Source organism: Amia ocellicauda, chromosome 22 (assembly GCF_036373705.1).
Source record: "Amia ocellicauda isolate fAmiCal2 chromosome 22, fAmiCal2.hap1, whole genome shotgun sequence".
NCBI classification, from domain to species: Eukaryota; Metazoa; Chordata; class Actinopteri; order Amiiformes; family Amiidae; genus Amia; species Amia ocellicauda.
In genome coordinates this window covers 12,094,903-12,233,423 of record NC_089871.1, presented here as the reverse complement: position 1 = coordinate 12,233,423, position 138,521 = coordinate 12,094,903, and the positions used below count along the sequence as shown (strand labels likewise).

At 42.1% G+C, this 138,521-nt stretch overlaps 11 protein-coding genes across 14 annotated transcripts; 5 read left to right on the top strand and 6 right to left on the bottom strand.

Annotated features, from left to right (window-relative positions):
- Window positions 1–5,595: 5,595 nt before the first annotated feature.
- LOC136718196 (basigin) lies at window positions 5,596–20,940 on the bottom strand. The gene is made up of 8 exons (XM_066695843.1): window positions 20,741–20,940; window positions 12,821–12,989; window positions 12,063–12,151; window positions 11,590–11,720; window positions 11,036–11,309; window positions 8,092–8,116; window positions 7,673–7,743; window positions 5,596–6,818 (listed from the first exon to the last, which is right to left on the bottom strand). The coding sequence occupies exons 1-7, from the start codon at window positions 20,802–20,804 to the stop codon at window positions 7,683–7,685; spliced, it is 813 nt and encodes a 270-aa protein (XP_066551940.1). The 5' UTR covers window positions 20,805–20,940; the 3' UTR covers window positions 5,596–6,818; window positions 7,673–7,682.
- LOC136718198 (basigin-like) lies at window positions 14,500–20,730 on the bottom strand. The gene has a single exon (XM_066695844.1). It carries the CDS (start codon window positions 14,889–14,891, stop codon window positions 14,559–14,561), a length of 333 nt encoding a protein of 110 aa, XP_066551941.1. The 5' UTR covers window positions 14,892–20,730; the 3' UTR covers window positions 14,500–14,558.
- A 3,350-nt stretch (window positions 20,941–24,290) lies between the features above and the next one.
- rnf126 (ring finger protein 126) lies at window positions 24,291–31,570 on the bottom strand. Its single transcript, XM_066695842.1, has 9 exons — window positions 31,439–31,570; window positions 28,765–28,823; window positions 27,821–27,881; window positions 27,225–27,460; window positions 26,843–26,911; window positions 26,187–26,256; window positions 25,932–26,025; window positions 25,605–25,720; window positions 24,291–25,163 (listed from the first exon to the last, which is right to left on the bottom strand). The coding sequence occupies exons 1-9, from the start codon at window positions 31,511–31,513 to the stop codon at window positions 25,014–25,016; spliced, it is 930 nt and encodes a 309-aa protein (XP_066551939.1). The 5' UTR covers window positions 31,514–31,570; the 3' UTR covers window positions 24,291–25,013.
- A 2,844-nt stretch (window positions 31,571–34,414) lies between these two features.
- fstl3 (follistatin-like 3 (secreted glycoprotein)) lies at window positions 34,415–43,803 on the top strand. 2 transcript variants are annotated; one of them, XM_066695823.1, is made up of 5 exons: window positions 34,415–34,998; window positions 37,228–37,413; window positions 41,081–41,296; window positions 41,535–41,762; window positions 42,060–43,803. In XM_066695823.1, the coding sequence occupies exons 1-5, from the start codon at window positions 34,923–34,925 to the stop codon at window positions 42,110–42,112; spliced, it is 759 nt and encodes a 252-aa protein (XP_066551920.1). In that variant the 5' UTR covers window positions 34,415–34,922; the 3' UTR covers window positions 42,113–43,803. The 2 variants fall into 2 exon arrangements, with proteins under 2 accessions (XP_066551920.1, XP_066551919.1); XM_066695822.1 differs by having other exon boundaries at window positions 41,535–41,771.
- A 14,840-nt stretch (window positions 43,804–58,643) lies between these two features.
- Window positions 58,644–73,688, bottom strand: LOC136718543 (complement factor D-like). The gene is given in 8 exon segments (XM_066696293.1): window positions 58,644–58,793; window positions 59,406–59,684; window positions 60,204–60,330; window positions 60,613–60,658; window positions 60,661–60,783; window positions 61,192–61,195; window positions 65,770–65,899; window positions 73,468–73,688. Coding segments are annotated over 8 exon segments (1,080 nt in total).
- A 24,366-nt stretch (window positions 73,689–98,054) lies between these two features.
- LOC136718158 (granzyme B(G,H)) lies at window positions 98,055–101,114 on the bottom strand. The gene is made up of 5 exons (XM_066695799.1): window positions 100,970–101,114; window positions 100,281–100,446; window positions 99,975–100,104; window positions 99,407–99,661; window positions 98,055–98,410 (listed from the first exon to the last, which is right to left on the bottom strand). Exons 1-5 carry the CDS (start codon window positions 101,019–101,021, stop codon window positions 98,264–98,266), a joined length of 750 nt encoding a protein of 249 aa, XP_066551896.1. The 5' UTR covers window positions 101,022–101,114; the 3' UTR covers window positions 98,055–98,263.
- A 1,279-nt stretch (window positions 101,115–102,393) lies between these two features.
- Window positions 102,394–109,667, top strand: LOC136718542 (transmembrane protease serine 9). Its single transcript, XM_066696292.1, has 10 exons — window positions 102,394–102,520; window positions 102,853–103,003; window positions 103,105–103,243; window positions 103,596–103,853; window positions 104,494–104,649; window positions 105,761–105,842; window positions 108,220–108,370; window positions 108,717–108,861; window positions 109,007–109,270; window positions 109,509–109,667. The coding sequence occupies exons 1-10, from the start codon at window positions 102,463–102,465 to the stop codon at window positions 109,665–109,667; spliced, it is 1,563 nt and encodes a 520-aa protein (XP_066552389.1). The 5' UTR covers window positions 102,394–102,462.
- Window positions 109,668–111,790: 2,123 nt separating this feature from the next.
- LOC136718240 (mast cell protease 1A) lies at window positions 111,791–114,406 on the top strand. Its single transcript, XM_066695911.1, has 5 exons — window positions 111,791–111,907; window positions 112,643–112,790; window positions 112,937–113,072; window positions 113,301–113,561; window positions 114,053–114,406. The coding sequence occupies exons 1-5, from the start codon at window positions 111,853–111,855 to the stop codon at window positions 114,203–114,205; spliced, it is 753 nt and encodes a 250-aa protein (XP_066552008.1). The 5' UTR covers window positions 111,791–111,852; the 3' UTR covers window positions 114,206–114,406.
- A 749-nt stretch (window positions 114,407–115,155) lies between these two features.
- Window positions 115,156–125,977, top strand: LOC136718576 (spindlin-W). Of its 3 annotated transcripts, XM_066696336.1 has the most exons (6): window positions 116,439–116,703; window positions 117,001–117,130; window positions 118,036–118,077; window positions 118,713–118,960; window positions 120,397–120,630; window positions 120,843–125,977. In XM_066696336.1, exons 3-6 carry the CDS (start codon window positions 118,058–118,060, stop codon window positions 121,046–121,048), a joined length of 708 nt encoding a protein of 235 aa, XP_066552433.1. In that variant the 5' UTR covers window positions 116,439–116,703; window positions 117,001–117,130; window positions 118,036–118,057; the 3' UTR covers window positions 121,049–125,977. The 3 variants fall into 3 exon arrangements, with proteins under 3 accessions (XP_066552431.1, XP_066552433.1, XP_066552432.1); XM_066696334.1 differs by lacking the exons at window positions 116,439–116,703; window positions 117,001–117,130 and adding an exon at window positions 115,156–115,566; XM_066696335.1 differs by lacking the exon at window positions 117,001–117,130.
- Window positions 125,978–126,379: 402 nt separating this feature from the next.
- micos13 (mitochondrial contact site and cristae organizing system subunit 13) lies at window positions 126,380–128,875 on the bottom strand. The gene is made up of 4 exons (XM_066696337.1): window positions 128,661–128,875; window positions 127,951–128,107; window positions 127,806–127,857; window positions 126,380–127,526 (listed from the first exon to the last, which is right to left on the bottom strand). Exons 1-4 carry the CDS (start codon window positions 128,687–128,689, stop codon window positions 127,429–127,431), a joined length of 336 nt encoding a protein of 111 aa, XP_066552434.1. The 5' UTR covers window positions 128,690–128,875; the 3' UTR covers window positions 126,380–127,428.
- Window positions 128,876–129,831: 956 nt separating this feature from the next.
- hsd11b1la (hydroxysteroid (11-beta) dehydrogenase 1-like a) lies at window positions 129,832–135,232 on the top strand. The gene is made up of 7 exons (XM_066695802.1): window positions 129,832–130,201; window positions 132,627–132,757; window positions 132,886–132,997; window positions 133,340–133,431; window positions 133,590–133,683; window positions 133,908–134,073; window positions 134,331–135,232. The coding sequence occupies exons 1-7, from the start codon at window positions 130,114–130,116 to the stop codon at window positions 134,512–134,514; spliced, it is 867 nt and encodes a 288-aa protein (XP_066551899.1). The 5' UTR covers window positions 129,832–130,113; the 3' UTR covers window positions 134,515–135,232.
- The last annotated feature ends 3,289 nt before the right edge of the window (window positions 135,233–138,521 follow it).

The following is a 138,521-nucleotide window of genomic DNA, read 5'->3' as shown; positions in this document are numbered from 1 at the left end:
TGGCTTTTAAGATTATAGACTTTCTTTATTTTCAGAGCTCTTTCTCTCTATATTATTATTAACTTCGATCCTTTATAAAGAACTTATCTGTCAGCAAATGAGACAGAAAATATTTGCTACCAAGTATTTTTTTACATCTCTTTAGATAATCAATAGAGCCAAGGCGACTACACTCTTTGGTCAGATGTTATTGCAGACTTTCCGGAGTTCCTTTATGACAATGTCGATAGAAGGCAGACATGATTTAATAGAAAGCCCAAATCAGTGGTAAACCTTTTATTATTTTTTATCTGTGAATAGATAACACCACTTCCTCTGGGAAATAGGGAGTTTCCCTCACAAGGAGACACTCCCTTCCCCCTAATGGAACCGTCTGTGTTCTTGGTCTATGTGACCCTTTTTGTATCATTTATGTATTTATTTTCAAACAGGTCACCTCCATTGTGTCTTGGGAAAGGGGTGCCTGGAGACGGGAGATGCTTTTGGGATTAGTTCTGGAGACCGTGGACATCGGTGGATCTAGGTCAAATTAAATTAATAGCTGCTTCAAGGCTACACACATCACCTGCTGAATTAATTAATGTAGCAACATAACTCTGCCCTAACCTAAGGACATTGTGTGTTTTTGTGTGTGAAAAAAAGACAAAGAGAGCGAGGGGGGGGAGGGGCGTAGAATATTTAATATTTCCCAAGTCTTTTCACAGGTCTGTCATATCATATGTTAGTCTTTGGATCAAATCTAGAACTAGACCAAATAAAAACTTTAACCAATCCCCAAATTACAAAGCTGTAACCTATCACGTCTTGATTTAGAAATAGTATATATCTGCTTCTAACAAATTAAACTGGGACAAGGTACAGATTTGTACGTTGCAATTTGCAGATAGGTCAATGTTTTGATCTAGTCTACAGCCCTTAGTCTCCATCTGTGTTTCAATGTGAATTGAAATAGAATATGAAACTATTTTGTCCATGACTTGCAAGTTTTGCACATACATGTGACAAACACACTTACACTCCCCAAACACACACACAGCAACAGACACTAGGACAAGGGTTTATTTGTGTGCAGCTCGCAAGCTTATTCATTACTCACAATGTTTAAAAATATCCCTAGGGGCAGGAAAAAACTGTCAACTGCAAAATAAATAAACTTGAACTGTGATCTCCAGCTACACCATAGTGGTTACGAATCTTCAGACTTTATTATTCTGTGTCCAGCATTACAAAGAAAAAGGGAGGGAGGGGGACAAAATACTTAAAAAATAAATCTATGATGATCAATTAATAATGGATGGATGAGGGAGGCAGGTGAAATGCATCAGACAAGCACTCTAGAGCTGTGTGACTTACCTTGAGAGAGGATGTCTGTTTCAATGACATTGAAAGGTTATTTTCCTTCACAAATGCGCTGGAGATGATGAGATAGGGACAAGCATCCTCCATTTCTTCCAGCCCCTCCACCACACACACGCACACACATAAACACACGCTCCCTCCCTGTCACTGGCTTAATGCAATAACCCGAGGTCACGAGAGGCCATCGCACAGGAGAGCCATGCCTGGTGGATGTCATCAGACGCTGGAGAGGAAAATGCTGCTGCTGAAATCACTCTGGTGTGAGCAGTGGATGGTTAACTTCCTGCTATGACATATTGGGTATGATGCTGCAGGTTCATTTGCATAAAAGGCAGAGTTCCAAAAAAAAATGAAAGGGAAAGAAAGAAAATGAACTTGGGGATGTGATGGAGTCACTAACAGAGAGAGAGAGATGGAAAAACAAGTACTTATAAGATTCTGACATTCTATGGTGTTTTTATGGTGTCTCTATGGAATTATGGTTAAAATTGTCCTGAATCTGAGCTACTCATACAGGAATAATTTTGAAAAGTTTAAAACAGGCTTAAAAACAAAGTCATATGGTCTCTCTCTCTCGGTTTTCTGTTTTAGAGCGCTCTGTTCTACAGGGGAGGGGAGGAATTGTACGACCTTCTTGTGAGGGCTGAAGAATGAGGGAAATGTAAAATGTTAAGCCTCTTTTTTGATTATGATTCTGAAGATCAGTGTGATAGCGTGGGACACAGAGAGGGAGGCAAGAGGGAGAACGCTGGGTCTTTGTCAGAGGGTACATGTGCTTTGTCAGATTAGGAAACTCTTAATGACACGTAATTAGCTGTGGATAATGGGCTGGAATTGACTGATAGAGCAGGAATCATGGCTGTACATAAGCTATCCTCGCAGCACAGATAAAACTGACTTGAAAGCCGAAATGCACAGAGAGGCCTAACTCATACTACCTCATCATACCCACCCACGGATACGCCTCTTAGCGTTTCAAAGGAAATACTTTTGGATCTGAGACTTGTCTTACCCACACACACACACATACACACAATTTAAAAACAAATATATATATGAATCACTCTCTTGCTGCTGGTTGGGATCAGATTGGCCTGGTGACATTGACACAAACCAGCAAGGTTCAACAAAAGCATCACAATAACACTTGCAGGGGAACAGAGATGTACGGACCTGACAAAGTCTGTATTTGTTCGGTTTTTCTTCTGCCGTGCTCGCTCACACTTGCTCAGAGTCTGCGAATAATGTCTTCAATCCCTAACCACCTCCCTGAGACATCATCTCCAAGGTGTAGCTCTATTTTTTTGCTGCACATGGACTGTAAAATACTACTTGCATCAGGGCCCTGGAAGAAAAACTTCTCTTGTGTAAGTAATGACTTGACTTTAAGCAGTATTTTGAAGATCCCTTGCATTGATATTGGGCTCCTGCTGTCTTGGAAAGCATGACATGAGCAAGAGATTTTATAAACCAAACCAGAACTACACATCTGTAACTGGTATCTTGGTCTTGTGGATCAAGTTTTCCATGAGAATTAACACATGATGGCTTGCAAGGAAACAAAACAACAAAATAAATCATCCAGTGACAGGTTTGCCTTCGACACAAACAAAATTAAAGGAAATGGATTTAATACGAGGAATTCAGACGCAATGACCTTTCTTGGTATATGATAATGAGGTCTGAGTTTTGCGTTTTGTGAAAGTCGATTGCACACAGCAATGTGAACTGAAATCAGAGCTAGTTTACTACCGACACTCAGACTTGCAACTTGATATCCAGGGAAGACATCAATGCAGAAGCCAGGCGCACAGTTAGAACAGAGCTAGAGGAGAGGAGATTTCAGCAGCAAATGCTTTATTTCCCAAAACACAGGGACATTTTAATTAAAATCATGAATGGGGGGGTGGCACTGTTGAACTTCTTAAATAATATCTGACTCAATCGGTTTATGTTTCTCATCAGTGCACTTTTTGGTTTCAGGGCTGCCTTGGAAAGCAGAGCGCTTGTCGTTAGTGCATTATTTAATGAGTGTAAAACTGTAGCCTCCAGTAAGCTGTGCCCATGCACTGAGATTTAATTAAAGTGCCCGTTTAAGCAGGAATAGATTCCGATGCGCAGTAGAATGACAGGCAAGGGAGCTACAGCCTAACCAAGTCTATTTCATGTTACAATAAACATTCATTTGCATGACGTTTCTCAAGCATACAGCTTTTGAAAGCTTCATACTGCCTAGGGCTTGGTAAAACACATATATACACACCTCCTGTAAGGTTTAGCTATTAACCGAGTTTTCAATCCATTTAAATTTGTACAAATTTGCACATACATTAGAACTATTCCTGAAAAACCTGAATAACAATAATATGAATAATAGTAGGTTCTTGCATGAATTTTTCCAAACAGGTGCTGGTCAATACAGTGAGGAAGCAAGTGAATATACCTCCTGTCTTCACCCCCCGCCACCGCACTGACAAGATGTGGTTTGCTAATGTTTCTGACACTTACCAGATGTTCATTATCCATGAGCACATGGGGCTGCCTGCAAAAATCAACAAAAACACGTCTTTCAGTCCCGACATGACCTCACCACATCCTCCATGATTGATTCAACTCATAAACATCCCTGGTGCTCCGTCTTCCAGTCTTTGCAGGGATCCTTACAGGTCTCCACCACAGTCACTTCTCAGGCCTGAGCAAGAGAGACGAACAAAATAAAATCGGGAGCAAGGAGGAGATGCCCAATGCAGTCCCAGAGCAGTAATCAAAGCAGCAGACATTCACGGAACCTCGTAGTTCTCTCCGAGTCAATTGTGCTCACTTTCAAGCGCACAGCAAGTGTGGCCTGCCTTCTTAAATATTCATTTATCTGGGCCTTTGACTCTCCAAACTAAATAACAAGCACCTCCCTATCCCTGCTTGACACTTTTTATTGCAACAAAGAAAAAACATGCAGGGATGGCATTTAGTGCAGGGGTCTAGGCCCAGAGGACCCCCTAACCTGATGTTTTTTTGTCCCAAATGAGGTCTCAATTAATTACTTAAACGCCCCAGCAACATTCAAAAACAGACCGGATAGGATCCTTGAATCACTTCGTCATTAATGGATAGCAAACGAGCACGATGGGTCGAATGGCCTCCTCTTGCTTGTAAAAACTTTATATTCTTAATTGAACTAATCATTTTCATTATTTTAAAGAAAGGGGCATGTCTAAGGGGGGGCCCAGGAAGGCCACAGCACCCCGTGAAATGAGGCTGCCCCCCCAGTGGCCTCACCTACAAATTACAACCAAAGATCAAGGGCGCCACGGATGAATGACCCCCCCCCCCGGCTAGCATGCATTCATACAGATTTACAAGTTTGATTATGCACTGCAAGTCAAGATGAACCTGTGCAATATTTTAGCATGAAGATGTGCAATTTTTAGAACCAATGGTTCCCATAAATGTATTAAATAAATGAGAATTGCAAGATAAACCCTATGCTGAAAACACAAGAACTGGTGCTTTGATTTTATCTACTTGGGTCTCCTTATTTTGATCAAAGTAAATATTCATTGGCAACCTCTTAATTCACTTTCTTTTAATGAAAAACAAAAGAACTTGCCATAAAAGCATTGAATGGTTTTATCAATACCTTGATATTTGAAAATGCAGTTTAAATTTTATATTGCATGTATACAGATTTAATGGTATTATTTTTTTATCTAGAAGAGAGACATTTTAATTGAAGTGCTACAAAGTGTTCTTGAACATTACATTGTAAGCACTATACCTTGGTTAAATTAAGGGATTCCTCAAGAAGCAAGGATTCTCATCTCTTAAAGCTTACCTTAAACCACGAGGAGCATCAGTTTGTAAAATCTCCCAGCAGGGTGGACTGGAGCGGGATGGACATGCCAACCCAGCAAGACTGGAAAAGGACTGTTCATGCTAATGTCGGAGGTCAATTAACTTCTCTCCATTTTGAAAGGGTCATTACTGATGCCCAGAGAAGAGGGATGAGTGGCTCCAGCACGTGGCATTGATCACACTGATGAACAGGATGTGGTCAAGACACGTGGGGCTCCAATATTTTGGGGGGCATTAAAAGTTACTACTTCAAAGCTTCCGAGTTGCATATCCTTCAATCAGTTCTCGTTCAAGCTCTGGTCACTTTCAATTCAATTACTACATGCATCTTAATCCTGGAGAGAGAAGTGCTGGACACTGAGCAAAGAAAACCACACATCGAAATCCAAGCAAGGAACTTTATTTTGTGAAAGTTGTTACAGAGACGACCATTTACAATATTTGTTAGTGTTGTGTCAGGCAGAATAAGTTTGGGGGAAAACACCCCATTTCTTCTGGTGATGAAATGTAAATCAAAATATTGACAATACTAGTTCAGTAAATACAATATGACTTACACAACTTCTATAAAAGGGGCAAAATGTGACATTCCATAGCTGTACCAAATTTAAATGCCCTTTAAAAACAGTAACCTTTCACAGGCACAATGCCAACATGCTTTAATTCTCAGTTTCACCAATGTACTTTGCACAGGTAAATCAGCACAGAATAAGCCAGGGGGAAAGCTTTTAAGGTGGTCCACTTTTTTCACAGGGACTGGTAAAATAGATTTAAATGTGTAACTATGGCACTAGAAAGAGGCAATTTATACAGAGAAGATCTGTGGGGAAAATAAACGCTTTCCAAAAAAAAACAAAAACCTGCATGTTCATGAAAATTGTATCCACCCCCATTTATTATTTAGCACTGGGAATTTATAAGCAACAGGAACAAAAAAAGCAATAGATACAGGTTTCTTAAAATCTATAGGAAAGACTAATCAAATATGAAAACCTGTTCTGTCTATACCTTCACTTATGCAATGCATAGTCCCAAGGATCTCAAAACAGTCCTTTAGGTCTTAAATAGTAGTTGTGTATTTTGAAATGCATCCACAATTCTCCTTGAGGGCTACATAGCAATCAAGCGCCCATCTTGGATTCTGCAGCAAATCTAGTGAATATGCTTAACATTGATTTTACCCAGCAGTTTCCAGGTCTTAAGACTTAAACCTATTGGACTGTGTTATCTTTGGAAGAGAAGAAAAAAACACCTAATTTTCACATACATCTTACAAAAGATTCACCATTACTTCCCCCTCCCCCCAAAAAAGAGCTGTAAAATAATTTTAAAAACATGCAGTTCTCTCAGTCATTTAGTTGACACTTTCCCTGCTAGCAAAACAAAGCAACATCAAGAAAATTAAAAAAGAAAAAAGCACTGTCTGGTAGCCAGTTGATCTCTGGACATGTACGGAAACACACAAGAACTACCCCTTGACGTTAAGGGGGGGAGGGGGATGGGGAGAGGGGGGGAAAAAATAAAATAAAAAATTCAGGCCGCACTTGATTTTGTGCTACTCAGCAACTTACAGCTCAGTTTAAAAATCTCAGTAGTCATGAGGGCATCTGTTGGGAAAAACAAGAGACTACATTAAATACAAATACTAGTTTCTCTAGATGCCTTTGAGGATTTGTGCTTAAATGTAGATTAGAAAATACAGATTTTGACTTTGCCCTCACAGAGCAAAACAAATGGGAAAGAACAGCTCCTCCTGAAGACTTGCCATCAAAAAGCACTGCAAATCTATTAAATTAGTTTGACCAGGTCTGTAGTAGCACTCTCTCATGAGTCAGAACTTCAAGCATTTAAATATGCACAGCACACCATTTTCTAAAGCTCAGTCTCATTGAAAGTCTTTTTGCAAGATGCACTACAACATGAAGGGATGCTGCTGTTGAGTTTTCCTGGATGGATGTGCATAAAGACATTAAGCTTTCCATTTGACTTAGGAAAGGGGTCTTGATTAAGCTTCCATGCTTTGTTTCAAAATGTTGATGAACACATGCAGTTGAGATAGATACAGTGTCGTGTGCACAGCAAGCATATTGGATTTGCATTATCATTCCCAAGCAGATCAAAGCAAATGGGATCTGTTCAGGCCGAAGTGAAGTGTTTCCGCGGTTTATTTTGCACTTTTTAGATAAAATTGTACTCATTCACGGAACCTACAGTTGGTTATTGAAATTCCTCCAATAAACTTCAGGCGATTGAACGTGTGTAAAAGTCGATCATATTTTTTCACGAGGCTTTAAGGTGTGGATATGGTTGCAAGGTTGCATTTTATAATTTAATTTGTATTGCTTTTTTGCAATTTCACTTTTTTCATGTTTGAAAAAGTCAGCTAATTTGAAGCAGCATACAGGTCGGTGGCCACAAATTAAATCTTTCACAGGCCAGATTGGGGGGGATAGAAACTCACCTCCTGTTTTTCAATTGGAGTTTCTCTGCCTGACGTTCTTGTCCTTGTGATTAGTAGCAGCATTGCTCTTGCTGTAACAAAAGTACCATCATTTAAAATCTGATGCACAACATTACATTCAAATATCATTCAATGTATTTAATCCTAAACTTATGATTTGCACTCCACCGCCACCCCCAACACAAAAAATACCAACTGAAGGTAGTAACAGATAGCCCTATTGATCAAGGTTATTCTATGGGAAATACCAATCAAAATCAATAAAACCAGTTTATTTTTTGAAAACCATTTATAGTGCATATAGTAAGTTTCTATGCTACTTCAAGTTTCACTTGTTTGGGTTTAAAGTTCATATTCCCAGAGAACCAGCAGAAACCTTTTCCCATTTCTCAGACATGAAAAATCTAGCATTTACTTACAGAGGCGCAGATCCTGAATCGTCATCTGATAGCAGCAACAGCATGTGGAAAATCAGAGGTCAAAGTTAGAAGATGGGGCGTAAAAAGGATGAGCAGTGCATCATAGTCGAAGACTGGTAAAATCCTACACACAAGTTACAGGAAAGGTTAACTGAACAAAAATGATAACCCCCCTCCCCAGATGAGGAAATTTGAAGCTTGCATTACCATTAGCTTATTTCAAAAGCTCCTGTTAAAAGGGAATAGTCCCCCCTCCCCCCTCTTTGCTTCTCTAAATAGAGAGCTTGTCTGGCCAATCTCTGCGCATCACAAACCAAGCCAAATGTTCATATGTCAGAACCCTGGTTAGATAATGATTATGAAACATCTGGATTCAGTACTATAAATCAAGCAGAAATGTCTCTCGAACTGGTTTGCATGTTTAATATCGAAGTTAAACTCCCCAGTGAGCAAGCCCTCACCCATCTCCATCTTGAGTTAAACAGACCAGTAAATCCCTGTGCTCCCCTTACCCCAAAATGTTTGCCCAGAAGGAAAAGGGGGGGGGGGGGGGGGAAAAAAAAAAAAAAAAAAAAAAAAAAAAGGGGTCTTGCTAATTTTACCAGGGTTCAACTAAAACCATGCACAAAAGCCATGACTCCCGTAAAACCACTGCTGCAACAGTTATTACAAGAAACACACAGGATTGCAGTCAACCATAAGAGCTGTAAGGAAATGCATACAAGCATAGGTCCTCGTGTGACCATACACAGAAGGACAAGACAACAGCATCCTGAACAAGACTGGTAAAATGTATCCCCTTCAGATCCAGTTTCAATTAATGCAGAATCATGCATGAGTGTTATTTCTTATGCAGCTGTACATGCAGAATAGCTTATTCCAGAATCATCTAAAGATTATGTAGCATCAGATTGTTTTTTTACCCTAAAGTGAACAGAACAAGAAACGGGCTAGGGCTACAAGTACCATGTCAGACTTCAAACTGACCCTTTCACTGGTAATACCATGTCTTATCAAGGTCAATTGGGAATAATGTTATCAAAAAAAAAAGCAGGGTGTAACCATGGAAGAAAAATATTTCAAGTTATACAATAAATTTGAAGTGTAACCAGTGAAAGAGATCCCCATTAGCAGTCTCCTGATCTTATATTAATGGCTACTGAATGGAAGCAATGAGTTAGTTACAGAAGCACTCCGATTGCTTTCTTCTCTATCATCTCAGGGAGAAACCACTTCAGTCTGACATGCAGTTTTGTAAACTTACCAACATGTAATAAAAGCAGCAGCAAACAAAGAAATAAAAAACAAAATAAAAATAGTTCTAGCAGAACAAACTAAAGATACAAAATTAAACTAATTTCAAATTAGAGAAAGCAAACTATGATACAGAAAACTGTGGAATAGCAAATGTTATAAAAGCCAAAATCTAGTAACATGAAAAGCATTTATTTATAAACTACTACTGAACTGCCTCTAAAATGTCTTAAAACCAGTTAAAATTTTGGATTAACTACATTTAAAAAAGATAAACCTAAGGTTTCACTGACCCAGATTTGCTCTAGTCTTCGATGACTCGAAGGTGGTGTTGTACAGACCAATGCTTTCCAACCAGTGTGCCAAAAAAAACTGTAAATGCCTAATTTAGCTTAAATTCAACAGAATTCAAAGATTGGTGTGCAATAGTATTTGATGCAGTACATCAGTAGGTTACGTACCCTACATTAAACTTCCAGTAAATAAATTGGTTTATTCTGAACAGATATGGTGATGCTGTGCCAAACACACTTTATACAATACACAACTGAATTACATCTGCAGGTCCCATTTTAGGCCCAAACAGCAGGAACTTAACCCTACTACACACCAATTCAAACTAGACCCAAGCAAATCAAGTTTGTTATCCATTTAAATTGTTGATGAATTGGCCAATAACCTAAATCAATTTTTACAATTTAAAATTAGAAGTTTAACCTACTAAAAATAATGCACTAAAACTATCCCCAAATTCATCTCTATCTTCACCTGTATCCCCAATTATAATTATATTATGGCGGTGACAAATTTTGAAAGCACAGATACTACAAATAGAAGTTACAATTACTAGCAGAGTTACAAAGCTCTGTACCAAAGCACAAGCTTAGACGTCTCACTGAAAGCAAGTTTTAAGGTTTAAATGGGGTGGGCGGGCAGTATGGGTTAGTGCTCAGCACAACATTTTATATTAAGTTGGTGTGCAAAGGCAGAAAAGGCAGTGAAACAGGTCCAGACTAGGGCCGATTGAGGTCTGTGAAACCAGGTTGTTTAAAAACTCCTAATCTACTTCCTTTTGTGTGTGTTCCAGGGAAAACACTGAGGAGTTTTGCCGTTATTTAAAATTTTCTACAATGCTATGCATGTGGATTAATAACAAATAGAATTTAAATTTTCTGTACATATAAGCATATCTGATCAACATCTCGGGAGAGTATCTGAGAAAGATGGAAAATGCACATTCGTTAAAAGGGGATAGTAATGAAATTGAAATCAAGTGAAAAGATTGGCAGGTTAACTACATTGACAATCTTAAAAAGGTATGTAATTTTCTACCACTACAGGGTGCACTGTTACAGAAAATAGAGGAGGGGGGGTGAGTTGACTGTTCCTTTTACAAGGGGGGGGGGGGGGGGGGGGTGGTGGACACTAGGACCTTGAAATGCCAGGCTACACTTTGTTCAGTTCTTAATATTTCCTGCAGCATAATCTTGCAGCTACGGTATTAGGTTTCTTTGCATTTAACACCTATAAAATCACTGATGGTAAGAAAACTAAGTAATACAAGGATTAACACTGCCATTGTCCGTTTAAAAAAAAAAAAATTAGCACTTGACTATGATGGGTGGAAGGATCTTATTTCTCTCGGTTTAAAAATGTCCAGACTAGTCTTAGAGGGAAGCAATGCTCATACCGTCCACAATCTCATCGGGCTTTCGCCTCTTCTCGTAGATGAAGATAACGGTGACCAGGATGATGACCTCTGCCACAATGCCAAGGAAGGGCCACAGGGCGGCGAGGCGGCTGCGCACACGCAAGTGGATCTTGTCGCGGTTCAAGCCGATGTCGTTCTCGCCGACGCACTCGTAGTCACCCATATCGTCTTCCATGTCCAAGTTATCGATGTACAGGATGGTCTTCTCCGGGGTGCTCTTGATCTCGTACTTTCCCGCTGTTCCATTAATGGGCTTGGGGGTTAAAAATGAAAGATTAAATGAAAAATCTCACATACACCCCCCCCCAGGACATTCAAATTTTGCCTCCTTGCAGAAATTAGATGGCTTAAACAGCTAGTAACATTTAGTGCAAACACAATTGTGTTTAAGTGCGTAAGGTTTTAAAGTTCAAGCACAATTTCAAGTCCGTGCGAGTTAACATTAAATACACATTGCACACCCTTTATTGTACAGTAAGGAACACTTACATGGACAACATGTCAAACCAAGATGGGGAGAGAAAGATACATACTGTTTCTGCACCATTTTTGAACCACATCCAGGATGTTGGCAGGGGATAGCCATGGCTTACACAGGTGAGCACACCTTTGTCCTGCTCATTTCCATGCTCAGAGTGCTTGTATGCTTTAACATGAGGGGGCACTGGCAAGAGAGAAGGGAAAGGAAATCAAGTATATAGATCATACATCTTGTCTATAGGCTGTATGCAGCAAGTCAGACATTCAGTTCATACACTGATGGTAGCAAGTATATGCAGCAGGTGCAAACCAACTCTTCATTGAGAACTCCCTCACAATGTTACTACCCAAAAACAATCATGTATAGTACCTTTGAATTCAAAATGTACCAAAACACTGGGATCGATGGGATATCAATTAATACACAAAACTGCACATTTACACAACCCTGCGATTTTGGACCAAGACGTCTCTTCCAACATGCCAAGGGCTTTCATGAAGAATACCAAGAACACTGAAGACTTACTTTTGACTTCAATGCTTTTGTTGGCTTCAGGGGTGATGAGATACACACAGGTATAGATCCCTCCATTTTCAGGATTAAGATTCTTTAGCCTAGGAATAAAAAAAAAAAAAAAAACGTATGATCTTCAAAGCAGACCTGACTTTAAACCATAGCTTTCCTTCTAGCTCTGATCAGACTTCCTACACATCCACAATCACCACTAAGTCACAGCACAATGGCCTTTGGACAACCGAAAAGCAGCCAGAACTAGAAAGGCATCCTGCAGACTGAAAGAACCAACACTTGCACGTACAATCACCACATTTCCGCCTGATAACAATAGTGCGCCTGTTTTCCTACACAGGGGTCCAACTGTGCCTTCCAGTCTAACAAGGCATTAGGGTCACAGGAGCGATGCTGTCAGAGCATTAATCCTCGCTCCTGCGACCAATGAGCCTTGCTGAATGCGGCTATGGGTAGAACGGCACGTATACCCTGTCCAGCACAGTGTCAATGGCTTTAACTGGGCTTCAGCCAGAGCGAGAGGGAGGCTCATAACCACAACTCTGCAGTGTGACAGAGCAATGGCTTTAATTCTCACAGGAGAAGCAGAAAGAGGGCGAGATGGTGCCAAAACTCATTAAGCTCATTTAGACTGCTCTGCCCCCTTCAAATGGGTCTCGTTTCTTACAATCCCAGGGGGGACACTGCGGAAAGTCACAGCTTCATTCCAAATACCACCTCAAATTCATGAAATAAAACTTCATAAGATAGCATACTCAAGCTTCATGAAGGGATCACTCTTTTGGTCCTTGGTGTCCTTAATCTCTTTGCCGTTCTTTACCCAGTAACGACCTTTAATTTCATTTGGGGGGTTTGTCATGTTGCAGGACAGAACGGTGGAAGAGATATTGCTTGCCTCCAGAGGAAAGGTCACGATCTCAGGAGCTGTATTGACACAAAAAGGCAAGTCAAAAAACCAAAACACAGGAGAATCAAAATGACAAATCAGTGGGGAGTAGTTTCAGTTGCTGAAATAATTTTGGACTTACCTTTATATAACAATGATAGTTTAAGTAAGTTTCTCAAAAATAGAAACTGGTTCCCAAAATTGCCACACCCATTACATCAGATGAGTAGGGTACAAATTGCTCAAACAATATACACAAATGTGGTTTAAAAAATTAAACCACTGAATATTTGAAATCCCAATGAAAATGAGCTTGATTGTAAGGTGTTTATGTCAGGAAGTGAGAACTAAAGCTTTATTTACATTGTAAATATTTTACAATTTACAAGCAAATTGAGGTTTTAGAAGCCTAAGGCTTGGTGATCTGCAGATATAATTAAAGCAAAAGCATAAGACTTATACATTCACGCAATAAACAAGTCACAAAACTGATGTTCCTAAAATGGGGAGAAGAAATGCTCGAAGTTAAGGATGGTTGAAGGGAAGAACATGTATTGTGCAATGCTCGAAATTCTACCTCAAACACTTAGTGAACCGGATAGCTAGCAAATTGAGCAGGGTTTAATATTTCAAAAGACAATATATCAAAGCTCAGCCTGCAATCACAATACACAACCTCTCTTCCTCCGATTGTTCTTGGTCAGGCGAGAGATGGAAGATGTGTAACGCAATGCATCATTGAATAAACACTAGAATCCTGTAAAATTTCGAGCTTAGACATCACCAAAGCAGCAAGGTGGAAAGAGTTCACGGAATCTGAAGCACTAAAGTATATATACACACACAAGTTTAGATGAAAGGTAAAGCGGTCTTTACAGGACAGATTTGGAAATGGGAGCAGCGCAGGATAGAAGTAGCAGGGGGGAAGTTCAGCAATGGCAAAATGGAGAAAGCTGGGCCTAGAAAGCAGCTTGCAGTGGTCAAGTCAAACAGAAGCCACCCGATGATGCCGGTCTGAAAGGTCTCAATAGGATTGATGTCCAGGGGGCAGGAGGAAGATTGGAAAACCGGGGGTTTGAAAATCAGTACCAGTTCTGGGGAATGATCGGTGTATTTAAGGTACAAATTAAGATGCTATGTAATACTGGACCACAAGATAGAAAGGGCCCTCCTTGATGTTTTGCATCAACTAACACTTTTAGGGGTTGCCATCTTTGCAGAAAAAATAAAATGGGGGGGGGAAAAAAAAAAAAAAAAAAAAATCTAACAGGTATTTAAGTAGCAGATTATTGCCAGCAGTCATTAAGTGACTTCATGGAATTTGACTTCCAGTCAAATATTTTACAGTACATTTCTCAGTTTAAGATTACATCCAAAAAGACAGTTCCTGGTATTAAGCTTGTGGCTTTTGCATTATTCTGCTCTGTCTCGTACTCCTGACGGGGGTGGGGAGGGTGGTGGAACGGAGGGCTGAGGGGATGGAGGGAGGGAAAAGGAAGGGGAGTCTAACTGGAAGGAGCCACTGCAGTGTCGGGGGGATGGGGGGGGGGGGGGGTGTAGAACGGAAACCTGGCGGTGGTGGCTGCTGCTCCCCTTCCCACCAGACCTCACCACTCACGTTCAAACACAATTATGTTCGCCTGCGAGCGGATCCACTTGATTTTGGGGGTCTTCTTCAGGTCGTTGCGGTCGGGGTCGTTGGAGGCGCGGCACTCATAGGTGCCGGAGTCGTTCAGCGTGAGATTAGTGAAGTAAATGGCGCTGGTGGCGTGGAGGATGTAGGTGGCGTTGATCTGGACACGCTCCTGCCGAGCGCCGTCAAACAGCTGAGTGAACGTCTCCTCCGTATCCTCCCCCTCAATAAACCACCACTGGACCTCGGGGATGGGGTTCCCAATGACCTCGCAGTGCAGCTCAGCACTGTCCTCGGTCAGTTTCATTTGGGACAAGGGGGATTTGATGAACCCGGCTGCAATGTTTGATGTGAATATTTAGGAATGTTGCATATGTTTTTAGGGGGGTTGAAATTTTAGTTGTCAATGCAAAGCAGGCAATGAGAAAAAAGAAAAATAGACAAATAGAAAAGGTTAGGAAATAAGAAATCAAAATGCATTCAAAAACAAAATGGCCATGGATTTTCAGATCGTGGCATTGTGCCAAGAGCAATCTGCACTCTTTACTTCTCATATGCATTTATTCTGGCACACAGGCAAATTAAGAGCTCACAATTCAAAACTACATTTACAAATTGAGTATTTTAAAACAAAATTACTTGTTTTTAGAAAAAAGGTATTTGTAGTGTGACGTGATTGAATAAACATTCTAAAAACGGTCTTTTTTTCTACACAAATTAGTCATTTTGATTTAGTTTAGTAAATTCCACATTTTCATAAGCCCCTTTCATACAGGAATAGATGTATGAAGAAAAAGTCAGGGCATTAATGGAAATGACATTTAAATCCATGACCCGATAGGAAAAAGCATAAAAGTCAAATAGTGTGGAAGGAAGACAAAATTAAAAAAAAATTAAATGTTACTTCCAAAACATGAAACTTAAGTTTCAAATTAAATATGGTATAAATAAAACATGATAATGAGGCTGCTCTTTATTCTTGCACTTTCAGGGCATTGGAAAGCTTGAATGTGGGGGAAGTTTTAGATTTCACAGAGGTTGAAAATCCTTTAAAAATTAACATTAGTCTCCCACTCCTAAATTAATTTCATTTACATCCGTTTGAAATTCTATTCTAATAAGCATTTTAAAAGAAATTAAGTAGCAGATTAATTCCTTCACAACTTGCAAATACTGCAAGAACAGGAACATCCCACCATGTCATTTCCTGGCTTCGTTGCGTGTGGTGACATTTTCTTCATTGGTGCCACCCAAGGGGACTTCAGAGATCATAGCCAAATGAGAACTTTGAGGCAAGCACACAGCAGCCAACAAGAACACCTTCTCTAACCAGCACGATTTCCTCTATTTAAACCAAGTTATACATTTACCAGGGGCCATGAGAGTTTGAAATTGCCCAAAACCACATACAATGCACATGTAAACCTTTAACCCCAATACAGCAGTTTCTCTGCACGAGAGGCCTGGGCAGATTTTTTTTATATAACTAGGCTACCTTTTCGCAACACAGGATTGTACTCTAACTGCACGTTACAGATTAACATTTTATAAAGCATTAGTTTCACAGGCTGTAAAAATTACAAATCCCAGAACCACTGTACTACTTGGGATAAAACCCACACAGGATGGAAGATTGACAGCATACTTCAGGGCAGGGACTTTTAATATAAATCCGTCAGCCACAGCATAAAACCATTGTACACGTTTTTGGGTAGGATTCTAAAAAACACTGACTTAAAGCTAAATAAAAAGAAAACCTAACCACCAATATGGAATAGGGAATGCACACCAATTAGAGCATCTAAAAAGAAAAGACCCTTTGTTCTGAATGAAAATAAATTGACACGAAAACTGACAGTCATGGCACTCTAGTCAACTCGGAAAGAAAACCCTTGAATTCAGTTAGAGGCTGCAATGCCCCAAGCTGAAAATACCATGCGACCTTTAATTAGAAGTGGCTGCATTTGCTTAGCTGATCTGAAAGGTCACCTTCATGCCAGTACAGGCTCAGGCAAAATGAATAGTCATATAGCAAAGCTTGTTTCCCACCCCCCACCCCACTTGATTAGAGGGGTTTCTACCCTCATAATTATATATACAGACATCCAATAGCTGTGGCAAACAAACCATCTCATAAGAAGCCAGGTTATATTAACAGCTTGTACCCCAAGTAAGTCAAAACATCCTCCTTGGGAAAAACTCAACACCACCCCCCAACTATTACTAAAGCACAGCATTTTTGCCAATGCATTTTTACAAGATAACCAATCTTTTAATGATCATATGCTTGAGTAAGTCCGTTTGACTTTTATTCCCATTTCTCCAACAACACAGGTCTTACATAAAGGTTTTACATTAAATCATTCCAGCTCTCCATTTTTGCCAATAAGTAAACCTACACAAACAAGCTGGCCTTGCTCAAAAGGATTGCAAAGTATTAACTACAAAACATTTCTGGTGACTTGACAGCTGGGAGGTCAAACTCCATAGGAGGAGGCAATTGTTCATTAATAACAAGCTTAAAATAGCATATGCTTACTTTTAACCTTTCAGTTAGGTCTCCAAAAAATTTACCAGAGGCCCAACATATAGCCACAATCATATACAAACATTACAATTTATATGTAGCATTTAACCAATATCTACAGTAGTAGCAGAAAAAGCGGCTATAATCCCAAAACTACATACGAGATCTTGTCACAAATGGTTTACAAGATGCTATGCTATTTTACATTTAATGGACTTGTACTATGCTCCTTCAAAGTTTTTCATCAAACACTAAACAGCAGTAAAACCAGAGATGTGATTGCTAGCAGTAAACACTATCCCCCTATTTAGAACATCAGGTGCTTAAGCATTTTGGAGCCAAGCTGGTGTAAAAACTTGTAAAGGAAAAAAGTGTTTTTAACAATATACTGGCACCATAACTTAGGCAATTTAGCAGATTTATTAAACTGAAAAACAGCAAGTAAATGTCTTTATTACATTTAACCTAAGTTACTGGCATTACACAATTCCTTTCTGTAACCATGCCAAGATTGGTTTTAAATTTTATTTTTCTTAAAACGGTTTAAAGCATACATTTCTTTAGTACAGAATTAACCGCTATGTGACATTTTATGTTCTACACTAGAGTCCACAACTGAGACTTTGAGAACACTAACCCAATGAAACAAGATTGACTATTCAAATTTAAGGAATTTGCCCATCTTGTGTTGAAATGTTAGTGTTCCTCAGGTAAATAAAAATGCCACGACTTAGTATAATGAGGATCCCCATGGTTTACAATCTGACAGACTAAATTGTATGAACCCCTTAGTCAATTACATCTATAATGCATGATAATTGAATTACCAAATTACAACTATGAAACAGTACATTACAGAATACAACCACCACCATGCATGACATAGTAGTGCAAAGTCAACTGCCTTACAGTAATTTTACCCCATGATACGCTGAACAAACAGCACCCACTGGATAACTACAGAATAAAATCAGTTTTAAAACTTTTTTTTTTTTTTTTTTTTTACATTCATACAAATGTTATGCTGTACTTTTTTTTTTTGCAAATCTTGCAACACATAGAATACATCATGGACAAGCTTACACTTACATTTTCATGTTAAGCTTGACTGTACACTTCATCATTGGTATCTATTACTACATGCGCATAAATACCCAGACAAATTTTCCCTCAGTTGGCAGCGAACACCTGCAACGTTTTTTTGACTAATTTCATTCTTTGCAAGTCATAGTCGACTCAAACCCACTCACGGGAGTGTTTGTGACACTGATTTTACGGTAGAGTGTGCACATTTTCTTGTTAGTGAAGTTGTCAGGGTTTGGGCCGCTTTATTAGGAACATGTCCCGTTCAGTGTGGCTTTAACACTCCACTACCACCATTGCAAAATGTTGATGTTGGTTTAAAATGGACACTGCTACAGACAGGATTGCTTGAAAAGGAGTCTTGGAGACAAAATCCAAACCGTTACCAAAACCCTGTTGGAGACTAATTTTCTGTTCTAACTAGAGCATTTCCAGAAGGATACACTTAGGCACTTTGTAGGAATATGGTTATTTTAACACCACAGCTTACTGGTTAACTAACACCCCTCATAAACCTAGTTAAACACCCGTCTACCTTCGATAACCCAATTTTTAGGACAAAGTTAGGTTATAGCAGAGAATCAGGCTGCAGGGAAGTCTAAAATTTACTCGTTGACGGATACTGACATTACAGGCACAGTACCTCTGGGACAGCCTTTGAGCCTTTTGGCAAGGCTACAACCAACAGCACTTGAGCCATTGCACAATAGGGCACAGCACAGCACAAATCTTTACTTAGTAAAAGCACAGTCACTGACAGTTCAATTCTGTGACTGAATACCAAACATGGGCCCCTTGTATCTGGGCTGAGTCAAGATCTTCAACTCAGCTCATTAATTATTGTGGACAGCCCTCTTGGCCAAAATGGAGATACCACCCTTTTTTCATTTCATTGTACAAAGCAGCTTATTATACAGAGCTGATTAACAGCCGGCAGGAATGATGGAAGCAAGGTTTAAAGTCTTGCTTATTGAAGTACTGAATAAAATAAAACAATTGCATTATTCAGGCAAGTGTATAAAGTGAGGAACAACTCTGAATGTTCTCTGCTGTGCACATCCCCAACCTAATAAATCAGATTGGTCCAGCTTATTTTGGGTCTGTAACATTCATAAATGTGAAATCTAAGGAGCTACAAAACCTTGATTAAGAAAGTCCCGCTTAAGAAAGTCACTTAAGTTGCTTCGGTCAGACTTCCGGCATCATAAGTGCTGGAAATGGATAATGAGCTTTAAGGGATCATGCGTCTTTTCGCCTTATGTTTAGTAACAGTGAGAGTGCTATAGGCAATGTAAGAGCAAGGATCATCATGTAAAAAAACACCAGCAGCTTTACACACAAAAAGTATCCTTAAAACAATTATATTAAAACTGCCTCAGACATGGAAGACAGCCCAGGCCATCTTGGCTAATAAGCATTAGTGTCCATATCTAATGGGATATTGATCTTGGTCTTCCCCCCCTCCCAATGTGGCTTCCTTAAAAGCAAGGCAGATGTAAAATAAGGCAACCACACCATTCCCGATTCACAGTTTCCTCCTGGTTTCAAAATCGGAGCAAAACGTGGGAAGAGTGAGATCAGCCCGTCTCCTATATTACATAACTCTTGAAATGCCAATTAGCAAAGCAGGTCAGTTGAATGTCCCTGTAGAATGAACGTCTACACAGCAAATGGTTTTTCAAATGACAGATCTCATTAATGACACTACATAGATGCAAACAAGCACACATTCTGCAAATGCTATTGAAATGGAAACAAGGGCAACAGCATTTACACAACAATCACTGGCGTCAGGGCAGAGGGAGTGTTTTGGGTGGGACAGATCAGAGAAAAATAAAATGCAAAATTAACCCGAGTGGTATGCCTCTTGCGGAGAACCCTGTGCGGAAACTGTGTGGGATCACTAAGCTAAAAAATAAAAATCCCACCGCTGTGTTATTGGTGCAGTAAAGAAGGCGATGATCATTCAATTTCCAAGTCACAATGCACCTCCGCACCCGTTAAAATCAGCCTTATTACCCCGGGAACATTATCAAAAGATGCCTTCACGATTACAAAACGCAGGCCAACCAGACCCACGAAAAACTAATTTAGCCAAGACGTTAAGATCAAGTCTATTCCGGCAACAGTGTCGGGAAAGATGACGGTCCGGTGAAAGACGACAACTGCGGTGAAATGTTTGCGATCGTGTATTAATAGAGAAACATGGGCAGATCCCGGGTTTTAATACAATGCGCGGTTTCCGAGGAGACTGCGCTAATCCACGACATGCTCTGGCTCTCCTGGGCCGGAATAATCGGGTCGCTGGATGCTCGGCCATGTTTCTCACCGGCTCCTCCGGCTCCCGGTTACCCAGCGGCCTAGTGCTGTGAAGCCGCCGACAGGAGACAAATCCACGTCGGCTGCTATCAATATGTCAAGTACCTTACAGCTAATACGATACACAACATAATACATATTAAACAAACAAACAAAACATGCGCTTATTGTACCGTTTTTCAATGGCATAACTGCCGTACGTACATTACAATATATATAAGTCTTACCTGTCGAGGCGCTGGCCCCGTACAGACACAGAAGAAGCGCACCACACGTCCATAACACCGCCATTTCACAGGCTCTGTCCTGAAAGCTAGCCGTAGTGTTTTACGAAGCGCTGTTTAATCTGTATTTATTTCGCAGCCGAAGCCAGCGGCCTGTATCTCTCCGCTCCGCCTGTAGGTCTGACTCCAGCGCCGACTGTTGTCCTCTATTTGTTCCCACGCACCGCACGTCCTACGTACAACGTCCGGTCACGTCACTTACGTCTTCAGGACGCGCTACATGACCATTAGCAGGGGAGCAGCTTTCGTGTTTCTAACCTCAAATCATGCATTTAAGATGAATTGGATTAAACCGTTTTTTTTAAAGAATCCAGACTTATGTTTTGTCTTACTGGGGTAATATCGTGAGCAATGTGTGCTGGAAAAAGGTTTGGACATTGCCTCATAAGTATATAACTATAAATAAAATCAAATAATTGTACTTGTATCCAAATTGTATCCAAAAATATTATACTGCCATTTGGACGAAACTGCATTCTCCCCACTTGCCTGAAGAGAAAATTATTTGATCTATGCATATTACCAGTGCTCACTTATGGCTGTAAAACATAGTCACAAAATGCAAAAATGTTACAGACTGTGAACAACACAGAGAAGCATGGAAAGATGTCTGCTTGGAATATCAAGAAGAGAAAAATGAATGAAAGGACCCAATAATAATATGTGACAAAGATGGACAGAGCAAGGTATCAAACCTTATATACCTTATTTACAGCAATATATATATTATATATAGATATAGGGGGACACATACAACAAAGCATGATATCCCTAAATGTGCAGTTCATGTGAAGTCTGTCAAGTCTACATTAACAAAGCTTTCCATAAACCAGTACAGTCTGAGTTCCCCCCTGTCCACATTCTGCACTAGCTGTTCATTAAAACCCAAATCACAGGTCTTTTTGTCCTCTTCATTGCAAAAAAACCCTGCCAGAATCCACTGGGGCCTGCAGAACAGCCTGCAATGACACTATGTGCAAGAACTTGTTAGGAACCACTAAAATTACAGATCAAGTGTGACTGAAACCCAGTTATTGCACGGTGTTATTTCTTTGGACACCCCCCTTCTCTCTAACTTTTGTGCTACAAAGCTCCAGGGATAACAAACCAATTAAATATGATGTCAAATAGAAAATGAAAATGTAAAAAGATTGGGTGGTGCTAGGTGCCATTTACTCTGTCAAGTCAAGTACAGTGCATTGAATAACACAGCAGTGCCTGGGGGAGTGAGGTGTGTATTGAACTTGTATACCCCTGTCTGGAGTTGCAGAAAACTATGGTAGAACATTTCGTACTTAATAGCCTATTCAGCCATCATCCCCAACACAGAGGACCAGTGAGCTGCTGGCAGGTAGATTCATTACAACTGTGCAGTGACAAACTTAGCTAATCAAAGTGTCAACCTATAGATAATGGGCAGCCTGTATCCTCCTGGTAATGGTAACACACGAGCATATAAGGACCCCCCATCCACTGATATATTTATATGCCAGATTTATTCTTGTTTCCTGCCTCTACCGTAACACCCTCTGATTCTGGTTTACACATGTATATTCTGCCCGGAACTTTTGACTTAAATTGTATAGCATGTGCCATACATGTGTCGCACTTTTCATTGTGGCAAACAGGGGCAAAGGGGTGAATTTCTGGCATTTCTGACCAGAATCTGCTTCCTCCCCAGCTGATGCCTGTCCAAGACACCCGTGGCTACAATTAAATTAAAAAGACTGCTTATCACGCTGCCGGCCGCTGTTGAGATCAACACCTCAGGGGCCATGCGTTTTAGCTGCCCTGAGCTGGAAAATCTGGTAGATCGTGTTACTTAATGCTGAGTGAATGGTGCCATTGTCTCTCCTCCCCAGCATTTCACCAGCTTATTTTCCCAAGGACCTAACGGGTTTAAAGTCTCTGCACAGGGTTGATGGGGAGAGAGAAAACTTGGGAAATTAAAACTTTCCCTGAAGGGCCTTGCAAAGCAGCATGGGTGCCAGGCAATGGTAAAACAAGGACCAGATTAGTGCCGTGGCTGGCCGGCAGGTTACAGTGGGATACATTTTTCTGAACAAAACACACATGCCAATATTTGTCTCCACATAGGACACAAACAAAAGATGTCTGCCCATCTAACGGACAAGAAATTCTCAGTATCGACCAGCCTCATTTTACTGAAACAGTTTAAACACTATTGACAGAAGTGGCATACCACAAAGAATAAAGATGGGATCACATTGGATTCCTTCTAAGGACTGAAAGAGATCCTCAGAAACCCAGCATGGTTTGAAATGTAAGTTTGCCCCTCTCTCACTCTGCAACCAAAATTATAAACTTGCTTTTAAAAATGAGTATTTTTGCAATCAAGGCCAGCGATCACACAAGCTGGCTAAATGCATCTATAAAACATGGTGTAAAAACAAAAAAGAAAACATTGAAATCATACAGGTTCGATGTTCATGATTCAGTCAGGTTCTCTGAATGTGTGTGTGAGGAAAAACAACCTTAAACAACACAGTGCTGAAAGCAGTCCCATTGAGTGCAAAATGCCTCTGAGATCTTGGTTATTGAAACACTGCCACCCAGTGCTTCTGTGCCTATATTACAAAACCTAGTGATACTGTAATTAGACCATTATTTTTTAATTGACAAATGTAACCCGATTCCCGTAGATCCAGTAAGCAGAAAGGCTCAGCACAGCATTCAGTCTGAATACTGAATCCAATCAATCCCATGATCGTCCAAAATAAAACCGTAATTAGGACAGGCATCTTTTGAAAACATCGCAGAATTAAAAAGCCGGTGGGAAGCACCAAGCCAGCATAGACACATTTCTCTACCCATCATCTTTTTGGCATACCAGGGCAGATCCGTGAACCGAGCCCTCAGCCCACAAGCATGCGCGATTCATTCATACTCCATTTGTTGTTTTTATTATGGTTTTAAAAAAATAATAAGTTATAAAAAAAAAAAACAAAGTGAAGTAGATTTCTTTGAAAATGCAAGAAAAACAAAACAAAAAAGGAGTGTGTGTTACGAAACGCTGACACCCCCTCCCCTCCATTCGCTTTACAGATCTGCACGTGGGATACTCAAGGGCAATGCAGTCATGTCCGATTTATTCTTTTTTAAATCTGCAGCCATTCTGTAGCTTAACGATACGTTCCCTCGATGCCGCTTTGACCATTTAAAACCCCTAACCTGTTGGAATGCGAGTGTGGGTCTGTCAAGTAGACTGAAGAGGCTTTAAAAAGAGAATCAAACACAAATGCAACCCTGTTCATTACAGTGCAGTGCATTGTGGTCCCTACAGGGTGACACACACCGGGAGGGTTGCCGAATGCATCGGAAAGAAGTCCATAATAAGCATCACCTGTGGAGTAAATTCAAATCAGGATTGTTAGCACAAGTTAAAAACTCTTATCCGTACGTACAGTTTTGCTTTTCCTTGCTTTCTTTTCCCCCCATCAAGTTGGTCAAATAAATCGTAGAGGGTCCTTGGTTAAAGTCTTCAAAAGAAAAACTAGTTTAATCCCATTGTCATTCCAACCTTTTTTTTTTTCTCTCTCTCTCTCAAATTAACACACAAGTTTTTTTTTGTTTTTTTTCAGATTTTTTCTTTTTTCCCCCCCAAGTTCCTTTGGCTGCCCAGAATACACAACAATTTTAAAAAATATGCATATATGTACACATAATTTCCCCCCATTGTCACTACTGGCTGCACAGCCTAAGGACAATTAAAAAAAAAAAAAAAAAAGAAAACATTATATATTTTTATGTAAAATATAAGTGTCTCCTTCAACCTCTGAGAGAAGAGACGTGCACATGATGGTTGTTGGTTGCAGTTGACATCCTGGGATTTTCACTGGTAACGCCACCCCCGAGATCTGGCCGGATCCATCTTCGGCTCCTGAAAGGTTCCTCAGGTTCATTCGCTCGAGTCCAGTGCGGTGGAAAGGGGGTTCAAAAACTGAACGCAAGTGGAAGGACGGTAAGGAAGTGGAAGTTTTTTCTCGAGTTCAGGAAAAAAAGAAACAAAAAGAATCGTACGTGTGAGATTCACGTGGTCTGCACTGCGCCGCCCTTCACTCTGCAGAGCCCTTGGATGCCATGAGGTTGATGTGATGTGTGATCCTTGGAGGAGGCCAGGAGGAGGAGGAGGAGGAGGAGGAGGAGGAGGAGGAGGAGGAGGCGGCGGCGGCGGTGGTGGGGCGTGGGGACCAATTTATGAATTGTTGGCTGTGTTCTCGTTACTGGGAGAGCTGGAGGAGGACGAGGAGGAGGAAGAGGAGAAGTTCATCCCTGATAGACCCGGAGGATTGGTGGCTGTGTTCTGACCACTTAAGCTTTTCCTGCACACGGGACACGTGTCATGCTACAGGGCAGGAGACAAAACAGGACAGAACCAATAGATGAACAAACAGAGAAAAAAAGAGCAGAGCAGTAGAAATGCCTAATCCTGCTTGGTCTTGTAGACTGTTAAGACCTTAATCGATGAGCTGCTAAAGCCAATCATGAGTTGAGTCAGGCTGCCTCTCAAGGTGGAATGGAAGCCATAAGACATTACAGACCACCAATCTTTCCAACCCTCCTCTAATCCAGATTAAAGTGGTTTTACACCACTTACGATAGGCAACCTATGAGACATGAAGTATAAGGACACCCAGGACCAGGGCAGACAGACCAAAAAGCCAGTCTAACTAGAGAGAAATCCTGTGTCTTACAAGTTTTTTTAATTTTCAGTGTATATAAATCAGATATATAACTGTGAATAACCATCAACATGCATAGGGTGAAGGAGGAGAAAGATGATCACCTGTTCCAGCCAAGGTACTATACAGTCATTATGAAACAAATGATTGCATGGAAGTTGCCTAACATTTTCCCCTACGCTGTAATCTTCTTTACACACGGGACATTCTAGACCTGAACCTGCGGAGAGAGAGAGAGAGAGATTTTATACACAAATAGTAATAAGTATAACAAAAAACAGAGAGAGAGAATATGGGAGAGGAGGGTACATATATGTATACATTTCATCTTGTTTTCAAAAACTGGATACACTGCAGACACATGGGTGAGCCGACAGAATCGGGGGACGGGGGAAAGACAACAGAAACGGGTGGGCGAGGCATCCACTGACCTACGTGTTCTTCTGTGATCTGCACTGTGGGCAGGCTCTTTATCTTCTCCCGGTCCGCAGGAGGAGGGCCGGTGTTTTCAAACTGATTTAATAACTGAGGGACAACGAAAGAGAGAGAAAAATAATAAGTGTCCTGATTTGGGATGCACCTCAAGAGCCCGAGACGCACAGCACCGAACCGAGAGAGGAATCCTATTCACGGGGTCATAAATTAATCCTTCGAGAGGGGCAGCACTAGGGTCATGAGAAGAGTACCTGTGTTATAATTGCGTCCAGTCCGTTGGCCCCCCAGGCATAGTCCATTGGGTTAGAGTGGAGCATACCCCTTGGGAAGAAGAAACAAGGGGTCAGCAGGTATGAGAGAGCAGCTCCCCAGTGCACAGATCCCCGGCTCTGCTGTGGGGCGCTATGCACCTTGGGGGGATGCCTCTCAGCCAGGTCTTGAAGACAGCAGGGGATTTGGGGTCTAACTGAACCTCGCCTGTCATTTAAATAAAATCGGTAAAGAAAAAAAAAAAAACTTCAAAAAAGATTTCACTACTAAAACTGAAGAGTTAACGAGCTTCCAAGGCCTCTGCATTACAACACAGGAACTTTAAGTGCAAGGCCGTTTCTCCCGTCTACTTGAAAGGGAACAGCAAGGCCCTGCGAGTTACATCAGGCCTTTGAAGATCTTCTCTTTTAAATTCAGCTCTTCTTTCAGCCTCATTTTTAAACAGATTGCTTTCAGTTCTCTCAGTTTTAATGCAATTCCCCACAAGGCAGGGACGAATATTTTAACAGGGTAGCTCTACCACATAAAAGAAAACTAAGCAGACTTTCTAGCAGATCTATTCATTTTACAATTCAAAACCTGTATCATACATGAGCTCTGTGCACAAATCCTTCAAGGTCTCATGGTGTGTACATACCAGGGCCCCATTCCTATGTTGGGCATTGCAGTCGGTGCTATAATCCCATTTACTAACTGCTGGATGATGCTGTAGAAAGGAAGAAAGACACTGAATCACTTACTGAGGAACTCTATATTCACAGGAAGAAAAAAAGCTTAAATTAACATTGATTACCTTTTTTTTTTTTTTAACATCACTGAAGTGGGATGAATATAAAAAATGAATATAATTAACTGTAGAAATCGGTTAACCGCCCAATCTTAATTATTATAGATGTGTCACTGCTGCTGCATTGGTACCATTTCTCCTGTGAACAATTGATTGTTGTCCCCCTGTGCTATACCCAGGCAGTACGAAACGAGGCGGGCACAGCACAGGCGACCAGGATGGGGCTGCTTACCCTTCCAACGTGGGCACTCCCTCATGCCTGCCTGCTTGCCTCCGGGGCAGGTGTCGTGCCCGTGGCTGCCTGGCACCGTACCGTTGCCGCGACGCCAGCTCGCGCTCCCGCCGGCTCTCCGTGTCGCGATTGTCCTCGGAGGGCAGGCCCGAGCCGAACTCGAAGCTGTCATCGAAAATACCCAGGGCAAACTGCCCGTAGCCGGGGGGGAACGTAAACAAGTGCTGGTCCACGTTCTGGAGCAGGAAAGGAAATAAAACAACAAGCACATTGAGAACCATATTTTTGTGAACTGCTTTTCATTCTCTTTTACATTCTATATTTGTAATTTACTGTAAATGATGGTGGGCAGAAAAGAGTCACAAACTAGTTTCCTGTGTGACTGTAAACAAGTGAGGCATTTTCTGGAAAATTAACTCTCAAGCCAGAGATGGAAAAAATGCACGGACTGCAGGGCATTTTAAGGCATTTCAAGGTGCAGACTCTTGTCACTGAGCCAAGGTCATTCCTCCCTCTTCTGGTCTGCCAACACAGGCTTCTGACTCGAGACAAAAAACTCACACAGACAACAGACTGAAAGTAAGGAGCTCACAAACCTCAAACGGGTGTCGGTTCTGATCACTAGTAGAGGCAGAGGAGGTGGACCCATTTTCGGTGCTGGTCAGAAACAAAGAGAAGAAGGCGGTTTGTTTGGAGCTATACGTGAAACCTCTGACAGTTGACGAATCGCACCAGGATGTGGATCAAAGAATACAGACCGAGACCATTAGAATGGGGGGGTGGTCTCTGTCCGTTTGAAAGCCAACTCTGTCCAACATTGCTCCGCCAATTTGGGGGAAATGTGAAAGCAAGCACATTCTAGTTCTGCTGAAAACACAACGCTCGAAACCAAACTGTGAACAGACTAAAACGTAAAGGAACTGCCCAACCTTGTCGCTTTGTTGAAGCGATTATGTAAATCTTTTTAAATAATATTAAAGCAGGGATCCTGAATGATTCTACAAAGATACTCAACATTTTCAGCATGGCGAGTCATCTGGTCAGGAGTTTTTACAATCGCTGGAGCCCACATAAGCGATGTAAATGGTGCGAGAGAGCGATTTTCAATGGATCATTGCAGAGATAGCAGTGGGGGAGGAGCAGCAACCATAGGTCTAAATTTGTATCCATCTAGGAATCACAAATCTTTTCATGATTGCGCCTTCATTTCAGAGGCTTTCACGTCAGGCCTTCACTTTGTAAAGGTTTAATTCAATTAAGAAGTGCATGAGGCCCACGAAAAGTCTAATTTTAACAGTGGCCAGAGAAATGGTTGGTTAATCAGAGGTTGGAATTAAAAAAATAATAAGATGCAAATTCAGAAGAGCCGAAGTACCGCAGCTAGTAACCTGCCGCTTGAAAAGCCTATCTGTGACACGTCAAACCCCAGCCCTGCATAATTCCCACGCAGCAAGATTCTGGCAGGAAATGTATCAGGACAGTGCTCCCCTCATCAATAAGTGGCTTATCAGATGCGGCCTGCCAAGCCAAGGTACTGTACCTCCTTTCCTCTGGCAGCTCCTCAATGAATCCAGACTCACACCGAGGACAGGTGTACTCCTGGAAAGCAAAGAGTGGAAAACGATTAGCCAAAGGATACCAAGAAGACGTTTGTGATGTATAACTGTTGTCCATGTTGATCTGGATCCTAAGCATTATGTCAATAAATAATTCTGGCTGAAAGAATTTCATTTAATTAAAAAGGTGAGGTTCTGCCCTATTTGTTTAACTTGATGACATGAAAAATGTCAGCAGCTTGGCTCTGAGCTGCTCCGTGTTCCTCCTAAGACCCACGCTAAGGCCTGTCCTAGTTATCATACAGAAAGGGTTGCTTGCACTAATTCCAGAAGTGTGTGTTAAAATCGAAGGCTTTATCTGCATTCCCTTTGTTTCCTGTTGATTAACCACAATTCCCAAATTCCCAATAGCATAATCCCCCCACCCCAAAAAAGGCTTGTCAACAAAACAGCATCCTATGGAATAAGGGAGGATTCTAGAACCCAAGCCTAATGTTTAAGCATTGGTAACAGTGAATGGGACAGTCAGAAAGACAGCGGTGCGCTTTTGTTCACGTGACTGTAGACATGTTAACATTCAACAGACAGAGCACGTGTTTGGATTTGAAAGATCAGCAAAAAATATATACAAAACAAATTGTGAATGTAAACTCTCCATAGGTGGCGGCCAGTGGGATGGTGAAAGAGGAGGTTTCGTTTAAGTTTACTGCAGTCATGCAAAGACACACCAGGCAAATCCCAAAGCTGGAGTGGAAATAAGACATGCTACGAACACATCTGCTACACAGTGTGGGTGGAGTTGCAAGCAGACAGACACGTTTCAAAGCATAATAACATCAAAGTATATTTTCAGTTGCCAGCCTACACTGAAATGATTAAGTCATTTAGGAGAAGCCTTTATACAAGGTGACTTACATGGTTTTGAATACACTAACATGTACACAACACATTACAACAGTAACACAATAATAACACAATAAATAGATGATTACGTTGATTAAGGTATAAAAGAAGATTGGAAATTGCCTACACAGGTTAAATGAAACACGTGCAGATTAAGGTGGTGGAGAAAGTTGATAAGACCCCGTGTGTGTGGTCTGAATGCTCATTCCACCACTAAGGGACGACAAGGCCGAACTCAACACAGTTTATAATGGAAACAACAAATAAATGGGACAGATGCTTCTGCTAGCATTGGCATTTGTTCCACTATTAATATAGAACTGAAGGCTTGAGTTCTTTCAGCTCTCAAGAGAACCCAAACATCCCACATGCAAGGCACTTGACGTGTCATTTGGACACGCAAGTGGTCGCAAGAGGTTAGTGCTGGTGAATTAATGTGAAAAATGCATGCAGCGGACTGTATCAGTTGCAGCTGCCTTGTGTTTATGTGACGTTTATGGGACGTGATTATGGTGTCATGCATTCAGACACAGCTCACAGATGTTGACCTCTGTGAGCAAATAAACAACACACACTTACTCCACCACTGGCTTTTGTGTCATACCTAAATAAGAGGGTTTTGACAACATTCGCGAGGCACCGATATGGGTTCAGTCACCTAATCAACAAGGGCGTTTCATAAGCAGGGAATATTGAATTATAGACGTGTGGGGGATAAAGTAGAGCAGTGCCAGTCCGGGTGTAATCCTCTACCTGTCAGTAGACCCATAGGAGCTTATGAAAAAAGATTACACTGAACAATAATTCAACTTCGAGGATTTCTCTCCAGTTCACCAACCTGTCAAAGTCAGTAATAAAAACGTATAATCTCTGTCCTTATACATTATAAATCCTTGAAAAAAATTAAGAGGTGGTTATATAACATAAACGCGTGACAACCACAGTTTTCCTGGCTAAAGTTCAACCAAGAAAGGGGACAATGAGTGGAAATTGTAAAGTTCTACCCCCCATGTTGGTCTTGCTCTGAAAAAAAACACCCTCTCTGTGTGAAAACAAAAGACTGCAACACACAAAAAACCATAGGCACCAGTTAAATCTAGAAGGATACAAAAAAAATCTGAAATATAAACTGCTGAGTAGTTTCGTTTTCACTTGACGTCACCTTGGTTGTACGCTTTTTACACAATATAAAATAAAACAGAACCACCATGTTTTTTTTTTCCCAAGACCGCTGATAAATGTCATTCAATGTTATAAGCAGCAGCACACATGTATGAACACATACATAGTCAGACAGACAGGCAGGCAGGCAAGCAGGCAGGCAGACTGACTAAAAGTACCTGTCTAGGGGTACTGAGGTTAAGTGTTTATTTATAAGATTAACACAAAAACATAAAGTAATAGTAAGGGGCTCACGACGGAGCAGCCAAACGCATCGTTTAAACGTATAATCGTTAAAACGAGCAGTTCAGTCATTATCGCTGTATCAATCAGACCTGTACCCACCATGGCAGCAGCAGTGTTTAAACATGTTTCCTGCTCACAGCACTACTAAGACAGCGACTGCAGAGTATGAATCTGCCACATTAGTATGTACAGTATGAGACACTGGGAGGCCTTCTGCACTAGAAGAAAAATAACAGCAGGCAGCCATTGACACACACATCAGCCGCGGACGAGCCCGGTACCGACCCAGCCCGGCCACCAACTCCAGGCCTCTTGCTTCCCTGGCAGGTGTTTGACCGCGTTTCTTACCGGGAGACGAGGGCTGATCTCCGCCGAGCATCGGTGACAGAAAAACCGGCTGGGCCGTGGGGGAGCTTCCGCCATCTTCCGACTAACTGCGAGACAGACACACAAACCGAGACAGAGCGCGTACGGAGAGCCGGAAGGGACAAAACTCAATCCAGGGAGGGATAATACAGAACGCCAAAACGAGCAACTGCTGATGTAAGTCTACAGGACACTGTATGGATATGACTTACTGGGATGTATTATATGTATTTGACTCTAATACCACACAGGCTGCGGAAGGTACTTTCAAAACGCACTTAACTAAAGTCAGTATGCCTACTAAATGGCTGGATACAATTACGTGGTATAACAGTAAATGTCAAATATATTAATCAAGAAAATATACTGTGTTATTTTCATTATAAATATATTGTTTTACATAAAGATCACCTTGCTTGCATATTGTACACGATTTATACACTATTAAGAATTCGTGATTCAATAGACCAGAGAGGTGTAAAAGGGTGTAAATGTGCTATACACTTTTATAACACTAGGTGGAGACGTCGTAACATAAGAAAATACATACAACACGCTGTGATACTGTCATAGACCGCTTTTCTCCTTTTTTGTGATTTTAAATAGGCAAATCCTACCCAGATTTAATGTGAAATCTAACAGTTATCTTATTCCAAAGGTAACAATAATCTGAGCCTGCAAGGGTCCCAGACCAACTAACTCGACCCATTTTCAAAAATCTGAAGCAAGGTCAAATCCCAGAGTGTCTCCTCTGTGTATTTCGCTCTGAGACCGGTGTGTGTGCTGTGCTACTCCGGAGAGTGGAGTGGAGGAGCATTGTGACTCCTAAAATGAGACCCAGAGCTTCACAGTAGAGAGAACGGCACACCTGGGGCAAACAGACGGGATGGGGTGGTAATTACAGGGGCCTCTGTTGTAAACAGGGCCAAAACTAGGCCCCAGCTGCCCCTGCCTCACAGTCGGCCACCCCCAGCCCTGCTACTCAACCAGGAACACTCCTTCATCATGTCAAAGTGAAGAAACACAAGCACCTTGCTTGTCAAATGAGCCCCAGCAGTGTCTGTAGGATATGTAAGTATGTAGCCATCTCTGCACGCATTGGTCTCTCTATCTACCTATATAAATACACACACACACATATATATAGTTAGTAGATAGATAGACAGAAACACAATCAGCTCAGCTAACCTAAATGAAAAGCACTCCAGTCACTATACATCACGTGGCACAGAGCAGAAGTGCGCCTCCGGTGCCCAGGGCAGTTTGCGACACACATCTGTGGCCTAAAATGAAGCATTACATGTAATCTGTATCAGGGTGCCGAAGGCCTCGCTCGTTTCCTGTGCCACCCAGTCACTCAGCACCATTATCCTCAAGATAATGGTGCTTAATTACATACAAATCAGTGATTTCTTAATTAAATTACTGAAAGGCACGCAAACAATACTACAGAGTCTAAAAAGTTTGTTTGCAGACAACGTAATCCACACAAGCTGTGCTTTATCTGATGCATGCAGCTTGTGTGACTTCCATACAGACTTGGAACAAGAGGAAATGATTTGTAAATAGTGGTCCAACCCGATCCGGGATAGACTCTGGCACATATCTCACAGGTGAAGGAAGGAGTTGGAGGTATTTGACAGCCTTTGAGAGGCATGAAGTGGAGCAGAGCGAGAGTCGGCATTGCTTGCCTTTTAAGATCTTTGCAAAGTTTAATACATTTTTGTGACATTGCCAGTCCCACTAATTACCACAACATACCACAAAATTAGCGCAAAGTAGCATACAAATTCAGAAAATAAGATTGTCCAAAAAGCAAACAAACAAAGCAATATTATATTTTTATGGGCAGAATGCTGTCAAAATGTAATATTACAGTGATGATCAAGTGCTTCAAAATACTGTTTATTCCCACTGATCCCAACTACGTAAGGCAAAGGGACTTCATTGTCCACCAACACCCTGGGCTCACGCCCTGCATTGTGCGCCCTGCCGCTTCACTGGCGACCTGAGTTTTAATAAGTGGAAGCAGCCAGTCTTCAGACCTGCAGGCTGGAATGTGGCTTGCATAAACATTGAGCCCACTTCTTTTGTGGGGGCTGATTAGTCAAATTAGTCGTGTGTAAACTTGACAGGAGCTGCCGAAATACACTCGCCAGCCTATTTCTGTGCACAACAACTCCGGGGTTTGCTGGGAGCTCATTCCTCCCTTGCGTAATGTTCACCTCAGATAAAACAATCTATTCTTTCTCTCTTTATTTATTTATTTTTTGTTATTTTTGTCTTTCCGATGGGAAAATGCCCAGACTTGAACTATAATAATTACTGTAATAAGTCCGCGTGTCTGCTCCCACTCTTGCAAAAGCAACCAGAGTAGATTTAGTGAGGAATACATCACAGATAAACCAAAGCAGTCTGTCACTGTCCGAGGGCTATCTGCAGTGACGTACTGGAGTGACAACAGGGATGCATTGCCAGAAAAATGAACCTGTGACAGTGTGACATGTGTAGAACCACAAGTTGCTACTAAAATCACTCTGCACACACAGCTCCTGTCCTAAAACCATATTTTTGATAGTAACCACTTTTCATGCACTTACTGTTTTCTGATCAGTGTTGTACTGTACCAGTAGTCAAAAGTTAAAACCAGTTTACAAGCAACTTAATTGTATTAATAAGCACGAAGTGCAAGAATATAGGTGCCCAGTTTCTAACACATGCTCTTAAATAACAGAGCAATCGTGTATGTGTATCTCCACAAATAAGGATTCACAAATAGAGGTCTGTCTTTGTGTAGCAGGTGGGACAAAGGGAACCCTGTAGTAAGATTACTCCATATTGTGTGTGGTGGATTGTATTTGTTATGATTACACCAGTGCGGGCAACGTCTGCAGAACAAACAAAATCATTTTTACTACACCAACACAGAGCCGGAGGAGGCGTGTGAACGGGGAGGCTTCCATGTTCCATGTTTTGGCGGGACAGAGGTAAGAAAAAATAAAAAAGTACAAGGGGGGGAAAAAAAAAAAGAAATTGGACACAGACCAGGCCCATTCTCTGCTCATGTGTGGCGGTGTAGTAGACTGCTTCCAATGCACGGGGTCGTTTGGTTGGTGCTTTGAGTCAGACAGCAGACATTGCCCTCCCCACTATTGCAACTGGCTGGATGCATCGCCCATCCCAGCAGCACCATTCAGTCTAGCCAAAATATTTATATAGAGGCGGCGCAGGATCACTTACACACATTCATTCAGCAAAGCGAGCTCAGCCATCAGCAAAACCAACAAGTCAGGCCGGACTTGAACCGTTATACGGGCTGCCGTTTGGGTCCTGTTCATCCAACAGAGAAAGAAAGGGCTATCAGGACATCGCTGGCAGTTTACTACAAACTACTTAAGAATACTTCATATATTTCACTTCTTACAAATAATCAGTTGATAAATATTAGTGTCCAGTGCTTTACAACATGAGTATTTTAATTGCCGTTAATATTGTGATTTTCGTCGCCTGGTGGGAGATTATTGGACGTTGCCCTGCGAATGGTGAGTATTTGTTTTTTAACTATTAAAAACAACAACACAAAAGAAAGTTAGTACGAAGGGTTCTTTCGTTTTATTTTAAGAAACGAATACAGTAAGTCATTTCTAATTAGTCTGCACATTACAGGAATCCCTTCAGTGCAATTCTAGTCTAATTTATTATTATTATTATTATTATTATTATTATTATTATTATTATTATTATTAACCGGTGAATCCATCTCAGTCCTTCATTTAAATGCCGAAAAGTGAAAAGCATTACATAAACATAATCGTTTAATTGACTTATATTTCAATAATGATGCAATAATACTAAGATGTGTATATAATATAAGTTAGTGTTCAATATTATATTATGTATTATTACTAGTATTATATTAATAATGAAATTGAAGCGCGCGCCTGGGAGCGCAACTCTGACCTCAGTGCGCAGGTGCGCGCATGTAAAAAACGAGTGTAATAATAATGATAGGGATTTTCACTATAACTCAGTGTGTTATCTGTTTTTTGGACGGGGGTTTGTTAAGAAATGATCTATGACTGTGTCGGATTTATCGCAAATGTTTCACCAAGAGGAAGGGAAAAGTGCGTGGAGCCGGTGGAATGGCCTAAAACATGGCACATTACGCCTTGACGCAATTATAAATGTCACAGTTACAATCCAAATGTAATAAATAAAAACGAATTGCATTTGTTGAAGACCTATGTCATCAACTTCTTTAAATAAATGTTTACTTCAATTCAATATGCATTAACACAGTTAATTAATATATTTCAAAATGTCAAGAGATAACTCATAAGTGTGTCTCTCCATGGTTTGGTGTCTTTGGTTGGTGATCACATGCCCTTGATGCTGCTGTTGGCAAGTTGTGGGCAAAATCCCCTCATTATTTCTCATAAACAGTGAGTGGAGACGGATTTCATGTAGGTGTCGGAATTTATAAATACCAGATGTGCAAATAAATCATGATCCCTTCGCCGCTCCACCCGCAGACATAAACAAGTACGCTAAGCTGCTTGAAAACTAGCTTTGCCTCCATCGAGAAATTAGCAGTCTTCCCCCAGCCTTCTGAATGACCAAGTGGGCCTAGGTTCACATGATTGCAGCCTGTTTGCCTCCTTTTGTTTGTTTGTCCGTCCAACATTAAACGTCCAATCCAATGTTTAAACCAGCAAACACAATTATGCCCCATTCAAGCAAAAAAAGTTCATCTGATATTTGATTGCTGCTGTTTGTTAATGCATGCATGCATGTATGTGTGTGTATTTATTTTTAACGGATTGGATTGTTTTTTTCATAGTTTGCTTGAATACACTTAAAATACAGCTGTGCTGATGTGGTTAACTAGAGTCTGCATATAGTAATTCATGGTCCTCTTTGACTCTTAGGTTGCAGATTGCATTGCATAATCTGTCTGATTTAAGTCAACCACAAATGGAGCTGGCCACTAACCAATTAGTAGCTTCATTGGACCATTATATCAGTGATTGCTGCAGAGTGTTTTTGAGCCTGAAAATACTGTTTTAAAAAAGTTGAATGGGCTTTGTAACTCATCATAAACCCTTTCCCCCATCATGCTAAATTAACATTCTAACGGGGGCATAAAAGAAGTGTGGAAGTGTCAGTTTAAATATTCAGTGTGCTCCTTTAAGTGTACAGAAGTCAATAAAATGCTTATTTATTTATTCATAAAATGTGGTACATTTAACACAACATTCGAGTTATAATAAGTACAGATGCAGGAGACTCTGCAGCAATTTCAGTAATAATCCAGTTTCAATGCACATTGTATAAAAAGGTATTTGTTTTCTGCATTTTTTGCCACTGAACTACATTACATTACATTATTTGTTATTTAGTAGACGCTCTTATCCAGGGTGACTTACATTTGTACCCATTTATACAGCTGGGCATTTTACTGGAGTAATCGAAGTGAAGTACCTTGCTCAAGGGTACAACAGCACTGCCCCACCCAGGATTTCAACCCACAACCTTCCAGTAATGAGTCCAGAGCCCTAACCTAGACATTATTATTCCCCTGTAGCATTCCCCAACCAGTCCAGACTGCAACCTGTATTACTTAGGAGGCAGAACAATAAATGGGAGGGGAATAAAAAATTTAGTTATTGGAAAGATGTACTTACTGCAGTCCTGTGCTCCGGGCAGAGGTGTGACTCTGATCTCTCTCTCTCTCTCTCTCTCTATCTCTCTCTCTTTCTCTCTCTCTGCAGCGGGGATGTGCTGGCTGCAACAGGCCAAGGAGCCACGCTGTGCCATGGTGCTGATGAGGGGGGTGACCCGCGAGGAGTGCTGTGGCAATGGGAGTCTGGATACAGCCTGGTCCAACAGCACACTGCCCATCAACGAGGTTAGCCTGCTGGGCTTCCTGGGGATCGTATCGTGCAAGCCATGCAAAGGTAACGCCAACGCAGAGGGTCTCTCTCTTCACAGCAACAAGAAAAAAAAAAGAAACATCTCTCTTTGTTTTTCTATCCAGGCATGTCTTTTATCCAGGGCCAGTTCATGCCAGCAAAGTGTTAAGTCTTGGTTTATATATGTAGAAAGTAGCACTCTTCCACTCTTCCTCTCTGTGAAACACTTGTCTCTTCCACCTTGCAGGGGGGCATAGGGTGGCACTGTGTTTATGGATCAGCTGCTGTGAGAGCTAGGGATATGGCACTGTTTGAATGTTGATCATAATATTGAGACCTTGTAATGTATCCCACAGTGGGCTTAGAAATATTTGTATGAAAGCACCTTTTTCATCCTGTGTCTTGCCACCACAGCCGATGAACAGAGAATCAGATTTAATTGTTGGGGAAAGCTACAGTAGTGCAACAGATGGGTACATTTCACTGTTGCTTCAAGCCACTGCCAACATAAAAGGGTGGTCCATATAGCAGTTTTTCTCCAAAGTCCTATATTGTTCATATAGTGTCCAGAATTATATGTGGATTTTTTAGTTTTTATTGTGCTGTGGATCAGATCCAGATGTTTCTTCCAAATGCATCCAGCTGTTTTAAGTAGATTCCACCAGAGCAAAACCCAGCCAGGTATTTGGGGTCACTTGAGGATATTTTAGGTTTTCATTAGTTGAGGCTGCAAAAGCACTTGCATATCTGAAATCCAATCACTGGCCCAAGTTGTGAATTCTTCTGGGGGCAGTAGAGAGGGGCCTTTGAAAGTTTCTCTCAAAACAAAATGTCTGAGTGTAGTAAATCACTGCCTGAGCTTCCAGCAAAGTTTCTGCCAGTAACAGATTTGTATTTGGCGTCATTGTAATAAGGAGACGTCAACGGGTCTGATGTCGATTTTCACTGTGCTAGTCTTCTCGTTGGTATTTTTGATCGGTTATGATTTGCCACAGATTCTAAAAACATATAAATTAACATGACTGTAAAAGTTTACAGGTGTCAATGTATGGATAGTACAAGTCAATGTATGGATAGTAAAAAACAAACACACAAACAAAAAACAACACAATTTGAAAATTTAGAATGACAAAAGCAGAATAAATTGTGTATGGCAGCAGAAAATGGCGGAATTTGTCTTCAATGGCTGATTTTTTAACTTGATTTTAGAGGGGTGACACAATGTGGCAGCTTTCCAATCGCCCCCCAACACTTGCCCTGTGTGAACACGTGAATGTGTCTGACTACACAACCAAAGCCCTTCCTTCTGTGTTTTTTGCAAACTGAGCAACACAAGCTATAGCTGACATCAAAAACAAACTGTTGTGAGAAATGTATCCTTGCAGCACATGTGGGGACAATGTGCAACCTGGTACATTCATCCCTCTTTGCTCTTCGGCACTTTGCATTGTTTTTTGGCATTCTCGAAACCTTTTGTGTCTGCGTGACCTTTGTAAAGTCGCCACCTAGATGTGTAACAGTAGGGAAGTGTGGCCCCACCGATGCAGGCCGCAACTACATTGAGGCAAACCTTCAATTCATGAAGCGTGCATCCGAGAATGTTTTCTCTTCAGCCACACCAACCGAACAAGAAGAGCCAAACTTCGCCCAAGACCATATCTGAGGTTGAAAGCACGCTTGGTAATCCTAAACACATGTACACAATACCTGCTGGGCAGTGGTTCCAAGCACCAACTTTACAAGTGGGGCTGAGTGAGGTGAAACTGGCAGTACACACAGCCCTCCCCGTGCTTATTTCTAATCCATTCTGAATTACTTCTTCCCCAAAGCTTGTTGGAAAGCCAGTATGTTGGCTTGTTTCTCGAAGAAAAGAATGAATTCTGCTCTACCGCAAAATAAATGCTTGCCACATGCACAGACTCCTGTTCCTTATAATGGTCAATACTGTCATGTGGCTGATCTGGAGGAAAACAGATATCACACACAAGAATTTGGCCTTCAGGTTTTTTTTCTAGCTGGGTTGGAAGGGGTTCATGGCACTTGCTTTCCGTTATCACTTTTTTTGATAGAAGGGACCTCATGGGGGATACCCGTGTAATCTCGCACATGTGGGATGGCTCAATGCATTGTTATGACTTAACGGATGCTGGTTCCCTGCCCCAATCTTTTTTGTTAAAAATAATACAAATCATCTCAGACCGAGAGTATAGAAACCTGTGTGGCCGGGGGGTATTACAAAAGGGAGAATAACAGGATATTAAAGCACTCCCAGCAGAGGCAATATAAAGCAATGCCTCTTTTTATGGGATAGGGGATCAGAGTCGACAGCACTATCTTTCAAATCCAAAACTGATTTCACTTATTCATTTGCTTTTTCCATGGAGTTTTTCTGCAATGCAGCCAGATGTTTGTCTGCCAGTCCATCTTGTTTTACACATAACATGTCTGTTCTGGCTACCAAGATGCATGGCTGCTTGTAATGTGGAACACGCATGTGCTTTGGGATGCCATCAGCTGAGTGTCTCCTGAGCACCACAACACATCAATCTGCCTTCTGTGCATTTGCAAGTGTGCACGCACAGACACGCACACACAAACAGACAAGAGCACACACACACAGAGGGATAGTCACAATATTTTCGTAATGATCTGACTGAATCATACTGTGTTGTAAGAATTTTAATGACAGGGCCTCAAACATCCTCCACCACATGCTTCCTGTGACCGGTTGTAGAACATACACGTTCGGCGATGTCGCCTGACTCTGGGCACATTTTTGGAAGGTGATGTCACAGGGCAGCTCGTCAAAACACTGCGTTAACACCATGTAACTACCATGTGAATCAGCACCTTCATTTCGCCAGAGAAGCCCAGACTGAAGGGATCCGGGGAAGCCACTTGAAACAGAGACCAAAGTAACCAAGTAAATCTCTTCCAAATTTGAACAAAGAAACTTAAACCCGTGCCACATGTATTTAGTTAGTACTGCCAGCCGTGAATAAATATTCTAATTAAAAAGAACAAAAGTTTGGATGACAGCTAATAAATCATTTTAATTGGGCCTGCGATTAATTTAAAAACACTTTCCCAGTCAGGCTACAGTCTATGTGGCCATCATGTTTGCATCAGAGAAGAAGAAGTGTTAAAATAAGAAGTAAATCGTAGAGTTTCTCGAGTGGGGGGGCATTCTTTCTCATTCTGTACAGTAAGTTTCAGGGACACTAATTGAGTTGTTGTTGTCGTAATTATTGTTAATGATAATAATGTTATTTTTAATATTTATTTTAAAAGGCAGAGGTTCTTGTCAGAATTTACAAGGTTTTGCAAGTTAAGGGCAAGTACAATAAAATGGTTTAAAACCAAAAAATCACATTCTGAATGATGTATTCACATAACAGGATTTTAGCATTATTATAATTATTTCACTTTTAATTTTTATTTATTTTTAGCTGACAGACATTTTTATGCATGTAAGGATGTGTTTGTGTGTTTTTCCATGCATGCATAGAGGTGTATTTCAAGGGGGATCAGCAGAAGCAAACATCTGCATCTGGCATCTGGATGTCATTTTTCTCATCCTCTTAAATCTGTTAATTGATCAAAATATTTAAAAAAAGACGTGTTTGGATCCAAGCTCAGCTGTGGTTTCCAGAATCGCTGCAGGTCAGACAACCCTCAGCCTGTGTGACTCTCTGTATGTCTCGTCCCACAGAGACGTGTGACGGGGTGGACTGCGGCATTGGCAAGGTGTGCCGGATAAAGAATGGCCGTCCGCATTGCGCCTGCAACCCTGACTGCTCCAACATCACGCGCAGGCAGCCCGTATGCGGCGCTGACGGACACACCTACCGGGACGAGTGCGCGCTCCTATTGGCCAGGTGCCGGGGGCAGCCCGACCTGGAGATCATGTACCAGGGAGAGTGCAAAAGTAAGAGAGTGCCAGCAGGGGGCTATGGGGATATGAATAATTAACTTATTGTTGATCCCTCTTCAGTTTTTTGTCCATTTGGAGATGTTTAGGTGTATTGGTTTTACATAGCTGCTGTTGAACAAACTGCTGGAATCAGAGCAGCATTCTAATCTACCCCCCTCCCAAAATAGCCAGAGCATCCGCAGCGTCCCAAACACCAAAAACCTAACCTGTGCCCTGCCTCTGTCCCTCCTAGAGTCCTGCTCCAACGTGGTGTGCCCGGGCACTCATACCTGTGTGACAGACCAGACCGACAGCGCCCATTGCGTCATGTGTCGCACGGCCCCCTGCCCCCCGCCCATGGCATCTGAGCAGCCCATCTGCGGCAACGACAACATCACCTACCCCAGCGCCTGCCACCTGCGACGGGCAACCTGCTTCCTGGGCAGATCCATCGGCATCCGCCACTATGGCTACTGCACACGTAAGACCAGTTGAGTTGCAGCGAATCCCCCGATGTTCTCATGTCTTCTCCGCACATAGTTCATGGACACGTCTTTTTCCCCTTTTTCCCTTTCTTTATTTCATAGAACCACACAGCACTGTATTTGAAGATTAACCCCCAGTACAGAAACATCTATCCTGTTAGCAAAGTTATCTTCTGCATGCTGCTTAGTTTATTCCCCGTTTCCCTTGTGAAATGTTTTAATTTTTTGATTCTAGCTGACTCCAGTTCAAACCAGTGGATAATTATTTTCTCTTTTCTTTCTTGGTTCTACAGATGTACCGAAACATGCCCTGGGCCGAGATGAGAGCGAGGAAAACTCGGTGTAGGAAGCGCTACCCCAGCAGAGAGGCGAGTCCTTGACTTAGGTCAGATGACTGAGATTTTTCTGAAGACCAGGAACAAAGGGAAAGCAGATGGACGAAGTCAGACAGACAGACACACACCCACCTATCTGTTGCACAATAATGAGAGTAGAGGATCTGATTCTTCCAAGTAATAGATAAATAACCGCACTTGTTTTAAAAAAGGGAGATCCAATTACAGGTCACTTTACAACCCAGTTAAGAATAAGATACCAAGATAATTATAAGTACCAGATTGAAGAACCTACATTTTTTTCAGGGTGAGATGTTATCAGAAAAGAATTGCTGCCATCTTTCATTTCCAACATTGATAGTTTTGATTTCCCAAGAAACGGAGGCCTATATTAGGGACCAGCCGAGCAGAAGAGGGACGAAGGTGGCTTGAAATGTGAATATTGTAAATAAAACCCCACGGATATTTATTGGAGCAAAAATTATGAAAAACCATTTGTATTTGTATATTGTTGTTTTTCATGTATACGAATCACACCCTCTTTTTTTAGAGCTATATTTATTACATTTTTCTCATGTTTTTGATTTTGTTTTTTTCTGTGCTGTGTTCATAAAGCTCTCAAAAATGTATATCAAAATGTTTTACATTAATAATTAAAGTAAAACAGAAATATACCAATCAGGTCAATTATTAATTGTTTAATTTCAATTTGATGATACGGACAGTTAGTGTTCAGAAAACGGGGAACCACAATGATTTAGGATTAAAAAACAGTGTGACCCTTCTTGAGTTTATTAATATTCTAATATTTAGAAAGTAGAATTTGAGTTTTTAATGATACATACAATTTTGCCATACTGTCTCAAACCATGGACAGCTTAATAGAGAGAGATTCTCTGCATTACACTGGGGCTACCTCAACCTTCATCTCCTACAGTTCTCACTTCTTAATTAAGTATTTGGTAATGTGCCAAACTACATGTTTTTTACATTTTGTATTAATAGTTCTTAATGAAGACTGTTAAGACTTGAGCTGCAGTCCACCACTTCAATCGAACACTCAATCGAATTGATCAAACTGCAATCAAATTCCAACCCAAACCGCAAAGACGTAGGAGTTTTTATCAGCCAGGCAGTGTCCCACCGATTGCTATCTTTGTTTGTCCTCTATCCACATAAATATATTATAATCTTTAGATTGGGGAGAAATCATATTTTTCATATGTTCCTTATCAGCTCTTTACAGATTTAAGATTTTAATTTCCCTTCTTGTTAAATAAATTCCAGTGTTATTTGGAAACATCTTATTTAATGGAGGAATTCCCCTTTTTCTAAACTGATTTAAAAATACATGCTGCTCATTTTATTTGTTTTTGAATGGAAAAGGATTTTATATCTGTATGTAAAAAACACACTGAACACAATTTGGACTTCCTTTAAATTAAAATATTTATTGAGAAGAAAACGTATGTGATTTGAATTTGTGACGCTAATTTCATTAACTGTGTTCATGTGTGACATGGATAATGAATTCTAATCTACTGTTTCTTGTAATGTGTTGTGCTATAACCTATATTATACCTGCTTGTAAATAGAACTGTATTTACCATGAGACTGAATTTCCAAATGTACGTATCAACTTATTTTTGTATTTTTGTACTGCTATTTTATCCCAACATAAACCTCTTTGTCATGATCTTGATTGTGTGCTTGTTTTGTTTTTTTTCAGGGTTTTTCAGGGACATATTGAGATATATTAAGTTGTAGAAGGGTGAGAACCCTGCATGTATTTTACATAAATATAAGGTCAATTTCAACTGGAAAAAACAACTTTCACATCTAACGCATGACAGCAGGTGCAGGTATAAATACAATCTATATATTTTTCATTGTTTCAGTATAATGATGACAAACCTGACAATGGATTTTATTTGGAAATAAGAAAGTGTAGACGGTGAATTGTGCACCTGAGCATCAAAACCATTGTCATGGTTTCCACAAATGTACAAATGTCCCAGCAGTCTTGATGTCCCTGGATGGTACATATATGATTGGAAACCTTATATATGAGTGGTCTGTGAATGAACACTTTCCTTATCACATATCTTCAGAGAAACACCCTTAAGCTAACACTTACCTTAGATCTGTGTTTTACTAAATAGGACCAGTGTGGTTCCACTTACACTGAAGCAAAGCCCTGCCCAATTGCTTCAGAAACTTGTTCCACATTTTTCCTGAAAGAAGATACTCTGTAATATTCATTACCATGCATTTTGGCTCTGGCTTGCCCATCAGTTTAAAATCTAATCAAGTGTGATCCAAACAGGTCCATCTTGGAGAGGGGAATAAAATAGCGGCCTTAGGCAGCTTCCTTCTTGCTTGTGTTCCTCGTTATGTTTGCTAGACATCGCTTGTTGTTGACAGCGTTCGGTTTTGAGGTCTGACCGCGTCCAATGCAGCATTCATGCCTTGTAAACATCTAATCTTCACCCAAGTGCACTTGCGCGATTTCCATGACAGATAGGGCAGACGAACGCTGTGGACTGGATGCAACCGAGTCCTGCCCAGAGGGTTTGAGGAATTGGGCAGCTAAGGGCTACAGTGGTCCGGGGCAGGTGCCAGATGGACACACCTCCTTGTCAATTTAAAACCATACATTGTGAGAACTATTTCCAATATAAAGGCTTCAGTAGGTCCATTTCAAAATTCATTGATTTCATAGGGCCCGAAAGGCAGAGGGTGGGACACATAACAAAGAAAATCTGCCCCCAACCCCTCAGTCCTAGCAAGAAAGCCCCTGATGTAGGTGGATGAGGTGAGGGCCTGGAGGGCTGTGAGTCATTTTCCTGTATTAAATTCCTGCCTTGTTTTCCCTTTTCCAAGAGGCACTCCCGACTGTGCAAGCATCTGTTTTAACTTTGGGTGATGTTTGTATTCCTAGCCAAGTACCCTTTTGTGAAAGACCAAATTAAATGTGTTCTCAATAGCAATAATAATGCCGTACAGGACTTTCAGAAAATGTTTATTTTTATTTTTCCATTCAACAAAACCTTTATTTTCATATATTTCTATATATTTTTTTTGTTATTGATTAGAACGGAATGTCACCCTTTTCACGTTCGCTCTGTTCAAAGGCAGCTCTGGGCTGAAGTGTGCTGGCTTACCTCCTCGGCAGAAGAGAAGCCATAATTTCTCATACAGTTGGATGGGAGCGAAAGCAAAAGTCAGTCAGTGTGCTGTAGATGTCAATGCTGCCTTTGCCCCTCTGTGAAGGCAATAAGCAGGGTTGCCCACAGACTGTCCAGTCCAGTTATGTCAGTCCTGTGTTTAGTTACATAACAATTGTTATTTTGGTCTCATAACCTTACATAGAGCTTTGAGAGTCTGGATGCTGTATATATGGATGTAGTATACTCCACGCAGTATTTTATCAAGCATCACGGGATGAAACTACTGTGGTAAACTGAGCTTTTATTGTTCACTAATTAACTTGTACAACTTGGGAAGGTACTCACTATAAACGAGGGGCAGAACAGGAAAACTGCCGGGACATGACTTCCCCTGACTCATGACCCCTTCAACTATTGGAGCTGCTCAGGGATCATGTTACAATTACTGCACTTAATATAAAACTTAACTAAACCCAAGGGGCTAACTATCAATATTCTGCATCCCTCCCCTTTAGATAAAACTAGTCATTTTCTTAACCTAACATTTACTGTCATGGAATGTAACTAGAGACAAACTACACTACAGTTCCAATCTTTGTGGGCTCTGCATATTCTTTGTGCAGCGATGGACCTTCCAGCTGGCTAATTTTGTGTTCGATATTAAACATAGGCCAGGAAAGAGGAACCAAAATGCAGATATTTTGTCCCGACTTCCAGAGGAAGTTCCAGGTCGTGTGCAAGGTATAGTTGGGGAAAGCCTGGAGGGGAGAGTGGGTAGTATGAGGGAACCCGTAGGTGACCCCACACCTAGTGAAGAGTTCCCCTGGGCTCAGTGGCAGCGGGAAGACCCGGCGATCCAGGAAGTTCGGGTGTGGCTAGAGAGAAATCAATATCCCCCAAAAGAGGTTTCTCGGGCGTGGCCCATGGAGGCTCAGCGGTTGTTACACAAGTGGTCACATTTGCAGTTGTATGAGGGCAGATTGGTGCGTAACCTAGTAGGCTCGATGATGGTGGAACAAGTTCGGCATATTGTGGCACCCAGAGCTATGGGAAGGCAGATGTGGGTCTGGTACCATGAGGCTACCGGTCATGCTGGCAGTGCTGGTATGCTCTCGGTATTGCAGGAGAGGTATTTTTGGCATGGGATGGGCAAAGAGTCGAAGCGTTGGGCAGGGGAGTGCCCTCAGTGCTCCTGGGCAAAAGCACGACCATAAGCGTGGGCCCCCACAGTCTCTATCAAGACCTCCTATCCTTTGGAGATCGTGGCATTGGACCATTTGTCGTTAGGGAGCCCCGATGATTATTATCCTTACATACTGGTTATTTTGGATTTCTTCTCCTGATTTGCATGGGCTGTCCCAGTATGAGATCAGACTGCCCCCACTACAGTGAAGGCCTTATGGAAGGCTGTTAAGCCTTTTAGCTACCCTGAATGGTTGCACAGTGATACAGGGGCTAGTTTTGAATCAAAATTAATGGCAGACCTAGCTAAGATGTATGGTGTGCGATAAAGCCGGATGACCCCATACCATCCACAGGGGAATGGAGCCTGCAATTGCATGACTCAGACCCTGCTCTCCCTGTTGAGGGCATTGGGGGAAGCCAAACAAAGTTAGTGGCCCAACCGACTCCTCAAAATGATTCACACCTATAACAAGGTTGTGCATGAAACAACTGGCTACTCGCTGTTTTATTTGATGTTTGGTAGGCAAGCCCAGGAGCATTACCATCAATGGACCTGCAGACACTAGAAGTGCACCTAGAAAAGCTGGCCAAAAGCACAGGGCTGGAGGGAAAGCGGGCGATCGGAGACAGCAGAAGACAGGGAGAATGAAGAAAAGCTCCCTGAAGAAGGATTATAAATAATTATTAAAGGCAAACCCCTGGAGACGCGGACGGAGACAGAGGAGAAGGACACTTAATCAATGGAGTCGACAGCTAGACTACGGAGCTTTAAGAATCTCAGTTTTGTTTCTGGGGAAGTTCCAAGTAACGAGAAGGCATACATGGCGATAGATTAACTTGCTTTATTGAGACATTTGAATCAGTTTTTGACAGTTATTAATCCTTGTGGTGTTTTACCTGCACAGAGAGGGTCTCCTGGGTTTCCGAAGTTGCCTGCTTTCACCCCGAATAGCATGTGGAGTAGCTCTGCATCTGTGAACAAAGAAAGAAGAGACAGTGATTAAGTACTTTGGGCATTGTGCAATTTGCAAATTTAAATGAACGGTCTTTTAATTCCTGCAGCTTGTCGGGGTCCCAGTTGGCCGACAGGGTCCTGGCGTCATGTTGAAAGAAAGAGACAGCTTTAACCTCCTTTGAGAAGGGAGGGAATGTGCCCCATGCGATTGTGCTTTTTGTGAACTGTTAGAGGGATATTGTTATCCTGGTTACTGCTATTTTCTATTTAGATTAGGGGAATTGGGGGTTTATTTATTCTAATTTAGTGCATTATTCTATTATTTTCTTTGTGTTATTTAGATAGGGTTTTTACTATTTGTATTGCCTTTTTTATTAAAGGCATTTTAGAATAGGTTTTATATATTTAGTATTTCCCATATTCTCTTTTTGTATTGTTTACCCTCCTCTGGTACAGACTTCATTCCCTCTGTGCATTGTGTAAAATAAATTATTAAAATCACCTTCTGTGTGGTGATGTTCTGGGGTCTGGTTGAGCCTGCTCGGGGAGTGATAGATAGTGGGTGAACAAGGTCCTCTCTCATGTTTAAAAAGAGGTGGCATGGACGCGCAACTTTTTGCCCCTAACCACCCACTAGGGCATGACACGAGGACTCTGTTTCCACAAACCAAACAATTGTTTTCAAACCGACAGTCTTTTGCAGCATGTGGCTGACAACAACGGTAACACATGTTTTTCCACTCCCCCTGTCTACTGTCCACAACAGAAGGAACAACTGCGGTCGCTTTGTGAATTACCGATAGAGGTGACGTGCTCAGCTAAAGCTCATGAGCCTGTTGCATGCTGGCTGCCATGGCTTGAGCAATCTCCACAGCCTTTTTAAAATCCAAAGCGGTTTCCGATAATAAACGGCGCTGCATGCGGCATGCAGCAACATTCTCTCCAGCATCTCCCCAAAAGCACAATATTCAGACAAATGTCTCAAATTGGCTACATACATTGCTATAGATTCCCCGGGGTGCTGAAACCTATTGTGAAATTTTAAAGTCTGTACAATCTCTGATGGTTTGTGGTTTTTATGCTGTTGCACTATGGCACACAGTTCAGCAAAACTCCTCATCACCAATGTAGTATACTCCATGCAGTATTACATCAAGCATCACGGGATGAAACTACTGAAGTAAACTAAGCTTTTATTGTTCACTAATTAACTTGTACAACTCAGGAAGGTGCTCACTTTGAACTAGGGGCAAAACAGTAAAACTGTTGGGACGTGACTTCCCCTGACTCATGACCCCTTCAACTGTTGGAGCTTCTCAGGGTTACAATTAATAAACTTAATATACAACTTAACTAACCCAAGAAGCTAACTATCAATATTCTATAATGGGCCTAAGTGGTTCAACTGATTTGAGCATGTTTCCATCCACACCCACTCCCATCGACTCACAAACCAGCCATGCTGTGTTGCAGAGATGCCTCCATCCCACCACTAATGATGAGATCTTCACAGCATTTTCATCCATCAGTCATCATTGACAATCATTGACAATGGTTGAATATGATCATGACAGATAGATATATAGATAGACTGATTTGCGGTGTAGGAGAGGAGATCCAAACCTATTTCTGGGCTTAATGGCTCTGCTGGCCAACGAGATTCTTACTGAGCTGAACGAGTTGTTCCCAGATGAAAGCCTTGGACGATACAACCACTATCAGATCACCATCAATGGATGTAGGTGCCTGGGGGCAGAAGGGGTGTGTAGAGCTGGAGGGGCTGGGCAGGGACGACTAGGATGATTTGGCAACTGCATGCAGTGTTATGAAGACAAGGAGGAAAGTCCAATAAGGAACATGTGGCCTCAATTCTTCTTCTACCGGCACACTATCTAAAGAATTTGCTTGAGGCCGCTCATTTTGTCCAAAGTGGAAAATGAGGACCACGAAGTTGCATCACAAACTCAGGCTGCCTTTTGCTAAGAGATCTTGTCTCCATTATTTACAAGTCGTCATTATTGACTCCCCCGCACACATTCTTGTGCTTAGCTTCCTACCTCACTCTGTATTAACTCTGTGATGTAATTTTTTGGGGCATTGTGATTTCCAGTAAGAGGTGGATTAATTTGGTCTTATTGGCAAAGCCTGCCTGACAGTAATGAATGTTAGGTGTTAAAAAAATAAAATAATAAAGCCCTCCCTCCCCAAAAAACCCCAGAAAGATGGAAAGAATGGACCACCCACCCGTCAACATGATGTTTGTGGATTTTGAACAGCAGTAACCACAGCAGTAATCTAGGAAAGCTGCAACTAATCTAGCCTGGGAAAGCTAGTTTCGTATGAGCAAAGCATCACATTGATGTCCCAGTTTAATCATCTGTCAGGTGAGTTTTAAAATTGGTAGTGCCTGTGTTTTTTGGTAATTTTTTCAGCCTGTTGTGTTGATCATAGGGAGGACCAACAGATTACTCTGTGGCACAGAGAGAGCTGTGACCCTCAACACCTTGCATTCGAGGCAGTCTCACTATTACTAACACAACCTGAATGGAGCTTTTATCATGGGAAACTCTGTGGCACCATGGTGGGTTTCTGCTGCTGTGATTCCCGAATGTGGGGGTTACAGGCAGGGCCACTGCACAGTAACTGGATGTCTCTTCTGTGCAAGATCCTCCAACGCGATTACAACACAGAAATGAAAAGACAATCAGGGTCTCGCAATCCGGAGAATATATTGCTGTAAGGGGTGATCACCTCCCTGATTAGGAAACCCCTGTGTGTTGCTTTTCAAATTGGAATTAATTTCTTACCCTGCAGGTGTCTCTGTAGTCACTCCAGTTCAACTAAATATCAAAGAAAATGTAATTAATTAACCTCTGACTACATTGAAAAAGAAAACATAATAATAATGATAATTAAGTGGCCATTTAATAGATTTATGAGTTTAAAGAATGGTGGAGCCTGGTGTAGGATTGCTGCACTTGTCCTTGCAGGGTGTAGGAGGACTGGAAAAACCATAGCAGGAGGCGAAGGGTGGTGTATTAAGTTCACTTGTAGTTTGCCAGTGCTGTGTATGGTTCCAGGAAGAGCAGCTATTCTACACAATGAAATGCATGGATACCCTGTCCACAAAAAAATGGAAAAACTATTTGTTCTTTCTCTCCAAGTGAAGGTTATTAATCTGCTCATTTCCATCTGACCATTTAGCGGAGGTAGAAACATTCAACCACAACTGCAGGGAAAGACATATACATTGTCTCCAAATATAGCGCCTTCATACACTGGGAATGGCATCTGACCTTCGAATGGCAAACGGAGGAAAAATAAATAAAAAACAAATGCAGGAAAAGACATTAGTGCTTTGCAAATTGGGAGAGAAGGAAAACGAGTTTCGGAAATTGAGCAAATGCTAATTTTCTCAATTAAGCGTGTCTGGCAGAAAATTAGTCAGGATTTGACTTCCTCCAGGAGACGGCCGGTCAGGAGTCCACTAGGGGCTAGAGGCAGCTCCATCGCTCCTCCTGTGTGGTCCAGACAGGGGCAGAGAGAAGTCTGGGCTACATTTTGAATGTAATTTGATCCTAAATGCCTGATTAAAATTGGACAAAAACAACCATAAAGTAGAATCACATTATTTATACACCAGGTAAATTAATATGCCACCCCCCCCATCAATTCTTCATAGACATTAAGCAAAGCCAATGCTGAGACAAACACATATGGACGGTGTAAAAGAAGAATTTCTAGAATTCCTTAATATTTCCTCCTAAAGTGATTGACACTAATAAGAGCACTTACATCAACACACCCTCACACGCTCATGCACGCATACCACAACCCCATGGTATATACCTGAATTATAATTAATAATTTTTCTCAAATGCAAAAGCAGAATTCCTACAACTATTTGCACAGTTCTCAAAACAGTCCAAACGCTTCGTGCATTTGCATAACTGTCTCCTGTTTTGATTATATGGCTTGCAGAAACCAAATACGTACACAGAGATTTTGTTTTTAAGTTTTCAACCATTATAATAATGAACAGTGACTGTTTGCAACAGCAAATGTCAAAACATTGATGTGAGACACATGTATTAAAGGGGCAGAATTGCATCTGGGGAATCCATTTAAGGGTCAGGAATTTTAGAATTTGTAGATTCTCAAAAGACAGAGCGAACCAGAAGGAAAACACAATTAAATACAGAGCTAAATACAGTCAGAGCTGTGTGGCAATATCAGGAAAAACAGCTGTGAGATAGCCATACGTAGATAGATAGATAAATAGACAGATAGATAGTTGCTTCCTTGTGAAAGAAAGAAAGAAAGTAAGAAAGAAAGACAATAATAAATAGATACTAAAGGAAGTTCATCCAGTCCAGTAATGGGCCACCTCATAAGAAAAAAATTAAATCCTATTTTGCAAGAGGGAAATGCACCACCTAATGAATTTGTCTGGCCATATGGAATCCATTTCCTCACCCCATTAAGCATCTACGTAAAGAGCTCTACTCAAGGTTGTTGACTGGAACTTGACTTTATCCTCCGAAACTGATAACATCAGAGCAGTTTCTGGACAGCCTTGAAGACAGGGGGGACACAGATAACAGAAATCCTGTAGGTTTCTAGAACCCCAATTTGGCAGACTGAAAATGTGTTTTTTTTTTTTTTTTCGCACATATTCTGTTATGCAATGCCTTCGAGCCTTCGAGAAATCCTTAAAGGGGATTTCACTAAACTTCTTCCCACTCCACCATTCTTTCCAGTGCTTACCTGAGTCTTAACAAGATCTACAGAAATGCCATGAGAAGAAATATTGGTATACGGGATACACTATTTAAATTACTCTGATTTATTTAATTTTAGTTCTACAGAACACACTGAATTGTCACAATTGAACAACATCCAATTTTTATCTGAAACCTAGTATAAAACAGAGATGGTGTAAGAACAGCAACAGCCCCCCAATTTTAACAAATGAAAGAAGAAATTAATAATATTAATAATAATAAATCTTTATTTGTATAGCATGAATGGAGCTGGAGAAAAGTAGCTGTTGTAATTGATAGTTGTTTTAGATACAGAATATAAATATAGCAACATAGTGGAAACACTAGCTTATAGTCAGGGTGAATCATCATTAATTTAATTAATAAAAGGTGACTGTGCTGCATCAAGGACTGACTAATGTAAATAGTAGGGCTTCAAACATTAACCTGTTGAATGTAATGTAAAAATGCAGATTTCCACCTAACTAGACATACCTAAAAGTAATTATTTATCATGAGAGTTCCTGTAGTTCTCCCAAATTTACAAAAGGAGACCCCACACCCCCCATCCTCCCCCAACTCCTGTCAGGATGATGGGGATAAAAAAGGAATGGGCTAAAAACATAAAATAAAATCAAAATAATCACATTAATCTGTAAATTAAGGTCAGCTCTGAGCAAAATAATAATGATCATTATAATAACAATAAATATATCCATTTCTCATGCGAAGGGGATTGCAGTTCGTGATCACAAAGGATCCTACATTCCAGGGTGTGTTTCCGAACCATGAGTAGAAAATATGGTGCACATTAAACACATTTGTAGAAAAATATTTACCCTGTTACAGGGGAAATGACTGGGGAGAAAGTTGAGCTGTAATTGAAGTTGAGGATATGCTCGTTGTTTTGCAAGAGGGGCAATTTGTTACCTCTGTTCCCTGGAACGCATGTCTGGTCCAGAGGAAACTGACACGTGGTACGGCAGCACACAATGAACCAGTGCAGGACAGTGCCAAGAGACGCAAATTCGTCCCAAACAAATTGTCTCAATTTGTGCGCGCCGCAAGATAGCATTCCATCCGTGCCGACATTAGGAGAGCGATTAAAACAAAGTAAGTGGTAATTCAGAGCAGGAGATCTCCAGTTTATGAGCAGACACACACATGAACACACCCCTGCTTCTTCCTTGGTGAGTGAGGCTGCAAACAATGAGTTTAAGAAATTAAAACAGATTCCAAAAATATGAGCAAAATCGTCAACATCCTGGGGGTTAGGGGATCCACGCCATGTCATGGTAAAACAAACCCCAAATCAACCAATCAGCCCCTAACTTGACAGCTCCAGCAGTTTCAAAATATTAATAAGCTCAGATTAGATCGATTATTAGGACGGTGAGACCCCCTGGGCCAGGGCCAGGTACCCCAGTGGGTCGCACCCTACAGCAACACTAGGTAATTCCTGCCTTTGTTTATATGATGTTGTTTGTATCTTTCATCGCACTGCCAGTCGGATGGGGGGTATAATTGCGGGGGACAGTACAAGGGAACATAAACAGTGTCTGTCTGTTACATCACTCCCACATTGTGTAACTGCAGCTGTGTGTTCATACGTTCCATGACATGTTTCAGCCCCCACCCAGGCCAGGCGATTCCCAGTACCGTTGACCCAGCTGAGATTGCTTTATTTATTATTACATTTCATAGCAGACACCCTTATCCAGGGTGAATTACAATTGTTGCATTATATCACATTATGTTTAATTTATGTTTAAAATAAAATAATAAGAGAGCACTCTTGCAGCTCAGACAGGGCCTAGGAGTCACTAAGAATGGCTCCAGAAAAGGGGATGTTTGGGGGGATTATAATTTATTTTACAGAACTATGCAAGTTTAGTGTCGACCATGTGCGAACCATTAAAACCATTAAACGTTTCACTTGTTGAGAACGCCGGCGCTGTGCATACACTTTGCGCAACCTCTCGCCTCTCTTGTTAAAGGCCTTGTGGGTCTAATGAAGGGTTGCGCTGAACCCAGGCAGATGTAGTTGAAGTCCGTCGCAATATTACCTTGTTATAAAACAAAAAACAGAAGGGGAAAAAAAGAAAAAGAAAAGAGACAAGTGACGCAGGCGGAGCAGGAGGCACGTCCCAGACCTCCGTTCATTTGCGCCTGTTCTCGATTGGCAAGACTGAGTCATAACCCAGGGAATCGTTCTGGGGCAAAAGCGCAGGGAAGTGTGTCTGCCTGGGAGTCACTGCAGACGCCTCTCCTGTGGTCTGGGGGTGGGGGGGGGGGAGGTGTGGAGCCAAACCAAACCAGGACAGAGATGTGGGGACGGCTGGTGCGAATGCAGCAGCAACAGGGGCGACAGGAAGATGCCGAAAATCTCCATCCCTGGGCCGAGTGAGTCACCCCAAGTGACACAGAATGAGGTCACCGCCGTCCCAGTGAAGAAAGCAGGTTTTTTTTCCCCTCTGTCTTTTTTTACTTCTCTAGCTTTGCATGAATCCGAGATCTGGGAGTGCGCCAGGTCTGCACTGACAATGATGTTCCCGTTCAACAGGGATCCATTATAAAGCTGTCCACCTCAAAACCACATTGCCCAACTTTCCTCTTCACTGTGCATGGGCCAGGTAGGCCACAGCTGCAGCCAGGGAACAATAACACAAATCAAACACAAAAAGACTATTATCCTTTGTCCAAAATGAAGCCAGAAAGGAAAAATCCTTTTAATACCAGACAAACTCCAATCAATTTAATTTGAAACACGGTTGGCTAATCCACACCACTCCTGAGCGTGTGGCTGCCCTGTGACCCGGGCACAGACCTTCGTGGGTTCGAGTGAACACTGCGGCCCGGCTGTCCCGCCCGATCCTTGTGCTCCCCGCACCCCCCGCGCCCTGCCAGCGTGCGGATTAAAAAGCCACGGTCCACTTCGAGTGACGCACACAGAGACGGGAGATAAGAGATGTCCTCGGACGACTCAGCCACAGCAAAGCCCCGCTATCGCTGTGCCCATGGGCTGCGCCGATTAAGCAGCTAACGCAATGGCAGCGCCCACAGCTTTGGCAACACTTCCAGGCCTCCCCCCCCGAACACCTGCTGGACGCGGCCGTGATGGAGTCCAACCTTCCTGAGGGGCGTATTTCTTTAGCTTTCAATTGTGGAAGGTGCACAGGGCTTCGTGTAGCCAAGTCTTACTTGGATGGGCATGAACGTTTTTTCACTCTCTTTGTTTTCGAGAAAATTGGAAATTGGAGATTTCAGACATGGTATATATATATTTATATAATTATATAATGTAAATCATGTGCCGTAACCTTTTGGGGAATCTGTAGTTTGTGGGGATTTTTTTTTGTTACTGATAGTCCTCTCCCCTTTTCAAATTGCAATCATAATAAGAATGTAGCTTGTAAGTTTGTATTTACCCTCTTGAAAAAAACTAATTAATATATTCACATGAAGCCAAATAATTTCATATTTTTATTATTTTCAATTCTTCTGTTATCAGTCTCTGTGAAGGGACTCCCCCTCACATGTTGCCCGCCGTTGGCCGTGAATCTCTGGCCTTGTCTGGGCCGGGCTGGGCCTCTGCCATAGACGTCCTCTGCCTCATCTAACCCGGTGCCTCAGTGCCAGGGGATGGGAGCGAGAGGATTGGCTCCCAGCACAGACAGACAGGAACTCCCACTGCCTGCAAATATGAAGTGAGCCATCAGCAGACTGGAGACAACACACTGCGCCTGGCAGCCCTTCACCCCGCAGACACCAGGGCCATCCTCGCCCCATGCGCAAAACTAAACAGCCACCTTATTGTTTAAGTTGCGATCACGTACATCGAAGTTACAGCGCATGGAAAGAAAAGGTTGAATCGGAACCATTCATTGTTTTTTTGTGACCTAGACTCTGAATTCTGAACTGCTTGTTTTTTTTACACTTTCGTAGCTGCCTAAGATGTAGGCGGATATGAAACAGCAGAGAGTTGTGCAGCCACTCTGGTAGTAATGTTATCAAGCATATCAACCATTTACGGACCAGATGCAATAACAGCTTGCATACTTTCTGGATGTTCTTTTTCACTCATCCACCACTGTGGCCCGGTGTGGCCCTCGTGTTTGTTCTTGGCACGCAGTATTCGCGGCTTCTATACACTTAATTCGAGGCAAGACCCAGACCAAAGAGATCCTGTGGCTGCTGCTTTGAACGATGTGGTTTATTCATTACTTCTGCTTAAGGAAAAAGAACAAACAGCAAAACATGAATGCAAGGGTGAGAAACATAATTACCAACAATAAAGGGGGGAGTACAAATTACAAGTTCATAACTATGCACATACAGGAAATAGCACCACACTATTACCTGTATAATGCCCCATAGACACGCATATTTTCTTTGAAATGTTAGACACTTGTCAGTCTATCTCTGACAAAACTCCTTGTGTTCAGGTGACTCACGGATTCGCACGCAGGAAACGATGACACACCTGTAATCAGTGGAAATTACACAGCTCCTGATACGACCTGACGCACGTTTCGAGAACTGCGTTGTTAGAGGAGGACTTTTCAGGTGCCTTCATTTTCAATGCTTTCAGCCATGTTCTTCTTAACTGAACTGCTGGATGGAACAGCCTTTCTGTCATTCAATAAATATATCACATACGCATATCTTACAAGGTAGTCAGTTTGCTCTCAGAGAGGTCTGACTGAAACGTTAAGGATCTGTTATTAAAATTAGTTTTTTAAATAAATATTTGGAAAATATCGTCTGAGGGAGTTCTTCAGTATTGGTGGGCTTTAACAAGGACAGGTTATGGTTTTAAAATTGGATTTCTTCTCATTAGTAACAAAAAAATATTCCAATAGGCCTTTATATTTTATTTGTTTGTTAAGATTATTATCATTAAAATGTCAACATAATAGGCTTTCAATGTGTCTTTTCAGCTGTTTTATGAATTCGCATTTCTGCCTTTGGTTTAGCTTGTTTTGCCCCCTAAAATGACCTTGCTTTGCCCTTCATGACCTCAAAATCACTGTCACTGTAGTTTCTACTGCTCCATGTGATTCCTGAGGCTGAGATCACATTGTGGTGAAATGAACACAGTAAAAGAGTCAGGAAAATGCTGAGAATACATGTCTTGAATCACAAGCAGTTTAATGCATACAGTTGATTTCATAAAGTAAATAAACAAAAGCGATTCTGAGAAATGAAGCGGTGGAAAGGAACAGCAGCTGACAAAAATAGTGGGGCAACACTGCCATCTTGTGGTTGAAAGTACAACTTGGGACTTCAAACATATTTATCATTGAAGGCCTTGAGGTATGGGCAGGATGAACAAAACAACAAATCTGACCGATTAACTTGTGGTTTCTTGCCCTTATAGGGGAAATGAACTGATAATACACTGTCATCAGACTAAACACTATTTCCAGCCCTATAGCGCCGCCGTGTGATTTAATACACGAGGCAACTCCTGCTGCAGGAAGAGCCACTGTGTTGCTCTGACAGCTCAGTCCTGCGGGGTGGGATCCTGCATGTTTGTGAAGCCCCTTCACTCGAGATCTTGGTCACAGGATCAGTGCTGGTTGAATCGAGCCGCTGGTAACTAGCTGTGCCGTGCGGACATAAGCTCAGGTGTAACTAGAGCAGGGATGGGCAACTTTGACAGTGGTGAGGACCAATACATTTGCATCCTTACTATCAGAGGGCCAGATTACAAACCCACACTCTCATTAATAGAATATTGTAAACCACCTTCCTCTACTTGGCTAATATAACTACTAATTAATTAAATAATCTAACATGTGTGATTATTGTTGTAGTCTTTATGTTATGTCTGAATTATAACAAAAAAGCAACAAAAGCTTACAAAAGTTTTAGTTTTAGTTTAAATAAAAAAGATAATCTGTCTCCCATCTTGGCTGGAACACTCGGTTCTCATGATCAATTGTTATTTTTTTAGAAGTCATTGTATCCCGGCTCCTCTACTACTGGCTACAGTAGTTGTGCCAAGCTTAGAAGTGCTTGTAGTATTATTATTAGCCTAATGCTTCTTGAGAGTGGTTGATTGTAGTAATTAACTGAGCAAGCAATTATTGCATTGAACTGCATTTGTAGCTGCCTGTCTGCTGGGAGGATGAAGCACAACTCCACCTCAATTAGGCTGCCCAAAATATTTCCACGGGCCGCTATGACAGTTGCCCATCCCTGAACTAGAGCCTGAAAACCACTGCTGCCCCACAGGACCAGAGATGCGCCTCCACACAGACATGGCAGGTCATCATCACTGGTCACTGTAGAGAGAACTGGAAATCTGCAACTGTTTCAGATCACTTATTGGTTTCTGGTTTATTTTAAAAGCTGAAAAGTAATTAAAAAGGTTTAGCTAAGCACACGATTATTCAAAGAAGGATCCACTAATTATATTCCAGGACCCCCCCCCTCACCTTAAGAACTGGTGTGGAAACCGAAGCTACTGCTGCAGGATGCTGTCAATCCACTGGGTGTAGTGGGAGACCACCGTGTACACGCCCGGCTTCTTAGGCTTCCCACACTTCTTGCCACCAGTGGAGGTGATGCCCACCACCACCCCTTTGTGAATGAGGGGACCCCCAGAGTCGCCCTGGAACACAAACACAGACGCACAGCGCCATGTCAGCACAGAGCCAGAACCAGGCTGTCGCAAGCCGGTCCCAATTGGACCACAGGCTCCTGAGTCATAAAAAAGTATCGTACAGTTTTTCTCGACTGAGTAGTCAATGCGAATGAAACTGTGGTCCACATGACCAACACCATCATCTAAACTAACAGATTTTGTTTTCAAATTTTTGCAAAACAGCAGGTCATTTATGGTTGCTTTCACAAAAAATGCAAATGCCTAGCACATTTTTGCTCAAAAGTAAACAACTCTCTACACAAGACACAGAAATCAATTGGGTAAGTCCCAAAACTGTGAATCTCTACTGCACATGTGTAAATCCTCATTGCTCACTTGTTCAATACTGATGCTTATAATTAGTGTTTCATGAAATAACTTTTCATTAGATGACAATTGATTCTGTTTTGATAGACTGATATTAATTTGTGACATGTATTTGCAGTTTGCAAGTGATTTTTGTCATATGGCCAACAGTTTTAGCTGTTTTAGTGTTCATTGTTTTGAAAAAGTTTGGACAAATTGTAACGCCTGGATGTGATCACTGGTGTGTCGGCAGTGGGTATGAAGGCAACCTACCCTGCAGGCATCCTGGCAGAGCTTCCTCGAGTTGCTGGGGCACGTGGCAGCACACATCATGTTTCTGGTGAGCTGGTCTCCGTAGTAATCACTGCGGCCGCACAGGTGCTGGCTGATGACCGTGACGGAGACCTCCTGCAGCACCATGGGCAGTCGGTGGTAGTTGGTGATCCAGCCCCAGCCGGCTGTGCTGCACTGCTGCCCCTCAGGGAGGTTTCCCCCACCCCGCTGCACCTGCACCGGCCTCACCGCGGGCGTCAGGGTGACGGGGCTGTCCAGCTGCAAAACAGCACCTCAGTAGATCTGTCCATCTCTATTCCAGAGGTTTTACAGGAGTCTCCTATCAGGGGTCGTGGATCACATTCATCTTGACTAGAGGTTGAGTAGGTCATTAGGGGCACTCATTGGCCAGGGCTGGTGACCCTTCATTGGGTGATTGCAGCCCTTGCCCTGACACTAACTCTATACCTAACCAGCTTCCCCACACACTCTCTCTGTCTCCCCAACAAGTCACTGGATGTCTCTCTGTCCCCTCCTCAGAAGGTGCATGAAAGCAAAGGCCTGTCCTATTGCCAGGGGTTGCTGCTGATTTACAGCACACCTTATACACTTTGAAACTTCCTTGGGGGAAAAAAGAGAAAGCTAAACAGCTAAATGAGAACGTACTGATAAAGCGCTATATTTCTAATATTCCTGTCCAGATGCAGGACATATCCCACGGCTCCTACCTTGCAGGCTGTGGGAGCACTATTTTGCATGATACTGACAGGGGTGGTTAAACCAGGGACCTCCCCTTACCTTGAGCAGAGCGATGTCATTGTCATAGTTCTCCTCGGAGAAGTGGGGATGCAGGTGACACTCTGCGATTCCAGAGATCTGCTTGGTCCCCTCCGGTCTGCCGAGAGAATGGGCCCCCAGCACAACTCTGCTCCTACGCTCCAGCCTGACAGACACGAACACCACAGTCAAAATAAATACACGCACAAATAAAATAAAAAAATGTATAACATACTGTCCAAACAGCAGTCACAGTAAACTCCCACCCCTCTGGCCACATTGAATCGCTCTCTCACGCCTCTAGCAGAAACATCTCTATTGACAGGCTTTTACAGGATGTGTGTTCGGTGTCATTTTAATAGGGTGGGTTCTGTCTGCAGTGTCCAGTCCTAGGAAGAAGCTCACTCTTTCCTGCCCGCTAACACATGACCTGACCCCTGTCTGTACTCACGGCTCAGTGAAGCAGTGCACGGCGTCATCACCCACTGCTTGGCCACCAGGAAGCCCCCGCAGAAGTGAGTGCCGTTCTTCTGGATGGACGCCATGTAGGGCCGGGAATGTGGGAGCACAGCTCTACCGCCAATGATCAGGGCGCCGTTTGCTAGAAATACACAAGAACACAATCAGCCAGATCACAGAGTCAGGATGGGAAGATCCAGCCCTGAGCAGGAGATGGTGCAGAGTGCTGTGCTCAGGGAGATTGCAATTGACAGATGCCCCCAAAATACTGTTAATGCTGGAACTAAATTGTAATGTAATTTTACCAAACCCAAAACAAACAAACGTGTTGAAAACCAGTGTGTTAAAGTCAACACAATCGTTTGTGTTAGGTTATTAATACAGGTAGTTTTGTTTTCAAAAAGATTTACTCTTATCGAACACTGGAACTGCAATTTAACTTTTAATAATAAAAACAAAATACAGATTACTTCTGACATTTGACACCAAACCTGTTAATTCACACAAGATCCCACCAAAACAACCTCAGCAATAAACATAAATAATTTACCAGACTGCAACAAATACAGTAGAATGTGAATTGCCACAAAAGCAGCGGCGTCCTGAGAGTTCATGCAGCCTGTCTGTCTGTGCCTCTGTGCACTGGCTACATTCAGACAAGATTCTTGCCCTCTAACGGACCAAGAAAATTAGGAACAGGAAACGGAGGTGCTGGTAAAGCTGTGAAGTTGTGAAGGGGCAGTCCTGTTCACACACCGACTTGACAGTCAATTTTCAAGTTTTCTGTCAACTGTGGATTCACAGATCTATTTTTATATTTCTTAGCAGACACCCTCACCCAAGGAGACTTACAAGTGTAAATTCTACAATTCTACAAAATACGAATTGATACAGCTGGGAACGTAAATAGTTTGTAATCTTTTGAACATGTTTAGATTAATAGTGCACCTGGGACACAGACTAGGTGTTTTGTCGTCCGTATGCCTCCATCTGCAGGTTCAGGTGGACATAGGTCATGTGACATGTTGCATCAAACAAACCAATAGAACCTCTGCTTTGTGCTGTTCAAGACTCAGGCTTTGTTCCCATCACTACATTAACTATACAGAGTAACTGTAAATGTGACATGCATTTAGTTTCATTACTCAACCTGTGTGTGGATCTGCAAGGGGCAGACAGCCCTGTGACCTTGCCAGGGATTTATTTTTCTGTATCTGTTTCTTGTGTTGTTCATTTGCATAATTGAATACATTATAGTAATCACTTTATTGATTATGAGTGCAGGTGTATGGGTTGTGAATGTATTCATTTATTTTCTTTGCAATGCTGAAGGTCTGCAGTGGTTATTGTCTAGCCTTTTCTACGTTTGGATTTTAATTTTAAATGCATCGGACTGTTTTGGTTTGTTTTTTATTTTATCGTTTTATTTGTTTTTTGTTTGTCCGGTGCATTTTCAGTTATTTTCAATGTATTTGACTCTTTTGTTGGTTTGCAGTTTTGCTTTAATCACGAATTTGTTTTATTGTTTTATGCACTAGTTTATTTGAAGTTCATGTATTTTTACGTTAATCACTTAAGATTTTAAATTTTTTAAGTGATTATAAGATTTGATTTGATTTTTTTTTAATCATAAGTATTAAAATTTGTTTGGATTGTTTTTATTATTGAAATGTAAAATACTCTACCTAATAAAACAGTATAACCATTAAAGTTTCTACTATTTATAGTCTATCTTGTGCGCCGATCAGGAAGGAGCAGACTAGTGATGGCATGAATGGGTATTTTCAGGGATCGAAACGGCTGAAATGATTGATTCGGAAAAATATTAGACGTTTGAAACATCTCACCACAGTGACATCTGGTGGCCACATGGTGCACAATAAAACCCTGTGTGGCCGGCAGACTAGAGCTGATCGGAAAAACTGTATTGATGAAACTGCAGAAGAAATAAGGGGTTCGTTACTCACCATCACATCAGATACTAAGCTACACTGTCAGATCAGATTTGTACATCACAAATTATTGTACAAAAAGCATTTTGGCACTTTTGGTTATTCAATTCAAAGCAAATGTGAAATAGCCTATTTGTAATGAATGTCCTGTTAAACTAACTTCTTATATCTATGAGGAACATTGTGAAAATTACAGAATGACATTGGCTTTGCTCTTTTTTAAATATTCAACAAAACCAATGCCATTACATTGTGCTGGGTCTGGATGTCCCAAGTGCGCATTTCGATTTAAACATTTATATATTCATGTTGAAGTGAAGAGAGAAGATCTAAACCATGTCCATTTGTACACAGGAAAAGAGCAGCATCATTTTGAGACTCCAGAGCAATGTGTCAACTCTAAGCTTCAAATGATTCAAAGCAGATTCCAATCAGTATTTCCAGTCCGACTTCACTAGAGCAGACACATCCTGCCTGTGGTGGGGTTTGTTTGTTTTATATTGGTGTGCTGTGGCTTTTTACTTGATTTATCTTGCTTGGTTCGTGTGCATATTGGTTGTTTATATGGGCGATTGTTGTATTTGTTTTATTATGCATCTGTTGGGTGACATTTGATTTATTAAGTTTTTCTTGGTTTGGTAATGTAGCTTAGCAGTGCTGATAAAAACAAAAAAACAAGGCTGAGTTGAACGCAGTGCTAAGCGATCGAGGGCCGATTACCTTGCAGGAGTGTGAAATAAACATCTTCAGTCATGTCATATTTATCGTTATCTCACCAAAACTGCTGATAACCCATTTCTATTATTAAACCTTGCAAAAGTCTGTTTAAAGTCCCCAGATGTATTGCTGTGGTGAGAAAACCTAGCCTTCACAGGTGTAGAAGTGCTGCGTAAGAGGCTTTCTCTAACCCCGACACAGCCTCTGAACCTCTTCAGCAGTAGACAATTGACAATCGTGAAGTGCAGACATCGGTGAGCTTCTCTACTGTGAGTTTACGGTTTCAAATGCATCCCACAACCCCGTGAAACATTCTGAGATCCTGACCATGATGTGCTACAGTGAAGCAGTATGGATATGACAATGGTCAGTCCAAGCAATGCCACTGGACCCAAACATACATGAAACTGACCCAATCCCTTCCTTCACTTCCTTTCTCTTTCCCTTGCAGCAGATCATCAAAATGGTCAGAAAGTTTCCATTTCCCTTGTGCTGTCAGAAGGCACTCAATGATGACATCATGCTTCTGAAGGTAGGGGAGTGTCTTTGCTGACCAGTCGTCCACAGACCTAGGTGTCTGGATGCAAAGCAGACCTTGTATTCTCAGAGTGAAAAAGTAATTTTTCATTTCAATAGCTGTAACCATTGTAAGGCTGTCTGAGTCGCTGCTTATCTCTGGTGTATCTAGTGTAAACTGCAGACTTCTACAGTGTCAGTTTTAAGCACATCACACTTCAATTTGTAATCCCCTACCCCCATGTCTTTAGTTTCCATTAGACCAGAGCTCTCAAACTCAGTTGTGCTCCGACTCCGTGGGCTACAGGGACAACACGACACCACTGTGAGATTCATGGACAAGCTTTATTGGCAGCACAGAGCGTGTCATTGGGAAACACATCAAAAAAGTAGATCCCGCAAGCAGGATGTTTTGCAGGCAAGATACCCTAAGCCTGATTGCAATGCTCAATTCAGATTAATGCAGAAACTACACTGTTGCTGCCTGTTTCGGTACACAGAGTCACTATGCAGTAGGACTATATACACAGCAGAGCAGCACTTCTAAACAGGGGCCAAGCAAGTAAAGCTCAGTAATTGGCCAGAGTTTCATTAATCCAATTGAGGAACTTGGTAATCTTTGTGTAGATATCAGGCTTCCATCCACACGTAGAGCTGCCTTTGGAGATGATGCCGTATGCCACCCCATCACAGACCAGAGGTCCCCCGGAGTCGCCCTGAAACACAAACACACACACACACACACACACACACACACACACAATCAGAGATCAGCAGGGCTGTTTGGGTGTCCTTGTATAAACAATGTATCAAACCAAACCTCATAACACAACTGATTGGACCATTAGAAATACAACAGTAGATGACATGAACTGTCCTGACGTGACAGGTGGCCTATTGACGTTCTCCTGTGCAGTCAGTATATCCTCAGTAAAACTATGCGTTTAGACACAGTTTGTGTCTCTGTGTCTGAGGTGCATCGGGGTGTGCCAGTATGGGTCTGAACACTTACTCTACAGACACATAATTAGGACTGACAGATGGATACTTAAAAATAAGAGCCTTTATAGAGGGTTGCTACTCCAGGACTAATTTACATTTTTCTTGGCTTCAGGGCTAGTTTTGCTTAAATTTGACTCTCTTACTTTGCAAAAGTCACTAAACAGCCATTATTTCTGTCCAATTACAGGACAGACCGAAACCCCCTGTATTACTATGTTTATGTGATCATGGAAATTCAAGGGCTCAGATGTTGTTTACTAGTGAAGAAAGTCTATTGCATTATATTTGTAATGCTTGTTTAAACTGAAAATCGCTCTAGATAAGTAAGTAAGTAAATAAATAATATTTACTCTGCTGCTCCCATGATAATGATCGCCAGCACAGATATCAGTCCCTGTGTACATTTCCCCCCACTTCTCTGTACAGTAGGTGTCATTCCATACTGTCACATTCACCCCCATCAGAGTGTTAGAACTGTGTTTCCCTTCTGGGTCCGTTGCCCCCCATCCAGCCACAGAGCACTCTGTGTGCGCTGACACACTCGTCTGATTCCACGGCAACGGAATCACGGCCACGTTCTTATTCAGAGAAACATTCTCTTTAAGCTGAAAAAAATAAAAATGAACTACAATTAAATTGAACATTGACGATGTATGTGTGCTTACGGGTCTGATATGAATACTGCTCATGAATTTCTTTTCAAGCAAAGACATCTGTATAACTGTATAGCTGTGAGAAACACTCACTATTTTGAATGACTCTATTGCAAGTTTACCTTGGTAAAGCTGATTGATGACTGCAATCAGTATCTGATTATAATAATCCTCAGTTATTCGGCTAATAATTCGTTCCATTCATTGATGGGATCGCAGCTGGAACCAAACCCAGAAGACCCTGTGTCTCCCCAGGAGCCGGGGAGGAGACTCTGCTCTAGATCTTACCTTCAGCAGCATGATGTCATTGCGATATTCCTCATAATCAGGGTGGGGAATGGCCTTCTGCACCTCTATAAATTTCTGTGAGTTTTCATTGTTCATCACATTGTGAGCCCCAATAAGAACAAAGTGCCTCCTGTGATTAAGAAACCGTTAGGTACAGATCTCACACATAGTCAATATATCTCACAATGGACAAGGCATGTTCCCTGCAGCTCAGGGTGCCCATAGACCTCTGATCAGGTAAATTAACTCAACAGATTATCTGCAATAAATCAGTGTCTGTATTATTAATGTTGCTCGATGGCACAATTATTATGTGGACATTTTAAAGCAATAAAAAAGCTGATGCACTAAATCAGGGAAAGTTTCCTGTTAAGTTAAGGTTCAGGAAAAAAACATGTTCCTTCTCATTACACGTACATTGTGGGCTATGGTCCTATTAAACAGTGCTCTGTTTCATAAGGTAGTTGTGTAATGAATGCAAGTTGCCTTCGATAAACACGTAAACCAAGACAAGTAATAACAGTAATACTCACGGTGCCTCACAGTGTGCTGCCGTCAAGACAAAGTCCTCACGGATCAGGGAGCCGCCGCAACTGCTCCTGATTTCTTTTTGTAGCATAATGTAGACCATGTAGGGGCGGCTGTGGGGACGAACTTCATGTCCACCAATGATCTCAACACCAGAGACACCTGTCAGTCAAACAGAGGTGGGCTCAGGACAGCTTTTAGTGCAGCGCAGAATTTGCTTCACATTCTCTAATGCGAAATAAACGTCAGCCGATTAATAGTAAGTCATTCCATATAATACCATGTCATAGTTTTCCATACTATGCTGATGACCGTATAAAAACAATCAGCTCTGTTTACTGAAATGGTGTGAAATAGAAATACATCCCTCTACAGAAGTGAAGAAAGAAGAAAAGAAACAAACAAACAAATATACAGACAGAAAAAGATAGAACTTTATAAGTTAGGACTTTATATTTTAACAAATTAAGCCTTAATTCATGTAAATCAAAACAAGAGTCTTAATTTCAAGTTCTATAAGAACTGGATTTTGAACAGGGTGAAACAAATACATCTTTCCATTTGGTAATGTTTTAGCAAATGTACATATTACGACATTACAACTAAATACAAATATATCAAACAGTTTAGTTTGAGACCCCTGTGCTAATCCATGACTACAATATGACCGTGACCTAACCCGCCATCCTAAAACAACATTAAATATCACTAGTTCTAAAGAAGTGGCTGCTATTAATAAAAACAATGAAATGCTTATTTTTAATATAAAAAATAAATAAATGTTGACCTTCAGTATGGGGAGAGGCCACAGACTGCACACTGGAAGCCACAGTGTCTGAAAGAGAAGATGTTTAAGAGTCTGAACCTGGAGGTTGGGATGTTGCATTTGATTTTCTTTTTGGCTCATTATTAACTATTTTGAATGAGGTTCATTAGTTCCTTTTTAAGAATATAGTTGTCCTTAGTATTACAATATTCTGCTTTTCTAATATCTGTCTACCTTTGTAACATGTTTACACATGTAATATTCATAATGCTAAAGTATTCTGTGCAAGAGTACAGATTTTGTAACTAAAAGCATCAGTTTATTTTAATATATGAATTCTCTCTACTTCTCCTCATACCTCCCTTGGTTACCCACCTCTCATCCAACTCCACCTAGTTAAATACAGGCAGTGGCAGAAGAATTATATTGATCCCAAAGACGATAATGCTGCAGTCCAGTTCTGTTACTAATGGATTTTACCTGAGTGGTTACTTGATGCAATGCAAAACATCATGGGTCCAGGACTTCCTACATACATGAATACATTAATAGGATTTTAGTGCATTTACATCATTCAAAAATATATAAAAATAAAACCATCCATGTATATCTTGTTTATCTAATATTGTTAAATGGAAGAGCAGATTGAATATATGGACTGTGTTCTGTGCAGTATATATTCATTTTGGCTAGGCGTTAAAACAAGGCAGACAGTGTACGTAACTTTACAGGAGCTTTACAGGAGCTGATGGCGTAGTTCACACCCTATAGCACAAAATACTATAAATATCATGTTATTCAGTCTGGTGTTCATACACGATTGTGCACAGTAGGCTACACTTCTGCACTTAGATAACAACAAGCTAATGTCTTATCTTTCTTCTCACAATCCATATATGTTATATTCAGTCTGATCTTTTCCACTTTCCAGTAAAGTAGTATGACCTTGGCCTTATACAATGTGCAGTAAGGGCATGAAACATCGCCGGTTCTGAATGTGATCAATAAACAGAGTTCATCTCCTACCTGCAAGAGCAGAAGACACACTGAAAATCACCAGCATGCAGAGAGCTGCCATCACGGGTTAGAGCTGTCCTAAGTTCTGATCTGGCATCTGGCAAACAGGAAATTTATAGAAACCATGATATTGCGCCATAAAAAATATAAAAAGATACATCTATATCTACTTTGATCTCTGTCTTTTTCCCAGTGTAGCTATATTGGTAACACTTCACTTTAACGGCTGCAAAGTCACTTTATAAATTATATATTAACTCAATTATTAGTGCAGAATTAAATATTTATAAAGTGTGAACACAATGTACAGTGTGTCAATAACATGCAGTTTATCATTAGTGGATTTCAACGGTACCTGCTTATGAACAGTGTTAATGCTGTACCAATATATTTTAGATGATAAAGCATTTAAAGATGTAATTCAAAGCCCTTGACCTAAAGTGTTACTGATATGGTTAATACTGTGAGTGTGTGAGAGTGTGTGTGTGTGTGTGTGTGTGTGTGTGTGTGTGTGTGTATGTATGAGAGAGAGAGAGAGAGAGAGAGAGAGAGAGAGAGAGAGAGAGAGAGAGAGTGACTCTGCATGCACATGTTATTAAAGTAAATGAATGTGAAAGCTGGGCAGTGACATAATTTGGTAACATGACATAATTGGTTGGCTGCCATGGTCACTGTCCCCCTCATTGTCTCTTCTGCCTCTTCACTGATGTTCTGAAATCTGACAGCATTTAAATTAGACAAACTGAGAGAAAACTGCCAGCTGCTTCCTGCATTATAAGCTTGAATGCTCAAGTTGATTATTTAAACCCAACTGCTCAGTTTGGGGGAAGGCCTGATCTGGGCAGTGTGTGGGAGACACAATGCTCCTTTCATATCTTGATCATTGAGTAGACTGTGCTCAAGGATATTCAGAGATATTTCTGGTACCTTTCTCCTGATCAAGGCTTTTACAATGGGCTTCAATGCCCATCACTGACTCATTGGCCGCCTCTACTGGCAGCTTCAAAACATTGACGTTAATCAACAAGATATGTCGTCTATGGCATTGAGTAGATTATTCAGGTAAAATATGTAATGTAAGAAAGTATATGTCATTTACATTAAAATTATAATAAAACTATTTGTGTTTTGATGTTTCATTTTGAAGATGTATTATATATAGTATATTTGAAAATGAAAAGGATATTCAGTCCTAGATATTAGGTGGGATACAGTAGGATGTTTCATCCGAATCATGAGTGTTTAGATGTTTTAGTTCAGAGGACTATGTTAGTAGTTGATAAATCAGCACCACAGTTAAAGTCAAGAAGCAGCTTTATTCTGAGCACAGAGGGAGATATTCAGCAAAGTATGTTTTGTAAATCAGTAAATAAGCAAGTAACTCATGTCACAGGCAGCTCTGCTCAGTCTGACTGCAGTACAAGACTCAGATTAATGCAGCTAATCCAGCCCATTGAAAGACACAGAGCCGTGCACCATTACTCTGCATTGAAACTGAAGACACAGCGCTGCAGCACTTTCAATGCCAGGGCCAAGCAAGTCAAGCTCGGTTATTGGCCACATTTTCATTTAACCAGGGTGTGAATTCTGAGATCTTCGTGTAGATACTTGGCTTCTGTCCACACCTGCTGCTGGTCTTGGAGACAATGCTGTGTGCCACCCCATCACAGACTGCTGTCTCGACCAGACTGCACCGAGCTGCCTTCAGACCCGTGTAACAATTTCCCAGAAACACTATAGATCTTGTATGTGAAAGGGTAAGATTACTAAATGCTGTGACACCAGACACTTAACCCAGTCAACTGTCAGACAGATAAGGAAAACCAGAAGCATTTAAAATTGATTGCTTTGTCTTTTATTAAAGTAAAGTAAAATAAAGTAAGGATTACAGTCAGCAACCAGAGGAGAAAAGATGTGTGACACCTTGCCCGTGGTTTCCTGGCATTCCCCCTTAATTTGACAATGTCCTTCTACTACAGATAAGGGAAGTTTGTGTCGAGGATAGGAAAGATTAAACAATTATAGACTAATGAATGATTGAGCTCCTGGTCAGGATACTGTAGCTTATTAAGTCTGCAAATAGGGAATTTAAGTGCCCAGTTTTTGTGGTCTAGTCACACCCTGACCTCTCTGTACATCCCCTCCAAACCTCTCCGGTCTTCCTGCGACAGAAGACTAACCTTGCCTCCTCTCCACTCCCCTTCCTCCAGAGCTGCTCCTTTTCATCCCTGGCCCCTAAGTGGTGGAACGACCTTCCCACAGAAATCAGGACAGCAGAGTCCCTGACCTCCTCCTGGCGATTACTCCAGACACACCTGTCACCAGTGGTGCGTAACAGCATTGATCTCTTTGGGTTGTTTTCACTGATTGATTTATATTATTCTTTGCGTTATCTTTATTGCTGTTGCACTTAATTCCTTATCGTGTTCTATGTTTTCCTTTATTGGTTTTTGTTGTTGGTTTGAATCGTGTGCTTATTTAATTATATTTGGTGTTGGGTTATTGGTAAGTGCTGAGTACGGCCCATATTGAAGACACCAGAGAATTAGCCTGTGCGCCCAGTGGCTTATTCGGTGGATTACAAATTGTCGAAGAGAAATTGGACGGGACCCGAGGATCCAGTGCGGAGGAAATCGGCAGAGCGAATCGATGGCGAGAGGCTCTGAGGAGGCTGGTACTGGGAACCCGGGTTGTATGTGTGATTATATGAGTAAATGAACAGAGCGTGGATACGGCTGTGAAGACCACTTTATTGAAAAAGGACGAGTGTTGCTGATCCGCTTCTCAGTGGTTAGGATCGGGACAGAGAGACAGAGATTAATAGGTTTCATTCTTGCAAGGTTTCACAAAGACTCTCCTGATCTGCATTCTGGTCTAGGATGTGTGTACATTGCTTTATTTTACACAGACTTATCTTAATCTTTTGCTTGCAGGACTCTGACTTTGTCCTATGCAGACATCATTGGTAAAGCCGAAGGGTTCGTGGCTACAACGGCGGCGTGCGCTTACCTGCGGGACTCCTGTGTGGTCCCAGCTGCTCAACTTTTAGCATATGTATATTTTCTATTCTTTTAATATATTGATTTGGTGAGGGTTTTAGGATTTTTACTTGCCCTGTTTTATTAAAGGCATTTTAGTTAGTTTTAGGATTATTATTATTACAGTTCCTACTATTGCAACTCTGTGTGATATTGATTGTAATATTCTGTGTATGTGGTACTGAACAGACTTCGTGCCTTTTATCAGTTATAAATAGTGTGACAAATAAAACTTGTACCTACCCTGCTCATCCGTGTTGTGGTGCCTTGGGGTCTGTCGAGCTGCTCGGGGAGAGAAATCTTAGTGGGTGCGATGAGCTCTTCCCTCGGGTAAAAGGAAGTGGTGTAGTCTGGCTGGCGTGGTCACCCCTAACACCCAGTGGTTGTTGTCATCGTACAACTTCCTTTTACATTGCTAGTACTTGTGTTGTTTATATTGATTGCCCCTATGCCAACTATTAAGACTAGCTATGCAATTATTTGCTCACAATCTAGGATGTAGGACTTGTATTAACTGTATATATAATTGTATACTTGTAATTATACTATGTTTTGATCTGTAATTTTATACTGGATTGCACTTGTATAATGCTCTTATGTTGGATAAGGGCTTCTGCTAATAAATAAATAATGATAATAATCGAAGGCAGCATTAATATCCAATAGAACTAAAATAGATTCATTACCAGCATCAGCATTTCTGAGAAGGTCATTGGTCACTTTAAGTAGAGCAGTTTCAGTGCTGTGAATTGCACAAAAGATGGACTGAAATTTTTCAAAGAGGGTATTATTACACATAAAACAAAATAGTTGTTTGGACACCACATTTTGCAGTACCTTTGACAGAAAGGGCAACTTGGAGATGGGTCTAAAATTATTTAAAACTGTGGTATCCAGATTGGATCTCTTTAAGAGAGGCTGAACTATTGCTTGTTTAAAGCAAGACAAAATATCTGTAAAATAGATCCCATAACCTCTTTCAATAATCTTGTAGGTGTAAAGGGGCTCATTCGGCTCATAGGGATAACATCCAGAGGACAGGTGGAAGATTTAATATGGGCCACTATATCAATAAGACACTCCACTGCAGTGGGCTCAAAGCAGCTTATCTTTACAGAGCTTAGGTGAGTAATAGTAACAACTTGTACAGGAGGAGAAATGTGAGATCTAATATTAACAATTTTGTTAATAAAGAAGAATAAAAACTATGACTACATGCTCTTATATTCTGTAAGTCACCCTGGCTAAGGGCATCTGCTAAGAAATAAATATTATTAATAATAATAATTAACAATATAATGAATAGTCTTAAAAATAACTCTTGGGTTATGACTTTTCAGAAATCAGATAGGAAAAGTGCTTAGCTTTCATATCTCTAACTGCCTTATTAAAGTTAAACATAAAATCTTTTAAAATAGTATTTTTTTTTTTATTGTGTGTTTTGTAGTGTAATTCTCATTCAAATAAAATACAGAAGAACTAATATATGAATACATTTGTGTTAATTATTAATGTGTTTGTTTAAATACAGCATTTGGCTGTTTGACCAGCAGTGTGTATTGACTTACATTTGAGTTTTTAATATTTCTGGACAGGCTATTCAGTCCTGAAAACGTGAGAGTGAACACAATTATAATGACAATGTGTTTAAATGTTTAATTCACAATAATGCACTTATAAGGAGCTCAGTCAACCCATCAACACTGTTTAATTCACCAACCAAGCTTTACTATGAGCAGAGAGATATTGATCAATAACACCCTGTTCACCCGTGTAGATTTAGGAAACAGAACACGTTGCCAGCCAACATGAAACCAGATGCTCCGAGAACAATTCATGCCAGACCCAAGCACATATTAACAGTAAGCAGTGCTGGTTGATTCTGTTGGTGTCATTATTAGCAACAGGTTTAGAAGGAGTGGCCTTCAGAAGGAGTCATCTGAGCAGACATTTATAGAAGATTCCTGTGATTCTCCAGGACTGCGGTCAGTTCTTAAAGGGTTGTGTGACAGAAGTACCTCAAAGACAGCACCACAGGAGCAGGAATATATTCAAGATAAATACCACATACCAGTATTAATACAACATTCAGCTTGCTTGGTATTTGATCTGAATTGATATCATAGTGGCAATATCCTATAAATGGCAATGTTTCATTTATCTGCCTTTGGTTTAGATCTTGTTTTGCTCCCTAAAACTGCCTACTGCTGTTCCCTTCATGACCTCAAAATTAGATCCTGTCACTGTAGTTTCTTCTGCTGCACTGGATTCTAGCTGGTAGCTGAGAAAAATAGGGGAGAAACACTGCCACACTAATTTTCTGAGAGCAGGTGAGGAAAGCAAAGCTACTGTTGCAGGACACTGTCAATCCACTGGGTGTACAGGGAGACCACCGTGTACATGCCCAGCTTCTTGGGCTTGCCATACTTCTTGCCACGGCTGGAGGTGATGCCCACCACCACCCCCTGAGGGTACACCTCAGTAGATCTGTCCGTCTCTATTCCAGAGGTCTTACAGGGGTCTCCTATCAGGGGTGGTGGATTGCATTCATCTTGACTAGAGTAGGTCATTAGGGGCTCTCTTTGGCCAGGGCTGATGACCCTTCATTGGGTGATTACAGCCCTGGCCCTGACACAAACTCTAATCCTAACCAACTTCCCCACACACTCTCTCTGGGTAGGTTGCCTTCATCCCAACAAGTCACTGGATGTCTCTGTCCCCTCCTCAGAAGGTGCCTGAAACCAAGGGCCTGTCCTATTGTCAGGGGCTGTTGCCGATTCACAGCACACCTTATACACTCTGAAACTTCCTTGGGGGGGAAGAGAGAAAAAAAAAGAAAAAAAAGAAAGCTAAGCAGCTAAATGAGAACATATTGCTAAAGCACTATATTTCTAATATTCCTGCAGGCTGTGGGAGCACTATTTTGCATGATACTGACAGGGGTGGTTAAACCAGGGACTTCCCCTTACCTTGAGCAGAGCGATATCATTGTCATAGTTCTCCTCGGAGAAGTTGGGGTGCAAGTGACACTCTGCGATTCCAGAGGACCTGCTCGGTCCCCTCCGGTCAGAACTCTGCTCCTAGGCTCCGGCCTGACAGACACTAACACCACAGTCAAAATAAATACAAACACAAATAATAACTCATCACATCTAACATCCTGTCCAAACAGCAGTCACAGTAATCTCCCACCCCTCTGGCCACATTTAACCACTCTCTCACACCTCTTGAGCTGCTAGAAACACACGAGAACACAATCAGCCAGATCACAGTCAGGAAGGGAAGATCCAGCCCTGAACAGGAAGTGGTGCAGAGTGCTGTGCTCAGGGAGATTGCAATTGACAGATGCCCCCAAATGTTAATGCTGGAACTACATTGTAATGTAATTAAACTAAACTCAAAACAAACAAATGTGTTGAAAACCAGTGTGTTAAAGTCAACAATTGTTTGTTAGGTTAATACAAGTGGTTAAAATAAATAAATAAAATACTGGTTAGGATTTCTCTATATACTGATAATAACCAACATTGTTCCTATGTGAACACAAGTGGTTTCGTTTTCAAAAACATTTACTCTCATCAAAACACTGGAATTGCAATTTGATATTTCATAATTATAAAATATTATTTTTGGTATATATATATATATATACCAAAGACAGATCCATGATCGTGGTCAGGAGAACAGGCAGAGGTCGAGTCACAGGCAAACAGGGCAATGCAGGGAATCCAGAAACGTGGTCACAATCAGGCAGGCAAAAGGATAAGGAATCCAAGAAACAAGACAACAAGGAGATCCAAATCTGGTCAAGGGTTTAAATGCACTGGGAGCTGAGTGAGGGAAATGAAGAACAGGTGCAAGATACAATTGAATAATGACATGAGATAGGTGAAGGTTGACATCTGGTGGTGAGCTGGGGAAGGTGCAGGCAAACAGCATGACAGTTGCATCAAACAAACCAATAGCACCTCTGCTTTGTGCTGTTCAAGACTCAGGCTTTGTTCCCATCACTACATTAACTATACAGAGTAAACTCTATGACATTAATTTAGATTCATTACTCAACCTGTGTGTGGATCTGCAAGGGGCAGACAGCCCTGTGACCTTGCCAGGGATTTATGTTTCTATATTTGTTTCCTGTGTTGTTCATTTGCATAATTTAATACATTATAGTAATCACTTTATTGATTATGAGTGCAGGTGTATGGGTTGTGAATGGATTCAATTATTTTCTTTGTACAGCTGAAGGTCTGCAGTGGTTATTGTCTAGCCTTTTCTAATCCAGCACACTTGGAGGTGGTTTTAACTGAATTGAAACTCATTTACGTCCACCATGACATCTCTCGGCCCGGTGCCTCCCAAGGCTCTGCTCTGCATGGCGGGTCTTCTGTTTTTCTGTTCACCGAGCTCCATTTGCTTATTATAAGCATTACATATTCTACTATATATAGTCTATCTTGTGCGCCGATCAGGAAGGAGCAGACTAGTGATGGCATGAATGGGTATTTTCAGGGATCGAAACGACTGAAATGATTGATTCGGAAAAATATTAGACGTTTGAAACATCTCACCACAGTGACATCTGGTGGCCACATGGTGCACAATAAAACCCTGTGTGGCCGGCAGACTAGAGCTGATCGGAAAAACTGTATTGATGAAACTGCAGAAGAAATAAGGGGTTCGTTACTCACCATCACATCAGATACTAAGCTACACTGTCAGATCAGATTTGTACATCACAAATTATTGTACAAAAAGCATTTTGGCACTTTTGGTTATTCAATCAAAGCAAATGTGAAATAGCCTATTTGTAATGAATGTCCTGTTTACTTCATATCTCATATCTATGAGAAACATATGGATCATTGCGAAAATTACAGACTGACTTTGGATTTTTTTTTTTTTTAATATTCAACAAAACAAAACTAGTGTTGGGTCTGGAAGTGCGCACTGTCTATTTAAACATTTATACATTCATGTTGAAGTGAAGAGAGAAGATCTAAACCATGTCCATTTGTACACAGGAAAAGAGCAGCATCATTTTGAGACTCCAGAGCAATGTGTCAACTCTAAGCTTCAAATGATTCAAAGTAGATTCCAATCAGTATTTCCAGTCCGACTTCACTAGAGCAGACACATCCTGCCTGTGGTGGGGTTTGTTTGTTTTATATTGATGTGCTGTGGCTTTTTACTTGATTTATCTTGCTTGGTTCGTGTGCATATTGGTTGTTTATATGGGCGATTGTTGTATTTGTTTTATTATGCATCTGGTGGATGACATTTGATTTAATACGTTTTTCTTGGTTTGGAAATGTAGGCTACTTGGGTGATTGTTGGTTCCTTCCTGAAATTGAGATCTTTACATCGGTCCGAATGCTTGGCTTGATTTTAATATTCGACTTCTTGAGATAATAAATATTTAATACGTCTTGATGCTCCTGGTGTCTCTTTTGCTGTGAAACTCCCCTCCTCTCCTTCAACTATTAATTTATTCTAGACCCGCCGGGTGGTGGACACAAAACGATACATATTGTATTAATTAGTAGCCCTCTGTAACAAAGGTCTGTTACAATATTCGGTTTCTTTCACATTGACCATTAATCATACGACATACACGCCATAACATTATTAATGTTAAATACTTTACCATAAATCTTTATATATTAGTAAAGCATTTGAACATCTCCCACCTTACTTTTCTCAAGTGACTGGTTGAAGGTCAGCTCCTGTCCACTGAGGACAGACTTGGGGCTCCATTAATCAGTGTCCATTTAGAGATGAAGACATCTCCTTGTTTACTGCAATAATGTGTAATTTTTTAAATTTGGGTAGATGGTATTACCACCCCGTTTCCTGTTTCAGGAAAAAAACTAAGAAACAAACAAAACCATTGGACTAACTTGGGCTACATTTGTTTTCACATATGAAACTCTTGTGTACGTATGTATACAGTAATTGTCTTAACAAGTATTCATGCACTAGTTTCCAAAAGTAATTTACCATTGTATAAAGTGTCAGTAAAATCTTTTTTCCTAATGCAAATAGAGGGTGTGCATGCTTCCAAATACAACAAATATACTACATAGGCCTAACTTATTGTTGTCATTATCATTTTAGCCTGGTGTGTAGCCGTGGTGGGCTAAAAAGATGACAACCCCTGAATATGCCTATATCAATAACCCCTGTATGAATAAGGACTGAATATCAAGTTATTTTAATATATTTTCACCCTGGCTTTTGTCAAATAGGTCTGTTCTGAGGAATTCAACAAAAAAAAAAGCCCTCTTCAACGGTCCTACGCAAGGCGTGAACTTATCTTGCTGTGGTTATGTTTCTGGTTTTCTGTCAGGCAGGCATAGGGGAGACGAAGACAAAATGGTTTCATCCCTCTGCACGATGCTCTGGAGATGTCATCTGTCTTGGGTTCACAGTGGGGCTCATCTGTCTGTGATTGGCAGGTGTTCCTGGTGTTCAGATCAATGGGGGCCAGAAAGTCCCACCTCACAGTTGCTCCTATATGGTTTACATATTATTTAGTGTATATTTGTTTTGAACCGGCTCCATTCCGCATGTTTGTTGGCTTAGGGCAGTTACATTACATAGTAGACTGCTATTAAATGGTAAATGGAAGCTGATGTATAAAAAACATATCTTTTCACACAGGATGCAGCTTCTGAGCAAAGCATCAATCCATCCTCTACCAGCCAGCAATGCTTGCCTCCCACTGTGTATGGTTTTGCAATTGTCTTTAACTTTATAATACTGAACATGTTTAGTGTCTGCAGTCTATGAGCTCTCATGATGCCCCAAGCTGTTTTTCAATGTAAGAGAAAAAGGACACAGTGAACCAACTCCAACTTTAAGCCTTACAAGCTAACAATTTTTTTTCTCTGCTTCACCATAAGGAATGGAAAATAAGTCACTTTCAGTAGAGTACATACAAAATTGTAGATCTTTCATTAAGATTAAGATTTATGTACGATCTATTTTTAACATGAGTTGTCTTTTAATGAGGATGAAATCATGCAAACCGATTTTTTTTTTTTAAGTTTGTGTCTCTGTTTTGTCTAATTTTCCTGCTGAAGGTTAATTTGCTGCTTCATGTTAACAATTTAGAAAATAATTTATTAGCACTCGGTTGCAATCAATGATTTGTGGTCACATTTTCAGTCTAATTGACACTGCTCAACATTATGCCTGTGATGTCCTCAAGGACCAAAGGAAAGGATCCAAGTGCAGGCTTAGATATGGAGCAGATAATCCGATAAGGGCAAAATGAGAGAGAGTTAACAAGGACAGTCCAAGGTCAATCGATCAGGCAAACAGGCTAGTAGGGAGATCCAAAAAGGGGTAAACGAGAGAGGGTAGCAAAAGGTCAAATACACGGTTAAGCAAACAAGAAACAAGGCTCAGAATTGATCCGGGAGAGAATGCAAGACTTCGCGAAGAAGCTAGGAAACAGAGGGGTTTAAATACTGTGTAGCAAAGAGGGTTTGAACTAGGTGAATGAATGACTAACCAATGACAGGAGAGGAGGACAGAACAGGTGCACCTGGAAGGAAAGAATGTGGAAGAACTGGTTGAACTGGACAAAGGAAAGGAGAAGCACTAGAGTTAGTATTCAGGAGAGGGAGACCTCTGGTGGTGAACTAAGGTAGAAGCAGGGGAGACCGTGACAGTACCCCCCTCCCCAGAATCTGCCTCGGCCGGACCAGAGCGATGATGACGGCGGCGAGGACGGCCATGAGGCCGAGGAGCAGGAGCAGTGGGATGAGCCCTGTGACAGTCCGTAATGAGAGACGGATCCAGGATATCCAAGGCTAGAACCCAAGAACGTTCCTCTGGACCATACCCCTCCCAGTTGACCAAGTACTGCATGCGTCCTCTGTGGCGACGAGACCGTAACAGGGCTCTGACAGCATAGGCTGGACCGTCTTCTAGATTCAAGGGAGGAGAAGGCAGAGGAGAAGAAGAAGAAGAATCCTGAGGAAGATCAGAAGGAGAGGAGGGATCGGGGCGTACAGGTTTTAACAATGAAACATGAAATGAGGAAGCAATCTTGCAGTGAGGAGGTAACTGGAGACGATAGGTAACAGGATTGATTTGGCGGAGGACAATAAAGGGACCGATAAAGTGAGGGCTCAATTTCTTGGATGGGAGTTTAAGTTTAATATTCCTAGTAGATAGCCAAACCAACCAACTTTCCAGGGTGGTATTGTGGAGCAGGTTGCCGGTGTCAGTCAGCCAAGGTCTTTTGACGGCGAATAGCTCTTTGGAGACGGATGTGTGTAGCATTCCAGACAGCTGCACTGCGACGGAACCAATCATCGACTGCTGGGATGTCTGTAGACTCCTCATTCCAAGGAAACAGAGGCGGTTGGTATCCTAAGACACACTGAAAGGGGGTGAGGCCTGTGGAAGAACTGGTCAGGGAATTCTGGGCATACTCAGCCCATGGCAAAAAACGACTCCAATCATCTTGGGAGGTGCTACAGTAAGAACGAAGAAAGCGTATGATCTCTTGATTAAGTAGTTCAGTCTGACCATTAGATTGTGGATGGTAACCGGAGGTGAGACTGACCATAATATTCAAAGCCTTGAAGAAAGCAGACCAGACACGGGAGGTGAATTGAGGGCCTCGGTCGGAAACAATGTCTTCAGGAATCCCATAAATGCGGAACACGTGATGGAACAGAAGTTCAGCAGTTTCAAGCGCGGTGGGAAGCTTCAGTAAAGGTATAAGCCGACATGATTTAGAAAAACGATCAATTGCTACAAGAATGGTAGTATAACCTTGAGAGCTGGGAAGATCAGTAACAAAATCAATAGAAATATGAGACCAGGGACGTCGTGGAATTGGAAGAGGCTCCAGGAGACCAGAGAGGGGATGTCGTGAAGATTTAGACTGGGCACAGATGGAGCAGGCATTAACAAACTGGGTTGTATCTTGTACCAGAGTGGGCCACCAGAATGTTTGTTTGATCAAGGTAATAGTACAATGGATTCCTGGATGTCCAGTATGGATATGATAGAAGCAGTATGGATATGACAATGGTTAGTCCAAGCAATGCCACTGGACCCAAACATACATGAAACTGACCCAATCCCTTCCTTCACTTCTTTTCTCTTTCCCTTGCAGTAGATCATCAAAGTGGTCAGAAAGTTTCCATTTCCCTTGTGCTGTCAGAAGGCACTCAATGATGACATCATGCTTCTGAAGGTAGGAGAGTGTCTTTGCTGACTAGTCATCCACAGACCTAGGTGTCTGGGCTCGAAGCAGATCTTGTATTCTCAGAGTGAAAGGGTAATTTTTCATTTCAATAGCTGTAACCCTTGTAAGGCTGTCTGAGTTGCTGCTTATCTCTGGTGTATCTAGTGTAAGCTGCAGACTTCTACAGTGTCAGTTTTAAGCACATCACACTTTACTTTGAAATCCCCTACCCCCATGTCTTTAGTTTCCGGTAGACCAGAGCTCTCAAACTCAGTTGTGCTCCGACTCCGTGGGCTACAGGGACAACACGACACCACTGTGCGATTCATGGAAAAGCTTTATTGGCAGCACAGAGCGTGTCACTGGGAAACACAAATCAAAAAGTGGATCCCACAAGCAGGATGTTTTGCACACCAGATGCTCTCAGCCTGATTGCAATGCTCAATTCAGATTAATGCAGAAACAACATTTTTGCTGCCTGTTTCGGTACACAAAGTCACTCTGTAGTAGGGCTGTATACACAGCAGAACAGCACTTCTAAACAGGGGCCAAGCAAGTAAAGCTCAGTAATTGGCCAGAGTTTCATTAATCCAATTGAGGAACTTGGTAATCTTTGTGTAGATACCAGGCTTCAAGCCATACTTAGAACTGCCTTTGGAGATGATGCCGTATGCCACCCCATCACAGAGGAGAGGTGGGGACCCCTGAAACACACATAAACACACACACACAATCAGAGATCAGCAGGACTGTTTGGGTGTCCTTGTATAAACAATGTATCAAACCAAACCTCATAACAAAAGTCATTATTTCTGATCATGGAAATTCAAGGGCTCAGATGTTGTGTACTTTACTAGTGAAGAAAGTCTATTTCATTTACTGTTGTAAACTGAAAATCGCTGTAGATAAGTAAGTAAATAAATAATATTTACTCTGCAGACCCCATGATAACGATCGCCAGCACAGATATCAGTCCCTTTGTACATTTCCCCCTACTTCTCTGTGCAGTAGGTGTCATTCCATACTGTCACATTCAAACCCTATTAAAGTGTTAGAACAGTTTCCCTTCTGGGTCCGTTGCCCCCCATCCAGCCACAGAGCACTCTGTGTGCGCTGACACACTCGTCTGATTCCATGGCAACAGAATCACGGCCACGTTCATATTCAGAGAAACATTCTCTTTAAGCTGAAAAAAATTTAAATGAACTACAATTAAATTGAACATTGATGATATATATGTGCTTACTGGTCTAGTATGAATACTGCTTATGAATATTCTTTTCAAGCAAAGACATCAGCTGTATAGCTGTGAGAAACACTCACTATTTTGAATGACTCTTATGCAAGTTTACCTTGGTAAAGCTGATTGATGACTGCAGTCAGTATCTGATTATAATAATCCTCAGCTGTAACAAAACCCAGAAGACCCTGTGTCTCCCCAGGAGCCAGGCAGGAGACTCTGCTCTAGATCTTAGCAAAACAAAGCAAAACAAAAGCTGATGCACTAGAACAGGGAAAGTGTCCTGTTAAGTTAAGGAAAAAACATGTTCCTTCTCATTCTACGTATTTATTTATCTTTATTAAACCTCTCTACAACACATACATTGTGGGCTATGGTCCTATCAAACAGTGCTCTGTTTCATAAGCCAGCTGCTTGAATTTTTGCGCCAGGAGTGACATAAAGTCACCCAACATCAATGTGAAAGACTGGTGGAAAGCATGCCAAGCATGCCAAGGCTGTGATTGAAAATCAGGGTTATTCCACCAAATATTGATTTCTGAACTCTTCCTAAGTTAAAACATTAAACATTAGTATTGTGTTGTTAAAAAATGAATATGACCTATTCTTTGCATTATTTGAGATCTGATGACGACTTTTTTTTTTTTTTTTTGTAAGTTTGACCAGTTTACATTTTCTGCAAATAAGTACTCTAAATGAACATATTCTTATTTGGAATTTGGGAGAAATGTTGTCAGTAGTTTATAGAATAAAACAAAAATGTAAATTTTACCCAAACATACCTATAAATAGTAAAACCAAAGAAACTGATCATTTTGCAGTGGTCTTAATTTTTTCCAGAGCTGTGTAAACAATCAGCTCTGTTTACTGAAACACATTGTGACATAGAAATACATTCCTGAACAGGAGTGAAGAAAGAAGGAAAGAAAGAAAGAAAGAAAGAAAGAAACAAATATATAAACACAACAAAAGACAGAACATCGTTTTAACAAATGAAGCCTGTATTTGTGTAATTTCACTACAAGTGCCAAAGATATTCTCATTTGGTAACATTTTACCAAACTGACATATTAAAAGCTTTTTTCCACTCTCACTCCAATAGATTAGTTTGAGAACCCTGTGCAAAGAGTTCACAAGAATTCCACAATGTATTCAAATGTTTTCCTTTGATGTCGGGAATCATGAGGAATTGGTGCCCATTATTGTAAAGTGTTACCCTTTTCATATTTTAACAAACAAAAAAAATGTTGATGGTACCTTCTCTATGGAGTGAAGCCACAGGCTGCAGACTGGGAGCCACAGTGTCTGAAGCTGGAAGAGAAGCACCTGAGCCTGCAGTGATGTTTAGGAGTCTGAATCTGGGAGGCTGGGATGTTGCAGTTGGGATGTCACCCTTTGGATGATTATTAACTATTTTAAAAGAGGTTCATTAGTTTACACATTTTGTATTTATATTGCGAAAGTATCCTGTGCAAGAGTACAGTTTTTGTAACTAAAACCATCAGTATATTTTAATATATGAATTCTCTCTACTTCTCCTCATGCCTCCCTTGGTTACCCCCCCTCTTCTCCAACTCTCCCGAGTTAATTACAGGTGGTGGCAGAAGGATGATATTGATCCCAAAGATGATTGTTATATATTCACCCCACACTACACACCTGAGCAATTCTGAGCCTTTTTCCCTGTGTCTGATCGCTTGTGTTTTTGACCTCCACTTGTACTTTATTTGATTACTCTTGGATTCCCTGTATTGACCTGTTAGCCTGATCGTTGACCACCTGCCTGCTTGTAAACTATGATTCACAGACTCCCTCTGGTAACTTTGCCAGTTTCTATCCTTTACTATCTGCTCTATATTTTGCCCCGCACTTGGGACTTAGACCCTTTCGCTTTGAAGGGCTTCTGTCTAGGACCTTGACTGTTACAATGATAATCCTAAAGCCCTACAGTTCTGTTACTAATGGATGTTACCTGGGAGGTTAGGTGATGCAATGCAAAAATCATGGGTCTGGAACTTCTTTCATAAATTAATAATCATTCATTAATATATAAAAACAAATTATGTATCTTGTTTGAATGTGTTTGATTCAAATATTGTTACATGGATGAGCAGATTATTTATGGACTGTGCAGTATATATTCATTTTGGCAAGGCATTAAAAGGCAGTCAGAGTACGTGACTTTACAAGAGCTGATGTAGATAGCGTAGTTCACACCCTATAGCACTATATATTATATATACACCGATCAGCCATAACATTATGACCACCTGCCTAATATTATGTAGGTCCCAAAACAGACCTGACTCCAATAGACCTCTGAAGGTGTGCTGTGGTATCTGGCACCAAGACATTAGCAGCAGATCCTTTAAGTCCTGTAAGTTGCGAGGTGGGGCCTCCATGGATCGGACTTGTTTGTCCAGCACATCCCACAGATGCTCGACTGGATTGAGATCTGGGGAATTTGGAGGTCAAGTCAACACCTTGAACTTGTGATTCATCAGACCAGGCCACCTTCTTCCATTGCTCTGTGGTCCAGTTCTGATGCTCACGTGCCCATTGTAGGTGTGTTCTGACACCTTTTTATCAGAACCAGCATTCACTTTTTCAGCAATTTGAGCTACAGTAGCTCGTCTGTTGGATCAGACCACATGGGCCAGCCTTCGCTCCCCGCGTGCATCAATGAGCCTTGGACGCCCATGACCCTGTTGCCAGTTCACCACTTTTCCTTACTTGGACCACTTTTGATAGGTACTGACCACTGCAGACCGGGAACACCCCACAAGAGCTGCAGTTTTGGAGATGCTCTGACCCAGTCGTCTAGCCATCACAATTTGGCCCTTGTCAAAGTCGCTCAGATCCTTACGCTGCCCATTTTTCCTGCTTCTAACACATCAACTTTGAGGACAAAATGTTCACTTGCTGCCTAATATATCCCACCCACTGACAGGTGCCATGATAACGAGATTATCAGTGTTATTCACTTCACCTGTCAGTGGTCATAATGTTATGGCTGATCGATGTGTATATATATATATATATGTATATATATATATATATATATATATATATATATATATATATATGTATATATATATATATATATATATATATATATATACACTGATTGTATTATTGTATAATTGTATTATATATATAATACAATAAATATCATATTGTTCAGTCTGATGTTCATAAAAGATAGTGCACATTAGGCTACACTTCTGCACTTAGATAACAACAAGCTAATGTCTTATCTTGTGTGTGTGTGTTTCAGGTTAGATTAGCAAACACACATATACTGCTATGCACAATAACACAAACACACACATTTGATTTAATGTTGAGATAAGCTAAATTGTCCCCTCCCCAAAATAGTTGCACTATTAGCTGCACACACTCACACACACACACATACTAATACACACACATACTGAATACACACACTAAACAGAAGTATTTTCAAGTTGCCACCGAGAGACACAGGAAAGTACAGGTGAGAGGCAGCCATCTTGTTGTTTGACTAGTTTCAGACCAGTCTTAGCATTGCTAATTTTGTCTAAGTTTGCCTAAAATTTAAGTTAGAATTGTCTATAGTTTGCCTAAATTTAAGTCAATTCAGTTCAGCTGCTGAGTTGGTGAATGTAAACTGGTTGTAGAAGGGAGATTTAGTCTAGGACTAGCAGGAATTCTGTTGCAGGAGGAGCCTGGTGTGGGTGTGGCTAGTTAGGTGTGAATTGGGGGCAGGTAGACAAAAGCTACTTAAAGCAGCTGCGCTGTTTCTCGGTCACAAAAGTTAAGCCGTCGACTAGGCAACAGGAACCAAGGGACATAAAAAAAAAAACACTAACATTTAGAAGCATGTGGCCACTAAAGTGTCAGGTTTGCAGAATGATTGCCTTCCTGGATGAACTCATCCAAGAAGGTCTCATTTGTGAACGTTGTCAACAGGTTGAAATCCTAGAGATCAAGGTTTGTGATCTTGAGCCTCTGCTTGTTGTATTAGGGATATAGAAGAATTGGTCAATCAGCCCATGAGAGAGATGGTGTGCACGCCAAAACCTAGGAGAGTTGAGACCTCAGAGCAGGACAGTGTAGAGAGAACTGCTGGGTTACAGTAGGTCGTACCCACAGAACAGGACGTGCACAACCCCTAGAGACACCCCAAGAGCTAGAATTGCCCAACAGGTTCCAACAGCTGGACACCGAGTTGGAAAATGACAGCTCAGAGGGTGATGGGGGGGCAGTTGAGCACCAGAGCACCATGGTGCCCACTCCTCCCCAGAAGAGGGAGGTCGTTATAGTAGGAGACTCAATTCTTAGAGGTGTAGATCACACAGTGTGCTCTAGTGATAAGGAGACCCGCATGGTATCTTGCCTGCCTGGTGTTCAGGTTCCAGATCTCCCTAAACTAGTAGACGGGCTACTGGCCAAAGCCGGGGGGGATCCACTGGTCATGGTTCCCATTGGAACCAATGACATAGGAAGAGGTAGGACAGAGATTCTGCAAGACAAATTTAAAGAGTTAGGAACAAAACTAAAGAGCAGAACCTCCACGGTAGTTTTCTCCGAAATACTTCCGGTACCACGTGCCAGGTCAGGGAGACAGGCAGAGATTCGAAAGTTTAACACGTGGTTGAAATCTTGGTGTAGGGAAGAGGGGTTTAGATTTATGGAGCATTGGTTTTCTTCTGGGATAGATGGGACCTGTACAAACCGGACGGTCTACATCTAAACAGAAGGGGGGCTAATGTATTGGGAAAGCATATGGGCAGAGAAATTGAGAATCATTTAAACAAGGGACCAGGGGGGCAGGGAGCTCTGACAATGGCAGAAAATGGAAAAAATCTTACAGGGTCACATAATTTTTGTGGAATATGTGTATATGTATGTGTTTAAATCAATTGTATATTCAGGGGGTAAACTTGAATGTAACATTTGTTGGTAATATATAAGTAAATAGAAAGAAGGTTAGTGAAAATCATAATTTAGAACATTAGCATGGGTGACATAGCAGGGTACCTGTTAGAGAAATATGAAAATACTGTTTTATTGTTTGGAGTATTTTACATTTAACAAATAAAAACAATTAAAATGTTTAATACTTATGATTAAAAACTTTTTTTAAATACAATTCTTAAGATCAATTAAAATTTTTAAAATCTTTGTGATTTAACAAAAATAAAATACTTAATTTCAAATAAACTAGTGCACAAAACAACAAAACAAACGTGATTAAAGCAAAACTGCTACCAATAAAAGTCAAATACATTGAAAATAACTGAAAATGCACTGGACAAAATAAAGAAACAATTAAAAAGGTAAAAATAAAAAACAAACAAAAAAGGTCCAATGCATTTAAAATTAAATCCAAAACGGACAATGTATTTGACAAAAAAAAATAGAACAAAACTAAACCAAAAAACCCCTAAACAATTAGTGATTTAAAAACAACTAAATCTTTAAAAACAGTTAGGATTCATTTTTAAAAGTCATTTTAAAAATAATAATTCATAAAATGGTTAAAAGATCTTGGACTCGGGCTCCAGCAGGGGGAACTGACCGTCCCCGGAGGTGGGTCCCATCATGGGATCCTGAGCTCCCCCAGATCTTGTATATGCCAGTTCTTATAGGCTTCCTCCTTTTTCCTCTGATGGACCTCCAGATTGACGTAGTCCCTCACAAGCACCATGCCCCTCCGCGCGATGACAATCGGGTCCAGCTCCTGCTTATTAAATAGACAGATATTCCGTCCCTCCCACACGGCCTGCTTCACTGCGCAGACGACACGCCACCAGCACCTCAGGGTGGAAGATGTTAATCCCCTGGCAGGACCATATAAGATCTGCTGGGCGGTCGCCCGCGCAGGAACGGCAAACCTGTGGAGGAACGGAGAAAACAGGAGCCAGACCCTGTAGGCGGAGGGGCAATCTCTAAAGATGTGAGCCTCTGTCTCCTTCCCCAGGCAACCCTTATAGGGGCAGGTGTCATAAGGAGCTATGCCCCTTCTGTGCATGAACACTCGGGTGGGGAGACACCGACTCACAGCCATCCAGGAGACATCTTTCTGCGTATTCGTGAGGCAAACGTGCGTAGCGTTAGCCCAGATAAACCGGCAGGTTTCGGGAGGGAAATCTTCTATCCATCTGGCTACAGATGGTCTTATAATCCCAGGAGGCCAGCACGACTTTATGGAGGCCTACTTCGAGCGCAAGGGCTCGGAGCGCCCTGTAGAACGGCGGGGGATCCCACGAGTGCGGCCTGGTGTTATCCATGGCGCAGAGGCCGAATGGTCTCAGGCTGCTGGCAAAATAAAAGCGGTTCATGAAACTCACTTTCTTGCCAGCAGCCTGGATGTTCTTGACCACATAGGCCAGCCCCTGCGCCTTTATCAGCCGCACAACGTCCGGGACCCCCCTGCCTCCATCCAGGGTACCCTTCACCATCTGCACTCTTTTCAGCCTCTCCATTTTGCTCCCCCAGACAAACCGAAATATAATTCGGGTCACTAGTTTTGCGATGACCTTGTCTGGGGGGAAGATCATTCCTACGTAGAGGAGTATCGGGAAGAGGATGGCCTTTACGACCAGCACCTTACCAGCCATCGTCAAGGTCCTTGTGCTCCAGCCGTGGATCTTCTTTTGGACCTTAGATATGGCCTCCTCCCAGCTCCGGGTGCCCGTGTTGGTCCCGTCGATCGTGATCCCCAGAACCTTGATAAACGGCTTCACAGGGAACACGGTCTGCGGGCCCCGGCCGACAGGCCATGTCCTGGAGAGGTAGACCTCGCTCTTGGCCTTGTTGACAGCGCCCCCCATCGCCCTGCAGAAGCCGTCCAGCAGTTCCTCGACCCTGGCCACGGACGGAGCGTCCGTGCAAACCACCACGGAAATGGTTCGGTCAGGTGGCGGTTCACAAGGACCCTACTGCTTAGACCGCTGTAAATGATCTTAACCCATTTCCTCAGGCCAAGAGCGAGACCCATCCTCTCCATGACGAGCTGCAGGTATTCGTGGCCCACTCTGTCGAAGGCTTTCTCCTGGTCCAAGCTGATTAGGACCAGGGGAAGCCCTCTCTCGTTCGAGTAGGCCACGACATCCCTGAGCAGCATGGCGTTGTTGGCCGCCGATCTCCCCCGGGCACCACAGACCTGGTCGGGACCCACGACTTGAGGGAGTGGCCGCTGCAGCCGGAGCGTCAGTGCTTTGGCCAGTATCTTGTAGTCGGTGCACAGGAGGCTGACTGGCCGCCAGTTCCTCAGATCTTTTTGGTCTCCCTTCTTGTGAAGAAGGGAGAGGATACTCTTCTTCATAGAAGGGGCCAATCTGCCCTCTCTGTACATCGACCCCAAGACCTGGGCCAGATCTTCTTTAAGCACCTCCCAAAAGATCTTATAGAACTCAGCAGGGATCCCATCGGGACCCGGTGTCCTTCCAGAGTTAAGACTCTTTATCACCTGGGAGAGTTCAGTGGTGGTGATCTCTGGATCCTCCTCCTCCTCCTCATCCCCCTCATTGCGGGACTCCAACAGGGACAGAAAGTGATGGATCAGATTTTGATCCACCACCTTCTGATCATACAACTCCCTGTAGAAATCCCGCACCACTGTCTCAACAGCCTCTCTGCCCTCCACCTCTTGCCCCGAGGAGTCGATCATGGAGGACATTGCAGGCCGCCTCTCCTTCGTTTTCTTGAAGAAGAAGCGGCTGCATTTCTCATCGTCCTCCATGATGCGGACCCCGGAAAGGACCTCGATCTTCTCTTGCTCCTCCCGAGAGACTCAGTTTGACCCGAGCCACCTCCTCAGCTAGGTCGAAGCCTCTGAGCTGTAAAAGACTCAGGCGCTGGAGGCGGGCGTTTAGATGGGAATATGTCGCCCGCCTTTCACGAGCTTTCCGTTTCCCCAGCTGAATGAAGTAGCCCTTGGTCCTTTTCTTCACCATCTCCCACCACTCTATGGGAGAATCAAAAAGGTCCTTCAGGGTCCTCCACTCCTCGAGGCGTCTGCTAAAGGGTCATCGAGCAGGGAGGTGTTGAGCTTCCAGACCCCAGGCCCCGACTCCCGTGTGCTCGGGATGAGCACCTCTGTCGTCAGGAGCCTGTGGTCTGAAAAGAAGACCGCCTCCGAAGACATGGCGGTCCTCTCCAGTGGCTTACTGAGGAGGATGAGATCTATCCTGGAGAAGGAGGAGCCAGAAGAACTCACCCAGGTGAACAAGGGGACCAGGTCCCGACCTGCGTCGCAGAGTTCAAAGTCCTCCACGAACGCAGCGAGGTCCCTGCTGGATCTATCGTTGCGGGGCTTACTCCGGTCTACATCCCTCAGAGCACAGTTGAATCACCTGAAATGATAACTGGTAAGGTGCCGATCAGGAGCGGGTGTAGCTGAGGGAGAAAGAGGACTCTCTCTCTCTGGCTGGTGAGGGCATAGACATTGACCAGCCTCAATACAGCCCCCTTGTATTTAAAATCGAGGCTGGCCAGTCTGCCCGCCTCTATTACCTTAAATGTCTTTACATTTATGAAGGGGTTTTTCAGGAGTACGGCAATCCTGTCTGCTCGGGACACATTGGACCCTGACCAGAAGGATTCTCCTAGGGTCCAAGTGTCCCGGAGATCTTTATATTCCTTTTGGAACGGGATGCCGCACTCCTGCAAACAGATGATATCCGCCTTCATACCAACCAGAGAGTTTAAAACATCGGTCCTCTTTTTCACCTCAGCAATGCTCCTCACATTTATTGATATAATAATTAATGCCATAATGGCTGTGAGGGCAATTACCCGCTCTATAACAATCATGTAAAGAAACCTTTCTCTTCCCCACTCCTCTCTTCTCCCTCACCTAGCTTAGCGCTAGCACCCATCATTTCAATCATTTGCCTCACCGCTTGATCCTCTAGGAAGACTATGGGGGGGGCTCGGCTCCCGCCACCCGGTAAGGCTGGCGAAACTCCACTGGGCTCAGGGCCCGTGGAGCTGGAGGTTCTTCCTGGTTCCTTTGTGGCCGAGGCCCGACGAGCAGATGGCAGGGCAGAGGCTTTGTGTACAACTGGGGAGAGAACTGGGTAGACCCCGCTAGTTGTTCTTTTAACTAATGGTGGGGGAGGGGGTGGTCTCTCCCTTCCCGGCTGTCTGCTGCCGCAGGCCTCCTCCCCCAGCACCAGTGACCTTGCCATTACGTCCCTTAGGTCTTTATGGGAAAGGACACTGGCGCCGACTCTCCTCTCTTGAGGACCTGCGGCTCTCCCACTACTGCCGGGAGGGCATACCTGACCCCTCCCCTGGGAGAGTCTCAGTTGTGGGGCAGGAGGAATGTTATTTCTAGGGGGCCTCTCATCCACCAGGCTGCCCACTCGGGGCAGTGGAGAAGGCCCACTGCTCTCCTCTCCGGAGTCAGAGTGGGGCGTGTAGAAATTAGAGGGAGAGGTCTCTGCAGCGGGGGAGGAGCTGGCAGGGGGGGGAGAATCTGCAGAGTGGATCCTTTTATTCATCATACCCCCCCTACCCATGCTCCTCTTTTCTGCTCTCCTCCTCTTCCCCGCTACCACTGTCCACTCCCCCTCTGCCTCCACTTCTGACCCAGAGTCAGAGAGGGAGCCTATGAGACTCCTGAGGACTGTTTCCTCTCTACCCCCATCTTGGGGTATCACCTTTGGAGGAGCCTCCACTTGATTCTCTCTCTCTCCACCACCCCGAGGGCCCGTGCCCTATTTGCATAGGAGGAGGGACAATTCCTGAAGAGATGCCCTCCCCCACCGCACAGGTTGCAGGCCCTCTCCTGCTTGCAGGCCCTGGTCAGATGTTCTACGCCGCAGACCTTGCACTTAACAACAGTGCAGGCTGCGGCTAAATGACCCAGGGCCCCGCAGTTCCTGCATAATTTGGGCATGCCATGGTAGAAGACAAGCCCCCTATTTGCTCCTAGTACCAAGGTGCTCGGCAGATGGCGTACTCCGCCGATGGCGGCCACTTCCACCTGCAGGCGCACCTGCCACCGCCGAGCACCGGTCCAGACCCCGTCCTCATCATTAACTCTCCTGCTTTCAGACAGGATCTCGCAGTGTCTCCTCAGCCATACCTCTACATCATACTCTGCCACTGCTTCATTATAAAACTGTAAGTCACTCAGGGGCATACTATCTTTTTTTTCTCTGTATAGATTCCAAAAACTCTCCAGCACTTGAGGGTTCTTAAAACTCACCTCAAACACGTCCCTAGGTCCAGGCAGTTTAACCACGCAGTTCAGCTCAGAAGGGGCAAAGCCCAGGCCCCTCTGCAGCACGGACCTGCTGAACTCCAGCCGGGTGAGGGCCGCGGTCTCGGCTCCAGCCTCACGGCTGAAGCGCACCGCATTATGGCGCCTCACACCGGCGGTTCGCTGGGCCATGCTGCGCTTTCCTACCTGGGAGAAGGTCCAGAGGCTCTCAATCCGGAGGTCGGGGCAAATCCACCTGGCTGGGGAGCAGCTTCCACCTCCGGGGCTCTTGCAGGGAGTGGGCCTTGCGGGGAGAAGTCCGGGCCCTGGCTGCAGGAGGCCTCCCTCAGGGACGTTGCCGATCGGCCTGGTCGGTCCCTGGGATCCGAGGCCTTTCCTGGATCCTGGCTGGTGACGTCAGCAGGGAGCAGTCCTGGTCAGGCCGGGCTCCGGGTAGATGGTCGGCCGGGCTTCTGGATGGGACCCACTCCGTGAGGAGTCCGCCGACTCCTCTGGCTAGGTCCCCTGTCGCTCCCGGTCCGTCCCAATCTCCACTCGCCTCGGCCTCCGGACCGCTCCAAGGACCCAGGACTCTGCAGCTCTGTCAACCGGCACCTCCCCATCTCGTCTGGTCTGGCCTGATGGATCTGCTCCCTGCAAGGAAAAGAAAGAGACTGTCAAATACAGTTCGATGCCCCCTGCTGGACAAAGGTTTCTCTCACTATTGGAGGGAAACCCGAGTCCAAGATAATACTGTGTTTGACCCCCTTTCGTCTTCTGAACTGCCTTAATTCTACGTGGCATTGATTCAACAAGGTGCTGAAAGCATTCTTTAGAAATGTTGGCCCATATTGATAGGATAGCATCTTGCAGTTGATGGAGATTTGTGGGATGCACATCCAGGGCACGAAGCTCCCGTTCCACCACATCCCAAAGATGCTCTATTGGGTTGAGATCTGGTGACTGTGGGGGCCAGTTTAGCACAGTGAACTCATTGTCATGTTCAAGAAACCAATTTGAAATGATTCGACCTTTGTGACATGGTGCATTATCCTGCTGGAAGTAGCCATCAGAGGATGGGTACATGGTGGTCATAAAGGGAAGGACATGGTCAGAAACAATGCTCAGGTAGGCCGTGGCATTTAAACGATGTCCAATTGGCACTAAGGGGCCTAAAGTGTGCCAAGAAAACATCCCCCACACCATTACACCACCACCACCAGCCTGCACAGTGGTAACAAGGCATGATGGATCCATGTTCTCATTCTGTTTACGCCAAATTCTGACTCTACCATCTGAATGTCTCAACAGAAATCGAGACTCATCAGACCAGGCAACATTTTTCCAGTCTTCAACTGTCCAATTTTGGTGAGCTTGTGCAAATTGTAGCCTCTTTTTCCTATTTGTAGTGGAGATGAGTGGTACCCGGTGGGCTCTTCTGCTGTTGTAGCCCATCCGCCTCAAGGTTGTACGTGTTGTGGCTTCACAAATGCTTTGCTGCATACCTCGGTTGTAACAAGTGGTTATTTCAGTCAAAGTTGCTCTTCTATCAGCTTGAATCAGTCGGCCCATTCTCCTCTGACCTCTAGCATCAACAAGGCATTTTCGCCCACAGGACTGCCGCATACTGGATGTTTTTCCCTTTTCACACCATTCTTTGTAAACCCTAGAAATGGTTGTGCGTGAAAATCCCAGTAACTGAGCAGATCTGCCCGTCTGGCACCAACAACCATGCCACGCTCACAATTGCTTAAATCACCTTTCTTTCCCATTCAGACATTCAGTTTGGAGTTCAGGAGATTGTCTTGACCAGGACCACACCACTAAATGCATTGAAGCAACTGCCATGTGATTGGTTGGTTAGATAATTGCATTAATGAGAAATTGAACAGGTGTTCCTAATAATCCTTTAGGTGAGTGTATTCTCCATTATTTCACAGTACTGTATTTAATAAAACATTAAACTGACAATGTGGACGGTGATTAGTAATGTTTTTTTTTATTATATTTTAGCTACAGTGTCAGTTATATCCCTGAGAGGGACTCTAGAAAAAAAAAGAAAACATTCCAGTTACTGTTCATGTCCTTCTTGCTGCCAGAGAATGCAAATACAAAAATATTCATTAGTTTTCTCTATTACACCTGGATAAGCTGCTGTTCTAACTCAAACCTTAAAACTTAAAACATTAAACTGACAATGTGGACGGTGATTATGTTTTATTTGATTATCTTTTAGCTCAGGTGTCAGTTATATCCCTGTACACCAGCACTTGCCGATATTCATACATTACAAATGTGTTGTCCATGTCAAAAACAAGAATGTAAATGTATTTTTATATGTAAAAAAACAACAGATCTGTGTTTATGAGGAGTTCAGTTACAAAAGTTGTCAATACGTAGATTTTTCACATTTTGCTCCAATTAGTACAGTACTGTACATGGCAGGAGCAGGACTGAATTAGTCGTGTTCTTAGTCTCCTCTAGAGCGCAGCAGCAGTTATTTTGTGTTTCGTTACAATGGAGAAATTTTTTGTCAGCAGCTGGCGACTAACTTTAGCCACCAACTTCGTTGCAATGGAACATGAAACATGTTAATTTTATTTACAAAAGTTACCTTGAGAGGATTTTTATTTCATAATTTTTTCAGAAGGAAAGAGTAATCAATCAATAAAAAATGCAAGAAGCATAATAATACTCTGTGAAGTGCTATCTGACTTCGTTGGGAAGGTCGTTCCACCATTTAGGGGGCAGGGATGAGAAGGAGCAGCTCTGGAGGAAGGACAGTGGAGAGGAGGCAGGGTTAGTCTTCCGGCACTAGAAGAGCGCAGTGGTCTTGCAAAAAGAGGGAGGCGGGGGGAGTGATGGGGCTTAATGGTAAAAGAAAATTGAGAGATGGGGGCAGGAGGAAGGTCAAAAACTGGGGGTGGCGGGGGATGGGGGTTGAGGGTAAAAAAAAAGTGAAAGTGGGGGGGCGAAGGTCAAAAACTGAGGGGGGTGACAGACAAAAAGCTGTGAGAGTGAGTTGGGGGTTAGGGAACAGATGGGGCTTAACAGTCAAAAAAACTGAGTGGGGGGGGGGTGTCTACCCAGCGTGAAGGTAGCAAACTACAGAGGACAATCAAATTAAAATTCTTCAGGTCAGTTTCCATGTACACAAATCCATGTGCTGGTGTCATTGGGTCCTGGTAGAAAGTCAAACCTAGCCACAGCAAACTCCTGAGGACCATCACGCCGTTCTCAAACCCCAGGCTCCATGATCCTGGAAGCAGAACCGAAACCCCATCATTTTTCCTGAGAAAATCCTGATTGGGTGACTGCCACATTCGGCCACACCTTGGGGGGGACAATAAGCTGTTGGGGGAAAGATGGAGCTTAACGGTAAAAAAAAAACTGAAGGTCAAAAACTGTGAGGGTAGCATCCACAACACATCGTATTACAGAGCAAATATTGTGAGAGCAGGGGGGTGACGGTCAAAAACTGAGGGGGACGGAAAGATGTGGGTTAACGGGTTGAGGGTAAAAAAAGTGAAAGTGGGGGGGTGGGAAGGAAACCGATACAATGTTTTAATGAAAAATAATAAAACGGGAAAGAAACTGAAAAGTAAAGGCTTGTTTAAGTATAGAATGTCTTTCCATCCCAAAGAACAGGACAAGAACAAGTTGAGAGATGAGACCGCTATACAAGTTTATCTTGGTAAAGCTGATTGTAATAATCCTGTTATTTGGCTAATCATAAATTCAGTTCAATAAGTGGGATTGCAGCTGTAACAAATCCCAGAAGACCCCATGTCTTCCCAGGAGGAGGACAGGAGATCATGCCTTCAGCAGCATGATGTCATTGTCATATTCTGCACCATGAGGGTGGGGGATCACCTTCTTCACACCTATATTTTTCTGTGAGTTTTTATCTTTCCTCACAGTGTGAGCCCCAATAACAAGAGTGCCTCCTGTGATTAAGAAAACCGTTACGTACAGATGTTACACATTGTCAATATATTTCACATCTTCCCTGCAGCTCAAAAAATACATGAAACATAACATTTTAATTCAAGACCAGCAGTCAAATTATGAAATAAATAAAAAATGCTGATTTATAATAATTTTTCTGAAGAGTTTTAAGAGAGGACACAGACTTAATCTCATCTGGAAGCCTTCACTGAGAAAGCAAGCTCCCCTTAGATCTATGTTTCGACTAAAATCTTATCTGAAAGCAGCCCATGCACAAGGGTTGGCACGTAAGGGTTATGAAAAACCAAAGTAGTTCCCCACATCATTCATTGAATACGAAAGGAAAATATGGCGCACTCTCCATCACATACCTGCTTCTAGTTTGTGTCGGCAAAGGCAATTAGTGTCAACTTTAGCTAGTAAACTTAAAAATTAGTAAAAACTTGAAAAATAAAAAGTTAGCAAGTAATCTGAAAGTTATTTCCTTTTGACACTTGTCACTGAGTCATACAAGTAACAATTGCAAAATAAAGACTTATTTTAATAAATAGGTAATATGGTTCCTTTGTGAATGGTGGGTATCTACAGCAATCAGTTCATCTTTACTCGGTTATGTCTTTGTCCGTGGCCTCCTCTCCTTCCCCCTGCCTCTATATCTCCATGTGCTCATACTCATGTGAGGGGTCTCCAGTGAAAAGAATTCAACAGCATGGTTGCCAAGACATCAGTGGTGGGGTCAGGGGGCAGCAGATGCCACTCAAGGCAGTGGAAACTGACAGGAAGGGGGAAATATTGTTATCATGCAGAACCAGCTGGCAATCCATTATATAGCGTTGTGTGGCATTTGGGAAATAACTAGTAGCCGATACAAGTAGTTCGGGCAATGTGCGCGTGTGCACACAGTATGTCATGTTCCAGTGCAGTGGTTCTCAATCCTGGTCCTGGAGGAACATCTACCCTGCTGGTATTTTGTCCCACTGAGCTCTCAATGATTTAATTGAACCCTTAATTGAAGTCATTTGATTAATTTTAAATCTTTAAATTGTGAAACTGAAAAAAGTTGGTTACATAATAAGATTATAATTCCCTTATACAATTTTATACTTAAAACCCCTAGTGTTCAATAATTAAAATTAAAAGACTTGAATAAAGGCTCAATTAAGCAATCGAGAGCTCGGTTGGAACAAAAACCAGACCAGGATTGAGAACCACTGTTCCAGTGTGATAGCAGTCTGATTCTGAAAAATTGTCCTGTGAACAGCGAATTGTTGGTTAAGGTATTAAGGTATTATCCTAAGTTTTTAGATAAGCTGAAGTAATTTTCTACTAAATAAACTACTAAAATGTGAGATAATGGATTGGGGATAAGAATACGTTTTGCATTAGAAACTGTTTTAATGAATGGCTGCACGTTAATACCTGTAGAGGGTCTTCCGATGTCCCATTTCGTCGTCTGAAAAGCCCTGTGCGATTAAATAGTCCTGTTTAAGGCCATTATTTTGACATTATTTTGACCTAAAACTGAACTCGATTGAACTGATAATTAGCTTTTTGTATCAGCAGAGAGCTCTGCAAAGCTGCGCTCTGCTCCGGGCTCAGGGCTAACCCGTTGCTGCACACCAGATCCAGACCATAGTTCAAATGCTGTGTGATAACTGTCCGAGCAGCCAAAGCGGTTCTCTCCCGGCTCGGCTATTTGTGACGTCATTGCATTTGTCGTTGCTAAGGAGATGCGTGTGCATGCGTGTGCGTCGTGCTCATGTTATTAAAGTCAATTCATATTAAAGCTGGGCAGTCACATCATTTAGAAACATAATATAATTGGTTGATTGCCTTGACCACTACTGACCCCACCCCACTATAACTTTTATTTAACTAAGTATACTAGCTAAAAACTGGCAACTAACAATGCTGTACCGAGAACCACTTTCACCCTGGTTGTACCCTGAGTGCATGCGTAGCTCCGCACTGCACTCTGGGAACTGAAGTCTTTGTTATTAGCACATAAACTACACAACAGGGATATTCCGAGACTTTGTTAGTTCTGGTACCTTTCTCCTGATCAAGGCTTTTACAATGGGCTTCAATGCCCATCACTGACTCATTGGCCCCCTCTGCTGGCATCTTGACGTTAATTAACCGGACAAGTCGTGTGTTTTTTTTGTGTTTTGGTGTTTCGTTATGTAGATGTATTATACAGTTTTAAGTATATTTGTAAATGAAAAGGATATTCAGTCCTAAATATTAGGTGGGATACATTGGGATGTCTCCTCCGAATCATGAGTGGACTGTAACTCTAGAAGTGGGAAATGTTAGTAGTTGATAAATCAGCACCACAGTTAAAGTCAAGCAGCTTTATTCTGAGCACAGAAGGAGATATTCAGGAAAGCATTATTTGTAAATCAGTAAATAAGCAAGTAACTCGTGTCACAGGCAGCTCTGCTCAGTCTGACTGCAGAACAAGACTCAGATTAATGTAGCAAGTCAAGCCCATTGAAAGACACATAGCTCTGCACCAGTACTCTGTATTGAAACAAGCAAGTAAAGCTCAGTTATTGGCCAGAGTTTCATTGATCCATAGGAAAAATTTGCTGATCTTTGTGTAGATACTTGGCTTCAGTCCACACCTGCTGCTGGCTTTGGAGACGATGCCATATACCACACCATCACAGACCAGGGGACCCCCACCATCTCCCTGAAACACACACATACACACACACAATCATCATGTTTTGAACATCATAGTTGAGGTTAAAGTGCTCAGTCTGGCCATTACAGACAAACTATAAGACACACATTTATATTTTCTGCAAACTATGATTTCCTTTAACAATATTAGTGGATGACATCAGAATGTTTATTATTATTATTATTATTATTATTATTATTATTATTATTATTATTATTATTATGTTATAACCTGTGTTTGTTTGTGTCATTGTTTATATGAGCTCATTATAAGTGGCGTAAACCCCTCTGTGAAATCACTACAGTGATAAACCTCACGCCTTGGGAGACCATGTGCGTAGTGGACTCATCACTACTCTGTGGAGTTGTGTGGTGTGGCATAGTTTGTATACTGTGTGGGGAAACTCCAACCCACACACGTATGGGAAACCAGATTGATGTTAAAAGATACAATTTAAGATATCTTCAATTGAATTGTAGATATCTCAAACTAGCTCCTTTTTAAGATATCTCAAATTCAGTTCGATATCTCAAATTAAATATGGCATATCTCAAAATGACTTCCTGTCCAATTTGAGATATCTCAAACTGAATTCCAGATATCTGGAATTGAACAGGATGTCAAGGTGAAAATGCTGTAGGTTTTCTGTGGACTTCCTGTTCAATTAATAGATATTAATAGATATCTCTAATACAATTCATGATATCTTGAAATGTAGTTAGTTTGAGATATCTGCAATTCGATTTTAAGATATGTTTAATTGTATTTTGAGATATCTCTAAATGACAATTTGGCTTGCCATACACACATCTATAAACACTGCTGCATGTCCCAAGGGTTCTCAGGACCCAACAAATCCTGCCAGTGATTGGCGTATTCAGGTACTGCAGCACAGAGTTGTGAGGTCCCACCTGCCCCGCTAAACTGACTTTTACAGCACTTTTCTTTAACGAAACACTAGCAATTAACAAAAACAGTGAAGAGAACCAAGTAATGTTTTACCCTGCAGACATCATGGTCAGGATCGCCAGCGCAGATATTCCTGTCATTGTACTCATCTTCCCATTGCTCTTTGCAGAACGTGTCACTCCACACTGTCACGTTCACCTCCCGCAGTGTGTCAGAAAGATACCTCGTGTCCTGGTCGCCCCCCCCCCATCCAGCCACAGAGCACACCGTGGACGGCGACACGATCTTCTCCTCCCACGGCAACGGAATCACGGACACATTCTCATTCAGAAGAACTCTACGTTTCAGCTTTAAAAGAGTGAAATAGCTAGTTCAATGAAGCATGCAATGAGAGCAAAGAAGAAACCAAAACCAGAACCCCAAAGAATGGTCATATACACACAAAAAACACGATCTAATTCTTAAGAACAACAAGGTCAAGGTCAAGATCACAAGCATTTCCTAACGGCTCATCAAAATACAGAGTTTGCCATTCTCTTCTGATGATTAGAAAGACTGTTATTGAATGATAGCTTGATTTGAATGTATTTTGTAACTTATTTATTCCACTTATTTAGTTACTCGTTATTTTATTACAGTAATGTATCATGTAGTGTCTTACTTTTAGCAACATGATGTCATTCTCATATTCCTTGTAATCGGGGTGGGGGATAGCCTTTGCCACTCTTCTCAACTGTTGTGCTGCTTCATCTACCATGATATTGTTAGCCCCAAGCACAGCAAGGTAATGCCTGTGAATAAAAAAATTGAAATATATATTTTACACGTTGTTACTGTTCACTCTTAATATATCTCACAGATTGATGATGGATAGATAGATGATGGATAGAGAGATAAACTTTGAAATAAACAGTCCCCTGTATGTTTATAATTCAGGAGATCAATAATCTTTAATGTCCACACTCACTTTCCTTGGCAGTGTGCTGCAGTCAAGATGAAGTCCTCTCGGATCAAAAAGCCACCACAATTGGATGAGATCTTCTCTTTTCCAACTACAAGGTAGGCCATGTAGGGGCGGCCGTGGCCCTGGCCCTGGAGTTCCTGCTTCTCCATGGTCTCAACGCCAGAGACACCTGTCAATCAAACATAGCTGGGGCCCATTGTCCACACACAATTATGGAATGGGGGTGGGCAGGACAGGTTGTGGTGTCCAGTACCCTTTATCCCTCAGACACACCCATTTTCCCTTTAACAAGATGGGTGATTTCTATTTAAATGCTTTTTCTTTTTTTATTGACCAATTTATGAATGATTTTGTTTTAGATTCCATATTCTAACTGTCTAACTCTGATCTCTTCTGTGTAGCGTTGGACTTGTGCATTTTTTGGGACCAATCAGTTAAAGGCCCTCGTCTTCCCATATAGGGGTCTCAAACACATCTCCCAGTTTCTAATATCTTGAAAATATATGTTTGCAAGTGTGTTACATATTTAGATACATAAATGAGACCTTACGCGTGAATGAAGACCCCAGGATGCCTGTCCTTCTGCATTCATGCTGTACAACCTCATCATAATCTGACATGCAAATTTAGACGGGAACACTGACATTACAATTTCTGAAGAATGCTAATAATCAAAAGAGTTCAGAGTCTACCTGCAAGTGCAGAAGTCACACCGCAAAGCACCAGGATACACAGAGACGCCATGCTGGGAGTGAGAGAGCTGCGCTACTGCCAGCACACAGTGTCCCGTGCTCTGACCGGTGTCTCTCACAATAACAGGAAAGCAATGCGCGTGCCTGTTTCCAGGGAGGTGCCTGTATGAGCCAAAACATTTCACTTCATCAGGATTTTCCAACAGCATTTTTAGTTTTGACTGTTTCTTGGGAAGGGAACTAATAATAGCAGTATATTTTACTCCATCTACAGGGGCTATAGGAAGTGTTACAACCTGACATTTTAATGCATATAAATGAGATATATTTGTGAAATGTACAATACCTGTCAATTCTTCTTGGCAAAACTGTTCAAGCTCTGTCAAGTTGAATGGGGATCGTTGGTGGACAGCTTTGACTTCGAACACACTACCCAAATCTGGGACCTAACAGAGATAGGTTTATGTAATAAGAAATCATATGAATTCCTTTTATTACACACAGATGAACTCCATTCATGAAGACTTCACAGGTTTTTATTTTTAATTGATTTGTTTTTTCACCCCTTGATCCCCCCCCCATGGGAAGTGTGGAGTCGGTTGTGTAAATCAATTTAAATGCATCAAAAGTTGTGTTAAAGTCCAACGGGGTGAACACTTCCTATAGCCCCTGTACGTGGTAGAATTTATACTGCTAGTCTTAATTCCTTAGTTCCCTTCCCAAGAAACAGACAAATCTGAAAATGCTGTCCCCACACAAACAAGTCTAGGAATGCAATAGTCATGAGAATTGAGACGTCCTGGCGAAGTGAAATGCTACGGCTCAGACAGACTCCTCCCTGGAAACAGGCAGACACATTGCTTTCCTGTTATTGTGAGAGACACTGGTCACAGGGTCTTTCTTCCAATGTATGCTCTCATCTATCTATCTGTTTTCTAATTCAGTTGGAAATGTATATATCTGACATAAGAAAGGAGAAATGCAGTCCTCAAAATTGGAACACAGAAGAGTGCGGAGCAACTAACTTTTCACTCTCTTAAAACAGTAAACAGGGAGACAGGGTGCCCCCACAGTCTTTCCTGTATCAACACTCCTTACTTACTTACTCCTTACTTGTGTTGACTCAATCCACATAGCTACATACGGTATATATACATATATTGTTTCTTTTGCTAAACATTAAGATGCAGGTGGTTGACAACTATGTCACAGGGCACAGGCGCTTCACACGAACACCGTGCAGATTTCCCCCCTTCTGTGGGGGCTGCGGGTTTGCATGCAGGCAGGATTCGTGCAACACAATGCAAAAGGCAACACCTAGGCTTGGAGTGACAATCTGCTAGATGCCTGTTTTGCAGTCACAGATGTCAGTTCTCAAGATCCTCTGCCCTCGAGTTCCGTCATTGCAAAGAGCCACAGCTTACTGTGAGGGGTGGGGGTGGTACTTAAGCAGGGAGGCTGCACAGCTTTCCTCCAGTCATCCCGCTGACACCATGCCCTCTACCTGCATGCTGCTGCTGACCGTGCTCCTGCCTGCCCTGGCTCTCTCTGGTAAGGTGTCACGGCGCCCGGCCACTCTGCCACACATACAGCAAGCTATATTGGGACAGAGACTTTTTTTTCCAGAGACAGAAGACATAGTGTCATGTATAGATAGGATGGGGTTTGGTGGGTCTCTGTGTGTGTGTGCATCTTAACGGTAAAACATCTCAGAGTGTATGGAATGCATTCACTTTTCCTGGATTCCACATACCTATAAGGCCCACTCATTGTCTTCCTATTGCACTCCTGCTCTCACCCCTTTAGCAGAGATGGAGGAATGTCCATGTGCTGAAATTTACACTTGGCAGAAAGTGGATAAAGGTTTGGTCTTTGTCTTCCAGGCCACGTGGACTCTGGGATTGTGGGAGGGAGAACTGCCAAGCCACACTCCAGACCTTACATAGTCTCCTTACGGGAAAATAACAAACATGTCTGTGGGGGGTTCTTGGTGTCCCAATACTTTGTGATGACGGCTGCCCACTGCTTTCAATGGTAAGAGTACAGGAGCTTAATTCCACTCAACACAATGTTGTTTCTGCCACATTATTATCACTGTTGTTCTTCCATTCTGTTTTTTTTCTTTCCCTTCAAAGGGGGAAACAAATAGTGGTGGTGGTGGGCGCTCATTACATCAGCAAAGCAGAGGCATCAAAGATGATAGGTGTGCGATATTATCACATCTACCCAGGCTTCTCTAACACAACGCTGGCCAATGACATCATGCTACTGCAGGTGAGCGGGAGACGAACCGAGGTTCTGGGCTCCACCTGCTGCCTCGTTTCAGCTCTCTGTCTGCCTGCTAAGATTTTACTGATGCACACAATCAAGTTCACAATTTTATTTATTCTACTTCTGTTGCGTCTGTGTCTTCTCCTCCATCTGAGCCAGTGTAAGTCGAGGATTCTGACTCATCCCGCCAGTCTGAATACAAAACAGTTTTCCTATCAGTCTAGGGTACACGCTAGTACTGGGACGTCTTGTTTTCTGCTCACACTTGTATTCAACGGACAAAATGTCACCCTGCAGTCTTCAAAAGCCTGTAGGAAACCTCTCAGTCACTGGCTGCTGTGTCTTTGGGTTACAGCTGGAAAGAGCCGTTTTCCCCACCAAAGAAGTGAAGTGGATCGACCTCCCGAAAAGAGACAATGATGTCAAGGACAAAACAGTGTGCAGTGTCGCTGGATGGGGGGCTACGGAAACGCACGGTCGCGCCAGCCCTCAGCTCCAGGAGGTGAACGTAACCATCGTGGGCAGGAAATCCTGTGAAAAGGAGTGGAAGAAAACATTGACTGCAGGGATGATGTGTGCAGGGGGCAGCGCAGATAACAAAGGGTTCTGTCAGGTAAGAAAGGAGGAACAGTGAAGTGTTCTCCTTATGTAATCAGTGACCAGCGATATCAATTAAGTCATTTGCATACGAAATCTAATGTTAGCAATTGCCCTATGCTGTATTCACAGATTGATTGTAATACAATGTGTGACTGCATTTGTGATTGCAAGCATACATTAATTGAACCTGGAGTGAAGCATTGAGGTATCTGTGCATTTACATGAAAGAGTGGAAATACAGATGAACAATGTATAATCAGTGATATTGCAGAGAGATCTTGTTAATTACAATACCAGACAAACACTGCCTGTTGAGCAGTTTGCCTTGATGTGAGTATTTAAATTTCACTAATCAAAATTACATCCTGTTACAAATTCAGCACAAACGTTATACCCATCATTTTGATGTTAAAAGGGTGTCAATTCTATGAATACACAGTAGGGGTCACCAGCTTTATGTCGATCAGTGTTTGTTATATTGATGTATGGAGAGCTTGGATTACACAAAGAATGTGAATTTCCAGGCAGATAGCATGAAGTACACATAGGTTGCATCTCTCTCCATATATATATGAAATTACCAAGGCTGAGACAATCTGTTATCAGTGTTTTGTTTTTCCATGGGGTTTCAGAAAGGTGTCTTGTCTTCCCAGGGGGACTCCGGTGGACCGTTGGTGTGTAAGAAAACTGCGGTGGGAATTGTGTCTTTCAATGAGAAGGGTAACTGTAATAAGCCTCAATGCCCTAATGTCTACACCCAGGTGTCTAAATATTTGCCCTGGGTAAACTGCATCATGAAAAGCATCAAATGATCCAGAGGTGATGTACCTCTCTGAACCCACAGACAAAGACACACCACTCCAATACACATGTGTGTGCTGCATAATACTTATCAAGCATAAGAGCGACAAGTACAAAATAAATGACTTGTACACTTAGACGTGTTGTGGTTTATTTTGCACTTACGATTGACAAGTAATGTGTTTGTCTTTTTTTCTTAAAAACAAAAAGGTGTACCTTTATGAAATCTAAAAGGAAAATAAATATATACCACCCTTTCCTGTATCACTTTGTTGTGCCATCTGAAATAAAAAATACCTGATTTCATCTGAATGCTTGTGGCTTTTCTGTGGTGGGCATAAATTACAGGCACATTTGATGTTGCAAAATTAAACCCTCCTTTAGCCACTGGTTGAAGGACACTCAGCAAACTGCAAAGCATAAGAACGGTGTCTTATGTGGTGAAACTGGTTACTGACAATGATGAGATCAGACCTGAAGAGCCTGTGCTTCACAAGATGACTGCTTTTTTCAGCGTAGTCACAGGGGGGGCTTGTGTTGTGGTCTTGACCAGATAGGGCCTCTTTCTTCACAGAGACATCTATGAAAATCACCCACAGGCACATCCACAGCTTCCTGTGAAGGGAGTACTTCAGTGGATGACAATGCTCAGCTCTGCATCAGCCATCCCTTGGAGGTGTGGAGTGTCTCCCTGACATCATGCCTTCTACCTGTCTGCTGCTGCATCCCATTGTCTGTTATTGTGTATAGACTTTGTCTTGTTTCTATTTTTGCTTTGAACTCTAAATGTACCTTTATGTATTTAAGATTTTTAAGAGTACTGGTGCACAACATCAAGTTCACAATGTTATTTATTATACTTCTGATGCATCTGTGTCACCTCCATCTGAATCGGACTTAGCCTGTGATTCTGACTTATCCCGCCACTTTGAATTCAAAACAGTTTTCCTTTAACTGTTCACACCACGGAACTGGAAGGGAGGTGATGGTGGTTATTGGTACATTTAATCTTGTTATTACCTCACTATTCTTGAATCCAACTCGCAAAATGACCCTACAAGTCTCCAAAAGCTGACAAGAAACACCTCGGTCACTGACCGCTGTGCCCTTGTCTTACAGCTGAAGAAACCTATTAAAGAGAGCAAGAACGTGAACTGGATCAAACTGCCCAAAAAGGACAAGGACATCAGGGACAAGGAGTGTACTGTCGCTGGATGGGGGCTACAAAAACAAATGCATCCTCCAGCTCACGGTTTCAGGAGGTTAACATAATACTCGTGAGCCAAAGAATTTGCAAAACATTCTGGGGAATAGACTTCACTTCAAATATGATGTGTGCTTGGGGATCCAATGGAAAAAGAGGTTTTTGTTGGATAAGGTTAGCGGAGGTTAAGGTTAATCATGAACTCATATTCAAATGTGGAAGGTGGTGTACAAAAGCCAATGTTAGTAATGTCACCATTCTGCACAGAAAGCAGTGTCTGTAATTGTTTGTCTACTGTGCATCAACTGGATATTTAGTGGAATATTGAGGCATCACTGAATATTAACTTAAAAAGGTGTCTTGTCTTCCCAGGGGGACTTTGGTGGACCGTTGCGTTGGTGTGTAAAAAAACTGCGTGGGAATTGTCTTTCAATGAGAAGGGTAAGTGTAATAAGCCTCAATGCCCTAACGTCTACACCCAGGTGTCTAAATATTTGCCCTGGGTCAACTGCATCATGAAAAGCATCAAATGATCCAGAGGCAATGCACCTCTCTGAACCCACAGACACAGACACATCCCTCCAATACACATGTGTGTGTTGCATAATACTTATCAAGCATAAGAGCGACAAGTAAAAAATGATTTGTACACTTAAACTTTTGTGCTTAAGACAAGTAATGTGTTTGTCTTTTTTTTCTTAAATACAAAAAGGTGTACCTTTATGAAATCTAAAAGGAAAATAAATATATACCACCCTTTCCTGTATCACTTTGTTGTGCCTTCTGAAATAAACAATATCTGATTTAATCTGAATGCTTGTTCTTTTCTGTGAAGTGGGCGTCGATGTTTGATGTTGCAAAATAAAATCCTCCTTAGCCACTGGTTCTGCTGTTCGAAGGGTTAGTTGTTCATGAATATGTCTTGGGTTGAGGGGAAGACAAATTGTCCATTGACAGGCAGGTTCATCTGAACATACATTGGTTATGTGCTGGCCAGACCACAGAAGCATTGGAAACAGTGGAGTCTGTATGACAGTCAGCACACTGAGATGCCTGAGAACTGTGTTATGTGGTGATACTGGTTACTGACAATGAAGCGTACAGGTCTGTCAGAAAAGGCGATGACTGTGCTGCTATTGCTTTCATTTCCCATAACCTTGAAGGTGTGTGAAACTAATCAGTCCCTATTGAGACCTTGAGGAATTTCTAAAGGTGTTGTGCAAGACCCAATGAACCAGGGCCCCCAGGTCTTATCAACTAGAACAGGGGCTGCTAATTGCTCACTTCCCAATCCAATCCATTCCATTTCAATGCATTCCATAAAATAAGCAATTAAAAGTGCTGGAAGAATCACACTCTATCGATAACATCAGAGCCGAAGAGCCTGTGCTGCCAGAGATGACCGCTTCCTCAGTGTAATCACAGGGGGGCTTGTGTTGTGGTCTTGACAAGATAAGGTCACAGGTCTTGACAAGATTTCTTCACAGATACGTGTCTGAAACTCATGCACAGGAGTGTCCACAGCTTCCTGTGAGAAGGGTGCTTAAGCAATGACAATTCTCAGCTCTCCCCCAGTCATCCCTTGGAGGTGTGGAGCTGACAGCCTGCCCTGCGTCTCACTGACATCATGCCTTCTACCTGTCTGCTGCTGCTGACAGCGCTCCTGCCCGCCCTGGCTCTCTCCAGTAAGGCACCACGGCACCCGGCCACACTGCTCAGTTACACTGGGACAGAATAGAGACTTAGTGTTTGCTGGAAACCACAGCAACCAAACAGTTACCTGTTTTCCAGACTTTGCTAGTTGTGCTGTAGATTAATCATGTATTGACTGCAGGGGGGGGGGGGGGGGAGAATAGACCTTTTTATGAGGAGGAGGCAGAAGGCATCTTTCTCTTGGTGAAGTATAGAGAAGACTGTGTGGAAAGCCTTGGAGAGACATTGATATGGGGGAGATACCTCACATGAAACATGTAGACTCTGGTGGATGGTGACAGTCAGCGACTAAGATGCTTTGTGTTGTTAGACCAGATACTGACAATGGAGAGCACAGGTCTGTCCAAACAGGCAGTTTGTGTGCTGGTTATGCTTTAACCTCTCATAACCATAACCACGTTGTCTGGAACTATCAGATCCAGATTAGCCGTCACATTTTAAAAGGTATGTTCTACAGGATCCACTGAACCACTGTCCCTAGACAGTTATTTTTACTTGAGAACATATCAAATAAAGACAGTGATTTTCCATTTATTTTATTGCAATTTTTTCATCAAAGGTTGCATCTGAGAGGACAGATACTTGATTCTTGTTGTCTTCATATCTTTGAGATGGTTTTTGGAGGGTTGTTTTAGAACCCACACTCTGACCTGTCTTGCAGCCTCCTTTGATTCTGAGATAATCAATGGGAAAGTGGCTAAGAAGAACTCCCTGAAGTACATGGCATCTGTACAAGTCAATGGGAAACATCACTGTGGAGGATTTCTGGTATCAAAAAAATTTGTGATGACTGCTGCCCACTGCTACAAGGGGTAAGACTCTGGACTGCTGGACTTCTTACAAATAAATTAATGCTTTAAATTGGACTGGTTTCTAATCTTACTTTGAACCACAGTTGGACTTTTTTCTTTCACATGATGTGTCTCTTTTTACGGGGCAAAACATTTAGAATGACAATGATGATGAATGTATACATATGACACAGGAAATCATACTTCAAAACATAGGACTCCCTAGTCCAAGCCAAAGCAAGTCCTCAATTTAAGCAATGGAGGGAGGGTTACCTGCAAATGTACAGGGATAAACATCAACGAGAGCCTAGAGAGAGAAAATGATATAGAATATCTGTTGTAATGGTGCTCTGCTGTTTCTCTGCAGTGAGAAGATGAATGTGGTCCTTGGAGTCCACGACTTGGAGTCCACAAAGAAAGGTAAAAATATAAAGAAGTTCATAGTGAAGAAAGAATACAGACACCCAGAATACAAAGACTTGAAATCTGGCCATGACATCATGCTCCTTCAGGTACTGATAATTCTCTTTTCATTATTTGTATGTGTGTTCACTGTGTTGTAAAACTGATGATGTACAAACCAGATTTTGTTTTCTCATTTGAAAATCCTCAACTTAAAAAACAACAACTAAAATCTCTATATTTCTTTCTTATAAGCTGTCAGAAACAGTGAAATTAGGCAAGAACTTGGAAGTGGTAATGCTTCCTCAGAAAGACGTAGAGTTGAAGCCGAACAGCGAGTGCATCGTCGCGGGCTGGGGTGCCATTCAGAGTGGAAAAACGTCAGTGGCCAATCTCCGCGTTGTCAACGTAACAACTATTGACAACAAGGTCTGCCAGAAAGAATGGGCAAGGTTTCTAAAACTCCCACAAAACATCCTCTGTGCTGGGGGCTTTGGCACCAAAAATGGAGCCTGTCAGGTAGGTGCACAACATTTTCTTTCCGTTTTATACTACATTTCCACACATTTCTGGTCAGTATACCTCTTATATACCTTCCATCAAAGTGAAAGTGCTATAAAGCATATGGCAAATTATGTCTGATTCAGGCAAAGTCAATGCATAATAAGAGCAAGGGGACATTTTAAAGATAGCATGCACCTTCACAATTTTTATTAGTGTATGATGTCATTATCTTTCTCATTGTTTTTTCTTACAGGGTGACTCCGGGGGTCCTCTGGTGTGTAGGGGTGTGGTGTCCGGTATCGTTTCTTTCAATTATAGGAACAACTGCGATTATCCCAATCTGCCTAATGTTTACACACAAGTCTCCAAGTTCCTGCCATGGATTAAGAAGATCATCACCAATAATTCCTAATTCTTCCTGAAGAGTGCTGTTTCAGGGACGTTTATACCGCATTAAAATCCCTTTACAATTATTAGCATTAGACAGCTGATTAAGAGACCGATTCAACTTGGCAAATGTTTAGGCTGTTTCACAAGCAAATAGCTAAGTCCCAAAAATTATAACTTCAATGTTTACCCTGTTAATGCTGTAGCTTTTAAAGTGACATTAACGCCTGTTTTTTCCCAGAAAAAGTTGTGATGATGTTAACAATGAAGAGACATGTTACAATTACATTACTGGAAAATCTGTAGCAATATGTGGGGAAGTATTATTTTATCTTTTCTGGAACAATGCTGCTTGCACTTTCAGCAATTTCACAATGAATGTACTGACTGTCTTGCTATCAGAATAAATTCAGAATTCTTTGCCTAGACTGGATATTTCATTGAGTTTTGCACATTATATTAATTTCTTCAGGAACAAAATCATACTGAGGGCAAAGTCTGGGCTTCAACACTTACAACAACAGACAAAACCACAATTACAAATACATTTCTCTCATACACTCTCTCTGGCTATATATCTCTATACATATGCAGTATTCAGTTTACATAGATATAGATATGTGTGTGTAAACATATGTAAACATATGTAGAAAGATACTGAGATTGGTCTGATCCTTATCAAAAGGTTTTATCCATACCTAAAAGACATTTATCTTTTGCCTGATGTGGTAACAGTTCAAACAAAAAGATGAACATCTGCAGAGTACCTATTGATGGCACAGCTCTGATGGTGGGAAGAGCTCAGTTTTCTGCGGTTCACCACAGCAAAACAAGGGTGTTGAGAGCGTGGGGAGAGGCAGGGGCGGACGGAAAACCATACACTTCAAAGCAATAGTCATACTTTTGTTCTCCAATGTCATGTTGCAAAAAACCACTGCACTGAGATCACGTCAAAGCCACCAACAGAAAAACTGCAGGGTGAATGTGGCATACGGTACAGGGGACGACACAGCTGCACAGCTTGGTGCATCTCAAAGGGCAAAATAATATAAACCTAAGAATCTAAGATTATTATTATTATTTATTTATTTCTTAGCAGATGCCCTTATCCAGATTAACCAACAAACACCCTTGAGGGGAGCTTCTGTTTAAATCTCCATGTCCCTGTTTTCTTCCTGGTTCCTTTACATTTTCTTCATGCATGCTTGTTCTAACTGCTGTTCTGACTACCTATAACAGTGAGCAGGAAATAAATGCATACTTAATAAAAAGGGATCTGTATTGAACTTGAAAACTGCACTGACATTTTCTGCAACCTGTCGCCCGACATGACACAAAAGCACTTGGATGTCAGAAGAGAACAAGAGGACAATAAAATAAAAATAAAAACTTGCCTTTATCTTTGCTTTTAAAGTTACTTATTTAATAGAATCAGAAATTACTCAGGGCCCATGTGACCCAGCGGTTGGAAAATATTCAGACTGAGGGCGACTTCAACTTCAGCAGCTGTGGTTTTTGCACAGATATATGTATTCTTTTCTTATCAACCTTGTTTTGTGGGTTTCTGACTGGCAGGTTAGTGAGTGTGTTGTACTGAAGTGACAAGACACAAGACGGGGGGGAGGGCATGCTTGAAGGATGTTGTGTTTCGGGGGTGGGGGGGGGCTCATTTTGCATTTGTGAAAATCCTAGTTAAATATATGACCTATATATCTTTAGTATATTTACACTGGCACTTTTTCAGCCCTGGGATACCCCTGAGAGTGGTGTTTGTGCTTGTATTCCAGCTTTCAGTTACCCAATACATCCCTTAATTAAACTCAGAGTGTTTTAAATTTCAGATAATGGTCCTTTTCTATTGCTGTATGTACACTTTCCTTTTTCTATACATTTAAAAAAAAAAATTACTGTAGAAGTATTTTTTCAGGGACCTCTGCTGATCGTCTGTTCAGAAGTAGTCATGGATTTCACTAGCAGTACATTTCAGTGCATTTCAGCTGTGGCACCACAATTTCAAGAAATTGGCTTTCCATCCACTAGGATGCTGTTAAGCAATGAAAGACCCTTCGGATTTGAAGTTTGCCGTTAGGAGATTGTGAAATGCCATGGTCAAAGGGTTCCCCTTCTAATCATGCCCACAGAAAAGATAAAGAGGTAAAGCTCACAGTTTTGAAATAACAGTTGAGACCCTCAGCTGTGGCCAAGGAGAGATGTGCTCCGCCGCTATTCTGTGCTGCTGCATCGCGCTGTTTGCTCTACATGGTGGTAAGTCACAGACCTCTTCCCTACTTTCATTTTCAAACAGCATCAATCCACCTTTGAGTGTCACTAACAACCTTACGGTTAACCTGTAAAACTGCCCTAGTGCAGAACAATACACAGAGGATATCATCAATATTTCCCTTCTATCATTTCTCTCAACACGTCATTTGCTGCATTTCAATTTCTTATCCTTTTTATTGTGGCTTATTTTATTAATAAATATAGAATTTAATATTGGGCAGTGAAAATATGATGAGATTGCATTGCAATGCTGTACTTGGGAGACTGGAGAAATTAATCAGTCCCAATGATCCATCCAGGCATTTCTTTCAAGGATATAAAAGAGTCGTCTTTGACTGCACAGCTTGGAATCTAGTCCCAGATTCTCCCAATCCTTTCTGGGAGTTGCCTTTGATTTTCAGTCTTTAATTGTCACCATGGGCCTTCTCTTGACCCTGCGTCAGTGCTGAGGTCGGGGTTCACCTTGCTCCAAGGGTGACAGCTCCAAAGTGATGGAGAAGATCGCAAGTTGAATGAGTCTGAAGGGAGGGGTGACTGCGAGAGGTCTCACATTTGAGGAACAGGGGTGAACACCAATCTTAAGTGAAATTTGCAGCATGTTGCCAAAGGAATTTGAGCCCCTCACAGCTCGACTCCACACTGAACGTCACCAACCTGTTTTTCTGAACACAAGGCTGTGAACACAGAGCCCTGAGAAGTGCAATTCTGTCCCTACAGGAGCATCCCAGGTTGGCATTATTGGAGGCCAGGAGGCTTCACCTCATTCAAGACCCTATATAGCCTCCCTCCAGCTAAATGGCCAGAACTTCTGCGGGGGGGTGCTGGTGAGGGAGGATTTTGTGCTGACAGCTGCACACTGCCAAGGGTAAGCCCTCCTATACCAGACAATGAGCCCCTGCCATAGAGCAACGCACACACATTTACATATGGATGGGTTTACCATTGCTGCTTTTCCAATTATTATTTAAGGTGGCTGTTTTTGAGTAACTGTATTTGTCTATGCCCATCCAGGCAGCAACAAGTGGTCCTAGGGGCTCACTCACTGGGTACCAAAGAGGACACACAGCAGGTGTTCAGGATAAAATATTCCTTCCCCCACCCCAAATACACCGACCAGTCAGTGGACCATGACATCATGCTGCTGAAGGTGAATCTCAGACCTGCCAACCAAATCATGCCCTCTGTTACATATAGTTATAGCTTTTTCTTCAAAACAAAAATCTGCTGATGGGTCTTTTAAATTCAAACCTTGCCACAAAGACATATCAATTTGATTAGCAATTCTACAATTACAGAATCCAGGTGTACAAAAATATATTGTGTAACTTGTTTTACCTCATGAGAGCATAGCTAAAGCAATGCCTGTTTCCCACAGCTGGACAGGAAAGCAACCCTGAACTCGTCTGTGAAAATCATCCGCATGAAACTCAGGGGGCGAGTGAGGCAGGGCACGGTTTGCAGTACCACCGGCTGGGGGGACATCTTTGACAACTTCACGGCCTCCGACGTACTGCGGGAGGTCAACACCACCGTCATCAGCCAGAGAGCCTGCAAAAGCCGTTGGGCTCAGGCCATCACCATCACCAATACTATGATATGCGCCACCGACCACGGGCAGTTCGAGGGCTTCTGCTCGGTAAGTTGAATTTTGTATTTGCAGAGGAAGCTGGAAGGGATTGGGGTTTAAAGCTGTGCAATAGCTGCAGTTCAGGTGCCCCAGTTTGGGATCCATCTCGTTAAAGGACAATTATGAAACATCTTTCAAAACTGTCTATGCTAGTGTACTTCAGACAAGTGTAGATATCACTAGAGCTTTTGGTATATTTTAAAGCAATGGATAATATGTCACTTTACAACAATAGTATATGTTTTTAAAGATATGCATTATTGGAAAGTACATTTGAAAACCTGGCCTCTATTCAGATTACTTTGGTTGCTTACTTTCTGCTTGTAGCATGTAGAAAAAAAAAGTTTTGGTTTTAAACTTTTACAATACAAAACAACACCAAAAACACCAACTTCACCAGTTGCCAATACAATGCTTATAATCCTGCTCCTGCTGTGAATGCTTATTTTCACCTTAGCAAATAGCACCCCCTGCTGAAAAGCCTGTGTCATGTGTTTCAGGGAGACTCTGGTGGCCCCCTGGTGTGCAGTGGCGAGACGGTGGGGGTCGTTTCCTTCTCGAGCAGGAAGTGTGGCGACCCCAAATACCCCGATGTCTACACCCGCATTGCCGGCTACAGGACATGGATTCAGAAAGTCCTGAAAGAGAATTAAACCAACTGAATATCTGCCAGCTCTGATAGTTTGTCTGTCTGTTTCTCTCTCTCATTTAAGTTAATCTGCGCAACACCAAATCTGTACTACTACTACTAATAATATTAAAAATAGTAGTGAAATGTGGTCTTCATTGCACATGCAGTCCTTTTGTATGTTTGCTTTCCAGCTATTCAATTAAAGCAATTTAAATAAATAGTTCATCTGGGCTGCTGCTCATTGCATTTCCTATTTCCAAACTATTTTTTCTAATGCTATTCTGATGAAATCTGTGGGTATATCTCAGGATATGCTTCTACAGTTATACAGGATATAAATGTGTCTGAAGACAGTTAGCATTCATTTCTCTGAGTCACTTCCCCACCTGCAAGTCTCTCCTTATTTCAGTTCCCCTCAGCCACAATTACAGTGACTTGGCACTTCGGCAATGTAGTCTTGAAAGAAAGGTAAATTGAACAGTAAGTCTAACCATCTTGCAGTTATAAAGCATGGCCGCATAACTGAAATGTCTCATTATTGGCAAATAATAATAACCAAAAAAAAGGTGGAAAGACTCCAATCAGCATCTAGTAAGTAAGTAATGTTATGCTTCCTAATCAGATATCAACCTACAGTACAATTATTACAAAATCAATATTACAATATAATTTATATTTAACATACATATTTAATATATATGTGTGCGTGTGTGTATTTTCATACGTAATATTAAGCCAGTACGGCTTTTGTTGAGGCTGCATTTAGACCTCACATGATTACCTATGACGGGCACAGTATCCGCTGTGTTCAGTGCTACTCTGGCTATAATTTCGGGGTCTAGCGCTTCTGTGGCACAGCGGAAGTGGTTTGTCCTCCCGTTGCATTGTGGGCACTGTAGTTTAACTGCTACAATGATGGGCGACGTCACTGCAGAGACTAGCGAAGGGACGCAAGCGGTCAACTAATCGCTTCAGTTGTGAAACAGCTCGATAAGGTTTGGAGTTGGGCGGTACGGCACTCTAGTCATTTCAGTACAACCGGGAAAAGCCGTGTTTTCTCGGACTTCTATTTTATGTTATGAAATACCAAGCGGAATGATAAACGAGTCTCCCCCCGTACAAATAATCGAACTTGTTCACCATCCTGGTTTTTTAATACGAATTTAGACACCCGCTTTACTACGGACTCCAGTTCCCGGCACACACTGCGGGAATACATGCATGGTTTTCAATTGAGTGTGAGTGTGGTTTACCATGGGAGTTGTAGTTTCTCCCCCCCCTAGTTTTCTTTTCCCCCTCCAAAGGTTTTGCGAAGCTTGCATGTGAGGCAGGCTGCACTCTGCAGCGAGAATTACATCACAGAGACATGAAAACAGTGGCCAGGTAATGCTTCATTATTATTAACTTTTAATTCCACGGGTAGGGTGCATTTGTCGCCAATTAAACCCCTCTAAAGCGGAACGTGTGCCTGTTGCGCATGTTCAATCAGCCCCAAGAGCGCAGTCGCTTCATGTCGGGGAATTAACGCCAAACAATCATATTCGGGTTTATGTGACGTAGTTAAGGGTGATTGTTCAGGCAGCTGTGATTTATTTCGAAAGAAAAAGAAATACTGAGCAAATGTAACATTGAGCATTTTAGAATATAATGATATGTGTATATGTTTAGTGCGTGGCGTGTTGTAAAATGCGTGACACCGCACAATAATGTAGTGTGCGGGGATCTGAAGGCAACGCCGCAACACTGGGTACATTAATGCACTGCGGTAGGAATGCAATTTGGGCAGGACTGGGTTGATTCTCGTAAATGGTGTCATTTCCCGGTGGCTGAGCATTTTCAGTAAAAAGAAAGGATACGAGAAAATAAACATGCATCAGCTGTGCCAGACTACCAATATGCATTTTTGTTATTACTAAGGCAAGACTGGGTTTGTATACAGTATTAATGGATGTTATTTAGCTGTCTTATTGTGTGGGCACCTAACACATTCACCAGCATGAAGTATGGGAAACGCAGTACATTAATAAAATAAAATACATATAAAAATAAACATCTAGGAGACATGTATTCCTTGAATACAATTACAGATGCATAGATTTGTGTCCATGCACGCGCTCCAAATCTATATTTTTTCTTGATTTTATTTTATATATATTTTATTGTTTAATCTGTCATGTTCGACATGCTATTATGACTCATTGAATGGGACTGAGAGATCAGTGTCATTGATCCCTTTTTTGTTTCTCTCCAGTCTTACGAACGGACGGGGTTGCAACACACATATGCACTAGTAATATGGTGACCTCTTCAGGACATTTCTGTGCAACTGTTAAAAACAAAACGAAAAACAAACAAGAAGCCCTTACAGGAAGTTGACAGGGCCCTGCACTGTAGATTGCATTGTGTTTGCGTGTATTGTTGTCTTGTGAAGGGACGTGCAGTAACACAGAGAGGGGGAAAGGCTTCTCTTCTCTGCATCTGCAAATTGCCTGGTGAGGGAAGGTGATCCACTTTTTTCGGGTTAGTACTGTCATTTCGTTAAGACGTGTCTGTGCTGCTGCTCGGTTGTGTTTTCCGGATCATGCATTCAAATGCTGCAGACTTACCTGTAAACTGCTTCACAATTCTCCTTACTTCGCGACTTTAGGACTGTGATAGTTATTTATGGTCACCCAGATTGAGAGTGTTGGAGAAGAAGAAGACAATACATTGGTGTTTATTATTATTATTATTATTATTATTATTATTAATAATAATAATAATAATAATAATAATGTTTTATTTGTTGTTGTAAAGGACTTTTTTTTTTTTAAATAGACTTGTTATACAGTGGATGAATGAAATATCCTGTCAATTCTGCACACATGCAGCCTGGTGCTTGGGCCAAGAGGAGACGTTTGACTCACCTTATCTTAACACACAAGAGATAAATGACACCAAACACAAGGTCACCATTATATATATATGTGTGTGTGTGTGCCTGCTTTCTTTTCTTTTCTTTTTTTGCAAAAGTATATCCATTTCTGTGTCCAACACAGTGCAACCTGTATTGGGCTTCCCCTCTAGAACAGGTTTTGATGTGCATTTGCAATAGGAGTAATTTATATTTATAATACTTTTCTCCGGTGTAGTTGACATTGTGCAGGACTTGTGGAGTCTATCCAAGTATGTGTTTACATAGCCGATGTGTCTTAACCTATTTGTCAGTGGTTGGCTTCTTTGTGATAGTGAAAGTAAGAGTCCCCCCACACAGTGGCATGTGTGAGTTGTTGTTCCCTGTGTGACGAAGCCAGCGTATTCAGGGTAGCACTGCTGCGCTGGTGACCGGTGACAACATCCTGGATTGGTGAGAAGCACGCCTTTGAAGAAACAGCACATGTGGGCTGGGATGTGTAACACTTGACTTTCTGGTTATCATTCTCAGCCGGGGACCACAGAGTTTCCACAGGAAACAGTTGAGTGTGGCACCTGTACATCTGCCTGCCGAAGGCTCCAAAAATAGCATGAGCAATCGCTTCTCACTTGCTCTCCCCAGTTCTCCGAAAATTCAGAGTTCCTGTAGGGTTTGTGGCAGCAGGGTGAGAGGGCAAGTCAGTTGCATTTTACAGAGCTGTATGGCCCAGTAGGGTGTGAAAACAGTTGTAGGTCTAATGCAGACTTTTGTTTATTGTTTCTCCCTTTCGTTTGCTGCTTTCTGTTCTATAATAAATCGAATCGAGACAATTGTTTAAAAGGAGAGGAGAATCTTGCAGCATAAGAATTTTCTTTTTCTTCAGACTAATGTGTCACATTTCTTCTTTGTTTCTTCTCTCATCACTCATCACTCCGGTCTCTCTCTCTCTCTCCTCACAGCGCTGCCTGAATTTATGGGAACATGTCCAAGAAAAAGGGCAGGTAAGGCTTTGAGGGGTTTTATCTGCTCCTTTCACCTCATGTTTGTCTTGCGATTGACCCCATAAACTGTTCTGGAGTTCGTCCGTATCCCCACTTACCTGCCAGGTAGTTTTGGCACGGACATAGATAGAGGAATCCCAGCTTCAGCCGGATCTGGTTCTGCGAGCTGCGGACACCTATATGTTAGCCAGGACCAAGTGCAGGGAATTTTCCTTATTTCTACTTACCTCGAGTACATCTGTGTAGAGAGATGTAAAATACTATTAAAACGAAATATAGGCTTTTTTCCAGTTTTTTCTGACCAAAACCCAAATATATACCAATGTTTAATATAGTTCATAACCTGTAATTGAGGTTAGGAATTAGGTAATATTTATTAACCTGTAATTTATTCCTCTTCTACTAATACAACCTAAAACTGTATGATTATTATTATTATTATTACCAGAAACCTTTATCCAGGGCAACAGTTTACATGAGAATAATTTTAAAGTATTACAGTGCAGTAATGCAGTAGTACAACAGTTATAATATGATGTGTTGAACACCGTGCAGACAATCCATTTCCATTCATTTTTGGCCAGACAGTTTGTTTACTTCTTCAATGGTTAATGTTTTTCTTTCCTTTTCTCCAGGAAGCGCAGCAGCGGGGAGCTGAGTGACACGGTGACCCCCGACCCAGGCAGTATCCTGGGCTTGCGGATTCAACACAGCTGGCGAGAGAAGGGAGCGCTGACCAAGTGGAAGGGCACAGTCCTGGACCGGCTGAGCGTGAACCCCTCGCTGTTCATGGTGAAGTACGACGGCTTCGACTGCGTCTACGGCATCGAGCTCTTCAAGGACGAGAGGGTGTCCGGCCTGCAGGTCCTCAGCGAGAAAGTGGGTGAGTGTCGGCGTGGTGGTAATCACCGGGCTGTCTTTCCCTGAGCCTGTCTTAGGTCACACCTTGTTTTTGTTCCTGTTCCTGTTTTGTTTTGTTTTTTGTGTTTTGTTTTTTTTCCCCTAATGATTTTTATATAAAAAAAATTGTTTTTACTTGTTTAAAAGGTGGTTGTATGCAAGTAACTATTCCAACTCAGTACACCAGCTACTTATAATACTGTTTGTTCTGAATGTTTGTGTTTGTTTGTTTATGTATTTATTTTTCTATAATTATTTTTCCATTTTCCAAGAGTGTGGCCATTCCTGTCACTGTACATAACAAACTAACTGGAGACACACCTTCAAGTCCGAGTTCTTCAGCTGCTGCCGTGAAAGGCAGACTTGTGAAACTTAATATATTTATTTTACTTCTCGTGTCGTGACCCGGTGATGTAATGGAAGGTCTTCTGGTTTACAGTATGTAGACAGAGAGGAAAAAGAGGAGAGTGGGCGTGCGACACGTTGATCTTCTTTTGCCCATGTCTTGAGCAGTGTGGGTGGGACGATGCCCTGGTAGCTTGTATTGGCAAGGAATTTCTCTGGTGCAGCAGTTAACTGTGAAAGTGCGTGCTAAGACAGTGGGAGATGTGTTAGTGTGCGATGAGTAACTGGTACTGCGGAAGACATGGCAGGGAGTCTGTGTGTCAGTCTGAGTGGCATCCATGCATCGTACTGGGCCTGCTGTGATCCAGCCAGAGGTTACCCAGGAGACACTGCGACCTCCCTCCAGAGTTCACCCAAACGGGGGTGACTCCTGCTGCAACCACAGGCATTGTATTGGATTTCCTTCCAAAGATTAAATGAAAGTGTGTTAATCAGGTGGAAACTGCAGTAAAGACAAAGCACATTGTTGTTTTCATTTTGTGCTTGCAGGGGGCTGTGTAGTGTTCAATGTGGAAAAAATGAACAGAAGACGGAATGGGTCAGATTGTAGCAGGGCCCGTTTTTTGCCGTAGTTGAGCCTCTGTCGGTCTTTCTCTGTTGACGTTCGGCATTTAAGGTTTGAAGCCTCCAGCTCAAGTAGCCCTTGTTTTGCAGGTCATCGTGGGTCACACTTTTTTTTGGACAACTGTAATCTTGACCAAATATTCCCTTTTGTTTATCTGATGGTAAGTGCGAATTCCACACATTGTTTGTCAAGGAAATCTGCCATGATCAACAGTGTGCTTGTGGAACACAGTTTCAGCTGGGAGAATTAAAAACCAAATTAAACCATCACTGCTCTGCAGGCCTCTGAGATAGACGCTCTACACACAAAGCCCAGCATTGAGTAATTCCAAACACACTAACCCACACAACCTTGGAGTGCTAGCCGCTCTCCCTCCTCCTTCCTTCTCTCCCCACCTCTCTTCCTGTTGTTCCTGGCATCTCCTGACCGCCGCGCTCTGTCCCACACAGTGAACAACAAGATCAAGATGCCCCGCGACGCAGAGGAGCTGGTGGGCAAGGCGGTGGAGCACCTGTTCGAGAAGGAGGACGGCGAGAAAAACGAGTGGCGCGGGATGGTCCTCTCGCGGGCGCCCATCATGACCAACTGGTACTACATCACCTACGAGAAGGACCCAGTGCTCTACATGTACCAGCTGTGGGACGACTACGAGGATGGAGACCTGCGCATCTTACCTGAAGCAGGTGAGCACCCTTGAGCTCCCCATCAAGTGTAACAGCCAGGCTCTTGCACAAATTGTCCTGGTGACACACAAATGCACTATATTTCTGTTATTATGCAGATGCATCTCAATCAGCTTAAAATATATCCACATCTAGGCTCAATCCTGGCTCGAGGAGCCGTCCCTGGTTGTGTCTCATCTCCGTCCCTCTCCTGCATTTTGTCCCCTCTCTAGAGAACAGACACCTACTTCCGGCAGACAGGAAGCCAGGGGAGGAAACGGAGAGCCTCGTGGGTAAGCAGGTGGAATACGTCACTGACAAAGGGGTGAAGAGAACCGGCCTGGTAATTTACCAAGTGCCGGCCAAGCCCTCCGTCTACTACATCAAATACGACGACGACTTCCATATCCACGTCTACGATCTGGTCAAGACATCCTAAAGAGACACCCTCACACACCCCCTCCTAGCCCACCGCCCCACCCCCTCCTCTCCAGCTGCACGTAGCCCCCAGTGTGTTGTTGTGCTGTCCTGCCTCCTCTTCTCCTCCTCCTGTAAAAGGGAGGGGAGGGGGAGGCGGGGTGGCTGAAATACAAGCAGTCTCTGAAGAAAAAGGGACTGTGCATTATTTCAGGGGGAGGGGGCCATCAAACTAAAACAGCCTTCAGAATCCCTGAGAGAGAGAGTTAATTCTGTCTGGTCTCCTATTTAAGGCACACTGCCCTGTCTTGAAGTGTCATGCTTTAGGTCACCACTAGGGGGATGGGGGAGCAGCACCCCTTGACACTGTGCTTCAGGTTTTGGAAGAGGGTAAAAGTCTGCAGAGGAAGGCAGTTTGAGGCAGACGTGGGTTCTAAAATAGTAATCTCCATTCTAGAACATTCGCACTTCGCAAGCAGGGACAAAGCTAAGGCTGGTCTCAGGATTTTCAGGATTTTGAGTATGGAATGGAGGGGGTGTGTGGGAGAGATTACTTTGCCATTATAAAAGTTCCCCGAGACCCACCCTGTGCTGCCAGTATCTGCCTTTTCCGCTTCCTCCCTCGGAAAAGGTGGCCATTTATTCTGTGTCTTTTAAATCTTAGCTTGCTAACGATAAAGCGAATTCGGAAGCCTACGTTTTATTTTGAGGTGGAATAGTAGGGCCTGATGATCCGAGAGGGGTTTGCCCGACGGCTTTGGCTGTTCAGGAGTCGGCTCTCACTGGAAACTTCTGCCATTCGTGTTCAGTCCCTCTGCCACTGCAACACACCACAAAACAAGCAGCGGCGATGTTGCAGTTGATTTTTTAAAGACGGCACCACTAACAATACCCTCATTAATAGATTCCAGACTGTTGATGCTCCTTCACATCACCTCAGTGTTAAAGAAAATGAAAAAGGACAGCAAACTGCTTTTAAAGCGGGAACACATTAAACTTCTCCTGATCCTCCTGGTGATGCCTACTGCGGCGGTCGCAAAACTCCCTAAGAGTGAGTAGGCAAATCACGTTACTGTGTCCCCCATGGAAGCAGAAACGCTGTTGCTATTATTTAAAAAACAATTAATTAATTAAAATCAATGAAAAACTCCTAACAGGTTATATCAGCTATAAATAGTAATTTATTTATATATTTTGAAAGATAGTTTATGTTGTAGTGGTAGGAATGTTGTAAACAATATTCGCTTGCGAGATTGGAAAATATTTTCTTAAAGCACGCACGCTACTTTTAGAGGAAACAAAGGCTCTTCCCAGGAGGGTTCAGACTATTTTGCGCTTTCTTTTTGTTGTTGCTTTACTACGCAAGAAAAAGGCACATGTATTACAGCTTTAGCTCCTAAGAAAGCAACTAATAAAGGTCCTTGGAAATTTGGCACCCGGATAAGTTTGCAACAGTCTTGGATCGTACTGTTGTTTCTCATATTAGACCTTGGCAAGACGTGTACTATAATTCTGTACTGCGCCCTGCTAAATTATCCGGAGGTCAAGCACACATCAGCGCGGCAGGAACTGAACTGCTGTCACAAATGGAAAACAACACTCGTGAACTGAATTTTAATTAACGTTGTCCGGTTGCTTGAGCAGAAACCCTCGGGAAGTCCCCTGTTTCAGTACATGTGCAAAAAGAGAGAAAAAAAAAAAGTAATGCATTCCCCAAAGGAGTTGGACACCACATGATTAAAAAGCAAATTAAACATGGCCCTCAACTGTACACCTGCAGGACTATGAAAGAAACCTCTGGCAGGTGGCTTATTTAATATTTGCCCTTATTCCCCAACTTTAGCACTTTGAGTTTAAATGGCAGAACACTGAAATACTTCTCCACCATGGGTTACAAAATCCATGAAGAAATTTGAGCGGATTTTGAAAGTGTCTCTTCAGAGAAACTCGAAATTGGACTCGTAAACACTAAGAGATTGAGACCAAGACTGAAGACAGTGTGTCCTCACAGTATGGAAATCAAAGGAATTTCAAGTACAGCACATTTTGTTCTTGTGTGTTTTAACCAGATGGAATGATTCCCCCTTGACATAAAAATAAGCATTTATAGGAAATCAGTGCTTCTTAAATATATACAAGCAGAAACGACTCCTATTTATGATCCTCAGAAGCTTTGAAATTGCATTACGCATGGTTGATCATTTTTATTTTACTTTATACTTTAAACCTAAGAAAAATATTAATGATGTATACTATAATTTATTGGCATCTACTAAGCATTTTGTTTTTTGTAAGGATACTTTTATGCAGATAATGAGAACCATCTTTTTTTTTTTTTTTGGAGGATATCACGTAATAAAGAGGGAGACTCAGTATTTTGTTCACATGTTATTGTTTCCCTCCAAAGTGGCATTAATCATAGTCCAGAAGTGGGGGCAAGCTCTTTAATTTGACCTAAGGTTTTACAGGGCACCCCAAACAAACCATTTGAGATACAACTTGTGCAAGAATTCTTCAGCTTTTTGTAAAACCCCTTTGGTACAGATTTGTTAGTTGGTTAAATGAGAAAAAAGATCATTTAAACATTTTTTTTAAATGGAGAAAATCATGAACAGGACAGCCCCCTACTTTTCGTTTCCTGCTACGTGATGAAGGTGTTGTATTTATGTTACGTATCGCCAAATCCACAGGCATATCGTCCTTCGTGTCAGGAATCCCGTAACCAGTGACTATAACTGTTTTTTTGCAGTTTTATTTTTATTTATTTTTCAACTATGCTATATATGTTTTCAATGGGCCTGATGCTAATCTCACAAGCCTGAAATACATATGATTTATGCTTGTAAATCTTCACCTGCTTTTGTTCATGGGAAAGAGGTCTGTAAAACACCTGTGTGTGTCTGCTGACTTTGTGGGGGGTGTTTTAAAATTGAAACGACAGTGCTTTCACATATGACCTAACCAGTTCTATTATAAATCATTGCTGCCCTTGGATTTCTCTTTAACAAAACCAAACAAAGCTACAGTGATGTTTTTTTCTTTGTTCGTTTTAGTTTTTCATTTTGAAATTGAACGATCTTTAAAAATGAGCTTTTGTGAATTTTGTATAGAAATTTGTTTGATGTGTGTGTTATAATTTTGAGAATTATATATATATATATATATATATAAAAAAAAAACGGAAAGAAAAGAAAAGACTGTGTTTCTGCATTATAGTACATTGTGGTTAGTCCTGTTGGGATTTTGCACTGGTTTGGAACCAGCTGGAGCCGGAGTCTGAACTTGATGGAAGTCGCTGCTGAATCAGGAACAAATTCATAGTAACAATAGTAGTAGTATTATTAATAATAATAAAAACAGTAAACATGATTTACTTGTGTGATTGCAATAAAAAAAAACTATGACAAAAACTATAATCACCTTTAAAGAATTATGATTGGCTAAACACAGCAGATTTGTTTCTCCAGTCATGAAGATCCACCTCTTGCCAGAAAATATCAAAGAGAAGACAGTGAGAATGGGTTACAGGGTCTCGTTAAGGGGGTCCCCTGTAATCACACTAAGCAACACAATCATGACCTTATCACGGGTGATCGATTGACACCTAGGCAGCCGGTATACCCACCACTTCCTGTTTCAGCGGCAGCCGTGAAAGGTGTGGAGTTAATTGTTTCCGATTTAATTTGTCCCTGAAGGGGGTCACCCAGCACACCTGGTCGTTCATAGGCTTGTAAAATAGCAACACGGAAATCCAGCCAGATACATATACAGATACAGATACATGGGATACATATGCAGAAGGCCTTTTTTTGTGTGTGTGGACGGGGTGAGGGATTGAAATTGCTTAATTGGACAAATTAAATCTCTCAGTCTGGGTTCTCATGCAGCCGTTTCTCGCTCATTGGAACCACAGTGGCTCTTGAGAACCGAACAGCTTTGGTTGGTAGAATATATTATTCCTAATAACAACTACGGTTTCCAATTGATCTAACCTTCAAAGCAGATCACCTTCAAAAAAGAAAAAAGAAAGGATAGTAATTATAATAGTGATGGTGAAGAGGATAAATGTTTTCAACCTGCTCTGACACGAACCAGTCCCTGTGGAAGAACACAATGTAAAGCATGTCTCCATTTGCCTTAGTGTTCAGATCAAACCAAACCATCTGTGCTCTTGTACCGATCTGTGTTATAATCCTTGTATAGTGTAGTCAGTGTCTAGAGGACTACAGCTAGATTTTAAACTGTACACTAACAGATTGTCACATCGTGTATCAATACACTGAAGCCAAATCTCGGGTCCAGGCCTTGGTTTGAGTGGGTGAAGCGAGATTCTTCAGATCGGGGGAAAACCTCCGTGGAGAGGTGGCAGGATCGTTCCGTTTCCATTTTCCGCTGTGCCGCTTTCAGCAGAAGTGGCCTGACCGATTGGGTACCCTCCAACTTCAATAAAATGCTCCCATCACACACAGTCAAGAAGACAGATTTGTGAATGAGATTAATAGCAGCGTGTGTTCTAAATCATAAATTGTTGGGAATATTGTACAGGATGTTTGAAACTCAAAGCAGTGTGCATAGACAGGTAGGTTTGTTATATTTTTATTTTTATTTGTCATTAAATTTTTTTATTGTCATAATAAATCAATCTGGAAGGCAGATTTTGACTACAAACCCCCCCCCCCCCCCCGAGATTTGGCTGCCAAAATATATATATTTTACAATTGTGTGTTCTGGTATTCCAGGGTAGGTGATGTGTTTGCAAGTTTTTTTCTCTGTAATGTGTACATTCACTGCAGTGTTGTCTTTGAGCTTGCAGGAATCTTACCATGAAATACCTTCCGTTTTTTGCTGCTTTACCAAAGCTTATTTTGAGTAGTTCTGAATAGTGTAGCATTCACCATTCACTCTCTGTGTAACAATGCTATCGTTAATAATAAAGAGATATTTTTTTGCACTTGTCAGTTTGTCTTTCCTCTTACTTAATATGTTTAATGGTCTTGCAAAATTACGGCCCATTTTGACCTGCCTTTCTGATTAAAAACAACCAAAACTAGGACTTTTTTTAGGTCTTTGTTGCAGGTATAAACATCTCCCACTAGGTGGCAACACAGTTAAACAGACTTGGGTCTTGATCTGTTGCAGGTCTTTAATTCAGTGATATTCTTTACACAGTGCTAGCTCAAAATACATTGTGACCCCTCTGCTCTGCCTGATAGGACATCTTAGAGATATGTTCATGGTTTCCAAATGGATGCCCTGGTGATATAAATAAAATGTATTGAATTGTGATATGGAATAGTTTAATAGTTTGTTGAAACCCTGTAGAATTCCCTTTCATTAAGCAAAACACAGCAGATTTTTATTTTTATTTTATTTTTTATTGTCACTGATCAAGCCATTTAGAGACCAAACCTCCTAGCTCATGTAGACTGAAGCGTCTTATTTTTGACACTGTTACTGTAAAGATGGTAGCATTTAGTTATTTACAGATAGGTACAGTTGTTATACAGGTTAATAGCACAAAATAAGGTGTTTTCAAGTGGAATTGGATGAGAGAGAGATCCAGAGTGAGAACTTCGTCAGTTCTTGTTCTTCGAGACATATCAAATGCATTCAGTAATACACGCTTTTACAGCGGGACTCTCCTACTTGCAGCTCTTTCAACGCAGGTACCAGCAGTTTTGTTCAACCGAACCCCTGAAAAATACATCTGTAGTATTACAAGATGCTGCCAATTCTGACATCAAGTGCTTTGCAAGAATCAGACATTGGGTCATGCTTTTGTGCGATTCCCAGCCTGGGATGCTTTCTAAGTACAAATAAACAAAGCTTTTCTTGAACCATGAAAAAACTAAAAAGAAAGTGTGATTAAATAACAGCTTGGAACAAAAATACTTCCCTTCGAAATCATCCGAATTCTTCATTTGACAACGCAGTGCAATGCAAGGGGGCTAATTATAGACTAGGCCATTTGAGCAAATCTGGCCCCCAGATGCATAAACCTTGGGATTAGTAAATATATTTACATCATCAATGGTGAAATGACTGAACACAATGTTTGTTTGGCCAGCTAACAAAAAAAGGGACCTCAATTATGTAACATAAAGCTCAGGAATGAGAGATCCACAGCTGCTGCAGATTCTGAAGACCAGTTTCGCAATTCTTCAAATCGGGGATCAGGCAACCTCAGCCCTTTCATTCCGTCCCACCTGTCTGTCATGTCTTAGGTTGTTTTTCCCCTGACCCTGCTGTTTGTTGGAGAAAAAGAGGAGGACTTCAAATGGAGCGGAATGGAAGAGGTAAGGCGGTTCATGGGCGCTCTGAGGGTGATTGCTTGAGGAGTTTCGGTCTTTAAATTGGATCGGCGGCAGCAGCCAGGAAGCGTGACAGGTATGTGCGTGCTTTTCACTTGGCCAGCTCTTTCAGGTATTGGACCCCTCGACTGCTGTACTCGCAGGCTCTCGTGGGGGCCACGGAGAGGGCAGACATCGTCTTCTGGACACCTGCAAGAAAGCACATGTTCACAGTCAGTCAGGAGTCAGTACAACGAGCACTGGGCCCGGGCTGAGCTTCTCTCGGACATATGGCCTACAATCTGTGCACACCTACAGGACTTAAAGAGTGTAAGCAGCTCCTACTGCAGGGAAAGGTCATACTCAGTTTCGGCCTGGGGGTTTTGAAAGCCAGTCTTCAGGTAAGCTTGTTATTTTGTGGGGTACAGCAGTAATTGTCAGTCATGTTCATCCAGCCACTCTTAACTTGTATATAATTTGTGCTCTTACCGGAGTTCCATGTTTCAGAAGGGGAGAACTCTATTTTTGGAGGTGCAGGAAGCTGGAGGGGAAAAAACAAATCATACATTCATTTATTATGCTTAAAGGAGGACCACTAGCTGGAATAAACCAAGATGGTGCCCTTTGTACTTACCTCCCATCCCAGATACTTCATCCACTCATCCACTGCTGGGGGGATTGCAGCTTTGGCCTTGTTTAGCACTTCCGAACCCTGGGCACTGCCCCCCAGCAGGCCCTGGTCATAGGCCACATACACTGCCCCCCCTGCCACGCCTACCTTGGTCACCAGCCTGCAACAAAACATGTGCACACAGATAAATACATGGACTGACAGGGGGTTGGAGTATATATATGGGGGGATACTGTACAATCAGACACATAAGTTGACACACACTCGTTATTTTTCATTTAGATTGCATTTCGTTTCTGTCCAGGGTGTGGAAACTGGTCTTGTTAACTAGGCTTTAAGGCGTGTTGTACGATATCATTTGAAAGGTGGGCCAAGTCACATTACATTGTGCAAAGTTAAATCACAGTTAACAAAGACAGTGTGTAAATATATAAACCTCAACACACTATCGATCTGTAAGAAGAAACATGCAGGTCAAGTTCCAATAGGATGTATATATGAAAAGATCATTATAAAAGTTATTAAATGAGAATTGTGCGATATTGTAATGGCTGAGGATGTGGACGATAGATACATGTGAGATATGATTGTGGCAGCCACGGTATAACGCTTCCTAATCACTATACATAACCTATTGGTTACATGCATTTAATAATGTTTAGCTTAACCAGCAGCTCTGTGCTATATATAGCAGGCCTGAGAAAGTAACTCACTTTACTAGGGGGAAAATCCTGGGAGCCATCAATCCAACAGCGAAGCGAAAACAAATATAATACTGACAAAACCGGAAACAAGGCTAAATGAATATATCTATATATAGCGCTACGGACTCCTACAACGCCACATGCACTTCACAAGGACAACTCCAGAAAGGTCCTGTCAATGTGTTGTCCTCTAGCTTGTCAATAAAGATTCCTCATCGAAAACAACCTTCGACTTCCGGTAGAGACGGGTCTCCTTTGCGCGGGGCATTGTGGGAGGTCGAGCGAGTTCCGGTTAGAGTTGCGCGCCGGGGATCAGTATTTTGCATCACAAGTCCATTTCAGTGCTACATTAGATTTTAGATAAGACGCTATTTACTTTTATCGATAGCGGGCATTTTCTTAATTCTCATATCATTTAGGAAGAGTCAAGTGCCATATGATTTTGAGGAGAGAAGATGTTGTAAGTGTATAAGAAAAGCGTGCAGAGGGTTACCAGTACAGTTACAATACCAGCTGCAATTCCCAATCTAGTTTGATTCCCCTGATTTTAAGCTGAATTTCGGCTCGCCACGCCATTTTTTAAATATAAATCGTATTTGTTCTCTAATAAACCGTTAATTATATTTTCAGAAATTCGCAGCTTGAACCTACATTGTTATAATACTGATTATTATTACATTATTATTATTATAACAATGCAGGTTATGATTATTATTATTATTGTCACATGCAGAATAATTATGTCTTTAACATTGACATCCATCTATTTGGATACACTCTTTCTAACTGGGTTCCTCAGTCAGCCTTTCTGTTTCAACTTTTCAGATTAACTTGCAAGGAACATGAATATGCCATTTTCTGTCTTTAGTTTGCTCTCTATATGGATGTTGATATTGTTTGTGTGGAAGGTCTGCATATGTTCTGTAACCCCCAAAATCTTGATAACAAAATAAAATAAACACACAGAGAAAATAATACAGAAGTAAATAACTTGAAAGACAGCAATGCACAATTCAATGTTGAAATAAATATATACATGGACATTTATCTATCTATGTGTCTGTCTGTCTATTTCAACATGCATTTCTTGATGCACTGATGTATGTATAACTGTGTGTGTTTTGAATGTTGGCGTGGACAATGTCACTGGCGAGGCCACGCCCACTGCACTGCAGGTTTTATAACTGGGACGATCAGCAGCTCAAGCACGGAAACCTTTTCAGCAAGAAGCGGGGGGCACTTTTGTCCTCGTTGACTTAAACCTTACTTGGCTGAAACGTCCCCCATTGCAACTACATAATTACAATTAGTTGTGCAGCCTAGGACCATGGCGATGCTGCTCTGATTATTAAGAGGGAAGCCAGAGGGACGGGCTGCCGGCTTTATTTCGTGTTGTGGGTCTGAAGCCACACGGGCTGTCACACATCTGACAAACACATCTGTTGGGTTTTATTTTATTGTCATGCAGATGTTTGGCAAATTGCTCGTAGTCATCACAGGGCTGAGCGCAGCTCTGGTGGCGCTCATGTGGAGAGACACCTTTGAACCAGGTAAGTGGTTAAAATGCACATGCATCTCCCTTGCACTGGTGCCACTCTGGGCTGTGTGGTGGTTTAAAGCAATACTGAAATCGTCTCTATACATGTGCGCAATTCAGGGGTGGGTGTCGTTTTCTTGGTGGGCTTGAGTTGCTACTTGCAGTTGGCAAGTATTATGATTACAATGTGTCAGGTATTTAAATGGCATTTCAAAATACGTTTGTATAACTCCGATTATACCTGTAAGATGTTGGAAGGCAAAGTGTAAATAATAAGGGTTATATTGTTTTATTATTATTATTATTATTATTATTATTATTATTATTATTATTATTATTATTATTAAGTCTCAAATGAAAAAGCAAAGAATAAGTGTGCAATGCCTCTTGCCAAAGGACATTTAAGAACTGGGCTTGAAAAACATTATTAACTTAAAAACTAAAATGCTTTTTGGACGTCTTCTTGCTGTTGTTGTTTTTATGTATGTATGTATGTATTTATTTCAGACATACAAGGAATGAATCGTCCTAGGTCACTGATAGGAATCGGTTGGTTGGTAGTAGGGAGATGTATCTTCACAACTCGTCACATCTCGCCTGGGTTCATCTGGACTTGCTGCTGGCAACTGGATTTATGGGCCCCCAAAAAGTGGTGCTTTCTCACTGAACCTTGAAATCAGAGTTGCTCCATTATAGATTATATAGTCACCTTTCAAGATAGAAATAGCCATGTGAGACAGTTATGATAAGAGCTTTAGATGTGCATGGACATTGATCTTTATTGAAATGGAGAAAGCAAGGTGTCAAGGTTGCTTTCCGTCAGCCAGTGTGCTGGCACTAAATTGCACTTTGACATGGAGCTAGTTATGAAAGCACACTCGCTCCATGTTTTGTAAGAAAGGATTGATTGCGTGATGCCTGGTTCTAGTGTGTGTTATTGCTAAGTCCACAGTTCGTGCTTTTATCTGATGAGATAGGTGATGCATACAACCGTGTTTCTTTACCTTTAAAACAAATTGTGTGCTTGCTTTTCACTTTTCAACAGTGGTTCTTAAGGTGCGTCCATTGAGTGCTGGTTTGAAAGAATGTGTGTGTTTAACAGAGGAAAACAAACTTCTTTTACAAGAAAAACAGGCTTCAGATCGGAAAGGAATGTTTAAAACAAATTCGGTCATTGCTAACTTCATGCATTTTCTTCCCCTTCTGGCTTTTCCAAATCACATAAAAGAGAAGATCTGTGCATTCAAATACAACGTGGTGTTACAGAGGCTTGAAAATGATCAGTCAGCCTCTAAAATGCATTGCAAATCAATCTGTTTATGAATAAACCCGGATCGCACAAACGCACAGTAATTAGTGTTAAGACATTCACACTTAACTGAACTTCCAGTCTCCCTTCCTGATGGATAAAGACACATGACAAGTGTGTACAAAGAGATCTTGTGTACAGTAGGATGCATGCACCAATTAGGTTATTTAATAAGGCACAGCAATTAGGAAAGGGTGTAAGTGTTTTTGCATTAACTCATGGGCTGCTGGTGTGTTTGTCCAATCCAGGACTCCATTTGTGTTTAAATGACAACACTTGTGTTACTTTCAGTTTCCATAAAATATTTTGGAGAAGCTTATTTTCCTTTCAGGGAGACCTAAAACAATTCCTCAAACCAAAACCCAAGTGTGTCTAACTTGTGATTTGCGTTCCTGTTATGGTTCAGAGGGAAATGGGATGCAGGAACCTGCTCACAATCCCAGAGCATCAAATGTCACAAAAGCTTTAGGAAGAAACATGACGCCTAAACATAATATTGCAAAGCTGATCATTAATTCCAAGCCTATAAATGTGCATTTTGATCATAGAGAACCTTCTATTTCTCCCTCTGTGAAGTGTAGCCCTTGCTCACTGGAACACTTCATTCCTCAGAGCATTAATATCCAGTAGTAGTAATCCACGGAGTGAGTGAATTAATTTATTTGGAAACAATGGCATCCATTGAAAAGGTTGTTAAGTTCTCGTATGCCTTTTATGTAACTGCTTTTTCCCTCTCTACTATTTCCTAAGAACTGCATTTAGCCAGTTCTGCTAATCTTTATGGTGCTTTAGTATCTTTAAAGCACTTAATTATAACATTTCTAACCTGAATGTTTTAAATTCTTATTTTACCTATTTGATTGAAAGGTTTGACGTTTTCTAACTTGCCTCCTTCTTGAATTCAAGTATTTGGTCGGCCAGGCTGGTCTATAGTAGGTCTTTCACCATTTTTAATTTTAGTTCTTAATTACCTCAAGCTAATGTCTTAATTGAACCAGGTTCATGATCTGAAGAGACATAGAAACTGTGACCACTGGAAGCCTAGTGTTCTGCAGCCCTGTGCTGTTGCCCACCTTCTCTTAGTGGAGGCTGGCTGGGAATGATGCTCTCACGATGCTCTGTCTTTCAGAGTCCCTGCGAGGAGTCCGCGTCTTGGTGACTGGGGCCAGCACCGGGATCGGCGAGCAGATGGCCTACGTCTATGCCCGATTCGGGGCTCAGATCGTCATCACCGCTCGGAGGGAGGCTGTGTTGAAGCAGGTCAGTATTGTACATTTGTTATTATTCTTAGCCATCAGGGTTGCATCAATATTGACATTCTCTCCATCTCTGTTGTAAGCTGACCGCCTCATGGACGTGAAGGTGTGATTATTGCTTTGCCATGGCAGGTGGCAGAGAAGTGCCAGGAGCTGGGGGCACAGAAAGTGCTGTACATTCCTGCGGACATGGCTGTGCCCACGGACCCAGAAAGAGTGGTCAGGTTTGCGGCTGAGGAGTTGGGCAAGTTTCACTCCATTCCAGGGTCTGGGCTCTAGTTCAATCTGGCTCTTTTGCAACCTTTATAAGAGTGGGAAGACTGAACTGAGAATAGTACAATGCTTAACTGCCCAATCATGGTAGCATGCTTTTGAGATGGGGAAGGAGGGAAAAAAGAATACAAGACTTTGCATTTCATGGAGAAACAAATAATGCCAGTGAGTATGAACTTGACATGCGGACGTGCCTGATTAGGACTAGGCCTTCACCGAGTCAGATCTGCTCTCGTCAGGTCATGAGCGGCCTGGCAAAACAAAGGACCGAAAAGCTCTGGCCCAATTCTCCTCTGGTGTGTTCCATCTGCAGGTGGTCTGGATTACCTCGTGCTGAACCACATCGGCCCGAGCCCCTTCGCTATGTGGGATGGGGATGCGGACCACACCAGGTGGCTCATGCAGGTACCTGTCCTTTTTGCCCTAAAAGTTTTTGAATATTTCTATCTCCTACATCCCCCCAAATAAAATGGTGGCGATAATAAATTGTAATGTCTGGTTCAGGCTTCAGTCCTATAAGGCCGTAGCGACGCCGTTGACTGTCTGTCCCCCGTTTTTCCCAGGTGAACTTCCTGAGCTACATCCAGATGACCTCGTCAGCCATGCCCGTGCTGAAGAAAAGCGGGGGAGCTATCATCGCTGTGTCCTCCATAGCAGGTGTTTGACCCAGCTCCCCAATGCCCCTGTAGATTTAAATTGAGACCTTAATTGAGATTAATTGATGCTCAATTTGACATTTTTAATTCAGATAAGTGCAAATGTATTAGTTCAAGCACCACTAGGACATTGAGGCGGTTAGGACAGCAGGTCTTGGCACTGATACTTCTCTAACACTTAGATTGTGTGTGTCTGTCTGTGTGCGTGTCTGTCTGTGTGTGCAGGGAAGCTCTGCACTCCTTTTGTAGCGCCTTATACGGCCACCAAGTTCGCCCTGAACGGCTTCTTCGGATCAGTGCAGCAGGAGCTGGCGATGCAGAGAGCTAACGTCTCAGTGACCATCTGCATGCTGGGCCTGATTGACACCAAGTCTGCCATGGACAAAGTGAAGTGAGTCTCTGCATCCGTTCTATCCAGCAAGGGATGAGAAATGGCAGACATGTTGCTTGGAGATAATCTCAATCATATCTTGGCTGCTTTTCCATATTAATTGTGTTAAGACAGATGAAGAGACTGGACTCTCTTATATGTCAACTTGAACTCGTGTTTCTACCCAATGCAGGTTCCCACACATCCCTATGTTGTAGTATCCCTTCAGATGGGGGAATAAGAAGTACAAACCTGATTGTATGTGCTTGGGTTTTCAGGGGCTATACGACGATGCCGGCCTACCCTGCCACAGATGCCGCCCTGGAGATCATCAAGGCTGGGGCCACGAGGCAGAAGGAGTTTTTCTACCCCTGGTTTGGGCACCTGCTGTGTCTCGCCAGGGACTTGTTCCCTTCAGCCCGCGACTGGTTCATTCAGAACTCTTACACTTATGAGCCATAAACCGGTAAAGCCAGTAATGCTAATGCTGTGGGAACAGTGGGGACAGTGCAGCAGGGGATGCGGGGAGAGCAGTTTGATCCATTTTAAAGTTTTAAGGTTTTACCACAAATTACGGCAAAATTGTGCCGACGAACCAGAGAAAGGGGGCAAGCCATTGCTATAAATTTAATGCGTCTCCCTTTTGCCCATTTCCTCCCACTTTAGATCTGTAATACTTGATTTGAAATAAATAAAAATAGTCCGATTGAAAGGTACCTGTAGTATCTTTAGGCAGTTTACCCTTAAGGACAGGCGTGGTCCAAAAGCAAAATCCTCGATATCCAGGCATCTTCCCTCCTTAGAGTGGGGGAAACGCCGAAAACAGAAGACCGTATATTACCTCATTACCACAGGATTGTACAGTCTGGCCGCGGCAGAATGCCTTCTCACCAGTCCATGTCGGGCTTCAGCTTTAACTTCCTGTTTAACGCTCCTTGCTGCGGTACGGCACTGTTGACTCTGCTGTCACTCAGCTGGGACATCTCTACTCCGTGGATTGGAGTGAGTGGGTCATCGTGGTGAGATTTTAGTAAATATCTGATAACTGCCTGTACGAGTCCATAGTGAACAGGCCTGCAGAAACAACAGGTGGACATAAAGTGAAAAGTTAACAGAGCTTCTAAATGTTTGTTTTTTGTTAGTTTTTTTCACATCAGGATAATAAATACTTGAAAATCAAGCACTTTTCTTGTCTTATATTCCAACACAAGGATAAAAGGAAAGCTTCAGATCACAGATTACATGCATTTTAATGGCCACTTTTATTGTACATTTCTTTAAACTGCGATTAGGATAACAATCTCTAGAGACCCAACTGGTCCGACCACATTACATGTTGGTTGTACAGTTTTAGCGCCATTATGGCGAGACTTCAGCATCGCATCCTCTTCCATGGCTCAGAAGACGGCCCATTCTCATCCGGCAACTTTTTCACATGATTATCATGCACAGAACATGCAAAATAAGTTTTATTTTAATCTCTGTGGTAATGAATTCCTCACTGTGTCCGTCTCTGATATCCAATCTCCTTGCATTCCTGTTTTTCCCAGGCATCAAGAGACTGACCATGACCCAAGCCCAAATTAATTACATACCTTTAAGCACAACTCCCATAGCCTCCCTATCTGTGTGGCTTAAAGTCAATCATTAGACACAGCAGATGCAACTTTTCACGAGCTTCCTGTCCTCACACAATGGCCCCAGATTTGAAAGGCGGCCCTGTCCTTTTAATGCACCATAAAGTATGTGTGCAGATCAGATTGACCCACAGATTTTACTTTTATCTTTCATAGATCAGATAACTTTGATCCTTCTACTTATTTTACATTGTAATTATCCATGATTGTGTATCTCTACAATTGACATTTAAAGCCAATGGTGTAATCAAGTTTTCTATTATGTTTAAAAACAAACATTCTCACAAGATGCCTCCTCGTGCCCTCCGACCAATTGCCTACGCATTAGTCACACTCTGACCTTTAACCTTTAAACCCGCTGCCTAACGCAGATGTGTCATGTGTTGGTCTGTCACGCGGGCAGAATTGATGGAGATCTGCGTTTCTCAGGCCAGGGGTCACGGCCTTCCGCAGGGTCACAAGGAAGGCAGGAAAAAAAAAAAAAGAAAAGCCACAGATCCGTGCTGTGTACTGTGGGACGCACACAAGATGAAAATGAGTGTGTTGTTTACTACTGGGACAGGCTGTCAGGTTCCACATCAGTGCTTTACATCTTTACAGTCCCTGTGGGCAATACATGGTCCAGTTTCTGTAAAGAATGAAAAAGGATCTGGAAAAAGATGTGCGAGAACATTTAAATTGCCACTCTCTCTGTATTTTTAAAAAGAAGGTTGTTAAATAAAAGGATTTTTTTTAAAATGTGAATGGTTCTGTTTCAGCAGGGATTGCCACACAGGTCCTGTCCTGTCCAACTGAGATCTTAATTGCTTAATTGAATCCTTAATTGAACTAACAATGCAACAGAATGCTCAATTATGTAATGAAGAGCTCGTTTGGAATCAAAAATAACAGGGCAGAGGGTCCTCCGGGACCGGTTTGGGAATCCCTGTGTTGCACCACAGCTTTACTGTCTCCGTGATGATGTGCGTCTGAACGCGTCTAGTTCTGAGCGGCAGCTGCGTGCTATGGGGGTTTGTCACCGCCAGGGGGCAGCACGTACTCGCGAATAACGCCGCTGTGCTCTGCATTGCCCTCAATGATGAAACCGCACTGAAATCATCGACGCTGCTGTGAAAGTCTCCCCGGAGGTCAGTACTCATGTATACCTAATTGCATGTTTAAATAAACTTGTTTCAAAGTCATACAATCTCTGACCATTCTTAGTTATGGGAGAAATCGTACCATATAGGGATAAACATTAGCCAAGCCCTGTAATTAACTGTAATACATCTAAAACTAGGCTGCACCTTTAACCCCCAATTTAGCCTCTTACTCCTACTCGTCCATAGGCTGTACGAGGTTCGTTCCCGTAATGCAAAAACCAACGCTTGTAAAATATTCTGGCAGTATTTTTTTTTATTCCGACTACAATGTTGATCTATATTTACTGACTCCTCACACTGGAAACGTACGGGTAGAATCAGTGCGCCCATCTAGCCAATCAGAGGGCTGCACTGATTTCATTGATGTAAATAAGTTCGGCTTTCACCTGACATGCTATAGACGTTTCCTAAACAAGAAAAAGATAAAAGAGTGCTGACAAAAAGTACCACAGGGGTCTGTAACCCTTGCATGTCATCCTAGGCATCCCGTCTTTTCATCGGGCACTTTTCACCTTTTCCTCACCAGCGACAATTCGTCACCAATTGTCACATTCTTCACCTATTTGATTTATATAATCTTAATCGCACACCTTTTTATTGATACCACCGATGCATCACTCTGTGTGCTTGTGTACATGGTGAGCAGACTGTCCTCATTGTGCGCAGACTGACCATTTATCCCCTGAAGGCTCAGTCTGTCCGCAGTCAGTGTGAAGGGAAACTGTTCACATGACCTAATATTCTAGTCATACATGTTGGGAGGAATACATATGAACCAGCATGTAAACACAATGTGCAGAACACCAGGTGAATATTTGTTGTGGGTGGTTTTGTTGTTGTACTTTGATGCATTTATTTTAACTAGTCACCTGCTGGTATAACGTTTAACAAAGGAATGACATAGTGCACAATTGTTTAACTTTGGGTATTGCCTGATGACATTAAAATAAAAAAGATGCAGGTAGGGAATGGACTGTGTTTGAGAGAGAGAGAGAGATAGGGAGGAGTGGGTGTATTTAAAATAGGGCTCTTGCCTATTGATTATTGACAAGTAGTACAACGTAAAACAGTTTATACATATTATTTTATTAAACTCGAGATAGTAAAGTTATGGAGTAATGAAAAGTGATTAAATATCAATCTGTGACCAAAAGTACGAAGTTTGATGATGTATTACTGAAACACTGGCAAGTTGCCCGTGGAGAACTTTTATTTCCAGCTAAGTACGTATATGAGATCAAGAATCCATTGAGAGAAAGTAGTCCCCATGTTGGTGGAAGGGAACCATATTTCTAGCCCTATTCTGAATTACAGTTTATGTCCTATACAGTTGCCATTCCTGTGGCCAAATGTGATTGAGCTTATTTGCGAATGATGGTGAGTTCAGACGGTGGTTTTGTATCTTCTTGAAACAAAACAATAAATCAAGGGAAAGCGTTGCACTCTGCAACCATCTCCAATCTCTTTGTTTCTTTTTATTTGAAATTGTCCGAAAGAGAGACCATAGCCAAATTAAAATTGAATTACTGAAGTGTAATCCTAACACTGACCGCTAGATGACGAATGAACAACTGTAGATTTGGTATCTACAGTTTATCTGTCTATATATCATCTGTAACTTTATAATTTCCAAGTGTTGCACATTGTTTATCTTTCTTTATTTCAGAGAGCTGCTCATGAGTGACCTAGT

What these genes read in the sequence shown, in the direction of transcription:
- fstl3 (XM_066695822.1), top strand. Translation starts at nt 34,923, where the DNA reads ATGAGTATTTTAATTGCCGTTAATATTGTGATTTTCGTCGCCTGGTGG. An exon ending in TGGACGTTGCCCTGCGAATG is followed by an intron (nt 34,999 to 37,227) that starts GTGAGTATTTGT and finishes CTCTCTCTGCAG; the next exon opens with CGGGGATGTGCTGGCTGCAA. An exon ending in CTACTGCACACGTAAGACCA is followed by an intron (nt 41,772 to 42,059) that starts GTTGAGTTGCAG and finishes TTGGTTCTACAG; the next exon opens with ATGTACCGAAACATGCCCTG.
- LOC136718240 (XM_066695911.1), top strand. Translation starts at nt 111,853, where the DNA reads ATGTGCTCCGCCGCTATTCTGTGCTGCTGCATCGCGCTGTTTGCTCTA. An exon ending in ACAGCTGCACACTGCCAAGG is followed by an intron (nt 112,791 to 112,936) that starts GTAAGCCCTCCT and finishes ATGCCCATCCAG; the next exon opens with GCAGCAACAAGTGGTCCTAG. An exon ending in AGTTCGAGGGCTTCTGCTCG is followed by an intron (nt 113,562 to 114,052) that starts GTAAGTTGAATT and finishes CATGTGTTTCAG; the next exon opens with GGAGACTCTGGTGGCCCCCT.
- micos13 (XM_066696337.1), bottom strand. Translation starts at nt 128,689, where the DNA reads ATGGCTCCCAGGATTTTCCCCCTAGTAAA. An exon ending in AGGATTTTCCCCCTAGTAAA is followed by an intron (nt 128,108 to 128,660) that starts GTGAGTTACTTT and finishes GTTTTGTTGCAG; the next exon opens with GCTGGTGACCAAGGTAGGCG. An exon ending in TGAAGTATCTGGGATGGGAG is followed by an intron (nt 127,858 to 127,950) that starts GTAAGTACAAAG and finishes TTTCCCCTCCAG; the next exon opens with CTTCCTGCACCTCCAAAAAT.
- rnf126 (XM_066695842.1), bottom strand. Translation starts at nt 31,513, where the DNA reads ATGGCGGAAGCTCCCCCACGGCCCAGCCGGTTTTTCTGTCACCGATGC. An exon ending in TGGACGCAATTATAACACAG is followed by an intron (nt 26,026 to 26,186) that starts GTACTCTTCTCA and finishes GTTGTCCCTCAG; the next exon opens with TTATTAAATCAGTTTGAAAA. An exon ending in GATCACAGAAGAACACGTAG is followed by an intron (nt 25,721 to 25,931) that starts GTCAGTGGATGC and finishes CTCTCTCCGCAG; the next exon opens with GTTCAGGTCTAGAATGTCCC.
- LOC136718196 (XM_066695843.1), bottom strand. Translation starts at nt 20,804, where the DNA reads ATGGCGGTGTTATGGACGTGTGGTGCGCTTCTTCTGTGTCTGTACGGG. An exon ending in GCCCGATGAGATTGTGGACG is followed by an intron (nt 8,117 to 11,035) that starts GTATGAGCATTG and finishes TGCTGCTATCAG; the next exon opens with ATGACGATTCAGGATCTGCG. An exon ending in GATTCAGGATCTGCGCCTCT is followed by an intron (nt 7,744 to 8,091) that starts GTAAGTAAATGC and finishes CTTTTGTTACAG; the next exon opens with CAAGAGCAATGCTGCTACTA.
- LOC136718576 (XM_066696334.1), top strand. Translation starts at nt 118,058, where the DNA reads ATGTCCAAGAAAAAGGGCAG. An exon ending in GGTCCTCAGCGAGAAAGTGG is followed by an intron (nt 118,961 to 120,396) that starts GTGAGTGTCGGC and finishes TGTCCCACACAG; the next exon opens with TGAACAACAAGATCAAGATG. An exon ending in GCGCATCTTACCTGAAGCAG is followed by an intron (nt 120,631 to 120,842) that starts GTGAGCACCCTT and finishes TCCCCTCTCTAG; the next exon opens with AGAACAGACACCTACTTCCG.
- LOC136718198 (XM_066695844.1), bottom strand. Translation starts at nt 14,891, where the DNA reads ATGAAACTGACCGAGGACAGTGCTGAGCTGCACTGCGAGGTCATTGGG.
- LOC136718542 (XM_066696292.1), top strand. Translation starts at nt 102,463, where the DNA reads ATGCCCTCTACCTGCATGCTGCTGCTGACCGTGCTCCTGCCTGCCCTG. An exon ending in GCTGCCCACTGCTACAAGGG is followed by an intron (nt 108,371 to 108,716) that starts GTAAGACTCTGG and finishes GTTTCTCTGCAG; the next exon opens with TGAGAAGATGAATGTGGTCC. An exon ending in CCAAAAATGGAGCCTGTCAG is followed by an intron (nt 109,271 to 109,508) that starts GTAGGTGCACAA and finishes TTTTTCTTACAG; the next exon opens with GGTGACTCCGGGGGTCCTCT.
- hsd11b1la (XM_066695802.1), top strand. Translation starts at nt 130,114, where the DNA reads ATGCAGATGTTTGGCAAATTGCTCGTAGTCATCACAGGGCTGAGCGCA. An exon ending in GGGAGGCTGTGTTGAAGCAG is followed by an intron (nt 132,758 to 132,885) that starts GTCAGTATTGTA and finishes TTGCCATGGCAG; the next exon opens with GTGGCAGAGAAGTGCCAGGA. An exon ending in ACACCAGGTGGCTCATGCAG is followed by an intron (nt 133,432 to 133,589) that starts GTACCTGTCCTT and finishes CGTTTTTCCCAG; the next exon opens with GTGAACTTCCTGAGCTACAT.
- LOC136718158 (XM_066695799.1), bottom strand. Translation starts at nt 101,021, where the DNA reads ATGGCGTCTCTGTGTATCCTGGTGCTTTGCGGTGTGACTTCTGCACTT. An exon ending in TGTGACTTCTGCACTTGCAG is followed by an intron (nt 100,447 to 100,969) that starts GTAGACTCTGAA and finishes TTTGATTGACAG; the next exon opens with GTGTCTCTGGCGTTGAGACC. An exon ending in GCAGCACACTGCCAAGGAAA is followed by an intron (nt 100,105 to 100,280) that starts GTGAGTGTGGAC and finishes TTTTATTCACAG; the next exon opens with GCATTACCTTGCTGTGCTTG.